The sequence below is a fragment of the Eriocheir sinensis genome, chromosome 35, assembly GCF_024679095.1.
Source record: "Eriocheir sinensis breed Jianghai 21 chromosome 35, ASM2467909v1, whole genome shotgun sequence".
NCBI lineage: Eukaryota > Metazoa > Arthropoda > Malacostraca > Decapoda > Varunidae > Eriocheir > Eriocheir sinensis.
In genome coordinates, this window is record NC_066543.1 from 12,767,828 (window position 1) to 12,912,006 (window position 144,179).

Here is a 144,179-nt window from a genome sequence, read left to right on the forward strand (position 1 = left end):
AACAATGAAGAAAAGAAAGAAAAATGAATGAAAGAAAGAAAGAATAAAGAAAGGAGGATAGAGGAAAGAAAGAAGGATAGAGGGAAGAGAGAAGGATAGACGGAATAAAGAAACAAGGGAAGGAAACATGAAAAAAAAAAAGAAGAATAAATCCAATAGGTTCAAGTTTGTTTCTCTAATGGCAGCAGAGCGCGGCAATTTACCTTCGGAGATAAATAATTCCCCGCCACCCAAATCCGAGACGTAAGCCAGCGATAAATTGGAACAGAAAATGAATAATTCTTTGACGGGCTTCATCCCCCTTACCTGTGGACGACGACGATAAAGGTGTACCGTCTCTCTCTCTCTCTCTCTCTCTCTCTTATCGATCTATTCATCCATTTATCAATTTTGTTGGTCTATCTGTCTACCTATCTGTCTGTCTGTCTCTCCGTCTGTCTGTATCTGTATGTATATATGTATGCATGTCAGCCTCTCTGTCTGTCTGTTTGTTATTCTGTGTTTTCTGTCTATCTATCTACCTATCTACTCATCTATCTACCTATATATCTAACTATCTATTCATCTATCAATCTATCTATCTATCTATCTATCGCCATGGAAAGCAAGACAACAGCAAAGAAGAAAGATATCTGTCTCATTTACCGACTCGCTATAGGTAGGTATCCCCCCTCCCTCTCCCTCCTACCCCCCCCCCCCCCTCCCTCCTCCCCCGCCGTCCGCCAATCCATCTCGCCGCTAAGTCCCCGCGTCTCCCCGAGCACCGCCGCCGCCCACATGCCCGACCCCCCTCCCTCAAGCTAATCCGCAATATATCCAGGAATCGTCTGTCTTAATTTGCGTGTTTTCCTTCCGTTTCTTAGTTGTTGTTTTTTTTTCTTTTGAGTTTTTAGTTATTACTTTTTTATTCTTTTTGTTTATTTGTCCTGAACAAAAAATATACGACGCGATATAGAAAGATATGAATGAATATAAAAACAAATTGATATAAAGAACAGCAACAACAGCAGCAGCAAAAACAAGAACAACAACAACAACAACAACAAACCATGAGAGGTATAGTTCTCCTCCTCCTCCTCCTCCTCCTCCTCTTACATTTTTCTCTTATTCTTATTCCCTTTTATTCTTTCTCTTATTCCTTCTCTTATTCTATCTCTTATTATTACTTTTTATTTCGCTTTTTCTTATTAATTCTCTTTCTCTTCCTCTTCCTCTTTGTCTTTCTCTTCCTCCTCCTCAATCTTATCCAACATTTCTTCCCGTTCTCGACTTGTTTCAATTAATATGTCTCCACTCTCCTCCTACACCATCTTATAATAATCCTCTTGCTTACTCCAATTCACGGGGTATTAAAAATCTAATCCTCAATAACAGAACCGCTCTTACTTATCCCGCTACGTGCCGGCTCAAAAGCCTAATAAGAGGAACAATGAGTAAAAATCGAAGGGAAATAAATGGTGCCAGATTTTAAAACAGAAACGTAAGGGCTATGAAGAGGCAGTAACAATATTTCTTGGTTTGAATATGCATAGGAATCTACGTGTTGGCTCGGAGCAGACAGGCAATCGCTTACCATTACAAGAGGAGTGAAAGCGAGTGGTAGAGGGAGGCGATGTGACACTATAGCCATGCCACTGTAGTACTATAATCACGGTACTGCAAACAAATGAAAAAGAGGAGGAAGGAAGTATAAAAGAAAAATTAAAGGGAAGTAACAGTTTTAGAGTGCGACCAGTGGATTTGCACACACACACACACACACACAGAACCCCAACACAAGAACAAAAACGCATACGCACAATACCCAAACACACACACACACACACACACACACACACACACACACACACACACGCACAGGTCAAACACGGCGAGTTTACACATGTGCTTCCCAACGCGCGGAGGCCAATCAACGCACACACGGCGGGCTGAACGACACGCCAATAAAATGGAAACAAACAAAGCGACGCCACACCGAAACAATAACAGGGCCGGCAACAACAACAACAACAACAGCAACAACAACAACAGCAACAACAAGTGCAACAGCAACAACAACAACAATAACAACAACAACAATAGCAACGACAACAACAACAACAACAACAACAACAAGTGCAACAGCAACAACAACAACAACAATAGCAACGACAACAACAACAGCAACAACAACAGCAACAACAACAACAGCAACAACGACAACACCACCACCACCACCAACAACAACAACAACAACAACAGCAACAACAACAACAACAACCAATACAAACCTATACACTAAAACATCAACCTGAATCACTCGTACTAATCAATCACCATCTACAAAAACAACAAAAAACAAAAACAAAAATAACAACAATAATTACGATGGGCAACAGCACGAAAAAAAAAATAACAACAATAATAATAACATGAACAGCAGCCTCAACAAAAAAAAAATAAGGACAAAAAAACGACAAAAACAACAACCCGAATCACTATCATTATTCACCATCTTAAAGAACAGTAACGAAAAATAACAAAACACACACACACACACACACACACACACACACACACACACACACACACACACACACACACACACACACACACACACACACACACACACACACACACACACACACACACACACACACACACACGCACACATTCCTTCCTCCATTTCATCGATTCCAGTCTTCCCTCCAGCCCTTCCCAGCTCTCTCAGTACGCTTCCTCCCTTCCTCTCTTTTCCTCCTAACAGCCTACAGCATCTCATATACGCTACTTGCCACCCATTCTCTCTATTTAACTAACTATCTATCTATCTATCTATCTCAGGCTAGTTCATTCTCCGTCTCTCTTGGCCTTCCCCGTCTCTCCCTGCTTCGTATTAGAGATATAAGGTGGTTTGGGCATCTCCATTTCTCCCTTGCAAGCCTCACGTTATCAGATCAGTGTTACATCTCCATCCTCCTCCTCCTCCTCCTCTCCCTGCTCCCCCATTCCCTTCCTCTCATCTCCTCTCGTCCCTTCCTTCCTTCCTTCCCGCTCCTGGCCATGACGAGTGGAGGAGGTAACAGAATAATCCACTTGAGAGGAGAGGAGAGAAGAGGAAGGGAGGACATAATGGTGGGAGAGAAAGAGAGAGAGAGCGAGAGAGAGAGAGAGAGAGAGAGGGGGGTTGAAGACATTAAGAGCGTGAAAATAAGGTTTGTGAGGAAAATATTATTAAATGTCGTAGCGCTCTCTCTCTCTCTCTCTCTCTCTCTCTCTCTCTCTCTCTCTCTCTCTCTCTCTCTCTCTCTCTGTACCTGTGCATCATTATCATCATCAGCATATGGAGCTACGTGGAAAACATCGGTTATATTGACACCAACAAAGAAAACGGAGAAAAATGGGAGCACTTCGTTAATGAGAACAAGAGAAAAAAGAGAGAGAGAGAGAGAGAGAGAGAGAGAGAGAGAAGCAGTCTCATTTCCTTTTATCCCTCCTCCAGGTTAGCAGACAACCGTAAAAATATATATATGCTTTATTCCAAGACAGCAAGCAATACAGAGCACGCTGACGGGAGAGAGGGCGGGAGGTACTTGAGGAAGGAGGAGGAGGAGGAGGGAGATGGAATGAGGGGGAGGGATTGGAAGGGAGGAGCGGATGGGGAACAGGTACGTATGAGCGGGGAGGGTTGGAGAGGGCGGGAGTGTTCGGGAGGGGAAGGGTAGCAGATGTTTTCTGCAATTTGTCTGCAAACTTGAGGCCCTTTAAGTGACAGAATTCCTCCGTTCGCTCTGTGGGAGAGGCGGAAGAAAGGAAGGAGGAAAGAAAGGAAGGAAGAGTGGTGGGGTTAGTCATCTGGTTAGTTGGTTAGTGAGTTTTTACTTCAACTGACTAATGCGATCAACTACATGACTATCTACAAAGTGCATTTAAGAGCAAAATTAAATTTGTGGGCCATTTTGCAATGCCAATGAGAAATTAAATATGAAGTGAATCATTTTCGTTCGTGCAACGCTGAATATTACTGTTATCACTTACACGAGCCGCTAGGCAACGTTTAATATTACTGTTAGCACCAACATGTAAGGCTACACTAAGCAAATTATTACTGTTAGTACCGACATGTACAACGTTTGTAACGTAGAGCTATGCAAAGCATCATTGCCACCGCCCACAGCATAAGCCGCTGAGTTACGGCAGCAATGAATCAGTACGGCACGAGAAGGACACTTACCGCGGAGGGTGGGTGGGCGGCGGAAGGCGGGCCGCTCAGGCCACTCAGACCACGGTCTCCGCCGCCTGCATGAGCTGGTCCACGGGGCAGTACAGTTCAGCGCGGCCCTCCTCCCGGTACTCGTCGGTTGCCCCGCCTGGGAGTCTGACGGTGCTGTAGTCCTCGGGGGAGGTGACCTCAGTGTGCCTCGGCATTGGGAAGTCCTCGGGAGTCTCGCCTTGCAGCGGACTCCTCTCCATGTAGTCACCCGTGTAGTCCTCCGTGCCGTGGTGCAGCCTCACCCGCGGGAAGTCGTCGGGGCCCAGCCTCGTGTCTAGCCTGCCGCCAGCAAAGTCCATCGCCTCCTCCTGTAGCCTCACCCGTGCGAAGCTGCCTGGGGAGCCCTTCTGCTGGAGCCTCGCATCTTGCAGGCTCTCGAGGGAGTCCTTTTGGTGCATGAGGAGGGCGGCGTCTGAGTCCCTGGAGGCGACTCGTCGATGCCCCTGGCCCTCTGCCGCCCCCCGTACCGCAGGATACACCTCGGCCGACGCCATGGACTTCTGAAGGTACGAGAGGCACGGCAATGAACATCAGGGGTCGGGTAGTCAGAACAGATTGTGTCTGGGTACATTACGTGATTATATCCCTCGAGTCTCAGTCTTGTCATAGTAACACAATACGCCGCCGTAATTAGCTTACTAAGGTAACCTGAGGGCAAAATGCAGTGACGGAGCATGGAAACTACATTTGCGAGGAGATTAAACACTCAGAGAGCATAATTAACTGCGTCACACCGAGCCGCCCGTCGGCATCGAATAGGATAAAATCATGCAAACCATTTTATTTAACTTTACTAAATACTAACCTTAAAACATTAATAGGGGCCAAGTATTAAGCACTTCCTAGGAAACACCATTAAGTAATTGACAAAACAGCAAATTATAAGCTGTTAAAGAGGCAGAGGCGAGGAGAGTTAGGGCAGCATCCCACCCCATGATCAGCGGACGTGTACGGAGAAAGAAGAACAAGAGCCGAGGTGACGGTGACTGAGCCTGATACTGAACTGACCTGGGAATCGTAAACACGTCCGGGGAGCTTCCTATTTCTCTTTTACTTGTGAGGACGATAGATATAGATAGACAGGTAGCGAGAGAGAGAGAGAGAAGGGGAGGGACAAAGACTGAAAACCGTAAAGGAAAATCAAGTCGTAAACGATTTAAAAGGAGAGAAAAAGGCGCAGCAGCAAACAGAGCAGCAAGAGGAGTACCGAACAAACAGGGCCTTGAGGGTCTATACTGTTACAGAGGCAATAAAAGGCTCCATGTCTCTACCTGTCCGCCCTCTCGTCTTCTGTAATCCATCCCGCCTCTCACTCTCGCCTCGCGCTCCCCTCTCTCTTCCTCCCCTCGCTCTCCTGCCCTGTCCTCCAGTATAGTCTTTCTTCTTGGTCTCCCATTCTTACCTTACTTTATTCTACTTCAACACAACTCTTTCCTTTGCTTCCCTCTCTGGCTCGACCTTTCTTTCCTCTCCTGTTCCTTTCATCCACTTTCTTTCTAACCTTTTCTTCCGTTTCTGTCCTGTGCATTTCTTTCCTCTCCTATTCATTTCACCCACTTCCTTTCTGGCATCTATTCCACTTCAACACGACTCTTTCCTTTGCTTCCCTCTCTGGCTCGACCTTTCTTTCCTCTCCTGTTCCTTTCATCCACTTTCTTTCTAACCTTTTCTTCCGTTTCTCTCCTGTGGATTTCTTTCCTCTCCTATTCATTTCACCCACTTCCTTTCTGGCATCTGTTCTACTTCAACACGACTCTTTCCTTTGCTTCCCTCTCTGGCTCGACCTTCCTTTCCTCTCCTGTTCCTTTCATCCACTTTCTTTCTAACCTTTTCTTCCGTTTCTGTCCTGTGCATTTCTTTCCTCTCCTATTCATTTCACCCACTTCCTTTCTGGCATCTAAAGTCCCTTCCCTCACATCGCCTAGTTTTCCTTACACTGTTTCCCCTTTAGGATACTTTTTCTGGGATGCTTTTATACCAGTAGAGGCCTGATAGCTTTAAACTTTCATTATCCTTGATTATAAACAGAGATCGATAATTTTTACAGAGATAGTGACCCGGAGGAACAAAGGAAATATAATCTTTAAACACCTAAGACTTTTACTTCCTGAGCTATGAGTTAAATCTTTTTTTTTTTTTTTAAGTATTTTAGTAAAGTACGAATTCCTTTCTAACACCTGCTCTTTCCCTCATTTCCTTTTTTTAACATCAGAGGACACGGCTCAAGGGCAATAAAAAGAGTTAACAAAAAAGACCCCCTTTCTAACTTCTTTTCTCTCTTCCCAACCCATCCTCTGTCCCCCTATCTCTTCCCATACATCCCAGCCCGTCCTTCCCCTTCACACCAAATATATCGACATCCACTTAACCCTTCCCTTATCTCTTCCCATACATCCCAGCCCGTCCTTCCCCTTCACACCAAATATATCGATATCCACTTAACCCTTCCCTTATCTCTTCCATACATCCCAGCCCGTCCTTCCCTTCACACCAAATATATCGACATCCACTTAACCCTTCCCTTATCTCTTCCCATACATCCCAGCCCGTCCTTCCCCTTCACACCAAATATATCGATATCCACTTAACCCTTCCCTTATCTCTTTCCATACATCCCAGCCCGTCCTTCCCCTTCACACCAAATATATCGACATCCACTTAACCCTTCCCTTATCTCTTCCCATACATCCCAGCCCGTCCTTCCCCTTCACACCAAATATATCGACATCCACTTAACCCTTCCCTTATCTCTTCCCATACATCCCAGCCCGTCCTTCCCCTTCACACCAAATATATCGACATCCACTTAACCCTTCCCTCATCTCTTTCCATACATTTCATCCCATCCTTCCCCTTCAGGACCCCATACGTACTTACCCGCGCCATGCCTTCCGACAGCGTAGCGGCCACAGCCTCGTACACAGGCGTCAGGATGGGCACCTCCGACTTGGCTGCCCCGGCTGAGAGGAGGTCAAACGTGTCTTCTGGAGGTAAGGGAGAAGAGGAGTCGGTGTGGGTTAGGAGACTACTGAGAATATGTGCATGTGCGTGTGTGTGCGTGCGTGTGAGTGTGGGATATCAGCGTTAATTGAGGTTCCAGGCGATGACATTTGAAAGGGAAAATAAGGGAGGAGGAGACAAAGTGCAGGTAATTAGATATTTTGCCTTCATTAGCCGACCACTCCCGGAGACAAAGGAGAAAGTGGTCGTTGCTTCATTGTATTAACCCCGCATCCTCTTCCTTCCCTCTCTCGCGGCGGCCTCCCCTCCCCTCCCCTCCCCTCCCCAACTCTACCCTACGCTACCCTACCCTCACCTCACCTTGTCCGTACTCATTACCGCGCGCCCTCCTCCTCCTCCTCCTCCTGTCATTACGTCTCCCTCGATCTCGTTCGTCAGTCGATCTCTCTCTCTCTCTTGTTCTTGTTTTCGTTCTCGCACTCTCTTTCTCGGTCTCGTTCTCTCTCGCTTTCTTGTTCTTTTGCTTTCGTTCTCGTTCTCGTTCTCTCTCGCTTTCTTGTTCTTTCGCTTTCGTTCTCTCGTTCTCTATCTCACTCATTAATTGTCTTATTTTTACTTTTACTCTCACTTTCATTCTCACTGTCCATATCTCTCTCTCTCTCTCTCTCTCTCTCTCTCTCTCTCTCTCTCTCTCTCTCTCTCTCTCTCTCTCTCTCTCTCTCTCTCTAAGTACCACATCTTCCCGCTCCTTACCATCTTACTCAGTCATTACTTTTTTCCGATATTAAACTGTCTTGTCTCGCCTGATATTTGTATACATTAATCCTGCGCCTTCCTTCCTTCCTTTCTTCCTACCCCTTCTCTCTCTCTCTCTCTCACTCTCTTTGCTCGCGTTCCTCCACTTCATTCATGTGTGTACTCTCTCTCTCTCTAACTCTCTCTTTTTCTCTCCTTCCTGATCCCTTGACACCCCCGTCCATCTCCTCCGTTTCATTTTTCAGCGTGAGAACTGCCTGTCTCCATCCTCGGCTATGCTCTTCCTCCATTTTCTGTTCCTTCTTCCCTTCCCTTTCCTTACTAGTTCTTCCTCCGCCCAGCACACACACACACACACACCCGCAGCTCTTCCCCTTCCTCAGCACACGTGAAGTTTTCCGCGGCAAGCTTCGTTCGACCTTTCTCTCACACTCCCTCAGGTGAACAATTCTTTTTTTTTAGAGAAGAGTGGGAGTTGGATATCACCTTTTACTGAAATCAAAATATCGAATACCCGCATGTCTGTCTTTCTGTCTCTGTTTCTCTCTCTCACTCTGGATCTCTCTCTCGGAATAAATATTTTCCTGGTTGCAACACCTTTCACATTTTGCTGTCTCCTCGTAAGTCATTATAATTTCTCCTCTCCGTCATCCTACGAGTGTATATGTTACTACCTCCTCTATTCCCCGCGTAATACATAAATTGGGATTCTATTACACCAATTCCGCACCGTAAACTTTCCGCACTTAACCGTATTTTTCAACTTTTACGCACTTCTATCAAATTAGCTCAGTTCCCCCTTGTACATGCCAGAGCGTTTTTGGCAGTTTTCTCCTCTCTCTCTTCTCTTCATTCTCCTTCTCTTTTTCTTTTTCTTACACTTCATATGGTTTTTTTTAAGTGTTCTTCGTCTCTTGAACATTTTCCTTAATCTCTTCCTACTCATTTTTACTGTTTTTTTTCTTTTTTTATTTATTTATTTATTTATTTATTTTTTTACTCCTCGTCCAATCCCTAACCCCATTTTTCCATTTCTTTCAGCTTTCTTTATACTTTTGAATGTTATTTTTTTCTCTTGAACACTTTCTTTAATCTCTTCCGACTCAATTTTACGGTTCCAACTTGTCATTCAATTCCCTAACCCCATTTTTTTCCTTTCTTTCAGCTTTTTTTTTTTTTTTTTTTTTACTTTTCGTCCTGTTTTTTCATACTCGTCCTGTTCTCCTCTAACCCCATTTTTTTCCCGTTCAGCTTTTTTTCATACTTTTTGTCTTGTTTTTTTTTTTCATACTCGTCCTGTATTCCTCTAGCCCCATATTTTCCCTTTCTTTCAGTTTTTTTTTATATTTCGTCTTTTTTTTTCCTTACTCGTCCAGTTCTCCTTCCTCATCCGCCTTTGTCAGTGTTTCTCCTCCTGCTTCTCCTCCTCCTTCTCCTCAACACCTTACTTCCACATTGTCCTTTCTCACGCCTGGATCACACACTCTCGTCGATCATTTTCCTTCCTTAAGCACTCCATATCTCCCTAGACTGCCCTCCACATTTCCTTCCTTGCTCCTACACCCACCTACACACCCCTACACACACACCTGGCGCCTCGTACACCGTTCCACCCCATTAAATCATTCCTTCCTTGGTCTTCCTCTCGTAAGGTATTTTCTTTATCTTTCAGGAATTGTGTTTGAACCCCTCAACTTTTTTATGACTATCCAGTTTTGTTTCTGTTTTGTCTATCTTTTCCATTATTTTTTGTGGATTACAGTATGCATATTTTATCTATCTTCTATTCAATTTTCTGTTTCTTTTCATCAGTTTTGTCCCCATTCGCTTTAAAATTAAACTCGGTGTCGTTCCTTTCCTTTCCGTCCTCTCACCTTCAACAACTTCGTAATGAATAGTGACGGATGAGACATATATTATACCTTACCACTCCTCCAAAGCCTCTTCGTCAAGTTAAGTTTCCTCTCTCTCTCACTCTCTCTCTCTCTCTCTCTCTCTCTGTCTGAATTCACCCACGCATCGCAACACTTCCCAGCCACACCCTCGCAGCACTTCGGTTTGTCAAGTCTAGTTTACCTTCAGCGTTGACAGGCATGAGCATTCCTCGTCTCCATCACTCCCTACTCATTGATCCCTTTCCCGCAGCAATTTCCAATATCTCATTCCCAACATTCCACCACAGCCACGCTCCATACCTCAATGCTTCACCCATAGTATTCATGAATTAGCTTATCCCTCAACTCTAAACACCACACAACATATATCTTTCCAAGTCTCCAGGTTCTGGCGCAAGATGGAACCAGAGTCGTATTCTCAACATGTCATTCAAGGTTATGTTGATGCATTCCGAGTCGCTTTCAATATGTTTTCAATTCTCAGGGAAAAGGAAAAAAGGTATACAGATGACTAGATAGATGGAAAATAGATAGATGCATGAATAGATACAGCTAATAATATACAGACTTTTTCATTGTTGTCTAATTCATCTAAACGCCCTCGTCCCTCCCTTGCGCCCCTCCACCGCCCCAACACTCACCCACAGCGGTCGGCACCACGTCCGGATTAATCTCGTCAGAAGGAACCTTGATTTCATGTTTTTTCCTCTCGCCCACCGCCACCGTCCTCCGCCGCCGCAGGTGCCGGACCCAAGCCCCCGCCACCACCACCAGCAGGAGCAGCAGCAGGCCGCCCAGCACCTTCCCAACCGAGGTCCCGCCGTCCCTGGAGTCTGCCCGAAACGAGAGAAGGAGAAAGAAATTTTAAAACGCTGTCTAGTCTCAGATTTTTTTGTCAGAACTGGGGCCACACGAATGTTGTAAAATGTGTCAGCTCCATTTTCTTGTTTGTGGAAATCTTATACGCATTTAAAACTGTAGTCTTGCGTTGATTTCTTTGGTGTGTGTGTGTGGGTGTGGGTGTGTGGGTGGGTGTGTGTGTGTGTGTGTGTGTGTGTGTGTGTGTGTGTGTGTGTGTGTGTGTGTGTGTGTGTGTGTGTGTGTGTGTGTGTGTTATGAGCCGCCACGGAGGGGTTCAGGAGAGTTCAGCCTCCAGGTACATGAACACGAGAGAGTATCGGTTGTGTCCTCTTAACATGCAAGGAAGAAGCAAAGTCCTGGTTACGAGATATTTACAAAAAACAAGATCATTGACCCTCAAAACACCTGAAGGTGAAATGTAATGTACCTCACCTTCCCGGATTACAAGAAAAAGTCCTAATAGTGCAAGAGTACACCTGTGAAAAAACTAAAGATAAAGTGGCTCACCTTTCGGGGTCATGGACCTGGAGGTGTAGGCGGACACAACGACGGGCTGCGAGGTGACGGGGCCGTGGGTCACGTACACCTTGATCTGGTAGCTGGTGCCCGCGTCCAGGCTGCTCACGTTGAAGTTAGGGCGAAGGGACGTGACGTTGGCGAAGAGCGTCCTGTTCTCGAAGTACACCTGGAGGAGGCAAAGGGAGGGGGGCACACTTGAATTTATGGCGCAGAGGTGGTCAGAAGATCATCAGGTTCATGTGTCTGATATAATCATTGCCCGGAAAACGTTGTGCAATGTCCGTTTTAAATTTCTTAACTATATAGACATTGTTGAAAAATATGAATCTCTTTTTCAGGAGAGGCAAAGTTCCGGACAGTAAACAACACTGAACACCGCGCTTTAAGCATATACAACAATGCAGCGACCGTCCGCACAACTTTCGTCTAGAGGGAGAAAAGAGCTCGCGCACACACACACACACACACACACACACACACACACACACACACACACACACACCTCAGCCCTGTAGACGGTGGTGCCGGCAGCGTCCACGTCGGGGCGCTGGCAGGTGAGGCTGAGGGAGGAGGCGGTGATGTTGGCCAGGCGGCACGAGGATAGAGGCAGCGGCGTCTCTGGAAAAACAAAGTCCCGGTGAGCCCCAAGCCGCCCACAACAATACCGTTCTTGCATCGTCACTCACATCTTAAGACGTTTTTGTTGATATGATCTGATCCATGTAAATAAAACCTGTACTTCATATTTTCATGATTTTGTTTTGCTTCCACATTTACGATGATTCTTTCAATATATCTGAAGAACATAATACCTCGGTAAGCACAGAACTAGGAGTGATCGCTCCACGCGCAGCCTCCCCAAAAATAAAGGAGGAACGCCTAGCGCTGGCCACAACCCTCGCCAATTAGTGATTGTTACAGGACCAAAAAGGGAAAAAACCCTCGCCACAATGAAGCGCGGGCCGAGCGTTCGATCCGTCAGATTAATCATCGATAAAATGAATTACTTGCCCGCCCGTCGCCTCTCCCCGGACGCCTCGGGAAAAATTATAAAAATTAGATTCACAATTTTTGTTATTAAATTCCCACCAACCGTATGGCTTAATTTTGGTGAAACATCGGGAAAATAAAGTTGCAAATAAAGGCAGGACAAGCCTGTGCAATTTGGCAGCGCGTCGCTGAGCAATGAGCCGCCACGCTCAGGCCCGGGCGGCTTGCGTGCAAGGTCCGCAACGCTCAGTTTTCCCTGTTCCAGAAACGAGTGAAACAAACAGAAGCACAAGCAGGAAGATCACGAGAGTTTGTTACTGTAATTGGTGCGGAGAGGCGGAGAGGCTGGTGTGCCTTGCTGCGGGCCGGCCCGCGGCTGTGCAAGGCGCGAGGAGGCGGAAGACTGTGAACTCATGTCTGACATGATACAAGCAGTCCTTCAGGAAATGAATATTTCTTTTGATAACGTTAGTAACTTTATTTTTCTTCATGGATATGCAATTAAGATAAGACTTGGAAGTGCAAGGAGTATAGATGACATTTCGGCAAAGACGTTAGACATTCCTTGAGTCAATAAGCACGACTAGAGACAAATAAGTGCATCGCAGTGATAATGAATGAATCTGTTTTTACTCACGGGCGACCTTGACGGAGAAGCCGCAGGGAGTTTTCTGCTTGCCCATTTCGTTGACCGCCCAGCAGGTCAGTGTTCGGTCCTCCCGGCTCTGCGTCGGCTCCACCGTCAGCTGCGCCCACACCTTCGGCTCCTCCTCCTCTTCGTCCTCTTCGCCAGTAATCACGGTGCTCAGGACGTCGTTGCTGCTGTTCCACTGCCACTGGATGGCCTTGACGGGCGGGTACGAGGACACGGAGCACGTCACGTTGATGGGCTTGTCGTAGATGAAGTAGGTGGTGGGGGACGTCTGGCACACCGGCTTGTCTAGCGGAGGGAGGACACGGGACACGTCAAAACAGAACTCGTCTCCAATCAGGCACTTGCTAAGGTGTAATTCCAAAAGACATACAAGACTGCACGATGTTCATTTCCTAAACCTCGAATTTTTGCATATCATAAATTCATATAATCTCTGGCAGATGAAAAAAAAAACAGGAGGAAAATGTATTATCCACAACCGTGACCACAAATACAAGAAGAAAATAAAAAGTAACACTCATCCTTGAATAACAAACGAGTGAGTACGAGCATGCAGGAACCCCGCCACAAATCATCGCGACCCCGAGACCCCGAAAAAGGCCGCCACTCACACTTGATCCTGAGGGTGACGGGGTTGCTGGTGGCGGAGCTGAGAGTGTTGGTGGCGGAGCACGTGTAGCGCCCCACCTGCCGCCGCCCCACGCCCTGCAGCACCAGCGAGTCCGCCGAGAGGATGACGCCGCCACTGACGTTCTGCACCAACTGGACGCCCTTGGGAAGACACGGCGGAGGTCAGCCAGCTACTAAGCTCCGTAAAAACATCAAATGCAAAACACATGGAAAAAAAAAAACACTCCTCCAGCAGATATATAAAAAAAAATCGGACGCAAACTCACCGAAAACGTTACACTTCTACATCAAAGCCACGATGAAAGAAAAAAAAAGTGTATAAACCAAACGCAATAGAGAAAAAAAGAAGATCTAACCGTTTTGAAATGCAAATGAGCGTAAACGTAAATGATTAGAAAATTCCCTTTTATCAGCAGTCCGGAAACGGGGCGGGATCGGTTGTGTAAATAATCTTGATCCTTACCTTGTGATACCAGGTGATGGAGGAGGCGGGCGGGTTGGCGGCCACGGAGCAGGTGAAGTACACGTCGTCGCCCTCCTTCAGCAGCTCCGGCTTGAGAGAGCGACCCAGCGAGGCTTTCACCGTGGGGGGATCTGCGGGGCGGGGCAAAGGGGGGAGGGATTAAGGGAGAGCGATGAGAAGAAGCGAACGGGGGAAGAAAGAGAATTAAGGAAGATAGAAAGAAGCAATACGATGAGGAAAATCGCATGGAAAAGGAGCAGACGGGAAAAAAGAGGATAAAGAAAGATAGAAGAAGCCAATACACAGAAGAAAACTGAATGAAAAATATAAATATGACCAAACCAAAATCATATCGTATTCAGATTTTTGTATTTGATGACACACACACACACACACACGACGATCCCCATCCCCCCCCCACACACACACAGGACGACCCCTACCCACCCCTCCCTCCCCAACATGTGCATCCAATATAAAAAACATCAAAACTGGAGGTGTTCACGTAACCCGCCACACTGTTCCCCTTTGCAACACGACCATTCAATCCCCTTCACCCCGCCTTCCACACTCCCCGTCCGTCCCTCCCTCCTCCCCGTCCCCCCCTGTCCTCTCCTCCTTCCCTTCCTCCCTCCACCACAACCATTGATAAGAGAGGTAGACGGGTAGAGGGGAAGAGAAGTAAAGGAGAGGTAGCAGGGAGAAATGACGGGAGGAATGGAGAATGGGATGAATGGAGGGAGAAAGAGAAGCAGGAAGAGAGACAGAAAGGAAGAGTAAGTGTAATGAAGAAATAGGCAGGAATAAACGAAGGAGATAAGGCAGGAAAAGAGAAACGAAGACAGTGAGGCAGAAATGGGTGGATAGGAAGAGGAAAGGAAGCGGGGAGGGAGAAAGAAAAGGAGGAAGGGAGAGAGGAACCAAAACAGAGAGGATAAGAACAAAGAATGAAAGAAAAAAAGAGGGAGGGAGGAATGGATGGATATATAGATAGATGAAAGGAAGGAGAGAGAAAGGATGGCGGAGAGGAGGAGGCGGAGGTATATAGAGACGGAACCAGAGAGAAAGAGGACAAAAGAACAGCAGAAAGAAGCTTTGGCGAACAATATAGAGATAGAGATGAATGGAAAGGACAGTGAGGAAAGGAGAAGGATACAATAAAGGAGTAAGCCAATCAGAAAGAGTGGAAAAAAGGAACGAAGAAAAAGCCAGACATGAAGAAAGAGAAGCAAAGAGGGAGGACAGGAGGCAAAGTGGAGGTGGTGCTTGCTACTCACACTGAACGACCAGCGTGGTGGAGTTGTGCAGCGGCGCGTCGGGGGCGGCGGGGTTGGTGGCGGAGCAGGTGACGGTGGTGTTGTGGTCCTCGCGGGTCAGGTTGGTGATGAGCGTCGAGCTGGTCATCTTGCCGTACACCAGGTTCTGAGGGACACGAAAAGGAGGGGGTGGAGGTGAGGGCTAACAGGGGAGACGTGAGTGAGGTTCTGAAAGATATGCGATAGAGTGGAAGTGTTTATAGAATGAGGCAATGGGATACAGGTAGGAATATGTGGATGTGAGTGCTTAAAGGGGAGACATGAGTGAGGTTCTGAAAATCATGCGACAGAGTGGAAGTGTTTATAGAATGGCGGAATGGGACACATTAAGGAAGGCGTGAATGTGAGTGCTTAAAGGAGAGACACGAGTGAGGTTCTGAAAGATATACGACAGAGTGCAAGTGTTTATAGAATGGCGGAATGGGACACATGAAGGAAGGCGTGAATGTGAGTGTTTAAAGGGAATATATGAGTGAGGTTCTGGTGGATATGAGACTGGAATAGTGTGGTTTGTAGAATGACGAGAGGTTCTAGAGAGCGATGTGTAGCAGAAGAGGGTAGATGATAATGTTTTCAAATAAGTCGTGAAGAATGCTCTGTAGAGAAACACACATATTTTTTTAACAACAAAGGAGACAGCTCAAGGGCACAAAAAAAGGAAACAATAATAAATAAAAACCCCGCTACACGCTGCTCCTACAAAAAAAAAATCAAAAGAGGTGGCCGAAAGAGAGGTCAATTTCGGGAGGTGAGGTGTCCTGATACATACATACAAGGGGTAGATATGATTATTGTCTCAAAGGAAGGCGTTAGTGAGATTTACAGAGGAAATTAAAGAAAAAACAGAAGAGTCAGTTTTCATCGAAGTTAATTAGTTTGAGATGTTCACCTAAGGAAGCTCTGACGTATAGAATGCACCGTTGCCAGATTGTTGTACTCAGAGCATAGTATTTACCTGTTTCTGACGCCTGACTATTGCCAAGAAACATCAGAATCTAACTCTTTTAACGATATCTATAAATTAGTTTCGTTAGTGGAGCCCAGAAGACAGTTTGGGGGTATGAAGTCGGGAAATATGATCGGCTGAATACGACAATCTAGCAACGTTGATAGAAGGTGACTACATATCAATCCATTGGTGAGATATTTGGTACCATAGAGAGAAAGGTAAATAAGTGGACGAGGAGGAGAAGGTAGAGGAAGAAGACGGAGAAAGAAGGAAGAGAAACAGAGGGAGAATTATAACCATACTCCTTCGATCAGATAAACAAAAAGACCTTCCCTCCCTTCCTCCCTCCCTCCCTCTCTCATTCCCCCTCCTAACAACAACAAAAAAAGGGCTGATGGCAAAAAAAAAAAAAATCCCCCTCCATTCATGCATCACACTCCCTTCTTCAATCTCTCTCCCCCACACCTCTGTCATCCTCCTCCTTCATCTGCCTTCCTCCGTTACACCTTCTCATTTATCTTCGTTACACTTCCTCTTCTTCACTCTCCCTCCTTTGATGTCCTTCTCTCCTTCCTTCCTCCTTCCCTCAAACCTCCCTCCTGTTTCCTACCTCAAACATCCTTCTTATTCATCCCTTTCTTTCTTCTCTTCTTTACTTCCTTTCTTTGATCCCCTCTCTTCATCCTCTATCTCATTATTCCCTCTTTTCTTCCTCCTTTCTTATCGCTTATCAGTTAACAGATCACTCTTTTTTTTCCTCTTTCGCCCGGCTTTTATCTTCCTCACGGCACATATTCTCCTCTTCCCTCCTTTCTCGTTTCTCATTCTCTCCCTCTTCCATCACTTGCTTTAGACTTAACATACCTTACACTTCTTTTTCACCTTCAACCTTCATTTTCCTTTCTCGTTTTTCATTCACTACCTCCTCCCTTCTGTCTTTGCTTTTTTTTTTATTACGTCGAAGGTTACGTTGAAGGTTGATGTGTGGTCGTCAGGACAGCATGTGGGTAGTCTTTGGCCACTCGGCAAATTTTACCTTACACTTCATTTGACTTCATTTTCATCGTCCCCCCTCTCTCTCTCTCTCTCTCTCTCTCTCTCTCTCTCTCTCTCTCTCTCTCTCTCATCGCCTTCCTTGTTTTTCCTCTTCCCTTTCCACATCCTTTCCTTACACCAATTTTGCCTTTGCTTTTCTCTTCCTTTCCTTCTCTCATATATCCAATTCTCTCCATTTCTCTTTCCAAACACTCACCTCCCTTAACCACTACCACCTCAACCACAACAACCACAACCACCACCAGTAACACCCCTTCTTGCACCGGTGGTAGGTTAGGTGGAGGCAGACGCGGGTGGTAATACTTTAACACCAACAACAACAGCAACAAAATTAATGTATAAACCTCAACTGTCCCCTCGCATGACCTCGCTCTTTCGCTCTCTCGCCATGCATCACAGAAAGAAACCAAAAACAAAACACAAAAAAACATGTCGCGTAAAAAGGAGGGGACAGGAAATTATGAAAAAAACACGAAAAATAATCTTCCACCACCGCGATGTGAATTCATAAAACACGCACCGGTCCCGAAACGCCGCGGCCCGGACACAATGAATACGAATTACACGCATTCTATAGACACAGTTAAAAAAAAGCGAGGATATTACACGGTTTTACGCGGCACGGACACCCGCTGACATTACCACACACCCACACACACACACACACACATACACACACACACATACACACACACACATGGGTGGAAGTGCAAGTAAGAGGAAGAACAAGTGAAAAAGGAAAGAGAGAGAGAGAGAGAGAGAGAGAGAATTACTATAAACGTTAAAGGTCGATATAAGGTATGAAAAGGAGAAGAGAGAGGAGAAGGAGAAGGAGAAGGAAGAGAAGGAGGAGGAGGAATAGAGGCTCGGCAAAGGAGGGAGGGAAGATAAATATGATAATAACGATACTGATGATGATGTTGATGGGGTACTGACAGTGATAGGCGCAACATCAGCAAAGGTAAAAACAAATGCCAACCGCGAAAGGAATGACGCTCAAAAAAGGAGATAAAAAAAATCGTCCCGGATAATGTTGTGTCGGCAAGAAAAGAAGTAAAAATAAAAACTATAATTGGTTGTAAAAAAAAAAATATTAATAGCGTGTGGAGAACCAGCTGACTCGACATAATTTTGTTTTTTCCCCCTCATAATCAGAACAACAGTCATTTATTACACTTGCAAACTAATTACTGGGTGGCGCGAGAACAAAAATTAGGACAAACAGCAATGGAAGCAACAGCGGCTCCCACGACTGATATTACCCATGTTACTTCCGCTACTGCGACTATTATTACTACGACCACTACTACTGCTACTATTGCTACTACTACTACTAATACTATGACCACTACTACTGCTACTATTGCTACTACTACTACTACTACTATGACCACTACTACTGCTACTATTGCTACTATTGCTACTACTATTGCTGCTACTACTGCTACTATTGCTACTATTACTACTACTATTGCTGCTACTACTGCTACTATTGCTACTATTACTACTACTATTGCTGCTGCTACCACTACAATTACTGCTGTTGCTGCTACGACTACTGCTACCACGACTACGGTTACGACTACTACAACTGCAATTATTTTTTTCTATTACTACTACGACACAAAAAACAGTTGAAAATATTACTACTATCATCACTACCACTACTATTGCAACTATTACTTCTACAACTATTACTACTTCTACTTCTACTACTACTACTACTTACTACTACTACTACTAATAATAATAATAATACTAATACTAATAATAATAATAATAATAATAATAATAATAATAATAATAATAATAATAATAATAACAATAATAATAATAATAATGATATAAATGTTAATGATAATGCAACCACTAATACTCCTACTAATATTTTTTCTTCTACTCTTCTAACTACTACTGTTTCTGTTGCTCCTGTTACTACTAGGAAGAGGAAAACACAAACACCCTTAAAAACACCACCTCTCCTGCACACTTTCACACATGTAACAAAACTAATAAAATCAATTTGGTTATTCTATTTTTGCAGCATTTTTTTCTTTCTCTCCCTGGCATTCTATTTTCTTCGTATGGCAGAGCGTGTGTGTGTGTATGTGTGTGTGTGTGTGTGTTTTGGCGGGTGTTATTTTCTCTCCTCAACTCCTGGCGTTTCTCCTTTAACGGATAAAAAAAATAGAAGTAAAGAATCGGACCTTCTATCGACATGGCAACTAGTGAGGAGGAAACTCGTGCCGTGTGCATCCAGGTGGCGGCAGACTTTACCGACTCAAGTCATTTTGGAGTCCCTTCCTGGAAACGCTACTCCCTTAAGCCGCTCAGACCTCACACAAAAAGGAAGAGTATTAAGAGGCCTTCCTTCCTTCCTACCTTCCTTCCCCTTCATTATTTAACTACTTCATGCTCCAAGGCGCAATTATTTAAACCTCCTTATGGTCCTGCTCTGTCTTTCTGTCTGTCTGTATGTGTGTGTGTGTCTGTCTCTTTATCAGTTCATTTCTGTCTCTGTACCTATGTTTCTTTCTCTGTCTGTCTGTCTGTCTTTCTCTTCCTTTATCTCTCTCTCTCTCTCTCTCTCTCTCTCTCTCTCTCTCTCTCTCTCTCTCTCTCTCTCTCTCTCTCTCTCTCTCTCTCTCTCTCTCTCTCTCTCTCTCTCTCTCTCTCTCTCTCTCCATTAAGCTGCCCATAAGAGTTGGAAAGCCGCGTCTTTTTCAATCTCTTTCCGCAGGTGTCTCTCTTTTTTTTTTTTACTGTTTTTTTTTCCACGTCACGCAAATGGAAGTAAAAAAGAAAAGGAAAGGAAAAGCCCAGCAAAGAAAGATTCGACGTCCGTGTTAAGATTTTTTTTATTTGTTAGCGCATGATTTTTTCCCCTCCCTCTCCTCTCCCCTAACGCTCAACAGAAAAAAAGGAGTGTCAATTTTCTATTTTATTTGCAAGCAGCACGAGGGAGAACTGTTCTGCATTCTCCCTCCCCCTTTTTCCCCTTCGTTTTGTTCCTCTCTCTCTCTCTCTCTCTCTCTCTCTCTCTCTCTCTCTCTCTCTCTCTCTCTCTCCGTATTCCCATAATATCATATCCCCCTCGTTTTCATCTTCCTTCCCCTCCTCTATCCCTTCATAACCCCTCTTTTCTCTCCCTCACCCTCCCTTCTTCTCCCCTTCCTCCTCCCCCATCGCTGGAAGAGGGGGAGGGAGGGAACAGTGAAAGATGGGACGTAAGTGCGCGGGAAATTACCCTAAAGTTTGATTAAGTGCTTCTAAAAATCCTGCATCACCCATTTATATACAGATTCCTTCCTCGAACTAGGGAAAAAAAGTTTGATCCGTTTTATCATCAATATTTTACCTATATTTTTCTTGGTATAAACGTAACTTTTTTTCTCTCTCCCTCTTAAAGCAACTAAGCCGCTTAAAATGTTTGGTTCATCAGGTACGGCGTGGGCTTTTTTTTGGGAGGGGGGAGAGGGGAGGGGGTATATATGTTTTGCCTGCAAGTTTGTTTGGATGTGGTCTATGTTTTCTAGTCTCCTACTCTCTTCCTCTCATCAAATCGAATCTAGATGTGATCATATTATATTTCTCGTAAACTCATTTCACTTCAAAATGTTACGTCTATTTTTCATAACTTCTCTCTTTGTCTCCTTTGAAATATTTTGAAACATTTTTTTGCAGCTTTCTCTTTTCATTTATTTTTCTTTACTCTTGGTTGTGTCTATCCTTCACCCACCTATCCAATGCACGTACGTAATTTCTTTTTTCAAGGCATCTACTTCGTTTTGCTGTTGAACTATAATCGCAGTTTGATAAAAATAAATTAAATCTCACTATAGCACGATTGAGTCTGTATCCATCCCTCTTCGAAATGTCATAGTTCTCTTGAGCAGGTCACTTCTTCCTATTTTTTTTTTCTTATTTATTATCAGACATGTATTTATGCTTACGAACGGTGGGATGAGTGATACGGGGGAGGGGGGAAGGGAGGGGGAAGGTCCATTCTGCGGCTGTTTTTCTTCTTATTGTCGTTATTTATTTAGCTTGTACAAGACGATAATGAAAGATGAAAAAAAAAGTAATATGAAGGGGGGAAGGGTTCATTCTGGTGTTTCTCTTCATGTTTTCGTTATTTTTCTCTATTTTTTTATTTAGCTTTTACAAATCATTTCATGTACTTCTAATACTCAAACGATTTCCACAATATCACATTTCCTCAGTGTCTTCCATTGATATATTTCCATCTTTTATATATGTCACTTTCTTCCACTTCAGGTTACGAATGTTTCTATAAAAAAAAACTGGATTATCAGGATCTACTATTTTCGTTCCCTCTGTTGGATGAATTTTACTTTTTCACAGTTATTTTTCCCACGTGTTCTTTTCCTCTCCCGCTTTTGCTCTCGCCCGGTAATCCAGACTTCGATGCTTCTCCAGGCGGCGCGGCGTGTGCTCACCGGCTTTGGCATAGCTGGCGGCGGAGCGTGGCGGGGAGGCGGCGGCGGCAGTGAAGGAGTCAGTGTACGAGTGTGTTGCCGTGACTTCCGTGCCTCAAAATAATAATAACCTCGCTGAGCCTCTCTTACTTTATTCCCTCGTCATTACGTAGCATATATTGTCCCTGTTTCGGAGAATATACAAGTAGGAAGTCATAGAGTCCGCCTGTCTGTTTGGCTGGCTGGCTGGCTCGATGGATGGATGGATGGATAGATAGACGGACGGCTTCTCTCTCTCTCTCTCTCTCTCTCTCTCTCTCTCTCTCTCTCTCTCTGTCAACACGAATCGCTCTCTTCCCACCTGAACGCAGTCTTCTCTCACAACAAAATATGCAAAAAACACTCTCCACTTCACTTCCTTCTCCTCCTCCTCCTCCTCCTCCTCCTCCTTCCCAACCCCTTCTTCCTTCTCTCTTCCTCCTACCCCTTCAGCACTGTTTCACCTCACTGCCGTTTTCAAAAGACTTTTCCACACTTCTCGCTCCATCAGACAAGCACTTCCCACCCTCTACTCGTCACTCCTCACCCCCTCCAGGACGTCCCAACACCACCACCACCCTGTCTCTGTTGCCTCACGCCCCCTCACGCCCCCTCGCCTCCCACCTGTTCACACGTAAAAAATATATAAAAGGTATGATCGACCTGACTGGCTGACTGGATGCGTGTAAGAATGGTTCGGTACCCATCAAAGGTTATCCGTGAACCTGTATCCACGGTCTGTCTGTTTGTGTGTTGGTCTCTCCCATACGCCAAGTCAACTATATCATTGCATTACTTCCACTAGTCGTTCGTTGTCAGCGTGCAGCCTTGCCCCTCCTTTTCCCTCTCTTCCTCTTCTTTCTCTCTCTTCATCCCCTTGCTACGAACCTTCAGCTGCTTACTCTTGATATTTACATGTTTTTTCTTCCTTCTCCTATCCATGTGCTTCCTTTTTCCTGTCCCTTTCCACCCTCTCCTCCTCCTCTTCTTCCTATTCCTATTTACTTTCACCGCCCATCTCCTTTTCTCTCATATCTCCCTTTTCACCCTCCTTCTACCCCCTTCTTGGCCTTCCTTCTCATTTTATATTTGTTCTAACTTGTCAGCTCCTTCCTCCTCCTCTTCCAACTTGTATTTATCCTCCTTCTTTTCCCTAGTCTTCTTCTCTTCCCCTTTTCTTTACTACTTACCTCCCCTTCCTTCTTTCTCCTCCTACACTTTCCCTTCCCTACTTACTCATTTTCCTATTTAATTTCTCACAAACCCATCTTTTCCTCTTCACCTTTTTCTCATTCACTTTCCCTTCCTCTTTTCTTCACCCGCCATCACCTTCCCCACGAACCCAACTTTCTTATCTTCACGCCCACCACATCATCCTTCTTACTCACCTCCTTCTGAGCCGGGCGAGTCACTCCTCTCACGGTCCAGGTAAGGGTCGCGGAAGGCCGGGATCCCGTGGAGGTACACATCAGCCTCACCTGGTCCCCCTCCTGCGCCGGGCCGGGGTTCACCACTATCACGCTCGTTGGTAACACTGCAAGGAGAAAATGCCGTGTGTGAGTGTGGTGTGTTTGAGGTAGATAGATAGATAGATAGAAAGATAGAGAGTTGGAAGGATGGATAGACAGAGAGGAAAAGGGAGAGAAGTGGATAAGGAGGGACAGAAAAGAAAAGATATTGAGAAACGGAGAGAAAATGACAAGAAAATAAGACATTAGCGAAAGTGGGAAGAAAGGAAAAAAGGAAGGAAAGAAAAAAGGAAGGAAGGAAAAAAACAAGTAGGAAAGGAATGAAGAAAAAAACCAAAGGACAAGAAAAAGAGAAAGAAATGAAAGAGGAAAGAAAGGAGAGAAGGAAAAATGAAGTAAGAAAGGAAAGAATAAAGGAATAAGGGAAGGAAACAAAGGACAAACGAAAATTGGAAGGAAGGAAGGAAGGATGAAAAGATAAAGAAGACATGGACAAGCGAAGAAGGGTAAGGAGGAAAGAGATAATGAAGAAAGGAGGTAAACGGGGAAGAAACTGAAGGGAAAGGAGAAGGGAAGGACCAAAGAAAATAAAGAAGGAAGGAGGGGAGAGAATGGATAGATAAAAGTCGCTAACAGGATTATTGAAGGGAAGGGATCATGCAGAGAGAGAGAGAGAGAGAGAGAGAGAGAGAGAGATTCGGGGAAAGGATTGTGGTTATATGTCAATAAAAAGACCGGATTCATTTAACGATTAAAGTCTCTCTCGTGTGTGTGTGTGTGTGTGTGTGTGTGTGTGTGTGTGTGTGTGTGTGTGTGTTTATTTGCGCGTCTCAACCAAACCAAACATTTCGCTGTTTTATCAAGAAACCCGAGTAAATAATTCTCTCTCTCTCTCTCTCTCTCTCTCTCTCTCTCTCTCTCTCTCTCTTTCTCTCTCTTTCTCTCTCTTCCTTTTCTCTCTCCCTCTCTTATTCTCCCTTCCCTCTCTTATTCTCCCTTCCTTCTCTCATTCTCCCTTCTCTCAGTCTCCCTCTGTTTCCCTTCTCTCTCTCTCCCTTCTCTCTCTCTCCCCTCTCGCCCTCCCTTCTTTCATTCCCTATTCCTCATCTTCATCCTCGTCCTGCCCCCAGCCCTCCTACCTTCCCTTATCCCTCCCTTCCCGCCCCTAACATCCCCGTTTCGCCTCTCAATACTCACGATACATGTCCATCTTGACGCTGACGGACACAGGGTTGGCAAGGTGAGTGTTGGCGGCCACGCAGGTGAGCGAGGTGTTGATCCACTCCCGCGTCAGCTTCTCCACCCAGAGCTCGTTCTCCACCAGGTCCGGGGCCTTGAGCTGCCACTTCTCGCTCAGGAGTTGGTCTTCCCGCCACCAAGTTACGTTAGGCACCGGAGAACCTGAGGGAGCGGGAGGGGTTTAGGGGTTAGAAGCGGGTTTTGCGAGGCGTGTTCCGTCTTGTGCGTGTGTTGTGTGTTGGTTTTCTGTGTTTACGTTTGGCAGAAAGAACACAACGAGAAAAAAAAAAGGAAAACAGAAAAAAAACGGGATGAATGACAGGGAAGGAGGCTGAGAAAAAGGTAGGTAGAAGAAAACATGAGAAAGACAAGAAAAAACACAGAAAGGAAGAAGGGATCAGTGTATTTGCCGTGTTGTGTGAGTGTTGTATTTTGTGTTACGTTTGTCATAAAGGGATCAGTGGGGCAGTGTGATGGTGTGTGAGGTGAGTAATGGTGTTGTGTGCTATGGTGTGTGAGTGTGTGGCTTGTGTATTGCTGTTCTGTCGTGCGTGTGTGTGTCGTGTCGTGTCGTGTTTTGTTTTAGTGGGTGACGTTTGGCAAAAGGGATCATTAGAAAGCTTTATGGTGAGGTAAGTAACGATGTTGTATGTTGTGTTGTGCGAGTCCTGTGTTTAGTGTGTGTGGTTTTGTGTATCAGGAGACGTTAGGCATTGAAGGACCTTAAAACATCTGTAAAGTGGGTAAAGATATTTGTTTTGCATTTGAAGTTTAGACATTAGTACCCATTATGGGGAAGCCTGAGGCCACAGTGATGGCATGGAGTGAGTATTTATGTGTATTGCATCGTATTATTCTTTTAGATGTGGGAGAAAAAAAGGGGAGGAGTGACAGCAAGGGAATGCGTTTTGAAGCGCTGTGTATGTTTTGTAAATTGTGTTGTCGCTTTTGTAAACAACGAATAGTGAAGGCAATGTGTGTGTGTGTGTGTGTGTGTGTGTGTGTGTGTGTGTGTGTGTGTGTGTGTGTGTGTGTGTGTGTGTGTGTGTATGCAGGGAGAGACAGGGAAAGAAAGAAAAAAAGAAAAGAAAAACAAACAAAAAAAAACACAGGGAATGTCGGAAAGAGAGAAAAATACATGGAAAATAAGAAACAAAGATAAATAAATAAACGGAGAAAAAGAAACGAAGCAGAGTGAAAGAAAACTAAAAAAAAAAAAAACGAAACACGGAGAGAGCGAGAGAGAGAGCGAGAGGTAAACAAAGGAAAGTAAGAGAAAAAAAAGCGAAAGAAGAAAAAGAGGCAAAAAAACAAAGAAAAGAGAGAGAGCGAAAGAGAGAGGGAGCCTGGGTGTAAATACAGGAGAGTATGCAAGGGAAGGGTCAAGTCTAACATACTGTATACAAGTTTTTTTTCTCCATCTTTTTTTTTCGTGCGAGGTGGATGGTTTGCATAATAGCAGTACCGTGAGGCGAGTGGTGTGTTTATATTCGCTTTAAGGAGGAGTTGTGGATGGTGTGTTAAGATGATGATGATGATGAGGAGGAGGAGGAGGAGGAGGAGGAGGAGGAGGAGGAGGTTGAAGAGGAAAAGGAGGAGAATATTGATGTGCTGTCATTTTTTTTTTTGGTGTGTGTGTGTGTGTGTGTGTGTGTGTGTGTGTGTGTGTGTGTGTGTGTGTGTGTGTGTGTGTGTGTGTGTGTGACCTCTGCTGCTTGATTTTCACAGAATTCAAGGGCAAGAAACCTTAATATGCTCATGTTTTGTTGAATTAAACTTGTTCTACTTTACTCAATTTAAACCATCACACGAAAAAAATATATATATACTGCGTGGAAAACTCTTGAGACAACAAAAATAGAATCCGTGAGCGGTAACTCCTGCTGTCGAAAAAAAAAAAACACCAGTATTCCTTCGCTGAAACCTAACAACACGTGTCACAGCGATGTTTCTCGGCGGGCAATGAAAGGAGCAAGAGAACAACAACAGCAACAACAACAACAACACAAAAAAAATCGAAAGACTGCCAAAAAATCGCAAAAGACAGACAAGGCGATACAAGAATGAAAAAAAAAGGAACAATGGTGAAAAAAATGGGCGAGTTCAAAAGTATCTTCCAAAAAATAACCAGACAAAGTACTCATAAATAAAAGCTGTGGCAATGAAGGCTTAGAAAAATACGGATACCGAGAGGATTAAAATGGCCAACAACCAAAGCTGCAAAAGACCCCCCCAAAAAACAAGACAAAAACGAAGTCGATAATTATAAAAAGAACAGTGGCAGTACCGAATGTGAAAAAAGAATAGGAAATAATAGGTGAGCGCGGATAGAGGGCAATAAAATGTGGAAAAAAGGAAAGAAAATCCAATACAGAGAAACAGAAACATAACCAAAAGGAAAAGTAAAAAGGAGACTGGACATGTAGCAGCAGAGAAGATAAAAGGACGAGAGAAAAACAGGACAACAAAAAACAGAGAAAGAATAAAAGCTAGAAAAAAATATAAACAAACTTTCAAAAAAATAAACAAAACAACGAGAGATACAGATAGACATATAAAAAAGATAGATAGATAGATTGATATATAGATAGATAGACAGATAGATAGATACACAGATAAAGACAGAAATAAAAGGAAGATACAGATAAAGAAAGATAAATAGATAGATAGATAATTATAGACAGATAGAAACATATACAAACACAGACAGATAGATAAATGAAGACAAGAAGAGAGAAAAAAGGGATAAAGAACAGGTGTGAAAAGAAAGGTGAGTAAACAGAGAGGGTGCGACACTGACCTCCTTTGGCCATGCAGGTGAGGCTGAGGGAGGTGCCTTCACGGTAGGGCCCCAGCACCCCGCCCCGCGCCCGTCCGCCTCGACTGTCCACCACCTCAACGCTGCTCGGCGACTCTGCAACACAAGAACACAACACCCTCAGCCTCACCTCACCTCACCTCTGTCTGTTAGTCGATCTGTCTGTCTGTCTGTCTCTCTGTCTGCGTGTCTATTTTGTCTGTCTTTTGTTCGTTTGTCTCATGTTTTGGGGTATTTATTTATGTTTTTGTTTGTTAATTAGGTTTCACTGCATACACTAATATTCTCTCTCTCTCTCTCTCTCTCTCTCTCTCTCTCTCTCTCTCTCTTCTATTATCCAGGATTTAATTAAGGCTTCAGATGATGCCCACTTTTATGCATTAGAAATTTACTTCTCCGATCTCTTTCTCGCACTCAAACTCCTTTTCTCTATGTCTGAATCTGTATGTGTCGAGTTATCTGTCTGTCTGTCTGTCTGTCTGTCCGAACGTCTGTCTGTCTGTCTGTCTTATCACACGAAAAACATGCAAACCAAATATCACACACACACACACACACACACACACACACACACACACACACACACACACACACACACACACAAACACACACACACACACACACACACACACACACACACACACATACACACACACACACACATAGACACACAAGCACAAACACACAAGCACACACAAACACACACAAACACACACACAGACCGGAACAAACTACATTTTTTATCGTGTTTGTTCAGCAGTTTCCACTTTTGTAGCTCCAATGTCGGTGTTGTTCCAGTTGTTTTTTTCGTTGTTTAGCCTTGTTGTGCTTTCCATACTCACTTCTCTCTCTCTCTCTCTCTCTCTCTCTCTCTCTCTCTCTCTCTCTCTCTCTCTCTCTCTCTCTCTCTCTCTCTCTCTCTCTCTCTCTCTCTCTCTCTCTCTCTGCTAACTCCATTTCTACTTCTTTCTTCTCTTTCTCTTCGTTCAGTTCTTTCTTCCTGTTATTCTTACTTCCCTAACATTACTCTTTCCATTTCCAGTAATTTTCCACTTTAAAATCACTAATCGAATAAGTTCTCTCCTCCACACATACACCCACATGCATTCCCTCACCCCACACAAGCACACAAACACGCACAAACACACGCGCTGAGTTTTAATGGCGGTGACAAAGAACGAGACAAAAAATTTAGGAACAAGAGCCAGAGCATCAGAGGGGAAGCGTGAATTATTAGCGCGCGGCGAAGGGCGCTGAAAGTCTCCTCTGCTTTAGCCTCCGCAAACACTACATAACCCCGCCCCTTCCGCAGCCTCCTCCTCCTCTTCCGCTTGTGCTTTCTCTTTTTCCACTAAACTTTCCGTCCTCTTGCTCTGCTGCCTCCTCCTCCTCCTCCTCCGACCTCTTGCTCCTCTCCTTTTTTTTTTTTCCTTTCTTTTTCTTTACAATTCTTCATTCTCTTCATCTTTTGCATTCTTTTATTTTCTTCTGCTTCCTACTCTTCTTCTTTCTTATTTTTTTTCTTTTTCTCCCCCTCCTCTTCGTCTTCTTTCTCTTTCTTCTTTTCTTTTTCTTTTTCTTCTTCTTCTTCTTCTTCTTCTTCTTCTTTTCCTCCTCCTCCTCCTCCTTCTCCACTTTCTCTTTCTCTTTCTCCCCCTCCTCCTTCTTCTCCTCCTCCTCCTCCTCCTCCTCCTCCTCCTTCCGTACAGATCTCAGCCGTATGAAGAACGCCTCAAGCGACTCAACCTCTTTACACTGGAAAAGAAACTCTAAGGAGGAGATTTGATCCTGAAGCTCTGACTGTTCTTTGAGCTCGAAACCAACTCAAAAGCTATAAGTAGCGGTCTACCGATTCAAAAGAAGCGCCTTAGCACATTCGATGGCAGGAGTCTATTAAACCGAGCTTAAATCTTCCTGCAAGGGTAGTAAGTGTGAAAACCATCAACTCCTTTTAAAGTCGCGACAACCGTTACATCAGGAGTAAATTGAACGTAAGTGCCGAAGTGCTTTCATCTGTTCTGCTTTGTCCGTTGAGCAGATTAAATCACCAGAGCGATCAACCCTATAACGGGCAAATAGTCTTTCTGTTGCGTGCCTTTCCATATTTTATCCGCCTCCGCCTCTTCCTCCTCTCCTTCCTCCTCCGACAGGTCTTCTGGGGTCTGTTCTTCCTATGTATTCCTCCTCCTCCTCCTCCTCCTCCTGTTTTTTCTTGCGTTTGTGTCGTCTTCCTTCTTTCACAGGTTTCTGTTTTCTTTACTCCACTTTTCTCTCCTGCCAGTCTTATGTTTTATTACTAGCCAGTCGGGCTTCTGTTTGCTTCCTGTTTTGCACCTTTTTCCTTCTCTCTCAGGCATCTCTACATGTTCTTTAAAATCTGTTGTGTTCCATTTTTTTATACACCATTTTTGTCTTATGTTGGTCCCACTGAACTCCTCTGATCGCTTCCGCATTGACTGCCCTCGCGTTCTCGTCCTCCTCCCCGACTTTGTCTAAGTTTTCCTCCGTTATCTCTCTCTCTCTCTCTCTCTCTCTCTCTCTCTCTCTCTCTCTCTCTCTCTCTCTCTCTCTCTCTCTCTCTCTCTCTCTCTCTCTCTCTTACTGCTGCTCTTATATTTACTGCTTCTCCGCCTCCGCCTCCGCCGCCTCCTCCTCCTCCTCTTCCTCCTCCTCCTCCTTCTCCTCCTCTTTCTTTTCCTTTTATGTCTTCTCCGCGTTCTCTTATATCTTCTGGTCGTCACACCCCTACTCCCCCTCCTCTTCTTCTCCTCCCTCCTCCTCCTCCTCCTCCTCCTCCTCCTCCTCCTCCTCTTGACACGTACTCACGCTTGACCTTGACCTTACTCCGCGGCACGAAAATAAAAAGTTTAATCACCGAATAAAAAAAACATGGCGTGGAGGGTAAAAAAAAAATTTCAGTTCGGCGTTGAAATATAAAATACGGAGTCGCTGCGAGATGTGTGCCGAAGCCTTTAAGCTAAAAAAAAAAAATATGGCACGAGGGTCAATATTGAACTACCGAATTGAGGGAGAAGGAAACGGGACTTCAAATGGAGGGCTTTCTTGGGTCTTTGAGAAGGAGGATGGAGGAGGAGGAGGAAGAGGAGGAGGAGGAGGAAGAGGTAAGGATGTGTTACGCTTTTTCACCCGTTTGCCTCTTAGTCACATGCACATCTTTATAAACACGCACACGCACACACACACACACACACACACACACACACACACACACACATACACACATGCACTCCCTCCCCCCACGTTGCCTTTAAGATATTGACAAAGGGCAAAGATCCACCGCAACACTTTCCTCCTCCTCCTCCTCCTCCTCCTCCTCCTCCTCCTCCTCCTCCTCCTCCTCCTCTTCCCTCTTGTCAAGTGAAGCGCAATGGAGGGAGGGCATGAGGTGAAGGCGAGTAAGGGCAACGAGCAGGGGAAGGGAGGGGAAGGGGGAAGAGTGTAAAAGGCATATAAAGTAGAGGAGGGAGGGCGGCGGAGGACATGAGAAGTGGGATGGGAGAGGAGGAGGAGGAGGAGGAGGAGGAGGAGGAAGAGTTGGAGGAGGGAGAGGATTAGGGAGGAGGAGGGACGTAAAATAGGAGGTGCGTGTCCAGTGAATACCAATCCAGAATTCCAAACTGGGAGGTCGAAAATAGAGCAGAGAGAGAAAAGAAAAACACGCCGGCAACATAATTCCGGGGCGTTCTCATTTGTGTGTTGGGCAAGGACGAGGATGAGGACGAGGCAGAGAAACGCGATAGAGACCTAATCTTCTTAATTGCGTCCTGCCATTATTGAACGACTCAGGCTGATTTAGTTTCAATGTTAATTTCAATCAACAATTCTAATTCACGCCCGCCGCCCACCTGCCCTGCCGCTTCTTTGTCGCCTTCCCTCCGGCGGTCCAGGCGAGGGGAGTTTGTTGTAGGATGAGTATTCTGCGCAACGCCACAACAGAATGCCTCTGAGGTGTGAAGATGCGCAGTGTACGTGCTAGGGGAGTATGTGTCTGTGTGTCTGCGCGCGTGTGTGTGTGTGTGTGTGTGTGTGTGTGTGTGTGTGTGTGTGTGAACGTGCGCGCTATCTGTCTGCTCACCCATGCGTTCCTGTTCGCCTTGTTAGCTTGGAATGCATATTTCCATAAAAAAATTACTGTTTTGTCTCTTTATTAACAGCGAACCTTATTGAGGCGGCGCTGGATTCACGCACGAGTCCACAACTACAAACGTAGCGGTGAGGGTGTGATGATGCACGTTACTCACCATCATCACCATTACCAGTATCACCACCACCGCCACCCCAATCATCACTTGCACCATCTTCACCAGCAGCATCACCACCACCCTATTCCAATCACAAGCATCACCATCACCAGCATCACCACTACCACCACCCCAATCAGCACCTGCACCATCTTCACCAGCAGCATCACCACCCCATTCCAATCACCAGGATCACCATCACCGCCATCCAAATCACAAGCATCACTATCAACACAATTCCAATCAAAAACATCACCACCACCACTACTACTGCAATCACAAGCATCACCACCACCCCCATCCCAATCACCAGCACCACCACCACCACTACCATAAACACCAATCACATTCTTTCACCACTCATTCAAACCACTGCCTTCATTAACTCACACCTGCTTCAAACACTGCCGCCAATGTCATCACAGCAAACACCGACACCATCATCACTCTCATATCTCTACCATCATCATCACCACTACTCATTACCACCACTAGCATTCATTCACTGACCACCACCACCATAAACTCGTCTACCACCAGCACCACCACTATACTACCCACATTCTACTCATCACTAATCAACCATTCATCCTCATTACCTTCTCTCATATTCACCACCATCACCACCACCATTATCCTACTCCCAACACTATAAAACCACCACAGTAATCATCACCACCACCACCAACCTCACTCTACCTCACCACCAGAATCACCATCACAACCACCACCTCCAACGTCACTGACACAGGGCTTCATCACCGCCACCCGCTTCGCATTCCTCAACTCCCTCCGCCCTTGTTCGAGCAAATAGGTTTTCCGCTTCCCACTCCCTTTTCCCTTAAGCGGCTCTCTAACTCACTCACTCCTCCCTAAGTACTAACATACGCAAACGTGCGGCGCCATTAAGGTATTTTCTATTCCGTAAATGCACTCCTATCGCGCAGAAATACATTCCACCTCGCAAAACATAAATTCGTACTCAGCTTTAAAAATGAATACTCGAGTCTCTCTCTCTCTCTCTCTCTCTCTCTCTCTCTCTCTCTCTCTCTGTTTATCTGTCTGTCTGTCTGTACCTTGATTGCTTGATTGCATGCCTGCCTACCTGCTGTTTGTCTGTCTCTTTTTGTTCGCTTATTTGTCTGTGTCTCGCTCATAAACTCTCTCTCTCTCTCTCTCTCTCTCTCTCTCTCTCTCTCTCTCTCTCTCTCTCTCTCTCTCTCTCTCTCTCTCTCTCTCTCTCTCTCTCTCTCTCTGTTCCCCTTACCTCTCCCCCACCCCCAGCACACAGCCGCCAGACTTACCCACAACGGTGAGGTTGACAAAGTTGGTGTGTGTGGGCGACTTGAAGAAGTCCACCCGACACTCGTACACGCCGCCTTGGGTCAGCGTCAGGTTGTGTAGCGTGAGGGTCGCGGCGCCGCGGCTCACGGTCAGCGTCCCCCCGTTCTGCTTCACGTCTGACCTCATCTGCGGCACTCGACCGTCGTGGCTGCAAAGAGAAGATGAGGGAAATGGGAAGAGGAAGAGATAGAGGATGGTTTGCATAGTCGCCTCACTTGAATGTCACTGAAAGGAGACGAGGAACAAGGAGTGGCAGGTGGAGAAGGTTGAGAGATGGTCATGGAACTCTTCTTGCCTGGTTATGGCGGGGAGAAGAGTGGCATGACGGAGGAGAGAGAGGAAGCATTGAAGATAAATGGAAGGTCGTGACAGTGACGAGAAGGAGACAGAAGACGTGATTGAAAGAACAGTAAGAAAACGGATGGATCTCCGCAACACACATCCATCCGTAGTGGCAGGGACGAGGACGGAGACGAATGTGACGGCAAACGAAATGGAAAAGTTGAATGACGTGCAAGACAAGACAACCTTCCGTCGCAGCTGCGAGGGCGAGGTGAGGAGAGTGGAGGTGTTGACGAATTGCTGACACCGTTTCGACGAGTCTGTGAAGGGAGGGAGACGCGGAACAGGCCGGGAAAAATGGAAGGCTTGATGGGCACGAGCGACACTCGCCTGTCATGACCGTACGTGAAAGGAGGAGGGAGAAAACGAAGGCCAAAGAGCAGGATGAAGAGAGAAGGGGCATGGACGGTAAAAAGGAAAGTTGTTAGAAGCTCTGTGGCTTGGCCCGGGGAACCACCCATTGTTTACACATCTAGCGATGACCTGCGCATGGCGATCTGTCTCACTGTTAGTCTGTATGTTATCTATTTATAGAATATATATATATATATATATATATATATATATATATATATATATATATATATATATATATATATATATATATATATATATATATATATATATATATATATATATATATATATATATATATATATATATATATATATATATATATATATATATATATATATATATATATTCATTCATAATACGACTGCATGGTGTTATGAAGGGCTTGGGATTTGAGGGAAAGCCAACGACACTAAATCTTCCATTTCACTTTGCAACGTGGCTCATGCGATGGTGCCGCTCCATTCACCCTTCCGCCACCATGGAAGACTCACGTAGGTCTCACTCTCTCCTGCTTAGCCAAGCAAAAGATATTAAATATAACAAGAGAGAGAGAGAGAGAGAGAGAGAGAGAGAGAGAGAGAGAGAGAGAGAGAGAGAGAGAGAGAGAGAGAGAGAGAGAGAGAGAGAGAGAGAGAGAGAGAGAGAGAGAGAGAGAGAACCCACCTGAAGACCGGCGTGCGGATTCCCCTCTTGTACCACAGGATCAACTTGGGTCTGTCCCCCGGCGTGCGAGGGTTGAGGTAGCAGGGCAGGTCGCTGGCTCGCCCCGCCACGCCCGTCACGGACCACACTGCAGGGAGAGAGAGAGAAGCGTTAGGATGAATAATGTAACCTCCGCCGATCTAAGAGAAGTTCCACACTTGTTTCTTACTTCTTAAGTTTTCATTTGAGAGAAATCATGAAATGGACAGGCCATACTGATATAAAATATTACAAATTACAGAATATTATGGATTTCTTGAGCAAAATTGTTGTTGCAGAGTAATTTATTATATCAGTATCAGAAACTGCACCATGAAATCACTGACACATTTACCGTTTACGTGCTTTGTTATATTAACTTTGATATGAATGACATGCAAAGTCCAAGATTTTGAGACCGAGGAGTCTACTGGGATGGCGACGACGTGCTTGGTCATGTGTTACTTCCTGTTTTACTTGAAGTCACGTCATGTGAATTTGGTTTTCTTGTTTTTGCTCGGTGGCACAGAAATATGACATTCATTCTCTATGAAAACATATCTTTCCTTCATCAGAATGAACATTTCTATCTGTTAAACGAGCCAAAATTATTAAGACTTGCCGCGCCAAAACCTGAGAAACATTTTTGAGTGATCACTGAACGAGAATAAAGGGATAGGTATATTATTTATAATTTCTAAAAAAAAAAAAAATACTCTTGTATAAATGTTATCGAGTACCATTTTTTTCTTAAAGTTGAGCATCAAGAGGATAACATTTCATGATGGCAGTCAGTTGCATTTCGTCAGTATGACATTCGTCTTCTTCTGCCTCCGTGACTTACCTGAACCATCAGGATGGTGTTCTTGGTACTCAACTAAGTGGCCTAATGGTGGCCATTAACATTCAGGTGCCGAAACAATTTAATTTCCAAAAAGGAAAAGAACAAGCAGTGCCTGTCATTCTAACACCCTCCCTCTCCACCTCTTGCTCTGCCTCGCTAGCCTACATGATCTCGTTGCCATGCCTTAAGTGATGCATTGCTCCCCCTCATCATAAGAGGCTTCCCCGTGCACAACTTCAGTTTTTGTGAGTATCTAAGTGACTCCAGCAAGACAGCGTTGCGATGGAGTACATGTAATTCAATCCTCAATAACATTCGAGCATTCATGGGGCGTGCGGCTGCGAGCCGTGCATGGCCTATATGCAGTATACAAGGTCTGATCCGTATTGATGTCACCGAGGAACACAATCTGTGTTTCACATACAATATTCGGCAGAGTGTAGTCCGCGGGCAGTTTCCGCACCAAGTCGTGCGGTAGTTGAATCACTTAACTTTTGGGACAGTATATGAAAACGTTTAGATTTAACACATGGACCAACAACTATGAATATTTTTTTTCTGATCATAAAGTCAGTGAGACTTTCTTATAATACGTATGTATATGTCTGTGAATCGTTGTTAGACTACCAGCCTCCTCTACTTCACGCCTGGACCCCCACACAATGGATATTTCAGCGGCGACCACACAAATGGTTTAGTGGTCGCAGTGTCTGGCCACAAATACGTGAGTCTCGGTCTGTGTTCCGGCATGGTGGGCGCCACGCTGCTCCCTACCCTTTATTCATCCTTACTTGCCAGACTCACTAAACCCGGACAAGACAAACTAAGCCAAGCCAGTGCTTACAGTCGTACGTATCCCTGGGCAAGGGATACACAATAAACACAGTCTACGAAGTAACGGACAAACAAGAGAAATAAAGCAACGGAAAACAGTAAAACCCCATGGCATAAGTTTCCCTCCCTTACCCTTGTTGATATATATACTCCACAACCTTTCTGATCCCGTTTTCCCGCCATCAGCAGCATTAAACCTGCAGCACCCGCTGACCGCAAAAACCAGCGAACACTAGCGTGGTGAGTTGTAGCCCAGGCCTACGATGTCATTCTGGGAAGATTCATCCTGGCACATAATATAGACCTAATATCGTTAATATCTTATCATCAAGTAAGATAAAAAAAATCAATATGAACATTCTAATACTCCCGAGAAGCCAGCAACAAATAACAGTATGATAAAATAAGGAGTGTCCCATAACGTTCCTGCCATACATACTTCCTAACGTCAACATGGATGCACAAACTACATGACTTGCAAAAGTGTACGTTACTTACGAAAAATACATCGCCATTAATTACTCTTAAAAAACATACCAGAAAACAAATTGAGTTTTATGTAGAAACGGATTACGTTCCCAGAAGTACAAACAATTAACGCCACAAATACGTCACAATATATTTTTGTTTTGTTTTACATGTCTGTGCGACAGACAGAGTACGTTGCAGTGGAGCAAGAACGTTCAGTTATTCAGGGAGCACTAACGACCACATTACCGGAGGGCCGCGGCGTTCAAAACACCTCCCCTAGCATTATAGTTTTTACAGTTATTGAATCACAGAGAACACTGTGACACAATAAAAAGGTAAACTCAACGCTGGGATGAGGAAATGGCTGATACTACAGCAAAAAACAAAGGTAAACTAACGATCACGCACGCACGCAAACACATACATACACCCCCCCCCTCCCACACACACAAACACATACACACACGCACACACACAAACATACATACATACATACATACATACAAGCATACATACATTATATGCATATAGACGTACATATATATATAGGCATGAATGTATGTATAGATACAAACATATATATATATATATATATATATATATATATATATATATATATATATATCTATATATATATATATATATATATATATATATCGCAAGATTGGTTTCTCTCTCGCTTACCTAAAAAGTGGTGCAAATGAGAGAAGCACCGAACCAAACTCGGTGACTGAGGCGATTCCGTGCGTGGGGAATGAGGCAATTTATTGATGCAAATGATGGCGTTGTATCGCGAGTGAAAACAGGACAAAATGAAGCGTAGCTCAGGTACTGATATTTGCTCTTTTCTTAAATTGGAAATGACAAAACTATATATTTTTACTCATCCCTGTTATAATTATGTTAGTAGCTGAATTAAATTCTTAAAAAATACATCATGAGAACTTACACTGCTACTTATAAAAAGATAATTTACAGTAAATGGTTTACATATATCTATGCGTTTGTTTGTATGGAAGCTATGTATAAATAGGAAAACATGTGTAGGTGGGCTAAGGCGCGTGTTTATTTCTTCGTGTATTTGTCTCTGTGTTTAATAGAAGAGAGAAAAAGAAAAAAAAGAAAAAGAAAGATAGACAGAGAGAATTTGAGTGAGAGGGAGGGAGGGGAAAGAAGAGGGGAGGGAATACATGCAAACCAAGAAGATGAAGAAAAACAGATACAAGGAGGAGAAAAGGTATTGAATGGATGCTAATTACCGATGCAGCCACAGGTGTGAATAATTGCCAGGTAGAGGGACAGGTGAGACTTAAAGGTGAAGTTTCCGAAGACTGCTCGAATGGGTGCGGCGAGGCGGAAAAAACTCTACGGGTGAAAGTCTTGGGTGTTGTCCCGCCATGTTTCACTTACTCGCGGGAAGAGTGACAAGGGACTGACCGCAGTCCCTCTCACTTTTCTTTTTCCTCCTCTTCCTTCTTCCCCTCCTTCTCCTCCTTCATCTTCTTCTCCTCCTCCATCTCCTTTTTCTCCTCCTTCTCCTCCTCCTCTTGCTTGTCCTTCTCCTCCTCCTCCTCCTCATCTTCCTCACTTTACTTCAGTCCTTTGTTCTGCTCTTCTTTATATCTTTTTTACCGCTTTCTCACTCACTCACCTTCATATTTTTCGTTTCCCGTCTACATATTGGTAATAAACAAATAGCATACCAGAGCATTATTATTATTATTATTATTATTATTATTATTATTATTATTATTATTATTATTATTATTATTATTATTATTATTATTATCATTATTTTTACTATTTCTATTATTATTATTATTATTATTATTATTATTATTATTATTATAATAATAATAATAATAATAATAATAATAATAATAATAATAATAATAATAATAATAATAATAATAATAATAATAATAATAGTATTTGAGTATGATAGTTGTAGTAATAAGGGCAATCACATTAATAATAAGAAACACTGATGCAATAATAATAACAATACTAATAATAATAATATAAAGTGCGATAATACCTGGCAGGGAAAGATAACAAAAAGCGTCCTCACTTTCGCATTGCTAATTGGGTAAACATGAACCAAGGCGAGGAGGAAAGGAGGAAAGAAAAGATGTGGAAATATTAATTCTGTGAGATGAGATAAAAATACGAATGATTTGAGGTGACAGAGTTCTGAGCAAATCATGGCGGCGGAGAAGAAGGAGAAAGGAGAGAAAAGAGGAAGGAGAGAAATATGCCTCCCGGAGAATAGAGTGTGAGAGAGAAAAAGTGAGAGTGTGAAAGATATATTACACGAGAAAGAAAAAGGTTAAAAAAATAAATAAGTGGATCCCACGACACATACAAGCACCGAACTAACGAATGATATATGGTTCTTGAGGGGAGACACTTCCATTCATAACCATTAATCGCATTACCTCCAAACTTTGTCGTCTTACAGAACTTTCCGCCCATTATGTCCACTTCCGGCTGTCCCGCATCACACCGCGCTCCTGTCCCCCTCCCATCCATCCGTCCCGCCCGCCTACCTCCATTATCTCCAACATAATGCATGTCTCGACCCATTAATCTTACGTCCTCATCTATTTCTCATGATTCTGGCGTCCTTCCGTGTCTCTCTCCCTCTCCCCCTCTCCCTCTCCCTCTCTCTCTCTCTCTCTCTCTCTCTCTCTCTCTCTCTTTCAGGCTCGTCCTTTACTCCTTCATCCACCTCCATCTCTCCCTCCTCCTCCCAAGCCTTGACCTCTTTGCTAGAAGATAATAATTCCCACTTATCCCAAACTTATGTACCTGTGCACCCCTCCCTCGCCTGCTTCCCGCCTGCGCACCTGCCTGGGCCGCAGAGGTGTTGCAGGGGAAGGTCACATGAACCTACTTAGAGAAAACTTTTCCACGAGAACAGCCATCAAGGTGCAAGCATCTACTCCAGGACGTGAGGAGAAGGAGGAGGATGAGAGGAGATGGGAGAGGAGGAGGAGCAGGAGGGGGAGGAGGAGGAGCAGGAGGGGGAGGAGGAGGAGGAGGGGGAGGGAGAAGAGGAGGAGGAGGATAATGAGGAAGAGGACGAGGAGGACGAGGATGAGGACAAGGACGAGGTGGAGGAATAAGAAAACGAAGGAAAGGAGGCACAAGAAGTTTTTAAATAGGAGATTAAAAGAATTAAGAATAAGAGCAAAGGAAGAGGAGGGAGGAGGACAGGCTAGGAAAAAGAGACGAGAGAGATTACCGAATGATCAAGGGCAATGAGAAAGATTACGAATAGAACGTAACAGATCGAGAGGATGACACCCCCCTCCCCCTCCCCCCGAAAAAAAACATGAAATAGAAAAAAAGAAAAAAAGTCGAAGAAAGATGAAGAGAAGCTTTGATAAGAAAACAACAACAACAACAACAACAACAACAACAACAACAACAACAACAACAACAACAACAACAACAACGAGGAAACGGGTGTAAAAAAAAAAAAAAGAATATAGGTCGCCAGTGTTTAGGTGAAGGCCATGGCAAAAGAGAGAGAGAGAGAGAGAGAGAGAGAGAGAGAGAGAGAGAGAGAGAGAGAGAGAGAGAGAGAGAGAGAGAGAGAGAGAGAGAGAATGTTCCGCCGATAAAATACATACGAGACAAGAGATAAGTCGGACAGAATATGAACCAGAAAAAAGCAACAAAGGACAAATATTTCCCGAGAGATAAGAGAAGATTGACATAAAAAAAGAAGAAGAAAAAAAGGAAAACTGATCTGGAAAGGACACGAAGCAAAAAAAAAAGAAAAAAATAGTACAGATAGACACAGAGCAATGCAATCCACTTTCACTTCATGTATTACTCAGTGTTCTTCTTCTCATCCTTTTTTGGGGGTAACACTTCTTTCTACCATTTTTCTTTTTAGTCCTTTCCCCATTCATTTCTTACTTCAATAAAATCTCCTTCCATTCCTTTTTCCCATCCATTCATTCTTTACTTCCATGATTTTTTCAGTTCAGTCAATTTAATTTTGTTTTGGCTTTCCTATTCAATTTTCCTGATTTTCCTAAGATTTTATCAGGTCCGTCAGAGGAAAGAAAGATTACAGAAAGAGGGAAAAAGGCAGGGCGGTAGAACATTCAAGTTGCCGGTAATTAAAGGGAAGGAGATAGATTGTTAGGTCGGTAAAGAATTGTTATAAAATGGAGAAGGGACACGGTATAGGAGTTAAAAAAAAATACTGGGGGAAGGGAGAAGGAATGTAAAACAGAAAACCAAGCAAAGAGAGAGAATCGGAAGGAGATAGGGACGATAAATTACAAGAGGAGGAGGATGTGAATAGGAAAGAGGAAGAAAGGAGATAGAGATGTAAAGATGGCAGAACTAGGAATAATGGAAGAAGAAATAAGGAAGACCAGGCAGAAAAGGAGATAAAAGGAGAAAGAAAGAAGGTAAAATACAAAAAAATTATTGCCGAAAAAAGAGTAAGAAAAAAAAAGCTTGGTAGAAATGGCAATATGGAAAAGAAAGAGGATAAGAGAAGAAATTGTCTAAGAAATGGGAAAGGATTGGAAAATAGAAAGAAGGAAACTGGAAGAAATAGAGGAGATAAGACCCCAAAAAGGAGAGAAAGAGGAAACATATATAGGAAGGGTGGTTAGGCGTAAAAATTTTGGCACAGACGTAAGGAGAATAAGGAAACCAAAGACAAGGAAAGGAGAGTAAAAGAGGAGAAACAGATGGTTAGGAGTAGAATAAAGACTGATAAAAAGAGACTGGGATGATAGCGAAGGGAAAGGAAGGGCAGGGAAGGTAAGAGAGAGAGAGAGGGGGATGAAGATGAGAAATGGCAAACTGGATGCGAAGGGAAAGGAGATATATAGAGAGAGAGGGAAAGTTGGCATTCTCCCCAGAGGTCAAGGCTCCTAATGAGAAGTGTGTTCATCACGTGCTCGTTAGCCAACCTTAATGGGAAGATACACTATTCATGACTCTGCGGTGTGTGTGTGTGTGTGTGTGTGTGTGTGTGTAGGGTTTTTAGGACAAGGGTATCATGGTATCTGAATGAGCGGACCGGATCTGAATCGCCCTTTACGCCCACACCTTCGTTTGTTCCTGGATGTAGATTTCTGGATATTGAATACTTTACGAGGGGAAAGAAAGGATAGATAGTTAGATAGATAGATAGATAGATGGATAAAGAGAGAGAGAAGAGAAATAAGAGAAAACGTATACGAATTAGTGACCCCCTCAATCCATTGTATAACCCATTTCTCGCAGCCTCCCTTGAAAAACTATTAATTCCAAGCATAAAAGATCTGCCAAACAGCCAAATTAATACTGATTTACGCTCCATGCGGACATCTGCTTTAGGAAGAGGTGCTCGAAATCGTGTTGAATGCATTTATACGTTTGTCCTCCACTCGTGAATGTTAAAAGAGCTTGTTCAACCGTTAAGGTCACGAGTGAAATGAAAATACTGCACTTCATTCACACTCGCTTGCGTCTTGATTTTAATTATCGTTTGTCGTGTTGTGGTTGAGGAATTATTAATATATATGTGCAGGAGAGAGAGAGAGAGAGAGAGAGAGAGAGAGAGAGAGAGAGAGAGAGAGAGAGAGAGAGAGAGAGAGAGAGAGAGAGAGAGAGAGAGAGAGAGAGAGAGAGAGAGAGAGAGAGAGACACAGACAGAGAGATTAAAGGAAGAGGAAAAGCAGAATGGACTGAGAGAGAAAGAGAGAGAGAGAGAGAGAGAGAGAGAGAGAGAGAGCGAGAGAGAGAGAGAGAGAGAGAGAGAGAGAGAGAGAGAGAGAGAGAGAGAGCACCTTAAAGAAGATTAAAGGGAAGAGGAAAAGCAGAATGGACTGGAGAAGAAAAGAGGTGTGGAGGAAGGAAGCGAAGCGAAGCGAGCTGCAGGTAAGAGGGGTCGAGTGAAAGAAGGGAGAGAGAGAGAGAGAGAGAGAGAGAGAGAGAGAGAGAGAGAGAGAGAGAGAGAGAGAGAGAGAGAGAGAGAGAGAGAGAGAGAGAGACTGGAGAGTAGAGAGAGAGAGAGAGAGTAAATAGGATGAAAATGAGATAGAAGAGGAGGGCGCAAAGAGGGCAAAGGAGAGAAAGAGAAAGGCGCACAGGATGAGAAGTAACACGAGAGAATATTGGCCGAGGAGCGAGGCGGGATCAACCAGTATGTTTTATTTATCTGACAGGCTGAGAAGGGAAGCAGCGAGCGAGGGGGAGAGAGAGAGAAAGCAAAAAACAGAGGGACGGGGGGAGGCGGGTTGGAGCGAGAGAGGTAGGGAGGCTGGGGGGATGGAGTGAGAGAGGGAGTGGGAGTGGAAGGGTGGGAGAGAGAGAGAATAATGGAGGGATAGAGGAAGAAAGCAGAGGAAAAATGAAGGCCAGGTTGCAAAGGACGAAGATAAAAAAAAGACGGGAAATTAGTTTAAAATATCGGAAAACTTGCTTAATTCACGGGATCTTAATTTAACGAGAAGTAATATAAAAGTTAAAGCCCTAATAATGAGAGAGATAGATGGATATATTTAGATAGATAGATAGATAGGTAAATAGATAGATGGATGGACAGATAGATAGACTGTGTGTGTATGTGTGCCTGGGCGAGTGCGTGTGCGTGTGTGTGTGTGTGTGTGTGTGTGTGTGTGTGTGTGCCAATCCGACCTCCCATCTAATAGCCAATCCCTGCTGCCTCAACACAACTAACATACAAAAACAAACCATTCAAACCTAAAAAAAAATGGCATTGTTAATTAGTCGGCTTTAAAAGAGCTAAGTTACATTATCTGAGGGTCGATGAACCGCTAATATCTTTCAAAACAGACGTCGGTTTCTCCCCCGATGGTTTACAATGCCGCCGGGAGTTCCAATGTGAATCATGCCGCCTCGTTGGGGAAACACGGCAAAACTAATAACCATAAAGTAAGGGTTTTGCTGAATAATGTGCCGCCGCTCCGCTAAATTGGTTTTCTTGATTATTGTAAACAGATACTCGAGGCTTCTTGCTCTATCATCGGGAAATTTACAACCAACAGCTGCTAAGGTCGCGTTCACATATTAGCGAGAACTGAAAAAACATAAAAGCAGCGAGCCCGCCATCCCCGCCCTCAGCAGCATTAGCATACGTTAACGGCCTCACGAGGAAAATGAGAAAGAGTCAGCATTTATAGAACATTTGGGAAAACTATGTAGCAAAGTTCAAAGGTTTTCGATACAAATTGCGTATTCTCAATTTTCTACTAATATGGAAATAAAAGAACATTTCCTAGGGACGAATGAATAAATTTGAATACAATCACTGATCGGGATGGGAGACGCAAGGCCGCGGGAGCGTGTCAGGGCTGGTGCGAGTAATCCGCCGTGACCTGTTTCCTTAAAGAGCCATGAAGCTGAATTGGGAGCGGGAAACGTTTTGTTGTAAATCTGTTCTATAGAATATTTCCTCGTTTTACTAATAGGAAAATAAGGAAAAAGCTGTAGATTCGTTACCGATCACCATGAGCGAGGCGTTACACAAAATCCAATGATCTCGAAACGCCAGAGTGTGTGTATGGTGGATCTATTCAAGTTTTGCTGCTTTATGCTTCAAGCGAGGGCATTGGGCGGGCGTGTGTGTGTCAGTCACGGCGGGGCAGGAGAGCAGTGCGCGGCGTGGCGAGGCCCCTTTAATGGAACGGAAGTATTCACAATAAAAACTATTTGATTAAACATTTCTGTTGAGCCGTATATTACAGTGATCCTTATATATTGTCTATATTCTCTATGCATATCACTTTTAGTTTCAAGGCAAAGGCAGAGGCAAAGTTGCGTCGGTGTTCATCTCCGTCTCTTTGGTCCTTCAGCCTGTGGTGGGTAGAAATCCATTACCGTGGGACATGGGGCGCGTGTGACGTAAGGGTTACCACCGCTTACCTTCCCCAGGATTCGCCAGGTATCCATTTGTCTACCGACCTGACAGGGAGAATGAACAGCTGCGTGGGGTGTGCGGCTAAGGCCCCCTCCCTACAGAGCCGCCCCTTCAGTGAGCCCTGTCTCCCCCGCATGTAAACCCACACCCACCACCACCGCCGCCACCACCAGCAACAAGGGCCTCGCACTGTGCCTGCCTGCCGGGTTCGGTGATACATCAAGCACGCAAGGAGCACCGCCGCCCCGATAATCACCCGATACGCGTTAGACAAGAGAGCGTCGCCTCGCTGGTTCCTTCATATATTACTCTCCTCGACGCCGCTCTCTTTGCCCGCCTCCACGCCTTCTGTCGCTGCCTGCCGCTCGTCCATCATTACTGGGGCCTCTCCGCTGCCGGGTGGGGCTGCGGGGGCGGACTCTTAAGCTTTCCTCAGTCTCTTAACGATTACTTGAAGATGGCTTAATGGTGACGAGCAAAGAATGAGCGCGAATAAAAGATAAAGCAATATAAATGATAAAGTTGATGGAGTTATAATAGATGAATAGATGAATAGGGCTTAAGAGTATTAACTAACGAACGAAAGAGCCGCAGTCGAAATAACAGTACTGAGGATAAATGTGGTGGATGTGGGGAAAATAATAATGAGAATAATAAGGATGAAAATAACTCCACAAATAATAAAATAATAATTACAACAACAATAATAATGATAATAATGATAATAATAATAATAATAATAATAATAATAATAATAATAATAATAATAATAATAATAATAATAATAATAATAATAATAATAATAATAATAAAACATTCCATCACATTGCCAGCAGCTGAAAATATATTCCACAACAACGATGAGCTGCATTACAATAATTCGCGTTTTATTTATTTCATGTCATTGCTATGGAAAAAGTAAGCAAACATAAGGATACTCCCAAATGTACTGCTTGAGGGACCCAGCGAGTGGCGCGCACCTGCTTCAGCGTGGGGCGTGGGAAGCCGCGGCCCACAGGTGACACGCCCCGCCCCGCACCATGCCCTGCCATCCCACAATTAATGCGACATCCAAAGTTTTATCTTGTTTGTAGCACGTTGTTGCGTCAATATTGTTGTAAAATCTGGGAAAAGTCCTGATCAGTCCCATTCGTGCACAGCCACACATAAGGAAAAATAGTGATAAATATATTTTTTTGAAACGAGTTGTGATGTTTTCCCATTGTACAACCGCTGTTATCCTCTCTGATTCATTAGAGCCTAATCCTCCTGTTCCCAGTTCGACGCCAATCACTCGTTATTGCACATCCTGTAGGCACAATAAACGTTAACTAGCGCTAACGTAAATAACAAATACTGCGTGTAATTTGGCCATGTTAGTGACCAGATTATTCATCAGTGCAACGCGTATCATTAAAGGCACACAGACCCATAGGTGTACACACACACACACACACACACACACACACACACACACACACACACACACACACACACACACACACACACACACACACACACACACACACACTAGGGACAGGGGTCAGTACTCTGAAGCCTCCCGCACGTGTCACTTCACATGTTCATTAGTCTGCCGCCGCAAGAGGCTGGACGCAGCGCTGAGGTATGACGCGGGATATGGGTCAGCCGCCCCGCGACGATTAAACCTCCAGCCGTCGATTTTGGGGGTCATTGTCCGGCGACACGCTACACCCGTGCCACAAAGTACATGCCGTATAATAATCAAGGTAAACATTTAGGGCTCGTCGATAATTTGTGGCCATTTCCGTGAGTTTAAAACACGGAAGCCAATGCTGGCTGCGGCATTAATGGTGACCAATTGTAAAGGTGATAAGATTGAAAAAACATTTTTCCGATATTTTTTTCCAATAAAATGACGCATTTTAATTCTTATTTGAAGTTGCATCTTTTTTTATGATCATATAACATTTGCTTTACACAGCAAGTAAAAAATATTCTATTAAATCCTCTCGGTTAATTAAGTTCATTGATTCAAAATTTTACATATACCGAGTTTTTTATGTGATTTAAAATTTTACAGTAGTTTTTTAATAGTTTTCTGAGCTTTGTAACGAATTTATACAAGTTGGAGATTTAAAAAACCGGTAGAAATTGCTCACTGAATTCTTCAGATGAAAACATCCGTCAGATTGGAAATATTTCAGAGATACAATCATTTCAGGCCGAAAGAAAAAAAAAATAATTATGTCATGTTGCAGAACTAAATCGTAGGGAAAACGTCTAGATAACGTATTCAACCTGACCATATTTGACCGTTAGGCGCGAGTTTCCATCCCTCGAGCAATGGATATTAGACAAAAATGCGAGTATCGTGGGGCGCCACCTCTTCTTTCACTGCCGTCAGGTTATTTGCTCATAAGCCACCAGAAAGGTAGCTGGGTGTGGTAGTCTTCGCCCGGAACTGAAGGATATGTCAATGGACCAACAACGTGGGTATCACAGGAACACTCCCCCTCCACGTTCGTGTCAAAACAAGCGTTACTCACTTATAAGGTTAGAGCCCTGACGCAGACCTTACACAGTATTTTTTGGAGGAGTTCTTTCACTGCACTGTGCTTTACAATAAGGAAGTGAGCGTGACCAAGAAAGGGAAAAAGGTCTCAATTTTGATTCACGTGAGGAAGGTGTTGGGGGGGGGGAGGGGGTAGGGTGGAGACATGGAGGGCGGTGGTGGGGAGAGTGGAGTTGTGGAGGGCAGTGGTACCCAGAGGTTTAATGGGTTATCGGGGGTTCAGCAACGTCCCGCCGACATCTGCTTAGTTCCCTCATTCTCTCCATGAGATCACAACGCATTTACGAGACCTAAGGCATTTTACCGTGCGTGTGACAGGCTGCAGGTTTGGTAGACAAGAATGAAGGTCACGCTCACGCCACGTTTAGACAAAGGTGCCACTTTCTAATTTCTCCGAGCTAAGTAACATGTGAACAAGTTTCTCATAATTATAGTTTATGAAAAAATATTGTAGTACACACACAAAGAACAAGAGCAAGCCCACGGACAAGTTTCCTTTTCTCTACAGATATGTGGCGTCTACTTCTGAACACGTTAGGTTTAGTCAGGTTAGGATGGGATTCTAATACAGGCAGAGAGATTACAGACCCAGAGCGTTAATCACTTTGCTTTTCAACTCATCCCCGACACAAATAAATGACTGGGACGTTCATAAGTGTTGATAACTGCACCTTCCATGTCAAGGATGGCAATCCTAAACGAGGAAAAAATTTGACTAAATTAAATCTGCATGGGCCACGGTCACCGCCACAACATCCCGCCCAGCTGCGTGCCTCCCGGGCCTCAGCGGCAGCACTCAGCGTCTTTTCATCGCTGCACACATGCTCTCCTTTCACCCCGCGGCCTGGAGGGACTCAAAATCCATGGAGAGACTTGCTCCCGCCGTGGAGACGCTGAATGATACCGGGGTATGCAGGCAGCAACCTCGACCACCGGGACCACCACGCCCCTAGGACAAGGTGAAGCGAAGAGGAGCGTGACGGAGGACACTCGCATGAACATCATTTCTCCGTTGAACGATGCTTCCCTCTGCTCTACAAACTATTCTGCATTATATACTTTGCAAATTATTCTTGTAGTCTACGTCAAGCCTATTTGTTCTCATCATTATATTGATACTTTCCATTTTATTATAAAATCGTTCCTTAATTTTAATAATACAAATAATGAGTTTCGGGAAAAATCCAGCATATGAATTTGTTTCAACATTTTCTGCTACAACAAAAATTTTTTTTCATTTTTTTTGTTGTTGTTTAGATGGCGGTGGTGGAGGCTGGGGCGGTAATGGTGGCGCTGGCAGCTTAAAACATAAAAGTTTTGTTAAAAATATAAAACTATAAACAACAAAAATGTTTATTTCTACTTTTTATACATTTTAATGAACCACTGAGCTCTCTCTCTCTCTCTCTCTCCAGTTATTTTCATTTCTTCAAAATTACACAGCAGCGTAGCGTCCGACCTCCATAATTCACGCCATTTGTTTTACGTTCATCTCCTTCGCTCTTCCCTCCACCCTCCTTTTCTTTCTTCTTCCTTCCCTTCGTCCGTTTCAGTCTTAGCTTCGAGTTACGTTTTTACTTTTCTCTCGTTTTATTTCCCTTGTAGCTCATCTTCCTTTCTCTTTGTCCGTTTCCTGTCATCGCAACTCATCCCCTTTCGACAATTTCCTGGTTTTCCACCCAAATTCTCCGCTGCTCGCCATTGATTTCCTTCGTTAATGTTTTATGTCTCCTGCCGTCGCCTTCTTCCCCGTCATCAGCTTGATTAATTAATTTTCTCCGCCTGTATTCCTCTTTGCTCCCTTCACTTGCCTCCTCTCCGGTCGAGTGCATCATTCACACACACACACACACACACACATACACACACACTGCAATACAAGGAAGATCAAACAAATAAAAACCAACTATCAAACATACACACTTAGGCAAATAGTTATCTCTCTCTCTCTCTCTCTCTCTCTCTCTCTCTCTCTCTCTCTCTCTCTCTCTCTCTCTCTCTCTCTCTCTCTCAATTGATAATGCTTGATTTTTCCTTTCACGTTCATCACAAGGAGTGCACACCCATACACACCATATGCAAAGGTGATGCCGGAAAAGGTGCAGCGGGGGCGGGGAGGGGGGGAGGGGGGCGCCGCACCTTTGTCCGGCATCACCTGTGCATATATTAACGTGTAAGTGAATCACCTCTCAGATAATTATTCGCATACTGATTACGGTAATGGACTTTTTCGTATAAATACATTACACCGGAAACCATTCTCCCTCCCTACCTACTTTACTCTCGCGCAGATGAGCATTAATTAGCTCTATAGATTTGTCCACGCACGTAGAAAGGTTATTATTAAGTTATTTCCAGCCCTTGAGACGCGGTGGATGGCAGTCAATTAGGATTAGCGGGAGATTTACAGGTTTTGTGGACAAAGAGGTTCGGTGGCGCTGCTCGTCAAGACCCTCCCCGCTTTTTTGTCTTTCCTGAAGCTACAAGTGTTGGCTTTGCTCCTCGTTACTTGATGCCTCAGTGAATGAAGAGATCCGGCTGACCAACGATCTTTCCTTAACTTTTGTGCGAGAAGAGCATATTGGTTTGTTGATTCAGACACACACACACACACACACACACACACACACACACACACACACATACATACATACATACATACAGACAGACAGACAGACAGACAGACAGATAGACACACACACACACACACACACACACACACACACACACACACACACACACACACACATACCTAAATACATACAGACATAGACAGACAGACAGACAGATAGACACAGACACAAATAAACACACACACACACACACACACACACACACACACACACACACACACACACACACACACACACACACACACACACACACACATACATACATACATACAGACAGACAGACAGACAGACACACACACACACACACACACACACACACACACACACACACACACACACACACACACACACACACACACACATTTCTTCATATCGTGTTCTTCTCTCCTTTAAACATTTCTACAGGACTAGCATCGTATTTTTTTTTTCATTTAGACATACATAATCTTGCATATAAACATACATACAGACTGACACAGGCAAATAGATAACCCCCCCCCCCCCCCACACACACACACACTTTTCTTCATATCGTGTTCTGGGTGCAATGGTTCGTGCGCCAAGGTACAGATTCAGGGGCCACAATTTAATTAAGTCTGGGAGAGGCAGCGGCCACACCACCTGCCAGCTGTTCTCTCTCCTCCCGGCAGAGTCGCTACACGCTCCCGGAGAACACCAGCACCAGCAACAGCCTAAACGACGCGGCCAGAACCTCGGCGTCACTTAGGGTTGGGGAGAGTTTGTTGGTCTTGGTCACGGCAGGTTCTAATTTAGAGACAGGGACGGATATACACTCCTAAAGCCGTGTATGCCTAAAATTGTACCCTCGCGTGAGTTAGCAGTTTAAGATTCAGGTTCTAAATTCGTGAGCATGTGTTTCAGAGGACGCAATGCAGTCTTTCACTAGTCAAATTGATATACTTTATTTCAGGCTTCTATTTTGAGACAGGGACGGAAATACACTCCTACAGCCGTGTATGCCTAAAATTGTACCCTCGCGTGAGTTAGCAGTTTAATATTCAGGTTCTAAATTCGTGAGCATGTGTTTCAGAGGACGTAATACAGTCTTTCACTAGTCAAACTGATACCCTATTTCAGGCTTCTATTACTTCTGAAGGAGGAATATCTGTGCTTTATATCTTCTTACTTTCAAAGCTTCCATGACGATATAGATAGATAGCGAATGGACAGGAGAATATGTGGGGATGATATGATGTAGTGGCCCATCTGATCCTCCTATCGACGCGCAGGTAAGGGATATCGACCTAGAGAGGGAGGATGAACAGTATTTTCGTACTTTTAAAGCTTCCATGACGATATAGATAGATAGCGAATGGACCGGAGAATATGTGGGGATGATATAACGTAGTAGCCCATCTGATCCTCCTATCGACGCGCTGGTAAGGGATGTCGACCTACCAGAGGCTCAGAGGTAGAAAATAAACACGGAGGCGAGCGACGAGACCAATCAGAGACTACTTCTCGCCCCCTAAGACAGGAAATGAAGCTTGACGAGGATGAGCCGTCTGTGAGCTTCCTCGTTTTCTATATATTTTTGTTTTCTCGATTTCATGCTAGTTTCTCTCTCCGACTGATGGCATTTATGTGTTGTGTGTGTGTGTGTGTCTGTCTGTCTCTGTCTGTCTGTTACTGTCTCATACACACACACACACACACACACACACACACACACACACACCCTAAGTGGTTTATTGCAGCTTACCACTCCCTCTTCCCCCTTCATCCTCCACCCTGCCCTCCTTTCCTCTCATCTCCTCGCGCCCCTTCATCCCCCCCCACCCTCACACCTCCTCCCGTCCAAGGCTATATTTGCAGGGACTCCGCGCATACCCCTTCAGGCTAAACCCATACTCCTAGTTCCAACCATTACTCTCATTTCTTCCTTTCATATCGTTGGCTGGAATGCAATACTTCCGCTAATATTCCCTCCGCAGTCCCCCGACCCTTCTCCGCTTTGGTTTCCGCTCAACACAAACAGACCAAAAAGTGAGCGACCGTTTCAAACAAGTAAATAAGTCGCATCTGACACAACGGTGACTGCAATTACTCTCTTCGGCCCATTTAGTAGAGGTTTTATGGAGGGATTGTAATGGAGAGTTTAAACCACTTCCACTGCGAACCTAATTCCTTTATCACGGTATTTTTCCAACTCGCTCCTGACGCGGATTTATCGAATGGGTGAATGCTTATGGGCGGGAGGGTCGGGAGGGATATATATAGGGAGGGAGAAAGGGAGAAGAGTGAAGAGATAGGGAGGGGAGGAGGGAGTAGGAATGATCTAAATGGAGTAATGGATATTTGTATGGCTGGATGAGGAAGGAAAGAATTAGAAAGGTGAGGTAGATGGTTGAGAGAGAGAGAGAGAGAGAGAGAGAGAGAGAGAGAGAGAGAGAGAGAGAGAGAGAAAGGAGGACATACAGAATTAATGAATGAATGAGAAAGAGAAAGAGAGGGGAGGAGAGGATGAACAAACATACTTACATAACACACACACACACACACACACACACACACACACACACACACACACACACACACACACATACAGCAGAAAGACACGAAAGATAGATAAATAGATCGACAAATTAATAGAGAAAACAGAGGCAGAACACAAAAGAAAAAAAAAAGAGACACACACCTCTTACAAATGAAACAATACACCTCTACCACGGCGACATTTTACCCGTTTTTTTTTTTTTTTTATCGCCGCGTAAGAAAAGAATCCACCAACAAGGCCCCGGGCACTTGGATGATCAAAAGAAACAGGAAAGTGACTCTCGACCCCCACTCCACTCGGGGAGCCGATGAATATTACAGCGAGGCAGCTATTGCACGGAGACCCGATTCCACGGCCCCGAAACTAAAGAGGAAGTGAAGGAAGAACATCGAAGGTAGGGGAGAGGTAGATAGATAGATGAAGTAGGGAGATGGATATAGATAAAGATAGATAGAACGAGACACCAGGAGAAAGAAAGGTAGGTATGAAAAGGAAGAAGAGTAAAGGACTAAGAAAATTAAAGAGGAAGTGAAGGAAGAAGATCGAGGTTAGGGGAGAGGTAGATAGATAGATGAAGTAGAGAGATGGATAAAGTTAGATAGAACGGGAGACACCAGGAGAAAGAAAGGTAGGTATAGAAATTAAGAAAAGTAAAGAACTAAGAGAATTAAAAAGGAAGTGAAAAGAGAAGATCGAGGTTAGGGGAGAGGTAGATAGATGGATGAAGTAGAGAAGTGGATAAAGATAAAGTTAGATAGAATGACAGACACCAGGAGAAAGAAAGGTAGGTATAGAAATTAAGAAAAGTAAAGCACTAAGAGAATTAAAGAGGAAGTGAAAGGAGAAGATCGAGGTTGAGGGAAACATAGATAGAGCGACAGAGATAGAGAGACGCCTAGAGAAAGACATGCATAAAAATAATTAGAATCGAAAATATGAGAATTAAAAAGGAAGTGGAAAAAAAGAGATCGATTTTGGGGAGATACAGATAGATAGACGAAGTAGAGAGATAGATAAAGATAAAGATAGATAGAACGAGAGACGCCAGAAGAAAGACAGGTTAGTGAAAAAGGAATAAAAGTGAAGGAAAAAGAGTAAAATGTAGGAGAATTAAAGAGGAGTAAAGCAAGATGATCGAGTTTGAATGAGATATTGATGGATAGATAAACGAAATAGACAGATAAAGATAGACCGGGCAAAAGACAAATAAGTGAAAAAAAGGAAGAATCTTAAAAACGAGGATTGAAGAGGAAGCATAGGAAAAAAGATCGAGGTTGGTATAGATAGAAATAGACAGAAAGAAAGAAATAGACAGAGGCCAGTTGAAAAACAGGTAAATATAAAAAGAATAAAAATCAAAAACAAAAAACTAAAGAAAAAAAGAATATAAGAGGCTGAGAGAGAGAGAGAGAGAGAGAGAGAGAGAGAGAGAGAGAGAGAGAACGCTTGAACAAAGACAGAAAATATAAAATGGAATCAGAATCGAATATAAGAGAACTAAAGAGGAAGTGAAGGGAGACGACGGAGGCTGTGGATAGATAGACAGATAGACGAAACAGATAGACAAATAGATAGAAACAGGCACAGACCTAAAGAAACCCAAGTAAGTATAAAAAGTAACATTAAAAAAGAGAAAAGAAAAAAAACTGATGGAACGTACTGCGAGAGATATCGGCGCCGCAAATAAAAGAAAGGAATAAGGAAAAAAACCGAGACCTTACGTAGCACTGAATAGGTAAAAAGAAGGAAAAAGAATCGTGCGACATAACAAACAGAGGCGAATAGCAAAACGAAAATGTGAAACTCAGTAAAAAAAAAAATATGCAAAACTAAATATGGGAAGGAAAAAAATAAGCGATACCACGAAAAAAAAAGCAAATGACAAAGATTATATATGAAAACCAGTAAGAAACATGCAGGAAAAAATAAATAATTGACAGGAAAATTACGCGACATCATGAAAAAAAATGAAAATAACAAAACATTAATATGAAAATCAGTTAAAAATAAAAAGGGAGAAAGAGCAGAGATCAGGGAAGAGGGAAAAAGCAGTAAAAATATGCAGGAACACCAAAAAGAAAAGTGATAAAAAAGGAAAAGGTCAAATAAAAGAAGAAAAAAGTCGTAAATGAGATAGATAAAAAAATGTAAAAAGGTAGATATCAGAGGAGAGGAAAAAGTCGTAAAAATATGAAAGAAAAAAAAAGCGAGGACACATAAAAAAGGGAAAATCAGTAAAAATATGTATAAAAAAGGGAAAGAAAAAAGGGAAGAGGCAGATAAAATTAAAAAAACGTAAAACTATTTAAGAAAACTATGAAAGGAAAAGTTATAAAAAAGGGAAATGACAAATAAAATAAAAAAAAGTAAAAATACGCAACAAAAACAGCTAAGAAAAAGGAAAGGGGTAGAGGAGGCAGAGGAGGAAAAAAGTAAGAAAATGCAAGAAAACAAAAAAATAAAGGGATAAAAAAGAGGAAGAGCAGAGATCAGAGGAGAGGCCGGCACTGAAGACCCCTAAGCACCCGAGACAAGGCGGAGGCGCTCATCCTATTTTTTTTTTTTTTTTTGGGGGGGGGGTCGCGTCTCTTTCATCTCCCGAGGGCACGACACGACGCCTCCCTCCCTCCCTTCCCCCTCCTTCTCCCCCTTTATCCACCCTATCCCTCTCCACTTACTCCACTTTCTCTCCCATTTCCTTCCACACCTCCCTTGGGCGGCCTTGTCTAATGTGTGGGTGTGCGTGTGTAAGTGGGTGGATGTGTGTGTGTGGTGTGTGTGTGCGTGTGTGTGTGTGTGTGTGTGTGTGTGTGTGTGTGTGTGTGTGTGTGTGTGTGTGTGTGTGTGTGTGTGTGTGCGTGTGTGTTGCGTTCCCTGCTCATATTTCTACTTCGTGTACGTTTTTCATTAGTTTTCTTCTTTTATCTCCTCCTTCACTTCCTCTTTCTCCTCCTCTTATTTCTTCTCCTCCTCCTCTTCTTTCTCCTCCTCCTCTTTTTCATCGTTTTTTTTCCTTTTCCCTTCTCCTCCTCGCGTCTTTCCCTTATTTCATCTTTATGCTCCTCCAAGCTTTCTTCTTTCCTATATTAAATTTTCTTTCCCTTCCCACTGCCGTGAATAAAACATTTGCAGATACGATTAATACTGATGATATTTCTTCAACTACTACTAATAATTATACTAATACTAATACTAATAATACTAATAATAATAATAATAATACAACTCCCCCCTTTACATAGAATTCCTCCTCTTCAACCTCCTGCTCACTTACACCTGCTCCTCCCTCCTAAACTCCTCCTCCTCCTCCTCCTCCCTCTCACCTGCTCGCGGTAATCAGATTCAGCGTCACCTGAGGCTCGCCCGCCGCCATCATTTCAACACAACGATCACCCAAGACTTTTATCTCAGACCAACTTGAGGTAAGGCGTCACGGAGCTGGTACCTTCCCTTTGCCTATCCCCTCAGCATCCCTTGTCTTCTCTTTCCCCTTCCCCATTCACACCCTTCACCTATCCCCTCAGCATCCCTTGTCTTCTTTTCTCCCTTCCCTTCCCCATTCACAGCTATCACCTCTCCCTTCACCTTTCCCCAGTCTTTCCTCTCTCCCTTCCCTCCTCTACCCATGCCTGTCACTTCTCCCCTCCGCATCCCTTGTCTTCTTTTCTCCCTTCGCTTCCCCATCGACACCCTTCAACCCATCCCTCACCTTCCCCTTGTCTCTCCTGTCCTTTTTTCCCTCTCCACACCTGTCACTTCCCCTCCTCTCTCCCCTAACCTTCCTATTGTCTAGTCGCCCTTCAATCCTTTCCTTTTTATAATTTTCCCTGTTCTCTATTCTCTCCCCTCATCTTCCCCTTTGTCTGTTCTCCTTTCTATTCTCCTGTCTCTATCACCTTCCCTTCCTCCCTTCCCTTTCCTTCCCCTCGTGTATCCTTTCTTCCCCTTCCCACTTTCACTTGTTACGTTCTCCTCCATTCTCCCCTCACCTTCCTTTACTTAAGCCTTCATTCCTTCACTCCCCTTCTCAATATCACTTTCCCCTCCCTTTTCCCTTTACTTCCCTCCTGTTTCTCATCTGCAGCTTCCCATTTTTCTCTCTTTCCTTGATCTTTCCTTCCCTTCTCCTTTATTTGCAACCTTCTCCCTATTTGTTTTAACCCTCCCCTTCTCTTTCCAAACATATGATTTTATCTTACTCTCCCTCTCCTTCCACCTTCTTCTTTACTCTCCCCTACAGCTTCCAACCCTCGTCTCCCTCGCCGTAAGCATCACCTCTCCCTCACACATCGTCTTTCCTTCCCCTCCCTTCATAATCTACAGGCTTTCTCTCTCTCTCCCAGTTTTGCCACCCTCACTCCCCTCTCTCCCTTATCCGACAGCTTCAGCATCCTTCAATATCAGCTTCCCCCTTCCTCTATTACTCAGCTCCCCTTTCCGTCCGTTCCCTTGCACTCCCCACTTATCTATCCCTTTTAACACCTTTACCTGTCAACATCCAGTACCATCCCCATCACAAGCTTCCTTATATCATCTCCACCTCGCCTCCACTCCCAGAGCTGTCATTACTCCACTCCCTTATCCCTTTTCTGTCATGTTAACTTCCACTTTCATCCCTTCTTCGTCCGCTGAGGGGAGGGAGAAACGCTTCATCTCTCTACTTCCCCTCCCTTCTCCTCCTCCCTCAACCATTTATCTCTCCTTACCTCCTCCTCCTCCTCCTCCTCCTCCTCCTCCTCCTCCTCCTCCTCCTCCTCCTCCGTCAGGTCTCATTTAACGCCCTTCCATTCCAGCCACTTAGCCACCTCTGTCCCTCTTGGTTTCACACCCTTGCCTTCTTCTCCTCCTCCTCTTCCTCCTCATCCTTCGCTTCCCCTCTTCTTCCTTCACTTCTTTTTCCTTCTCCTCCTCCTCCTTCCCGTCTCTCCCTATATTTGTTTCCTTCTTTTATACGTGTCTACCCAACCTCCTCTTCCTCCTCTTCTTTCGCTTCCCCTCTTCTTCCTTCACCTCTTTTTTTCCTTCTCCTCCTCCTCCTTCCCCTTTCTACCTATAATCGTTTCCTTCCTTCATATGTGTCTACCCACCCTCCTCTTCCTCCTCTTCTTCCTTCACCTCTTTTTTCCTTCTCCTCCTCCTCCTTCCCCTCTTCTTCCTTCACCTCTTTTTTTCCTTCTCCTCCTCCTCCTTCCCCTCCCTACCTATACTCGTTTTCCTTCTTCATATGTGTCTACCCGACCTCCTCTTCCTCCTCTTCTTATCTTTGCCTTTCTTTTCGTTTTCCTTCCGTTTCTTCCCTTAGTCTCGTTTCACTGAATGGTGGGTTTTTATTCTGCAGTCTCACATTTTCCGTTTTCTGTAATGTTTGTTGAGTTTTCGTTTTTTTCTGCTATCTTCTTTTTTTTTTTTTTTTTTTACAGCAAGGGAGACAGATTAGGGGCAATGAAACAAAACCAAGCAAAAAAACGGTCCCGCCTCCTCCTGTGTTACATAACCAATTCAGTAAACTATTGATGAGAGGAAAGATGATGGAAAGAAAGAGATGAAAAGGCTGAAAGTCACTGGCAAGTTCACACACACACACACACACACACACACACACACACACACACACACACACACACACACACACACACACACACACACACACACACACACACACACACACGTACATTTCTTGGTCTATCACACCTTTGGGATCAAGTTAGTCTCTCTCTCTCTCTCTCTCTCTCTCTCTCTCTCTCTCTCTCTCTCTCTCTCTCTCTCTCTCTCTCTCAATCTCTCTCTCTCTCTCTCTCTCTCTCTCTCTCTCTCTCTCTCTCTCTCTCTCTCTCTCTCTCTCTCTCTCTCTCTCTCTCTCTCTCTCTCTCTCTCTCTCTCTCTCTCTCTCTCTCTCTCTCTCTCTTATCTGATCTTTTATTCATTTTATTCCGTATCTTTTTTCATACACTTTGACACGCATTTTTCTGATTTTTATCCACTTATCAATTCAGTCAGTCTGTTGGTCATCTTCCCCATTCCACCTACGCCCCTTCCTTCTTTCTTTATCCTGCCCCTCAGCCCTTCCACCCTGTCTCTTCCTCGTCTACTCCATTACAATATTTTTCTTCTCTTTTCTTTTTCTTTTTGCTATTACATCCATTGCTTTCTTTGATGAATTCTGATGTACCTTCGGGATATCGTCTCTCTCTCTCTCTCTCTCTCTCTCTCTCTCTCTCTCTCTCTCTCTCTCTCTCTCTCTCTCTCTCTCTCTCTCTCTCTCTCTCTCTCTCTGTCTTCTTTTCACATCCTCCTTCTCATCGTTATTTCTTCCCCCTATTCCTTTTCGCTTCCTCCTTCTCTTATTTTCGTTATTTCTTTCCCCCCTTTCTTTTCTCTTCCTCCTTCTCTTCGTTATTTCTTCCCCCTATTCCTTTTCGGTTCCTCCTTCTCTTATTTCCTTTATCTCTTTCCCCTTTCCATTTTCGCTTAATTCACCTCTTTTGTTATTTCTTTCCCTCTTTCCCTTTTTGCTGCCTTGTCTTCTTTTCGTTATTTCTTCCTCTTTTTCCTTTTCACTTCCTCTTTTTCTTCTTTTCGTTATTTCTTCCTCTCTTTCCTCTTCGCTTCCTCCATTTCTTCTTTTCGTTATTTCTCCCCCCTTTTCTTTTCGCTTCCTTCTCTTCTGTTCGTTATTTCTTTCCCTCTTTCCCTTTTCGCTTAATCCTCCTCTTTTGTTATTTCTCTCCCTCTCTCCCTTTTCGCTCCCTTGTCTTCTATTCGTTATTTCTTTCCTTCTTCGCCTTTTTGCTTAATCCTCCTCTTTTATTATTTCTCTCCCTCTCTCCCTTTTCATTCCCTTGTCTTCTGTTCGTTATTTCTTTCCTTCTTCCCCTTTCCGCTTCCTCCTTCTCTTCTTTTCGTTATTTCTTTCCCATTTCCTTTCCGCTTCCTCCTCCTCCTCAGCCATGGCCGGCACCCCTTTTACTGCTGCTTCTTCGCCATCACCGCCGCTGTCTCCAGAATCACCGATAAACATTACCCCCCAACACCACCAGAATCCCAAGCAGCCATCATCACCGCCATTCCTCACCACCATTACTGCCATCATCACACCACTACCCGAATACGCCTTTTTTTATCACCACCGGTAAGATCTCACTCCCTCGATCACCACCACCTGCGAAGCGTCTATCACCGCCACCGCCGCGATCCTGTGTTCCTGTCCTTAATGACGCTCAGCAGCCTTGTCCCCGTTCGTGTTTTTATCATCGCAACAATGGAATGAATAAAAAGGAACAGCCAGCGTGGGTTTCTGTCGCCGTTATCGCCACCAATCAAGGTCATCCTCACCACCACCACCACCACCACCACGCCGTGATTGTTCTAACACCAGCGAGTAAAAAGAAATCACGACCACCAGTGAAAATCTGCACCACCATCATCATCATCACCATAGCCCCTGCTACTTCCCCACTCCACCACCACCACCACCACCATCACCGTTACTGCCCACCTCATCCCCCCTCCCTCCCCCCTCCCCCAGCACCATCATCAACACAGTGCGCACAGAAACCATAGTACAGGCAAAATTGCTCTCCTATATATTACTGAGGCTCAAAGCTCGTGGAAAAAATAACAAAAATCTGCAAGAGTTGCATTAAAAATCAGAGGTCGAACTGCGATCGGCTTTGAAAAACACGGGAGTCATTTTGCATAGTTGATTTCTGGTGCTGGTTCGGGATTTATAAATGAGAACAGAAAGGAACGATATACTGGCAGACTTTTGTGTGGGAAATATGTGTGTGTGTGTGTGTTTGTGTGTGTGTTTGTGTGTGTGTGTGTGTGTGTGTGTGTGTGTGTGTGTGTGTGTGTGTGTGTGTGTGTGTGTGTGTGTGTGTGTGTGTGTAGAAAGTGAAGAAAACAGTTTTTGCGTCACAAAGAGCAAGAGTAAGGAGTTTCCAGACTTTGTTTTTGTATTTCAGCATCATTTGTCACTTTTTCAGTGCAGGCAAATGGATGGAAAAGATAAATTGCAACATGTAGACACAACAGCCCGGCGCAAGGAAACGCACCGGCAAACAGATCCATTTAATGCCTCATTCAAAACGATAAAAAAAATCGAGTTTTTCAAAGAAATTATGGTGATTAAACACATTTTTCAGCGCCTCGTGTTCGCAATCCTCGGCAGGCAAGGAACGGTATATTTTCGTGGCATTATTTCAAATCGACAGATGGCCGATACAAAGACGGTGGTGGTGGTGGTGGTGGTGGCTGGGGTGTTGGTAATAGTGCCAGTGGTATTGGTGGTGGTGGTGGTGGTGGTGGTGTGGTGGTGGCTGTGATGGTGGTAGATGGGGTGTTGGTAGTGGTGCTAGTGGCATTTATGGTGTTAGTGGTGGTAGTGGTGGTGGTGGTGGTGGCGGCGGAGGTGGTTGTGATGGTAGCAGCTGGTGTGTTGGTAATGGTGCTTATATATAGTGAAGTGGTGGTGGTGGTGGTGGTGGAGGTGGTGGTGGTGGTGATGGTGATGTTAGTGGTGACCTTGTTTGCAATAGTTACAGCTACACACATTCGCAAGCAAGCAAAAAACAAAAGATACACTGAACATAAAAAAAAAACAGACGCAGAGGGACAAGGAGGAAAGAAAACAGAATAGCGAAGGAAAGAAGTCGGCCGGGGAAAATAAACATCTCAGGGAAGGGAATGGAAAGAAAGCCACTAACTCTTGCCTGACCCGCCTGCGTGAAGGAAAGGCTTGACGAACACAGAGACAGGAAAAAGGGAGAGGAAGACGAGGAGGAGGAAGAGAAGCAGAAAAACAAGAATGAGAATGGAAACTAAAGGCAAAAGAAGGAGATAAAGTGGAAGACAAGAGCGAAGGAGGCAAAAGAGAAGCAGAAAACAAGAATGATAATGGAAACTAAATACAAAAGAAGGAGATAAAGAGGAAGACAAGGGCGAAGGAGGCGAAGGAGAAGCAGAAAAACAAGAATGAGAATGGAAACGAAGACAAAAGAAGGACATGAAGAAGACGAGCGCGAAGAAGGAGGAAGAGAAGCAGAAAAACAAGAATGAGAATGGAAGCTAAAGGGAAAAGAAGGAGATAAAGAGGAAGACAAGGGCGAAGGAGGCGAAAGAGAACCAACAAAAAACAATAAGAATGAAAACTAAGGGGAAAGAATCATGGACATAACACGAAAAAATAAAGCAATGAATGAATTAGCAATATAGAAAATGACGAGGGGGAGAGGAGAGGAGAGGTGAAGATGAAAAAGGAGAGAAAAAAATAAATAAGAGTAAATTAAGGAAAAAAGCATATCATGAACGTAATTGAATGACGAAGAACGGGAAAAAGGAACGGAATAGAGGAGTGGCAGTCTTGTAAAAGGAGAAAGAAGAAAGAGAAGGGTGAATGCAAAGGCGGTGAACGAAACAGAGGGAAAACAGGAATGAAAGAAAAGTACGAAAAAATGCGAATCGAGAATAGAAGAAAAAGCGCGATGGAAAATGGGATAAAAGGAAGAGCAAGAGGATGATGATAGTGTTGTAAAAGGAGAATGGTAAAAAGAAGTTAATAAAAATGCAAGTAAAAATGTTAATGAAGCTTAATGGAGACGCAAGGAGGAGGAGGAGGAGGAGAGGAGGAGGAGAAGTGGGGAGAAAGAGAAAGAGGAGGAGGCAGAGGAGGAGGAGGAGGAAGAAGAGGGAGTGAAAGAGGAGAAGCAAGAGTCAGGTATCGGAAAAAAAGGATTAGGAAAAACAAAACGAAGGAACAAATTAGAAACAAATAAAAAATGTAGAAAGACGGAAAATAACTTAGAATCAGAAACTAAACAAAAAAAAAATGAAATGCTGTACACGTCCGAATAAAAGCTTAAAAAAAATAAAACGAAGGAAAGAAATAATGAAAATAAAAGATAAAATTGTAGAAAGACGGAAAATTATTTAAAAGCAAAAAACAACAGAAAATGAAAAGTGTACCAAAAAAGGCCAAGAACAAAAAATAAAAGAAAATTGCAGGACATGAAAAAAAAATCAGGTAGTCAGTAGAAGCATGACAGACGAGATAAAAGAAACACACGAAGACTGACAGGAGTAGCAACACCATCACCATCATCACCATCACCACCACCACCTGCATAACCATCATCATCACCATCACTACCATCACTAAAAACCACAATCACCACCACCACCACTAGCATCACCACTACCACCACCACCATCACAGACAACACCAATACCACCAACACCACCAAGCAACAAAACATCAAAAGGAAAGAGAGAAAGAGAGGCGGGGAGAAAAAAAACAAAATCGATCAAGAAATACTTTAAAGAAGAAGAGAGAGAGAGAGAGAGAGAGAGAGAGAGAAAATAAAAAATAGAAGATGGCAACCGTGCATGATATTTCCTTCCTCGCCGCTGGCCGTGGGTTCAGAGTCTACTTGGAAACCGTTCTTATTTGCTTCCATGCCTCTTCTTTCTTTTTTTCCATTTTTCTCTCCATTTTTTACTCTTTTCTGTTGATTCATACGTGTCTCTCTCTCTCTCTCTCTCTCTCTCGCTCTCTCTCTCTCTCTCTTTCTTCACTTTTTACTTCTATTTTATTTCCTTGTCTTCTCCTCTCTTTTCGTCTCTCCGTTTTCTACTTCATTCGAGAACTATTTTTACTTCACTTCTTTTGTTTTGTCGTACGTTCACCATTGATTTATTTTATTTTATTTTATTTATTTCTCTTGCTCCGAATTTTCTTTCTTTCCTTTCCCCACATTTATTCGCGTTCTGATTCGTTACACTTCCGGTTTCTTTTTTGCTGTTATCGTTGTGAGAATGTATTATGCAACGTGTATTTCTCTTTCCAAGTATTCCTCACTTTTTTTTCTTGTACCTTTTTATCAGCCTCGAGTGAATGTCTGATGTAACGTCTCAAGTTCTTTTCTTTTATTATATAACTTACTTTTTTCCTTATTTTTATCCTTGTTTTGAATGTCTGTAGCAACGTCTGAATTTCTCCTTTCATTTATTCTACTTTATCTTTTATCTCTTTCCTGTATTATGAATTGTTACTTTTCCTTCGTTTTGCCTTCTTTCTTTTTATCTCTTTTTCATCTTCTGTTGTGAATGTCAGCAGGAACATCTGTATTTCTCTTTTTCATTTACTTTACTTCATCTTTTTTTTTCTCTTATCTAACTCATGAATTAACGGGTTTTTTTTTCCTCTTTTAAGCTATTCCACCTTTTTTCTCCTTCGTTTTGTCTTCTTTCTTTTTATCTCTTTTTCATCGTCTGCTGTGAATGCCTGCAGTAACGTCTGTATTTCTCTTTTTCATTTACTCTACTTCATCTTTTTTTTCTCTCCTATCTAACTTATGAAGTGATGTTTTTTTCCTCTTTTAAGCTATTCCACCTTCTTCCTCCTTCGTCTTTGCCTCTTTCCTTGTATTTCCTTTTCATCTGCGTAGTGAACGTGTGCAGTAACGTCTGTATATCTCTTTTCATATACTCTAATTTATCTTTTCTTTCTCTTACTTGACATGACTTGATTTTTTTTCCTCTTTTAAAATGATTCCACCTTTCTTCTCCTTCTTTTCTGCTTCTTTCCTTGTATTTCCTTTTCATCTGCGTAGTGAACGTCTGCAGTAACGTCTGTATATCTCTTTTCATATACTCTAATTTATCTTTTTTTCTCTTACTTGACATAACTTGATTTTTTTCCCTCTTTTAAAATGATTCCACCTTTCTTCTCCTTCGTTTCTGCTTCTTTCCTTGTATTTCCTTTTCATCTGCGTAGTGAACGTCTGCAGTAACGTCTGTATTTCTCTTTTCATACACTCTAATTTATCTTTTTTTCTCTAACCTGACATGAATTGATTTTTTTTTCCTCTTTTAAAGTGATTCCACCTTTCTTCTCCTTCGTTTCTGCCTCTTTCTTTGTATCTCCTTTTCATCTGTGTAGCGAACGTCTGCAGTAACGTCTATATTTATCTTTTCATATACTCTAATTTATCTTTTTTTCTCTAACCTGACATGAATTGATGTTTTTTTTTCCACTTTTAAATTTATTCCACCTTTCTTCTCCTTCTTTATTGTCTCGCACGAATACCTGATACAACTTCTAATCTCCTGTTTCCATTACTCAAGCTTTTCTCTCTTTTTCGTCACTGCGAGAATGTCTGATGCGACTTATCAGACTTTTTTCTCAACTTTCTTTTGTCGGAATTATCGGTTGCGCAAACGTATGATGTTTTGTTTGGTTTTGCTTTTTGTTTTCTTTGATGAAGGAGGATGAAGGAGGATGAAGGAGGAGTGGGTGTTTCATGTTACCTTTTTTTCACTTCTTCCTCTTTCTGTCCTCTGCCTCTCTCTCATTCATTTTAAAAGCGATTTTTTGTTACATTACTTTTTCATGTTTGCTGGGCGTCATTAATGTCTCTTTCAGCAGCGACCTTCATTTATACATTTTTTTCAAGTCCTCGTGCTTTTTCGCATTTCTATCTGAGTTAAAATAGAGCAAACATGTGATCTTTGCATTTACAATTTGTCTCATATCTTATTCACTACCGTCACTGGTGTGTGTGTGTGTGTGTGTGTGTGTGTGTGTGTGTGTGAGTGTGTTAGCATGTGTATCTACGAGTATACATATCACGTGTAGTTAATTATAGGTTAAGTATATTACGACAACGTACGCCAACAACCCTTCTTCGGTAAGCGTTCTGCCAATCCCCGTTCCCTCACGCTTTATTCCAACGGCGTGGCAAGGCAGACGAAAAACATAACACCATGACTTTCTCCTCGTACAGACAGAGAGCAGAATCAGCAGCAGCGGCAAGAGCAAGAAAGCAAGCAGGCAGGAAGGAGGGAGACGAGACAAGAGGAGCCGAAAAGGGAGAAGAAGGAAGAAGAAAGCAAATAAAAGAGGTACAAACAGACGAATAAAAGAAAGAAATCAATAAATGAAAAAAAAGAAGAGAAAACTAAAGGGGCAAGCATCTTTAGGTTTGGACGGTGGGATGATGCTGGAGAAGGCAGAGGCGGAGGAGGAGGAGGAGGAGGAGGATGGAGCGGGGTGAGACGGGTGAAGAAGAGGCGAGTGGATGAGGGTGAGACACAGGTGAAGTACAGGCAGGTGTGAGTGACTGCCAGGAATAGAGAATGGCGGTAAAGCGGCTTATATGGAGTCCAGTCCTTAAAACACACACACACACACACACACACACACACACACACACACACACGCGCGCGCGCTCGCAGATTCACGTGTGTTATGGTTTCTACAGCTTTAGTGTCTGCTGTGGGGTGGATATGCTGCGGTGTGGAGCGTTTGGGGTGAAGTACAGAGCTGGTGTTGATGGTAGAGAGGGAGGGAGGGAGGAAGAGAGGGAGGGAGATAGAGAGAGAAGCCTAATGGAAAGGGAGGGAAGGAGGGAGGAAGGGAGGTATAGAGAGGAAAATAGCAGGAGAAAGAGCATACTAAAGTGAGGTGTTTTGGGGCAATGACAGGGAGAGAAAAAGAAAGAATGAGAGAGAGAGAGAGAGAGAGAGAGAGAGAGAGAGAGAGAGAGAGAGAGAGAGAGAGAAAGGGTGAAAGAGAGAAAAGAGGAGGGTCGTGGGGAGGAGAGAGAAGGATGGAAGGATCGAAGGAAGGACGAGTGAAAACAGTTTACTGGATGTTTTAAAATAGAGAGGAGAGAGGATGCGGAATACTCGTGGAAGGGGAGAAAGAGAGATGGATGGAACAGAAATGGAGGAGGTGAAGGGAGGGAGAAAAAATTAGGGGGGAAAGTACTTCAAGGAATGGCTATAGGCAATGGTAGGAGGAGTGTGTGGCGAGGGGAAGAGGGAGGGAGGGAGGGAGGGAGAAGGGAGGCTGCCATAAAGTACTTGTGTTAGGAAGGGAGAGAAGTAAGGAGGGAGAGAGGGAGGAAAGGAGGGTGGGAAGACTGCGTGTGGGGTGTTTCGAGGAATGAAGAGAGAGAGAGAGAGAGAGAGAGAGAGAGAGAGAGAGAGAGAGAGAGAGAGAGAGAGAGAGAGAGAGAAGAGGAGTCTGACTTTTAAGGCACAAAAAGCTTGGGGGAGGAGGAGGAGGACGAGGAGGACGAGGAGGAGGAGGAGGAGGAGAAAAACGAGAAATGTGAACAGGAAAATGAGAAGAAAAAATAAGAATAAAGAAGCAGAAATAGATCAGTAGGAGTAAAAAGAGAGATTGTAAAGTAGAAAGAAGTGCATGAATGGATAACAATAGATAAAAACAAAAGAAAGAATAGAAGAATTACAACGAATGAGATAACTAAGAAGAAAGAAAGAAAGGAGACAGAGAGAAAAGAAAGCAGGATGGGTAGAATTAGTAGGTAAATAAAAGAGACAAGAGGAGAAGGATGAAAGGAGACAGAAAGAAGAGGAAGAAAGAAAACAGGACGAATAGGGAGAATGAGTAGGAGGAGGAGGAGGAGGAGGTGAGAGGAGGAGGAGGAGGAGAGAGGAGGAGTCTGCAAAGTGAGGAGGGTGAAAATGGGGTTTGGGATAAAGAAAGTGTAAGGGTATTAGGGTTTAATGGGGTGAAGACAGGCGGGCGCGGTGCTAGAGGTAATGGGGTGGGGTGAGCTATGGGCGTGTTATGGGTAATGGGTGGCAGGTACGGGCGCGCAGGTACGAAGTGGGAGGGGAGAGGGACGGGACGGGAGGGAGAGGAATTATGGAAGACGATAAATATTTGGAAGGTGAAGAGATATTGTGATGAGACGAGAATTGATATGGAGGAGTGGAAGAGGGAGAAGAGAGTGGTTAGGGAGGAGGAGGAGGAACCGAGGAGGAAGGGGAGAAGGATTGACAGGGGAGGGAGGAAGAATCAGGGAGGAGAAAAGGGAGGGTTTAGGAAGAGGAAGGTGGGAGGAGGGAGGGGTTAGGGAGGAGGAGGACGAGGAACGGAGGAGGAAGGAGAAAGATGGGCGGGGGAGGGAGGGAGGGAGGGAGGAAGAACCAGGGAGGAGAGAAGGGGGGGTTCAGGAAGAGGAAGGAAGGAGAAGGGAGGGACGGGGGAAGGACAGGTGGTAGGAGGAAAGAATGAAGGGAAGAAGGAAGAGAGAAGGAAGGGGAAGAATGGACAGAGGACGAAAGCAATTGTGGAGTATGAAAAAAAAAATAACTGATAACAGAAATGACAATGAAGATAATGACTGTAATATAAATAGTAGTAGTAATAATAATAACGATAGCAATATAGTAATGAAATAAGGGAGGGGTTAAGAAGAAGGGAGGAAGGACGGGAGAAGAGAAGGGAGAGGAGACGGAGAAGGGAGAGAGAAGGGAGGAAAGAGGGGAGGAGGGGAGGAAGGAAGGCAACTGTGGAATATGAATAACAAAAGAAATAACCGATAAAAGTAATAATAATGAAAATAATGAAGGTAATATAAATAGCAGGAGTAATACATAGTAACATCAATAGCAATAACATAATGAAATATGGATACTTTGGCTACATCAGCATTATCATTATTTTTTTTTAGGAGCAGTAAGTAGCGGGCTTATTTTCATTATTGTTTCCTTTTATTTTTTTGCCCTTAAACTGTCTCCTTTGCTGTGATAAAAAAAAATCAGTAACATAAACGTCAAGCATTATTACCAAAGCCCTCTCTAAACATAAGGACGATCATCAATATATATAATTAAAGACAAAAATAAATATATAAAAACAAAACATCATGGCTCCAGAAACAGACTCTCCCCATCCTCCATCCACCCAAAAGAAAACTAAAACGAGAAAAGAAAAAGAAAAACAGATCACCCCCAAAGGAAAAAGAAGGCACAGGACACGAACATGAAACACCATCCACAACACACACACACACACACACACACACACACACACACACACACACACACACAAACAACCCTCCACACACACACACACTTACACCCCCCATCCCCCTCACCACACACACATACCCCCCCCTCCCCCCCCCAACGCACATATCGGCCGGTCACATAACGAAGGTGCCATTTTCGCAACAGTCTGGTAAAGGAGCGAGTGACTTTTTTCCGGTCATTCCCACGGCCATTCTATTAACATTCCCATCCTCCCAGCGGCGTGAGGCTTGCTGGCAGGGGATACGCGAGGAGTGGGGAGGAGTGGGAAGGGGAGAAGGGGTTGGGCTACCACGTTCAGCGATGAAAGGACAGGTGGCGAGAAAGGAAAGGAAAAGAGAAGAGGGAATGGGGATTGGCAGGCAGGAAAGGGAAGGGAAGGGAAGAACAGGTGCACAGAAAGAGGAAGGGAAAGGGAAAGGGGGATGGGCAGACAGGTAAAGTGACGGGAGGACAGGTGGAGAGTAAAAGAGAAGGGAAGAGGTATAAAGGGATGGCCAGGCAGGTAAGGAAAGGGAAGACTAAATGGAGGGAAAGGAAAGCATAGGATACTGGATACTGGATGAAAGTCGGAGAGGGTAAAAAATAGAAGAGGAAGGAAGAGGCACGAATGAAAGAGGAATGAGGGAGAGGAAAAGAGGGAGAGACGGAGAGGAAGTGCTTGTCAAACGTGAAACACTTAAATGATTAAATAAATGTATACTAAAGAGGCTTATTTTTGTCGAGAGAGAGAGAGAGAGAGAGAGAGAGAGAGAGAGAGAGAGAGAGAGAGAGGAGACTCGTGGGGAGGAGAGGGAAGGATGGAAGGATCGCAGGAAGGACATGCCACAAAAGGAATGCAGCATAATTTAGGAGGCTTACAAATTCATCCCACTAAAACGAGAATTAAGGTTCCGATCGAGTGTTTTCCTACGATAAAGTTTGTGGCCTTGTACACCATTAGAATTTCTTTGCTCATCGATATCACTGGGAGGATTACGTTGGACATTACTGATTCTGTCGACGGCTCAATGTCAATTCCAGCTGCAACTGAAATAAATACAGTAAATGTTAATATAATATAACATTGCAAAACTGCGTCGAGGAAAACATGTCATTTAGTCTCAGCTCGCGATCCACAGATGAAATTTGTATATATATGTTCTTTTTTTGTAACTTAAAAGTGACCTGACGAGTAAAACATATTCCTCATGCTGTCTGGGCAGTCATAAAAGGTATATTTCCTGTTATAACGAAATAAAAATTCCATTAATAGTGCTTAATTAATTTTCTGTATCATTACGTTAATGAATAAAATATGTTCACATATAAATGTAGTGGGAATATTTGACATTTCACAACTTACTTTTATAATATCCTCAGATTAAAAAGCTTTTATCTTAGTTAGTCACTCCATGTGGGTTACTAGGCAGCTGTTCCACTCAGGCCACACGGAGGAATCAATCAGCAGTGTCACCATGTACCCGAGTGTCTGCCTGGATTAAACCCTTTCTCAGCGTGCTAACGAAACAATACAAGTTGGAGGAGACTCCCGCGACACACCTAATTACGTACAAGCAGCAGCTGCCACTCTGACATCAACGTGTTTATAGATTTGCCATAGCGCTTCGTTTTTACGGCTGTGCTCGCCTGACCCAGCACGCGGCGGATGTGCTAAAGCTGCAGGCCGTGCTGACGCGCCGGCGGCTGTGTTTATGGCCGGATCTTTATTACCAGCCTATGGACCGTTCATAAAGATAACGTGCAGCACTGGCCCCCGGTGGCTCCATTGGCAACTACGTGCTGCCATTACTCAGTCACTTGATTATATCCCTAATGACCACGTGTAATACGCAGCTGCTTTATTGCATGCACGCGTTCCTATAGCCGAGCGTTGTCACAAAGGTAGAGTGCGCAGTGTCCCGTAATGCTGTTGTTACTTATTCAGTGTTACTCCGCGTGGTGCTGTGAAGACCTACGTTGTCTCCATTAGACTGTAGTAAACCTAACGAGAGAGAGAGAGAGATAACTTGAGTTTTTGCTGAATCAAAGCGATCTCCCCTCTCTCTCTCTCTCTCTCTCTCTCTCTCTCTCTCTCTCTCTCTCTCTCTCTCTCTCTCTCTCTCTCTCTCTCTCTCTCACAGTCGGTTTATTATGCCTGAGCCTCCGGGCCGAGCATATGGGCCGCGGCGCTGAGGGACACGCGGCGCAGGCTGCAGTAAAGACGAGTATTTATGACCGGCGATTGAGGTGAACGGAGCCCTGTGTGGCGCGGCAAGGGAGGTAAAAAAAAGGAAAACGTCCCGATCTCGTTAAATGAAAAGGAAAATGGATGTAAAAGCAACCAGGGGAAGGACTTAGTAGCTATTATCAACGTACGTAAGTGAAGAAACAGCAGGACAGACTTCTTTATATTTTAGACAAAAAAGAAAGAAAAAAAACGAAGGAAAATCAATATTATCTAGATCAAGGTGAGTAAGATGAATTAGAGAACAGGATGAGGAGATAAAATGGCCATAACGGAAAGGGAGATATGAAACGAAAGGGAAAAAAGAACGAATGAAGAAAAAGAAACAAGACGATGAGAATAAAAAAAAACAGACGTAGACAAAAAAAATAGACAGAGACAGATCGACGGAGATGTGGAGAGACGAAAAACGAAAACGAAAAAGAAAAGAAGTAGAAAAAGAAACAAGACGATGAGGAGGATAAAAAAAAAAAACTGCTGCAGACAGAGAGAGAAATTGACAGATCTGCAGATGGACGGAGAGCCAGCCAGACCCGGACAAACAGAGGAACGGCGCATGAGCAAAGCTGTGGAAGGGCAAGTAGAGTGGAGGATTCGGTGAAGTGGAGGAGCGAGGGGACGAATGGACTTGTAAGAGACATTGAAGTGAAGGAGAGAGAAGAGTGTGCAGAAAATGACCGAGGGGTACCATGGGAGTTCTGGGCGAGCGGCAATACGAGAGAACACGCGCGCCAGACTCTGTGGAAGCAAACTAAAGGGATTAACAGCAGGCGAGGAGGATCCAGTCTCTCTCGCCTGGTCTGCTCGCCGTGAACAGAGCTGCAGGAAATACGGAAAGGAAGAAAAATGGGAGAGAGATCAGGCAAAACAGCTTAAAGGTATAACAGTTCGGGCTCTCGAGAAGCAAAATAATGTATGTTACTTATTTCAACGTGAACCGAGCTACAGCAAATACGGAAAGGAAGAAAAATGAGAGAAAGACCAGGCAAAACAGCTTAAAGGTATAATAGTTCGAGATAATATGTTTTTCGAGAAGCAAAATAATGTGTGTTACCGATTTCAGCGTGAACAGACCCACAGCAAATACGGAAAGGAGGAAAAATGGGAAAGAAAGACCAGGCAAAACAGCTTAAAGGTATAATTGTTCGGGATAATATATTTCTCTCTTCATTTTTAGAGATATCTTAGTTTGAGGTAAAAATGGGGTTAAAATAAAAGCTTGGAATTCGGAATATTGTAAGGCATTAATTTATATAGGTATCATTTGATGGATGGAATAGCTGCTGAATTTAGTGGCACAATGTTTAGATCAGGTCAGACTGTTGTTGTTTTTTGCTTTGATAACAGTCCTAACACATTGTTCGAGATATTAGTGAGCAAAGGAAAGAACGCGAAAGAGGATCCATAGAAGAGTTTACGGTTTCATTATGCTCTGAGGAAAAGTGAGCTCATCCCTCTCTTCGTCTGTCTTTCCTCCTTTCCTTTGATTTCAGCGATTTCAAGCAGGGGAGCGTCAAAGCGTCTCCCCATATAAAGTGGTCAGTCTTTTTTAATCCGTTCTGTCCTCTACTTGTGGGTCATCGTGCCACGGGATGTTTTGTCGTTGGTCTGCCTTTGTACCGTAGAGAAGATCCAGAAAGGTAATTACTGAGTTTTCCTATTTTTTTTTTTTTTACAATAGAGGAAGCAGCTCACGGGCATAAAAAAGAAAAAAAAATAAGCCCGCTAATCACTGACCCTATGAAAGAAGAGTTTAGAACAGTGGCCAAAAGAGAGGTATAATAAGAATGAGAGATTGTGGGAGAAACAAGTAAGAAAAATATGAGAGGATATTAATAAAAAGTATAGTGTCAGTAGTCCCCAAGATAACCAAACAAATTTCTAGAGAGGAAAAATGCATTATCCGACGCTACGGACGGTACATCACTGCAATAGCTACAACACATGGCTGGCGACGGGAAGCGAGGCAGGATTCATTAAAACAAAACGGCTGGAAACGTAAAACTACTGAACATTGAGGTATATGTAACACTGAAGCTTGATGTGTTCATGAAAAGATATTACTCTCTCTCTCTCTCTCTCTCTCTCTCTCTCTCTCTCTCTCTCTCTCTCTCTCTCTCTCTCTCTCTCTCTCTCTCTCTCTCTCTCACACACACACACACACACACACACACACACACACACACACATAAATCAAGCCTATTTCCACTTCCATGCGCGGCGTCTTGAGCAACATAATTAACACAACTAATCTGAGGGAAACACATCAACTTCCTGCTTCTTGGGGGCCGTACCTCCCTCCCTCCTTCCTTTCTGCAACTTCCTACCTCACTCCTCCCTCCTCACTTTCCCTTTCTCCCTTCCCCCCTCCCTCTCTCCCACCTGGTGCATGGCAAGGAGGAGGTGTGGGCCGTAATTAAGGACAGGTGAGGTGGGAACAGGTCCAGGTAATCTATCAGCGTCAGGTGTGTCAACAGGTAATTAGTATGATGGATTCCCCATTACCCTCGTCATTAATAAGTGTCCTGCCCATTGACAAGCACTGGATGGAGGGTTTCCGCGCGCTCTTGATGCTTTCTGTTTCTCTTTCCTTCCCTCTCTATTTTCGTCTCCCTGTCTGCCGCCCTCCGTCTGTCCCTGCCCCTCATCTTTTGTGTCTTTAATTGCTTGCTTCCTCCTGACAGACAGACACAGAGAGGTAGATGGTGACATGGACGTTTGGTTTTAAGAGAGAAGAGAAATGTGTGCTGAAGATTGAGAGGCCATTAACATCATCACCACCATTACCATACCACCATTACCATCACACACCATCATCACCACCAATACCACACATCCTTTCACCACATCCACCACTAGCACTCCTCTATCATCACCACCACTATACACCATCCCACCACCATCACCACCAACACCACACACCCTCTCACCCAGTTCATCACCACCACCGCCGCCGCCTTCACTGCACCTCCCCAAAACTCCAGCACCGGCACGCACCATCCAAGCCTCACTCACCTCAGGACCCCACAATCTCTCCTCATAAATCACAATAACCACGGCGGTGTTTCACTCGACGACCATTAGACACCTACCCTAAGCCCCCCACCCCCCACCCCCCCATGCAGCACCTAATGTTCACCCCTCCCCTTTCATCCTCCTCCTCCTCCTCCTCTTTCTATCTCGACCCTCCCTCCTTTTCCAGCGTTCTCTTTCCTTCCTGTCTCTTAGTCTTCAACTTCCTCCAGCGTCTTTTCTCCCCTTTGTGTGTGTGTGTGTGTGTGTGTGTGTGTGTGTGTGTGTGTGTGTGTGTGTGTGTGTGTGTGTGTGTGTGTGTGTGTGTGTGTCTCGCTCGCCTTTCAGCACTCGTTTTTCCTCTTAAGTCCGTCTACCTCGACCCGTTCTTCCGCATTCTTCCCCTTTCCAGCTCTCTTCTCTATCCCTCTCTTTGTCACCTTCCCTACGTCGTTTTTTTCCCCTGTATGTCTGTCTTCACCCCCTCTCTCTTTTCCCTACTGACATTTTTCTTTCCTTCATATATCTATCTTTCATCGGTCGTTTCTCTATGTCTCGCTACCTATTGCTCATGTTACTCATTCCCTCCTCCTTAGCTTACTTCTTCTTTGGTCTTTGTTTCTCAGCCTTGTCTATTTTTCTGTTTATATATTCTTCCTCTTTTCATCTATATCCTCCTCTTCACCACAGCTCTCTTCTCTTCCTTCCTTGGTTCCTTCCGTGGTTTCAATCTTTCGTTTTCAATATGTGTTCATCAACGTATCTCTTCTCTGTTTCTAAATACCTTCTTCTGTTAACCTATCATCCTGTTAATCTATCTCCCTCTTCTCCACAGCTCTCTCCTCTTCCTTCCTAAGTTCCCTCTGTGGCTTCAATCTTTCGTTTTCAATATGTATTCATCAACGTATCTCCTCTCTGTTTCTAAATACCTTCTTCTGTTCACCTGTTAATCTATCTCTCCCTCTTCTCCACAGCTCTCTCCTCTTCCTTCCTAAGTTCCCTCTGTGGCTTCAATCATCTGTTTTCCTTACCCGTCCGCCAACCAACCTTCCCTTCTTGTAATTATCCTCTGCCCTCATTAGCGGAGAAAGGACGTGAGGGAGGAAGACGCGGACTTGGAAGGCGCCGCAAAACAACACAACACCGTCGTCAGTAGGTTCATCCATAAGCTTTATCGGGTATCCTAATTACTTTCCACTGGCAGGTAAACTCAGGTATTTATTCATAATTACGTCCGCTAATTGCGCATACACGTTCACTCCACTAATTACTAATGGATGCAGGAGAGAGAGAGAGAGAGAGAGAGAGAGAGAGAGAGAGAATGCTTTGTAATAACTGGACGCCGTGGGGAAGAAAAGGGACCAGAGAGAAAGGAGAAAAAAAAGCGTGCAAACAAATAGGGCGGAAGAAATGACGAAAGGAAAGGAAAATGAGCCATGAAAGAAAATGGGGTATGAAAAAATAAAACGTTAAGGAGGAGGGGAGGACGGAGAACGAGAAAGAGGAAGAGGAAGAGGAGGAGGAGAGGAAGAGGAAGAGGAGGGGAGTAAGAGAAGACAGGCAGGTAGGTAGGAGGTAAATAATTTAAAAAGAGGAGGAGGAAGGTGGAGAAGGAGGAGGAAAATAAGAAAGAGGAAGAGAGGAGAAAGAGGAACAGGAAGAGGAGAGGAGTAAGAGAAGGCAGGCAGGTAGGTAGGTAGGAGGAAAACAATAAAAAAAAAGAGGAGGGAGGTGGAGAAGGAGAAGGAGGAAAATAAGAAAGAGGAAGAGGAGGAGAGGAGAAAGAGGAACAGGAAGAGGAGAGGAATAAGAGAAGGCAGGCAGGTAGGTAGGTAGGAGGAAAACAATCAAAAAAAGAGGAGGGAGGTGGAGAAGGAGAAGGAGGAAAATAAGAAAGAAAAAGAGGAGAGGGAGAAAAAGATGTATAAAAGAAGCGGGCTTTTTTTTTGTACTCTTTTGATTGCCCTTGAGCCGCGTCCTCTGATGTAAAAAAAAAAAAAAAAAGCAACAAAGAGAATGATAGATAGAAATGTAAAGAGAAATAAAAATAAGCAGGAAAGAAAAGGAGAGAGAGAGCCAGGTCGTGAAACTCAGAGGGAACATAAAGGCAACACTGCTGGACCCAAAAATAAGAGGAGAAAAAAAATAAGAAAAGGAAAGGAGCGAAAAAAAAAAAAGATAAATTTCAGGGGGGAAAAAAAAAAGCGGTTCTGACCTAAATGAAACACAAGATTATGACCGCAAGACCTCGACTCGGGAGCTCCAGATAAGACGTCAACAGATAATTAGAGAGAGCGAGAGCGAGAGAGAGAGATTGGGGGGCAGGGGGAGTGAGAGAGAGGCGAGAAGGGAGGAAAAAGGAGACAGAGTAAGAGAGAAAATTTGATATCGCGTGGTCCTGCCGAGGGAAGAGGAGTAGGAGGAGGAGGAGGAGGAGGAGGAGGAGGAGGAGGAGGAGGAGGAGGAGGAGGAGGAGGACATCAAAAGGAGGTAAAGGAGGAGAAAATAAAGAACCGGACACCAGTGACAGAGGAGGTGAAACAGGACGAGGAAAAGGAACAGAAAGAGGAAAATGAAGCGAACATTCTTTTCTTCGTCAGCAATCCTTCCATTACATTTTTTCTTGTCTTCTAAAACCTAAAGCCTCAAAATTCACCTTTCTCTTCCTCACCCTTCATTACCTTAATCTTCTTTCCCAACACCCATTTTTTATCCTCAGCAATCCTTCTTTTCAATTGATTTTCGCGTCTTCCAAAAAAATATGTTCTAATAATTAATTTTTCCCATCAGTACCCTTCCATTACCTTGACCTTCCTCAATACCCTTTCCCTTCCTTCCTCACTCCCTTTCCTTTCCTCCATATCTACAGCCCCAAAAGTGTCCCCTTCAAAAGCCTTCAACCCACTCCCCCTCATTCTAAACCCAAGCCTCCTCCTATGGTCTTCAAATTCACCTTTCCCATCAGTACCCATCCATTAACTTGACCTTCCTCAATACCCTTTCCCTTCCTTCCTCACTCCCTTTCCTTTCCTCCCTATTTACAGCCCCAAAAGTGTCCCCTTCAAAAGCCTTCAACCCACTCCCCCTCATTCTAAACCCAAGCCTCCTCCTATGGTCTTCAAATTCACCTTTCCCATCAGTACCCATCCATTACCTTGACCTTCCTCAATACCCTTTCCTTTCCTTCCTCACTCCCTTTCCTTTCCTCTCTATCTACAGCCCCAAAAGTGTCCCCTTCAAAAGCCTTCAACCCCCTCCTCCTCATTCTAAACCCAAGCCTCCTCCTATGGTCTTCAAATTCACCTTTCCCATCAGTACCCTTCCATTAACTTTGTCTATCCTAACACCCTTTCCCTTCCTTCCTCACTCCCTTTCTACGTACAGCCCCGTCACGAGGCTTCCCCTTCAAAAGCCTTCACACCCCACCTCCTCCTCCTCTTCCTCCTCCTCCTCACCCCGCACCCAAGACTCCTCCAGCACCCCCGAGCCCCTAACCCCTCCCTCTCCCTTCCCCTGATCCCCTGTTTTGCATTCACGACTCTTGCTTTTCCCTGTCTTCCACTCGTGACACCAACACCTTTTTTCTCGCTTTCTGTTACCCCCGCACGTCCTCCACCGCCTTTTTTTCTGGCTGTGTTGTTTTCGTTTCGCCTCCTCTGGCTTCCTCTTTCCCGTCAGACTCCCCAAAGTAGCGATGGAGGCCCCAAAACTTATATAACTGCTATTTCTCTGACCCATCCAAAGCCCCCTTACACAAACAAGAACGCGATGTTGGAGTGAAATGTAAAAGAAAAACGGTTACAGCGAAGGACAAGCCACTGCACGGACGGAAAAAATAATACACATACTTTTCGCCGCATTTCTTTACATTTCATTCTTTTTTTACTTTTCTTCTGGCGACGTGGAAGGTCGCATCACATATTTAAGGGACAATTTACAGAAGATTCGTGTTCGTCGACTGCACTCACCCCCGCCCCCCTCCTCCTGTTTCTTCCCTTCTCCTTCCCTCCCCCCTCTACACTCTCCCTCCCTCTCCAGCACGCCCCTCCGGCCAGCAGAAGCCACATAATCTTTTTCTGAGTGGAGAGGAAAATTCCGCCGTCGGCTTTTTATTCCCGGTTCTGTTTTTCACGCTCGGGCAGGCGGGACGGGAATACCGAGAGAATTCCATTTCGCATTTTTGTCTCCAGAGCAAAGACGCGGAGGGGAAAATGCCTCACGTTCACAGCCTCGCAGGAATAATGTTGTCTGTTGCAGTTCCTACCCTCACTACCACCCCTGTCTCCTCCTCCTCCTCCTCCACCTCAGTTTCCCTCAATATTCCTCCTCTTCCACTTAATTATCATCCTCTTCATTAGGTAGGAATACTGAAGTCTGTTGCCGTTCCTACCACCACTACCACCCCTGTCTCCTCCTCCTCCTCCACCTCAGTTTCCCTCAATATTCCTCCTCTTCCACTTAATTATCATCCTCTTCATTAGGTAGGAATACTGAAGTCTGTTGCCGTTCCTACCAACATTACTCTTCTTCCCTTTTCTCCTCCACCTCCTCCTCAGTTTCCCCTGATATTCCTCCACTTCCACTTAATCATCATCCTCTTCGTTAGATAGGAATTGTGTTGTCTGTTCCCCGCTTCTGTTACTATTACTACCTCTTCTTCTTCTTCCTCTTCTTCTTCCTCCTCCTCCTCCGTCTTCTGCAATGTGCTTCCTCTTCTACTTAATCCTCCTCCTCTTCATAAGACAGGATTAATAGTGTCTGGTGAATGCTCCTGTTGCTCTTCTTCCTCTTCTTCTTGTTCTTCTTGTTCTAGTTCTTCTTCTTTTTCTTTATCTTCTTTTTCTTCATCTTTTTTCTACTTCTTTCCCTACTGCTCCTTCTCCTTTTCTTCCGCTTCCTCTTTCTCTTCCTCCTCCTCCTTCTCCTTCTTCTTTTCCTCCTCCTCCCCCTTCTCCTCCTCCTCCTCCGTCTCCAATAATTCTTACTCTTCCACCTAATCTTCTTCTTCTTCCTCCTCCTCCTCCTCCTCCTCCTCCTCCTCATAAGACTTCACGTTCACAGCCTCAAAGAAATAGTGTTGTCTGTTGCCTGCTTCTCTTCCTCTTCTTCCTCTTCCTCTTCCTCCTCTTCTTCCTCCTACTATTCAACAGGTATTTTTTTCATCCTTGTCTTCACTTGATTTGTCCTTTAATTCTTCTTCTTCCTCCTCTTATACTGATTGGCTCACTTTTTTATCTTTTCTCTCTCTCTCTCTCTCTCTCTCTCTCTCTCTCTCTCTCTCTCTCTCTCTCTCTCTCTCTCTCTCTCTCTCTCTCTCTCTCTCTCTCTCTCTCTCTCTCTCTCTCTCTCTCTCTCTCTCTCTCTCTCTTCCACCCCTTACATAAGCATATCTCATCCCCTTTATCCACTTCATTCACTTTTCAATTTCTCCTCTTCCAGCATCATCTTCCTGCTCCGCGTCTTCCTCTCTCCCTCGTTCTGTTCCTTTATCGCCCCTCTCCCTCTTCCCCTCTTCAGTCATCTCATTTTCCTTGCACAAGACGTTCCCTTTCTCTCCTCCTCCTCCTCCTCCTCCCCCTCCTCCTGTCTCTGGTTTCATTTCACCTCCTGCTACGCTTTCTCTTCCACCCCGTTTTCTCTGTTTCGAAGTCAGAGGCGTATAGGAAATGTATCACAAGTATATATAATGTGTTTAATTACCTAACGTGAAAATTCCTGTGCAATAATAAGCCTTTGTGAGGGCGTGTGATCTATGTGGCCGTCTGTTTCTTTGTCTGTCTTTGTGCCTTTGTTGTATCGGTATCTTTGTGTGTGTCTGCTGAGTTGTTGTTGTTGTTGTTGTTGTTGTTGTTGGTGGTGGTGGTGGTGGTGGTGGTGGTGGTGGTCTTGGTTCGAGTCAAGTCATGGTCACTTAATGCTTCCTTCTCCCATTACTTCCCTTCCGTCTTCGATATTCCTCCTCCTCCTCCTCCTCCTCCTCCTCCTCCTCCTCCTCCTCCTAACTCCTTCCTCCTCTTCCTACTCCTCTCATTCTCATCCTATTCCTTCTCCCTCTCCCCCTCCTCCTCCTCCTCCTAACTCCTTCCTCCTCTTCCTACTCCTCTCATCCTCCTCCTCCTCCTCCTAACTTCCTCCTTCTCCTCCTCATGCTCATCAATATCCTCATCCTCTTCCTATTCCTCCACTTCTTCCTGTTGCTTCTCCGCCTCCTGCTCTCCCTTCCCTTCCTTCTGCTGTTCTTCCTCCTCCTCTTCCTCCTCCACCTTCTCCTCCTCATCACCATCGTCATTTTCATCCTATTCCTTCTTCTCCTGCTTGTTCCCCTTCTCTCTCTCTCTCTCTCTCTCTCTCTGATTCTCTCTCTCTCTCTCTCTCTCTCTCTCTCTCTCTCTCTCTCTCTCTCTCTCTCTCTCTCTCTCTCTCTCTCTCTCTCTCTCTCTCTCTCTCTCTCTCTCTCTCTCTCTCTCTCTCTCTCTCTCTCTCGACTTGAGGTTAGCCAAGGACACAAAACAAATGGTCGCAATTAATGGGTCGGACCGTGAGTGGGTATCGGTCACTCCTGGGGTTCCCGAAGGTCTTAATTCTTGAACCTGTGTAAATATACGCGTTAGTGACGTTGATTTTTAGCTTTTGGGTGCAGACTTTAAACTTTATTCTTCTTGTGTGCGATATCTTTTTTTTTTTTTTACAGGAAAGGAAGAAGCTCAAGGGAAATAAAACATAAAAAAGCCCGCTATAAGAAAATAAAAATGGCAAGGTCTTGTACGACAGCGATGTATTGGTGTAGTGCTTTTGTTTAGTTATCTTTTGTTTTCTTGTCCTAGGGGTTGCAAATCTAGTTTAGTGTAGATATAAGGGTGAACTACTTGCTACAGATTATGGAATGTGTTTGGTCTGTATGTTAAGCAGATTTTAGTGGCATCGCACACAGAGAGGGAGAGATATTTTTTTAGTGGTCATACATACAATACATTTTTTAGTGGTCATACATAAAATACATACAATACATTTTCAAGTGGTCATACATACAATAAAGCACACAAACACACAACGAGAGAAAGGGAGATAGATAAATAGATAGACAGAGAGACAGGCAGACAGGCAGACACAGACAGACAAACAGCGTGGGCGGACTTTTATCCTCATGGTGTTCTCTCGCGACAAAGACAGTCTGGCAGCAACCTTCCCTTAATTTCCTTCACCTGTCGTCGCATACTAAGGCCGCATTGTTCATTGTTCCCTGAGTAATGAGGAGGAGGCGCGGCCAGGTGATTTAGGCGCCTTTTTTCGCCCCTTGTCCAACCGCAGGTGCGCGTGAGGGATGCCCGCACGTGATGCCCCCCCCAACCCCCCACCCCCACCCCCCCATAGCCCTAAATGAGCAGCGGTTATTAGCAAACTCCTGACGACACTGATAAGTTCACCGATCAGGAGTTCCCAGATTACACCTCCTAAAAGACTCATTTTTCTCTTCTCTTTTCTTATCACCCGAGGCGTCTTTCATCGTCTCGGAAAGGAACAAAAGCGATTCTGAGTAATACGTGTTTTCCTTTTGGTAAATGATCTGCTGTTATGACGCTTATTCTTTCCTCCTCTCCAGTGCTAAAATGTAGGTCAACCGGTGTCGTATCAATATTTTCCCTCCTTTTAAATACTAGGTCAACCGGGGTCATATCAGTTTTTCCCTCCTCTCCAATACTAGGTCAACCGGGGTCATATCATATGCTTATGTTGCAGGGGCGAAAAATATATCAAATGTCAAAAGTATCGAAGAGAAAGCGGAAAATAACGTTAAAAAAGTATATACCGCGGTGTTGACACATAATCTGCCCTCACCATTTCCTGAAAACACTCAGTTATTCCAGTAAAAGAGATTTGAATAGAGACTCGGTGCATATTGACCGACTCCCTTGTGCAGCCTGTTCCAAGTGATTTTTGTTGTTGCCGCTTCCCTGTCACTCACCTAATGTGCCTAGAATATCCGATTGCAACACAGGGAAATGACTTGTTTGGAGAAATTACTAAATGGAATGATAACAGCCGGAAACGATTGAGTGGAACAGGAATTGGGTGGAACAATTACTAGTTGAAACCGTCTCTGGGTGGAATGTTTACTGGGTGGAGCAGTTACAAGGTGGAAAAGCTAGCTAGTGAAAAGGTTACTAAGGAGAAGTGACTGGGGTAGACAGTTATTGGGTGGAGCACTTTGTCGTTTAGACCAGTCGTTGTGTCTTTACTTCGTGGTTATATTTCTACAATTTATAAGCCTATTTATTGAGGACACATAACTCTGCCGGTGATAAACATTCCTTCCATCAAAAGACAAACTAAAAAGGATTATATTCTCTACTTTTTGTTTGCTTGTGCTTGTACAGGAGACACTTTCTACCGTCAAGACCAAACATACTGCCACAAAGAAAAAGAGATTGGACATTATTCAAACGGTTTTACTAGTGTTCATACAGGAAGCATTGTTTTTCTCATTTTCAACACCTCTCCCTTCAAGACCAAACATATCGCCGCAAAGAAAGAGAGATCGAACGTTATCGGAGGAGACGCATCGGTCCCCGCGCGCCAGGCTCCCTCACGCGGTGCTAATTACATGCAAACAGCGGCGGGAGTCCTGTGTTTGCGAAGTAGCTGAACACACGTGATGAAAAGTGTATGTCCGCCGCGGCCTGAGAGCGAGACACACACACACACACACATACACACACACACACACACACACACACACACACACTCCCCTCCACACACACACACGGTGACTGACGGGCGTGATATGCAAGTAAATACTGCAAAATTCCGTTGACTCACTCTCTGGTTTAACAACGGAACTATCTCGTCGCTCGAAAAAACAAACAAGAAAAAACGTAACGGACACACTAAAAGAAACATGAATCAAGAGAAAAGTAAAGAAATAACATATGGTAAAAATAGGAGTAGCCTATACATGGATATAAGCACACCTAAAGTTATAATAGAGTGCTTATCAGTTTAGCTGGAGGCAGGAACAGCTTACCACCGCGAACTTACTATGAATGGCTGGAAAAAATACAAAAAAAGAGAGAGAGAGAGAGAGAGTACAAGGCAAGGGCGATAAATATTAAAGGGATGGAGAGTATTGGGAGGAACCAGTGAGCGGGGAGGGAAGGCAAGAGGGAGAGGGAGCAGAAGGAGGGAGTGCAGGAAGGAGGTCAGGTGAAGAATGGAAGTCAAGGGGTCACTTACTATGGTCCTCTTGGCAGACAGTGAAGCGGACGAGGGTGACCAGGAGAGCGAGGGTGAGGGCGAGGGCGAGTGTGGCCCCGCTGCTGCACGTCATGGCGGTGGTGGAGGTGTTGTTGATGGTGGTGGTGGTGGTGATGACAGCTTCTCTCAATAGGAGGTCTCACTTCAACGTTGTCTTGGACGTTTCCCGTATATTCTTCAGCACACGTATTTAGTTTCTCACTTCAGCTTTTCTTTATTGATATTACGTGAGGTTTTGTCTCTTCTGTGACTTTTGTGTCGTCTTCATTCGTTCGCGTCTTGTCTGATCTATCTAATTATCTATCTAAAACTATCTACTCACGGTATAAAATGACGTTTCCAATAGTTACTGCAGTATTAGCTCTTCATTTTGTTTTATTTTTACTTTTATGGCTTTGTTCCCTAATGACTTGAGGATATATATTTCCTCCTCGCCATTGGAATGCAAGATAGATTCATTGTCTATATTTATTTCCAGCGTCATCTGTCTTTGCACAACAATGTTCGGCCATTTTTCAGTTCACCAACACCCCGGAGTTTCTCGCTTCGCTTCGCTCACGTCTCTTTGCTCATCGTTCCTCGCTGCCTTTGCGCTCTATACTGCTGCTCCTGCTTTTCGACGATTCTCTAAGTACTTCCACTTTTTTGTCTTTTTCTTTGGGGTCGCCGTTTCCTCCGAGGGTGCAATATTTTTTCCCTTTTTATATCGCCCCAAGTCTCGTTTCTTCCTTTCCTTTTTTATCTTTGGGTCGCATTGGAAGTTTCCCCGACTCCCGCCCCCTTGCTGGTGCTGCCTCTGCTGGTCCCCCTCCGCCTCCCCTCCATTGCTCTCCCTCAGCACACAATTCCCTCTCACCACAAATTAGGTCACTTTTTACGGCTCTTGCGTAAATTGGCTTCTTATCGAGCGTGTCCAGCCTGTTTTTCCTTCTTTTTTTATCAATCTAATTTTTTACACATTTTTGGGAGCACAATTTATTAATATTAGTACGAGGGGCGTTTACTTTCCCTGGGACGGAAGGAAAGTGTTAACTGTATGCGCGGCCGTGGCTCCGAACGAAGGGATGTTGCCGGCGTGACTCCCTGCGACAATGGTTTGTGTTGGCTGTGGTGGTGGTGGTGGCGTCGAGGGTTTGCACTCGTTGTGGTAAGGGAACTGTGGCTGTCGATGTCCCTTCCTGCTTTTTGCTTCAAGTTCGTGCTGGTGAAATGGAGGGAGGCCGAGGTGGTAGTATTGGTTGCGGTAGTGACTGGGGGAGAGAGGGGTGCTGAACTCGTGGCAGCCCTGGTTCGTGGAATCGTAGATGACTTACTCGCTTTGAAATCTGTTGTCAGTGAGAGACGGAAGGGAAAAAAAAATTCAGTCAGGGTTTTGCATTCATATTAACAAAACAAAGGGATCAGGGTTTTGCATTCATATTAACAAAACAAAGGGATCAGGGTTTTGCATTCATATTAACAAAACAAAGGGATTTATATTTCACTTCCAAGAAATACTTTAATGAAACCGACAGCAAATATATTTTAGTTAAATTGGCCGGAATCTCTTTTTGTTCGGTTCCTTTCGCGCGGAATAATTATTGAAATAACCCATCATCTCTCCCTTCTCGCTTCCCCTTGTTCGCCTCTCAAATCCTACCCGAATTTAAATCCACAACTCACACTTTTCACAACCCTTCTCTTCCAGCCTTCCCGCCCCTTTTCCTCCTCCTCTTCCTCCTCCTCTTCACACCCTACTTCTCCCTTCCCTCAAGCCTACTTTCCTGTCTCTTCTCATTCGCTTTCCTATTCTTCTCCTTCCTGCACTCCCACAACCTCCTCCTCCTGCTCCTTCTCCTCTTCTTCTTCCTTCCCTCCTAAACCGCCAGACCCCATTTATTTACACTGCAATTTGAACCGGCTGATAAGAAAGAGAAAAAGAAAGTTTAAGGCAGGGTAAATAAGGCCGGGGTCTGGCAGGTGATGGAGGTTGCAAAATACGGTGAGCCGCACGTCAGCCGCGAGAATAAGCAGGCAACAAATGTACCGAAATGAGGTTCTGTATTGGAAGACTTTTCAGAGCACCAACACCGCCCCCCACGCCCCCCACGCACCCTCTCCTCCACTCACACACACACACGCCTGCCCCCCCCCCCTCTCCCTCTCTCTCTCTCTCTCTCTCTCTCTCTCTCTCTCTCTCTCTCTCTCTCTCTCTCTCTCTCTCTCTCTCTCTCTCTCTCTCTCTTTAATATGTCACTCAACTCTTCCCCCGCAGGCTATGTTTTCTATTTCCTCCTCCTGCTCTCAGGGCTCACACTTGTGCGGCGAAATGAAATATTCTTGATCCGTATGACATTATTATTATTATCATCATTATTATTAATCTTATTATTATTATTATTATTATTATTATTATTATTATTATTATTATTATTATTATCATTATATTTGTGGTAGTAGTAGTAGTATTAGTAGTAGTAGTAGTAGTAGTAGTGTAGTAGTAGTAATAATAATAATAATAATAATAATAATAATAATAATAATAATAATAATAATGATAATAAAAATAACAATAATAATCATAATAATAATAATTATAAAAATACTGAAGGCATAGACACACACACACACACACACACACACACACACACACACACACACACACACACACACACACACACACACACACACAGTTACAGGTAGAGACACTCATCACCTGGACTCAGAAACAGCGAAGGCAATATTAACATAACACAGTACAACGATGATGCCTACGTTGCTTCCGTGCATTCGACAGCGTTCAATCATCTGTAACTTGTGTAACCTATAACCTGATGTAACTTGCCCTGTCTATAAGTCATGTCTCGGGTCACTACACAACGCAAGTAAGTACGTTAAGGTAAGGAATGATGTGGAAAGAATCGAAGCTGCAGGTTTACTCCACCATCCTTTTTACCTACAGAGAAACAAGGAAACGACACAAGCGCATATATTTCGTTTTAGGGGAGGAAATAAAGAGGAAGAGGGTGGTAAAGAGGGAAGTGGAGAGAGGTGGAAGAGGGAAGGAAAGGCCGGAAAAATGTGGCTAATCGAGAGAGGGAGGGAATGGAAGGTTATGAGAAAGGTTGATGCAGGAAGAATAGCAATAAATGTTGGGTCTGAAAAAATAGTATGAAATAGGAAAATGCTGAGGTGGAAGTAAGGGCCCTCGTAAAAATGTTGATACACGGCATTAGTAATAAATTCTGTATTTTTTAATTGTCGCGATGAAGTTATAAAACGAGAACGAGAGAGAGAGAGAGAGAGAGAGAGAGAGAGAGAGAGAGAGAGAGAGAGAGAGAAATGAGGCGAGGGACATAAAAAGGAAAGCAGACAAAACGGGACAGACAATTAGACAAACAGACAGACGTGGACAGACAGAAAGACAGAAACCCAAACACAGAAAAAAAAATAATTGTATGATATGAAACGGATGGAATACCACAACAAGCATAACTCAAAACACACACACACACACACACACACACACACACACACACACACACACACACACCTGCCCTGCCCACCTGTTCCCGTTGACCATCGTTTTGTCTCGCAATTCGGCCAAAGCAAACCAACGGAATTACTGTCAATTAAGAAATCATTCCCTCCAAAATTCGATTCCCGTTCCATTAAGCAAAACGTTGGCATGAAGGTGTAAGATATTTGCTGCTGTTCTCTTTTTAATTATTCCTCAGTAATCGCTTTTGTTACCCCGCCGTTCATTTTGATTCTCTAGTATGTTTTTATTATCCTAAATTATTCAAATGTTTCCTCATATAATCATGTAATCAGAGTCAAGGAATTGCAAATGAAGCAGCGCGAGGCAGGTGTTTGGGGGCCGGGTGCGAGTTTTGCATGAGAGCGAAAAATTTTACTGTATCTGTCATTATCATATTTGTTGTTATTATTATTGTTACTACTACTGCTACTGTTACCATTGTTTTATCATTATCATCATTACCATCCCAATAGTTTTCAGTAATGGAAGGAAAAATATGATAAAAGAAATTGTGAGCATATTCTATTTTTCTATATTTCGTGATTACATTATGACGAGGGGCTGTTTGCTTCCCTTTAAACTTTCACTATTGTTATTTTCTCTTTACTTTTCCTGATGTTGTATGTTGATGCAGCCTCGCATCCTCGGTGAGATCATTTGCATGTAGAATATTTGCATTATTATAATAGTAGTATTAGTAGTAGTAGTAGTAGTAATAGTAGTAGTAGTAGTAGTAATAGTAGTAGTAGTAGTAGTAGTAGTAGTAGTAGTAGTAGTAGTAGTAGTAGTAGTAGTAGTAGTAGTAGTAGTAGTAGTAGTAGTAGTAGTAGTAGTAGTAGTAGTAGTAGTAGTAGTAGTAGTAGTGTAAGTAGAAGTAGTAGCAGTAGTCTTAACAGGAGTAAAGTTGTAGTAATAGCAGGTTTAGCAGCAGCAGTAATTGCAGCGCTCCTGTCACAATGCAGTGCTCCTCATTATTGATGCTCGCTATAAAAGGGCTTCCAATTATTTCCATGTCAACTGATTAACATTCTAACTTTCTTTCAGGGACATTTCAATTCACTAACAAGCAAAACAAATGGAAACAATTCTCCTAATTCAAGTAATCTAACTATAGAGCGCTCATGACTGACAGTCCGATATGAAGATTACTACATCTAATATTACAGCATCGTATTGTCTGGAAAGTCATCGAAAACTCAGTGAAAACCCCCACTGTAACATAAGCTGGCAGGACAACGATGGCGGAGGATGATTATTAACTCACACGATGGTTGAGTGGCCTGAACGAAGAACAGAATCACGTCAGGAAAAATGGCAACACACGAACATTTACGGTGATATTAATTAAAGAGAGGGATTAAGAAGGAGGCCTCGCCATTAAGTATTCTAACAGCGTCGTACTAATTACTGGCAGAAAACATAATGATAAGGAACACTCACAAAACAGCAACACACGCAAACACAAACAGACCTCACTAACTACTGTCATACTCGAGTTTTGGTCATTCTCTCTCTCTCTCTCTCTCTCTCTCTCTCTCTCTCTCTCTCTCTCTCTCTCTCTCTCTCTCTCTCTCTCTCTCTCTCTCTCTCTCTCTCACCGCTGCCTCTGATCAAAGGGTTAAACGTGAAGTGAAGACGCGTTAACGAGACACAAGAACGCGCGTCAATAACCAAGTCTTGCGATGAATACAAAAAAGAATCTTCACATCAAACAGCTCTCATGGTTTGCCGAACATCTTTGCATGCAAGAGTTTCACGGATGGTTGATGTGGGCGACTGGTACGTTTTGCTGCAGTTATTCTCATTATTATTGCTATTATTGCTATCATTATTGTTTTTTTATTATTACTGTTTTGTTGGCTCGATTGATGGTTTAGCTTTTTTTATGGGTACGTGGGTTGTCTGTCTTCCTTCCTTCCCTTTCTTCCAATTTTCCGAAACTTCCACTCCGCTGCCTCGAGATGCGAAACTCTTGGTGCCGAAGACGCTGTTTCAAACTTTTTCCCTTCCACTTTTATTTTCCGACCTGAGAAAATTTTCGCCTTAAGATTTTCCTTTTCGATATTCGGGCAACTTTGCGGTGAGGGCGGCGGCGGGAGGAGGCGCTCTTATAGTGGCCCCGCGCGAGGCACCGACACTGGCCCGGCACAGCACGCGGCTCTGACCCACCAGGAGGCCGCGGCGGGTAGCACAATGCGTCCGCTCCCGAGGGCGGCTCAAGGCACACTGGCTGGCGCGACGAGAGGGGTCTTACGGATGGCAGGTGACGGCGGCCTTACTGGGTGAGACTCCACAGCGCACGCACACGCACACACACACACACACACACACACACACGTAGACACACACATACACAGACACATACACACACAAACAGAAAGACAGAAAGACGAAGAGACAGATGGACCAACACACAAACACACAGACATACACATTAGCTCCTGACATTCAATTAAAGAGCTCACCTTACGTCCACCCGCCGCCACCTTGACACTCATTCCTCGTCGCCTCTTACCTTCTCATCAATTCCTCATTTCCATCGCCAGCAAGCCGGACGCGGATGCTAGCCACCTCCCCCCTTCCCCCTTTCCCCCCTTTCTTTTTACCCTCCTTCTTCTTCTTCTTCATCTTCCTCATACTCCCCCCCTTCTTCCACCTCCTTGCACCTCTTACATTCACTATTTCTGTCCCTTTCTTTATCTCACTTCAATCTATCTTTCACAGTTACTTCGCCTGCATTCCTCTTTCCTTCCCCCCAGTCAGCATCTCTTCACTGTTTTTCCTTTCTCCTCTTCCTCCTCATTCTTTCTCCCCCTGCCCGGCCTACCTTTCCTCCCTCCTCTTCACTCTCCTCCCTTCCCCTCCCCTCCATTTTCCTCCCTCGCCCTCCCAACTGACAATACATCCGGTCATTGATTTCTCTGCCGTCAGCTGATCTCATGACCCTCCCCCCTTAAATGTTCTCCTCCTCCTCCCATTCTTCCTCCTCCTCCTCCTCCTCCTCCTCCTCCTCCTCCTCCTCCTCCTCCTCTTTCTCCTCTTTTTCCTCCTCATCTACCACCTCTTCGTACTCGTCCTCGTCCTTCTCTTCCTCCTCCTCCTCCTCAAAAAGCTTCCTCTAGAGACCTATCAGTGTCTCTAGTTTCCTTTCGAGAAATATTTAACTGCAATGAAGTTCCGAGTAAGAAATAAACTTGAAAAAAAAAAAATCGTTCTGGTATTGACTCGAGATGACGACGGGGAATATTCTTTTTTTTTCAACTTTCCTCTGTTACCTCTCGAATATCTACATCCTCATATGAACAGGTAAATGCTTGCCTATAACGTATAAACTTTTCCCATTTAATTAACACGGCCTCCACGCTGAAATGAAGAGGTGAGTATATATACGACTCGAATGCAGATTTCCCTTTATTAGCATGGACTATATTATGACTTCAAGAGTATGTCTGTTTTAGCCTTCCTGCATGTACTGATTTCGGTGAGAATGCAACGTCGAGGCTACCGGTAACTTTCTCGGTCACCAGGTCATCTTGTTTGTCCCACTGAACGTCAGGAGGGCACTAGGAGAGGAGGGGAGAAGAAGAGGAAGAGGAGAAGGGAAAGGAAGAGCAGGGTAAAGAGCGGTGATGAGAAAGATAGGAAGAGGAGAAAGGGAAAGCAAGGGAGAAAGCAGCGGCGAGGAGGAGAAAGAGAGGAAGAGAAGAAGGGGAAGGGAGAGCAGGGGAGAGAGCAGCGGGGAGGAGAAAGAGAGGTAGAGAAGAAGGGGAAGGGAGAGCAAGGGAGAGAGCAGCGGGGAAGAGAAAGAGAGGAAGAGAAGAAGGGGAAGGGAGAGCAGGGGAGAGAGCAGCGGGGAGGAGAAAGAGAGGAAGAGAAGAAGGGGAAAGGAGAGCAGGGGAGAGAGCAGCGGGGAGGAGAAAGAGAGAAAGAGAAGAAGGGGAAGGGAGAGCAGGGGAGAGAGCAGCGGGGAGGAGAAAGAGAGGAAGAGAAGGGGAAAGGAGAGCAGGGGAGAGAACAGCGGAAGAGAAGAAGGGGAAAGGAGAGCAGGGGAGAGAGCAGCGGGGAGGAGAAAGAGAGGAAGAGAAGAAGGGGAAGGGAGAGAGCGACGAGGAGGAGAAAGATAGGAAGAGGAGAATGGAAAGGGTCAGAAGGGGAGAATCCGTCAATAGTACAGAAAAAGTGTGGCAATTGTACTTTCTTTAAACGTAACCATACAAGAGATCTCCTCTCCCTCTCTTCACCCTCCCATTCCTTCCCCTTTCCTTCCTCTCCCTTCCCCTACTCTGCATTGAAATTTCCGCATCATCCCATCACTGCTATTGTAACATATAATCTTTAAGGGTTATAGTTGCCTCTCTTCTAATGACAGCACTGTTAATATATGTTTTTTTTTTTCGTAATCCTCGTCCGATATTGTTAGCGAAGGCCCAACGACTAGCTCTTTCCCGCTACCATTACCTCGGAGTTCAGCGGGATTATGCAAATTGTATAGACGTTCATGAGTTTGATCTTTAGTTTTCTCTTCTTTGTGTCGGCGTCCGTGTGCAAGTTAGTATCGAGAGATCTTTGGTGTGCTGAGGTTTCTATTGATTCGTGTTTCTCTCTCTCTCTCTCTCTCTCTCTCTCTCTCTCTCTCTCTCTCTCTCTCTCTCTCTCTCTCTCTCTCTCTCTCTCTCTCCAATTCATGCACTAATTCCATTTCCAGTCGGGTCTATAGAAAGTCAAAACATGTATTGATCGCGTTTTTCACCCTTCAGCTTACTCGAAAAACAAATATATATACGAGTGGAAATGTTTTTGAAATTGAGAAACACACCATTTCTATTTTTAACTCCAGTTTGTCACTCTATAAAATACACACACACACACACACACACACACACACACACACACACACACACACACACACACACGAACACACGCACGCACGCAAAATCTAGTTTGGAAAAAGTAGAAAATAAATAAAAATATATCTATAGATGAAAACAGTTGTCTGGCTGAAGGATTATTGAATTTAACGAAGTCACTTCTCTCACATAGATGAATAAAAAGATCCGTTGTTAATATCAATAAATAGAGCGTTTTTTCTCCCTCTTTTGATTCACCGATGATACTTTTTCAGCTGCAAAAAATTAACGCGTTTGAAAAAGTCGTATTATTCATCTACTCGCCTATTCGATTCATTTATCTGAAGCCTCTCGCTCACTGAAAAATGTAGATTATAAAGCTGTCGAGAGCCGGCGGGGGTCAAACGAATGAAAGGGAGAGAAAGAGAGAGCGAGCGACCGAGAGAGAAAGAGAGAGAGAGAGAGAGAGAAGCAGCATATATGAAATTGAAAAACGGCACATAATCTCTCTCTCTCTCTCTCCCTATACATAAACACGGTTCTTGACACTGTTACCACACCGAGCGTGAGGGTTCCGTAGGGTTGACTTCCTCGCCTTTATTTGTGTCCTCCGTGTGCGCTGGACCGAACCCCACCTCTCTCTCTCTCTCTCTCTCTCAATAATGCGGCTCACAAAATTGGACACTAATGTACCGCCGTGAGCTGAATTCCTCCAAATCTTCCCATTCTTCCTTTCTTTTCTCCTTGCCGATTTACTTCCTCCCAATCCAGTTTTGTTCTGCCCCCCCAACCCTCGGCTCTCCCGCACTTCTTTCCTCGTATGGGTTCTGTGATTCCCGCTCATTACTAATCAAAGAACTAGAGGAAATTATCTTACATAGTGGGGGCATGGGGAGGAATAAGTTGTGAGAAAAATATGAAATAGTTATTTATGATACGAGTAATGAGCAGCATACTCACTACTCATCCTGCTAGTATATGATTAAAATAGTAATTATCATAACGGTATATAAAGAGTAATCAAATCGTGGCTAGCTGGCTCCGTAGAGTTTTCCAGGTTATTACATCCGTACTGTTCCGGCCTCTTTGTGCTGTAGCCATTAAAAAGTTGGTAAAATCTAATAGAAACCTTGGATATCTTGATGAAAAACCGGCTGAACTCCTTTATAGGGCATTAGATTTCACGAGGTATGTTGTTAAAATAAGTTTTGTCAACGTTCAGTGTATAATACAACTACTACTACTACTACTACTACTATTACTGCTATTACTACTACTACTACTACTACTGCTATTACTATTACTACTACTATTACTGCTACTACTTACAGTAATTCAGCTACTACTATTACTACTACTACTACTACTACTACTACTACTACTACTACTACTACTACTACTACTACTACTGCTACTACCACCACCAATACTGTTACTACTATAACAACTACTGCTATGCCTGATACTAACACTAACACTAAAAATAATAATAATAATAATAATAATAATAATAATAATAATAATAATAATAATAATAATAATAATAATAATAATAATAATAATAATATAACAATAATGATAAAAATGGTAATAACATAACCATTCAGTATCCACATGCAAATTGAAACAGTTTACTCTATATCCCATCAGTTACATGATTTATGTATATGTTTATTGCTGGTTCTCTCTCTCTCTCTCTCTCTCTCTCTCTCTCTCTCTCTCTCTCTCTCTCTCTCTCTCTCTCTCTCTCCAGCTAGTACAAAAACAAGTCATGTCAAAATCACGTCCAGCGTCAAAACACACCTGGTGGACAACACACACACACACACACACACACACACACACACACACACACACACGAGGGCCCGGCGCGGTGGAATGGCAAAAAGATTAGTACACGGAAAATAAAATGTATTCGTGGCGCGCAGTGTTTCATATTCACTAAAAAAATTAAATGCAGAGCGGACACAGATGTCACCTCCCTGCACCATCACGGCCGCCGCCACTGCCTCCTCCTCCTCCTCGTCCTCGTCCTCCTCCTCCTCCTCCTCCTCCTCCTCCTTCCCTGTACTTCACCTCTTTCTTGTTGCACGTCATCTTCAGAACTTTTTTTTTATCTTTTTTTTATTTCATGGCTTTAATTTTTTTCATATTTTGAAGGTTTTCTTCTTCTTTTTGTTTCTTCTTTTTCTTCTTTTTTTCTTTTTTCTTTTTCTTTTTCTCTTTCTTCTTTTTCTTCTTCTTTATCTGTCTTTTTTCTTTTCTTTTTTCTTTTCCTTTCTTTTCCTTCTTTTGCTTCTGTGTTTCTCTCTCTTCTTCTTCTTACTTCTTCTCCTCCTCCTTTTTTTTCTTCTTCATTCTTCTTTCTCTTCGTCCCTCCCTAACCCACTTTTACTCCGCCTGTTTTTTCTCCGTCTGCGCGGCACTATTTCCACCGCCGCTGCGTGTCCCGTGTCCAGATGGCCTGACACGACCCGCCGCCTTGTCCCCTCAATTCTGCATGGCTCGCCTCCACCTCTCCCCTACTTTGGTTCCCTCTACCTCCCCCCTATCCTTACCCTCACCTTTAACCCTCCTCTCTGCCCTCTGTTGCCCTCACCTCTCCCCTCCTTTCTGTCACTCTCACCTTCACTTCTCCCGTTTGTCACGTTCACCTGCCTTTCCCTTCTGTCACCTTTAACTCTCCTCTACATCTCATATTCAGTTCCCCTTCCCTCCCTCACTTTCGTTGCTCCCATACTTCTCTCACCTTCACCTCTCTCCTATCCTCTGTTTCCTTTACCTTTCCTTAACTCTTATTTTCATCCCTTTCTCTTTCCTCTGAGTCACCTTAATGTCTTTCCTACCTATCAGTTTCACCTCTTCCCTCTCTTCATTTTCTTTACATCTCCCCTTGTTTTCCTTTCTTTCCCCTCTCCCCAATTTGACCTCAATTTTTCCCCTTTTTTACCTTGATTTCTCCCCTATTTCATTCCTACCTGCGCCAGACACCTCCTCTATCCTCCTTTCCTCACCTGCAACTCTCCCTTCTACCCTCTCTTCGTCTCTCCATCACCTCCTACTGACCTACTCCATCAATCCTCTCTCATCGTATCATCACCTCCATCTATCCCTCTCATCCGTCCTCCTCTAGTATCTCCTTCACTTCCACATCTCCTTCTCCCCGCCATCTACCTCCACCATTCCTCTCCTTCCCTCACAACCACCCTTCTTTCCTTCTTTCTTTGCCTCTACATTCTTAGCCTCTCCTTTCCTTCCTTCATTTCCACCTGCTCCCATTTATCGTCCCCCAGTCCTTCACTTTCAATTACATTCCTTATTCCTTTTACACTTCCCTTCCTTTCCCTTCTCACCTCTCTTCCATCATTGTCTCATACTGCTCCTTCCAATCTCCTCCCTCCCATTCCTCCAATTCCCCCTCTCCCTCCCTACTTCCGTCTCTGCTCCTCCATTCCCTACCTGCTGCGTCCTGTTACCTCTATTACCCCTTCCTTCCTTCCTCATATCCCCCATTCCCTCCCTGCTTCTCCCTTCTCAGTCCTCTCTTCATTTTGTCATTTATCCTTCTCTGTACGGTGCTTGCCCATTCTCTCGCCTTTCTATATTTACCTTGGCCTACCCGTCTACCTAAGAATGTGATTGTTACTATTACATTCACCGCCTCCTCCTTCCCCTCCTTTCCTTGTTCTATTCAAGTATATAAATGGATGAGGGGTTCCAATAAGGGTGATATCAATGAAGTTCCGAAAGTGAAAAAGTATCGGACTGTACATTGATGAAACTCAGATTCTATAGACAGAAATAATGATGTAGCTCTAGAGGTGAAGGTGGAGAATAGTTTTAATATTCACTTGCTTTGTGCCAATACGATATATATACCATCAAGGAAAGGTAACGAGGATAGATGGGGTTAGGTTTATAAGAGCCGCTGTGTGTAAGATGAGCGACGTATTATATTGTAGAATCCTATGTTATTATATCACTTTTAATTTTTCTCCTATTTCTATATATAAATACCAAAGAGTGATTTCCTGGAGATATTGTGTTTTTTCTCTCTAATTTCAGCTTCTTTTTCTAATGTTGCGGCAATTCCATGAAACAAAGTGTCTCCCATTGTCTTGTATAAAGGCGTAAGATTAAATTCCACGGCATGACAGTGGAGGGAAAATATATATAAAACATTTTTCTTTCGCGTCTCCGGTCTGACTGTCCCTCTCCCGTCCTGCAGTCTGTATCACAACATTTAATTTCCTTGCTCTTGAATCTGATATCTTAAATCAAGCTTTCATTTCCTCACGCGTGTTTCTCTCGATGGTGGATTTCACGATTCTACCTTTAGTAGTTTAGAATGACAGGTGGTGGTGGTGGCAGCGGTGGTGGTGGTGGTGGTGAAGGTGGTGGTGAAGGTGGGGGGGGGGGGGGGGGCGAGCTCGTGTGTGTCCCAATTACAGCCTAGGATGATGAACTGTCCTTACCTGTTGTGGTGGTGGTGGTGGTGGAGGGGTGAGGCAGCACAGGGTAACACTGCGCGGAGGCAATTAGTGCTGTTATGTGGCCCGCCTGAGTTGGTATGATTGTCAAGGTAAACACAAGCTGGGGAGAAGACAAGGTGCGAGTGTGAGCTGCGGGGAGGAAGGGAGAGAGAAAAGGAGCATTAGGGAGCACGCTTGAGTGGGGCGAAAGGGAAAAATAGGGAGACAAAAGTGGAAAGCGGAGAACAGATGTGGTAGGAAGAAAGCGACAGAAGGAAGGACAAATAAGAGCACTGAAAAAAGGAGAGAAGGGAGCGAGGGGAGAATGGGATGAAAAAAAAACTATGAAAAGAAAAAAAATCTATAAGGAAGAGTAGGAATGGAAAAGTAGAGAAAAAAAAACAGAATTCGACACCGTACAGAAATATGACGGAGAATGTGAAAAAACTTTGGAAAGAATAAAACAATATGGAAAAGTAGGAATGGGAAACTAAAGAAGAAAAAACAGAATTGGACACGATACAGTAATATGAAGTGGATGAAAAAAGGCGCTCCAGCTGAAGAGAAGAACAAAAAGGAAAGAAAAAGGTGCTTAGAAAATACTTTAACACGAATGGAAGGATTTATAAATGGGAAAAGGGAAAGAAATGTAGAAAAAAGTTCATGTAAAAAGTATATCGATAAGAACCAGCATAGAAATAATACACATAAAAAAGAGAAAAAAAGGACTAATGCTTAAAAAATACCTGAACACGAGTGGGAATGATTAATAAATGGGAAAAGGGAAAGAAATGTAGAAAAAAGTTCATGTAAAAAGTGTATCGATAAAAACCAGCATAGAAATAATACACATAAAAAAGAGAAAAAAGGACTAATGCTTAAAAAATACCTGAACACGAGTGGGAATGATTAATAAATGGGAAAAGGGAAAGAAATGTAGAAAAAAAGATCATGTAAAAAGTATATCGATAAGAACCAGCATAGAAATAATACACATAAAAAAGAGAAAAAAAGGACCAATGCTTAATGAGATACTGAGAAAACCTTGAGTGTGAAAGGCGGCGGAATAAAACACACGAAAGAGACGCATGAGATAAGAAAACACGACTGATTAAGGGAAGAAAAATAGGCCTATGGATGGTTATAACTTTGTTTTTACAGCAGAGGAGACAGTGCAAGGGCCTAAAAAAAAAAATAATAATGAAAAAAAAAAGACCGCTATTTATTGCTTCTAAATAGAGTGGTCAAATAGAGAAATCAAATGCTAAAGATTGTGCGAGGTCGAGGTGTGATGATTGGAAACGAGGAAATAATATGTTTTTTTATTTCCTCTTTATTATCACTTCGTTTATTTTTATCTCTTTTTTACTGTCCACTTTTTGCTGTTATTATTTTTACGCTTTCCATATAACTATCTTCTCCCTCTTCGCTTCCTTCATATATCTCCTTCTTTTGCTCCTTTTTCCCATCCTTCGTTTTTTCAGTGCAAGGGCGTAAAAAAAAGAAAACAATAATGAAAAAAAAAAGCCCGCTACTTACTGCTCCTAAATAGAGTAGTGTTCAGTTCTCTTCCAGTCTTCCCTTTCCCTTCATTCCTTCCTCTTCCACTTCAGATAATTAACATACACTTAAGACACTAAACGTATACATCCCCCCATCTTAGCTATACGTCCTCAATTAATTTCCTTCATGCCTTTTTTCTGTCTAACCTTTTTAATTAATATCCGAGAGTTTGAACATTTCTACCGACATGTTTTTTTTATTCTTTTTTCTCCTTTCTTTTTCTTCCTGGGCACTCTTCTTTATTCTCTGTACCCGTTTTCTTTATATTCTCTCACAACGATGCTCCTTCTTTTCCACCTCCCAAAGAAATTCCTCACTTTTTCCTGCGCCATCAGAGCCACATCCGACGTCTGCCTCTTCCTCCTCTTCCTCTTCCTTACGCTACAGCACCGTCACTTCCATGCTTCCTACCTTCCCACACTTCACCCTCGCCTTCAACACCACAACATTCATGCTTTTTCTCCCTCCTTTACCCTCACCCGACCCACCGCCAGTACCGCCGCCTCCTCCTCCTTTTCCTCCTCCTCCCCGGCGTCTCCTCTCCGACTGCGGTGTCAAAAGAGCAAACGGGCCGATACTTTACTGTCTAGAGGGACGCAAGGCGGTGGTGTCTTCGTCCCGGGAGAGAGACACACGAGCGGACTGTGACCTTGGCCCGGGAAAGTGTGTCGTCTTGAGCGCCGACTGACACTTGGCGGGGCCGTTGAGTGGTCTCGTGTGGCTCAGGGAACAATGGACGCCTCTGACAGGGGGAGACAGCGACGGACGGGCGGCAAATAGAAGCGAGTCTTGTGGTGGGGGACGAAGGGACAGAGAGAAAGAGAGAGAGGAACAACGCGGGTAAGAAAGAAATGCATAGAAAAGCGGAGACGAATTGTGGACCGAAGACAAATGAAAGGTAAAAAATATATATATGAGAAAGCCGTAAAGGAGTGGAAAAACGAGTCGTCAGCAGGATGGAAGGGCAAGAACGTATAATATTTGGCGTTAGAATCTCCGTCGTATTCAAGGCAGTTTAAAGAAAAATTGTTTGTGGTTTAAAACTTGCGAGGGGACGAAATATTTTATGGAAAATCGAGACACGAACCAGAAAACCGCGAAAAAAAAAGTATTACAGTTGTAGAAATGTTAGACGCAGCGAAGCTAAATGAGTTAAAAGTTTTATGACTCGCTAGGTAAGCCATCTGAACTCTCTCTCTCTCTCTCTCTCTCTCTCTCTCTCTCTCTCTCTCTCTCTCTCTCTCTCTCTCTCTCTCTCTCTCTCTCTCTCTCTCTCTCTCTCTCTCTCTCTCTCTCAAACGCATTTCCTTTTGACCTCGTAAGTCGTGAGAGAAAAATGAAAGCTAAGAAGACTTCGTGTGTGTGTGTGTGTGTGTGTGTGTGTGTGTGTGTGTGTGTGTGTGTGTGTGTGTGTGTGTGTGTGTGTGTGTGTGTGTGTGTGTGTGTGTGTGTGTGTGTGTGTGTGTGTGTGTGCGTGCGTGTGTGTGTGTGTGTGTGTGTGTGTGTGTGTGTGTGTGCGTGCGTGTGTGCGTGCGTGCGTGTGTGTGTGTGTGTGTGTGTGTGTGTGTGTGTGTGTGTGTGTGTGTGTGTGTGTGTGTGTGTGTGTGTGAAGGAGTGAGAAGGATGGGAGAAACGGAGACTTTATTTTAGAACAAGACAGCTAGACATCTGGAGGAAAAATACGACGAAAAAGGAAAAAAGACAAAAATGAACGAGTGAGTCAGTGAAGAAAAAGGAATGAAAGTCAAGGGAGGAGGAGGAGGACGAGGAGGAGGACGAGGAGGAGGAGGAGAAGGTGGAGAAGGCGGATGAAGGGCGGAGGCGGAGGAGGAAGGGGAGGAACAACGGATGGGAATGAGAGACCAGACAGCATTAGCCTAAGTGAAAGGAGTGTGTGACGAGACAAAAATAACAACAAAGAAATCGGAAAATATAGAAGCGTGACAGAGGAGCGTGAGAACCTCCAAAGGGTCGGGGCAGGAGAGTGTGTGGAGAGTACAGTGTCAAGATTGCGGCAAAGGCGAAGAGAAGGTTTAACCCGTCCGCTGCGATTGGCACGGATTTTGCCTTTACTGGTAGCCTGTTAACACATACTCCCAGGTCTTTCTCTGCCTCTGTAGTGGATAGTGGAGTGTTTCACATGTGGTATTGGTATGCTGGATTTCTCCTCCTAATTTGCATGGCTTTACATTTTTCTTCATTGAATTATAGCAGCCACTTTTTACCCACTGCGGATAATTAACATACACTTAAAACATTAAATTATACATCCAAATTCCATCCGCATCGCCACCGCCTTGAATTCCGTTTCCTCCTTCAACAACCACCTCTCAAGCGTTCTCACACGTCCCCTCACAGTCCACGGCTCGGCATTCTCCCTTTAGACGCATTTCTCCCATCCTCTCGTACTGAGCCGCCTCCCTCCTGTTCCCGCACGTCCTCCCCTTCTCAGTAGACAACGAGAAGGGATTTACTCTTATCTGAGGCGAGGGTGGTAAGTGAGAAGGGGATGGAGAAGGTAAGGAGGAGCAGGAGGGTGGAATGTAACGATAGAGAGAGAGAGAGAGAGAGAGAGAGAGAGAGAGAGAGAAGGGAGGGATCGAATGAAGGGAGGTATGGAGGATAGGACGGAGGAGAGACGGTAGGATGGAAGGATGGGGAAGGCATCGAAAATAGGAGAAAGCACCCTCGGGCCGGTAAGGATGAAGGAGGGAACGGGACGGGACGGGGCGGGGAGAAGGCACGAGAAGGTACAGAGGGTAGGATGGAGGAGAGCGGGTAGGATGGAAGGATGGGGAAGGTATCGTAAGTAGGAGAAAGCACCCTCGGGCCGGTAAGGGTGCGGGAGGACTGGACGGGACAGGACGGGGCGGGAGGGGAGGAGGCAAAGGGTTGGGCGGGAGTGAAGAGGGGTAGACGGGAGGGGTGAGAGGAGGGGCTTCGCTGGTAATAACACACCGAAATTCCACACCTGAGGGAAGCTCCAAAAAAACGAGCCAATCTCAACTCTACTGAGGGAGATTTTATTACTTTCCTCGATGTTTGCCTTGCGCCCGAAGCCAACGCTACGCCGTGCCACGCAATGGACGGAAGAAAGAATTCAGCGATACGAAAAAAAAACAAGGAAAACAAGAATAACCCGCCTCAGAGTAGGAAAAGACCAAAGAACAAAAAAAAAGCGGCAAGAGCTCATACGTAAATGCCGAGTTCCGATACCAGTGAAACGCAGAGCAAACACACAAAGGGAGGCAGGTTACAGGAAAAGCCAGACAGGACAGCCATCCCTTGCTCACGGACGGACGGCAGCGGCAGGCAGGAGAAAGCGATTAGTTGGTTGTTCGGAGCAGAGGCGGCGCGCGTCCAAACAAAGCAAAGATGGGTGAACGCAAATCGGTGCAATTCAGCTGATGGGTCTATTTTCCGGCAACAAACAAACAATGCCGGTGGGGAATAAACGAGCTCACTACACACAGAGAGAAACGCCACCACATCACAAATAAAACACTTACTTGAAGCAGAATCACACACAAAAAAACACAAAATAGCCCACGTCGCCGAGAACAAACAACGAACAGTTCACACACACAAAAAAGACTCCCTGGTGATACATAATAATCCTCCCTCAACTTCCACTGAGAGGTCGCGTAACAAATTCTTCCGCGTAGCAGCTCCAAATTTTCCCCTCCTTGCACCGTTGCCAGATTATCGTACTCAGAGCCTCGTTTTACCGGTTCCTGAGCCATAGCTATTGCCAAAAAACACCAATAATCGAACATTTTAGCGATAACTATATATGAAGGAAGTTATTGGGGTCGAGGAGGTAGTGTTGGGGTCGGAAATCGGCAAACATAGGAGGCTGAGTACGACAATCTGGCACCGTTGCAGGCTCCTTGTAATGCTGCTGCTGATATGTCCTGGGCGCGCAAGGAGCCAATCAATCTAGCCTTCAGCGATGGCACAGACGTCACCGGCGGCCCTGATTGAGTAGTGTCTTGATAGGTCTGCAAAGTTAAGCACCAACGCACCTCCCTTTGCCTTGCCTGCGCGCCGCTCACTCACTCACTCTCACTCACTCACTCTCCCTCTCTCTCGTCGGCGTCTAATCTTCACTCCATCAATCTGTCACCGCCGCGACCTTCACCTGAGAGTCGGTGTTATCTAATTAGTCGCCCGGCAAAACACCTCATTAGCCAGGTGTCGCGGTGGCTGGGATCGGGCTAATTGGGCGCGGTTTAGAGGTTAATAGATGTGAAAGGGATGTTTTAAGGACTGCTGTAGTGGGTGACGTTGTTCATTCGACCCTTCCTCGGCCACCTCTTCCTTCTAATTCAGACTTGTTCGTTTCTACTTTCCTCCCTTCGTTCCTCCCCTTTTAGCTTCTCCTTTCCTACCTTTCTTTCCTCCCCTTTTCCCCGAGTACACTGATATATTCCTCTCCTTCCCTCTCAGTCTTTCTTCACTATCCTTCTTTTCTTCCCTTATCCAGTTTTAACACACCAATCCCTCCTCTTCCTCCACTTTTCCTCTAGCGCACAGACCTACTCCTCTCCTTTCCTTTACTTCCTCCTCCTCCTTCCCTATCCTTCTTTCCTTCCTTTATCCAGCTTCGACACACACACGCGTCCCTCCTCTTCCCTAAAATCTCAATCTCTCCTCCATCCGTCTTTTCCTATCTTTGTTCCTCCTCCTCCTCCTCCTCCTCCTCCATCTCTCCGTCTGCTTCCCAAAGGCTCCCAAACGTAAGTAAGATATTTGACGCTCAGGGTAATTTCACGTTTACACTTGAAAAGAGCACGAAGAAGAATCCTGAAAAAGACGTGATCGAAAATTCCTCCAGATCAATTTTACAGCCGTAGAAATGCGGCGCTGGGCGGGACATGACACGAGGCGGGGAGAAGGAGACGAAGGGAGGAGATGGAAAAAGGGAGAGTGAGAACATGAATGGAGGGGAGAAGGGAAAAAGAAGAGAAGAAAGGATAGGAGACTGGAAGGAGACGAAGGGAAGAGAGATTCAGGGAGGGAGGGAGGGAGGAAGGAAGGGCGACAGAGGACCAATGGACAAAGGGAAGGGAGAGAGCAAATCAGGGAGGCATGATAGGGAGGGAGAGAGGAAGGGAAGGATGGAGGAAGAGAGGGAGGGAGACAGAGCACCAAGGGACGAAGGGAGAGAGGGAGAGAGGCAAGGTGGGATGGAGGAGGGGAGGAAGGGAGGGAGACAGCACCAAGGGACGAATGGAGAGAGGAGAAGGGAGGAAGCGAGTCAGGGAGGCACAGGAGGGAGGGGGGATGTGAAGAGGGAAAGAGCGTGTCAGGGAGGCATGGGAGGGAAGGAGAGAGGGAGAAAAGGGAAAAGGAGAGAAGGGAGGGAAGGGACGGAAGAAAGAATGGAAGGGAGGGAGAGAAGGGAAAAGGAGAGAAGAGAGGGAAGGGACGGAAGAAAGGAGGGAAGGAGAGAGGTTGAGAAGGGAAAAGGAGAGAAGGGAGGGAAGGGACGGAAGAAAGGATGGAAGGGAGGGAGAGAAGGGAAAAGGAGAGAAGGGAGGGAAGGGACGGAAGAAAGGATGGAAGGGAGGGAGAGAAGGGAAAAGGAGAGAAGGGAGGGAAGGGACGGAAGACGGGAGGGAAGGAGAGAGGTAGAGAAGGGAAAAGGAGAGAAGGGAGGGAAGGGACGGAGCAGTAAGGGACCAATGGAGGGAGGTGAGATGGGAGGGAGAGAGGCAGGGGGGGAGAGAGGGAGGGCGGAAAGAGAGAGGCGTGAATGGCGGTATGCAGGAGAGGCAGCAGCGGCTGTAAACACAATTACGAGCGGCGGCGCTGTCGGCGGGGCGGGTAACAAGTCTCATTCAAGGGAGCCGCTGACACGCCGCGCCGCCGCCCGCCAATTACAGCCAATTTACGGCCGCCGCGTGATTGCATTACGGCCATATTTAGACCTGAAGCCCCAGTTTTCCCGTTTTTACCCCTCCTTTTTTTTTCGAGGGAAGTTTGACGCATGGAAGCCCGGCCCGTATCCCTTCAGCTCCAGGCCACGCGGCGAGACCAGTGTTAAGGGGGCGCATTACACTCACATTTTGACCCGAGACTGAGGTATATTTTTTTCCCTTTTTTTTCAGGGGTGGTGAAGGGGGGATAAGGGGGGAAGAGGGATAGCGAGGAGGGGAAAAGGAAAGAAGAGGGATGTTGAGGAGGGTGAGAGGAGGGAAGAGGAATGGTGAGGAGGGTGAGGGGAGGGAAGAAGGATGGTGAGAAGGGTGAGGAATGGTGAGGAGGTTGAGGGGAGGGAAGAGGAATGGTGAGGAGGATGAGATGGGTGTGGGGAGGGAAAAGGAATGGTGAGGAGGGTGAGGGGAGGGAAAAGAAGGCAACAAAACAGAGGAGGAGGAGGGTGACGGAAGGGTAGAGGGAATAATGAGGAGGATGAGTGAAGGGTAGAAGGATGGTGAGGAGGGTGAGGGGAGAGAAGTTATATGGTGAGGAGGGTGAGGGGAGAGGAGAGGAATGGTGAGGGGAGGAAAGAGGAAAGGAAGGTAAGGGGAGGGGGAAGAATGGAGTGGCTGCATAAAAACACACCCTGGCCCTCGTTCCCTCCAGGTTACGTGGCGCTACAAGAGTTGAGGAGGAGGAGGCGGCGTGGGTGAGGGAGCCAACACAAGAGGAATGAAAAGGCATTACGAAACTCGGGCGGCTAAAGAGGCCAGGCGTGCCCCCGAGGCCTTCTTCCAGGTGTACACAGAGCAAGTGCCGGGGAGGGACTGGGAACTGTACAAAGAGACGTTAGGGAGCGTACAGATAATGGTGAGGGACTCTTTGCGTTTTTCCCCTGAAGGATGCGTGGGTGAAGACGAGGACATACACGCTACAGGACAAGCGGCAGGGAGGGACATGGACCTCTACAAAAAGACTTAAGAGAGTGAACAGATAATGGTGACGGACTCTTTGCTTTTTTCCACAGACGAATGCACGGGTGAAGACGAGGACACACACACACACACACACACACACACACACACACACACACACACACACACACACACACACACACACACACACACACACACCAGGATAGGATGGAAATATGACGGTGGAAGGGAGGTAGAAAAGAGAGGCTGAAAGGTATGAGAAGGTGAGGAAGAGAGAGAAGGATAAAAGAATGACGACACGACAGACTGGTGTGAAGGAGGCAAGCTCACGTCCAAGGAGGCGCCAGTTGAGTGGGTAGTTATATAACGACTCCCCAGGCATCCCAAAGCGTTAAAGAAGACACACTCAACACGCACCGGTTCACAAAATATATTCCTCCACGTGTTAAGAGCGTCAGGGCGAGTTTCACCGTCTTTTATGGGGGTTTGGCAAGAACTTCCGAGGGAGCGTCAAGTTCGAAGTCGAGACTCTCCCGAAGAAAAAAAGTATAGAAAAAGTAAATCTCAAGAGCAGGATATGAAAACAAGATACCAATAGAGGACTTTGCACGACTCAGGACGCCGGAAGAGGACATGAACAGGGTGGTGGGGGGGGGAGGGGTGAGGGGAACAAAGAGGGAGGAACAGGGGGAGTGTGAGGGGAACAAAGGGAAAGGAACAAGAAAGGGATGAACAAGGTTAGTGTGGATGAGAGGTACTATGGGGAGTGAGTGACCTTGTGCCATACGGATCAGCAAGGGGTGGGTTTTTTTTATAGCAGAGTAGTCAGTTCAAGGGCATAAAAAAAGGTAACTTATGTGGATAAAAAAAAGCCCGAATTGTTGTGTGTACTAAAGCCGGGAGGAGTTGAAAGTATTGCGACGCTCTGAGCAACGGAGATAAAAACGAGTCCCTGAGATGCACTTCGGGGCCGCGGGGGAGGAGGAAAGAAAGAGATGATGTAAAACCTAATAATCCGAGAGCAATGACATATCCACACACACACACACACACACACACACACACACACACACGATGCACAGGAGAAAAAGCGATGAGATCAGAGGGAAATGCTGGAAGAAGACATACCAAAAAAAAGGTAAAGCAGGGAAAGAGGATGAAGCAGGAAGGAAGGAAGAGCGCGACAGGGCGATACACACGAGGGAGGAGGAGAAGGAGGAGGAGGAGGAAGAGGAGGAGACAAAGGAAGAGAGGTGGAAAAGGAGGGGCTACCGAGAAAGGGATGAAAGGAAGAAAGAGGTGGAGGAAGGGCGGTAGAGGAAGAAAAGGAATAAAAGGTTGTAAAATATGAAGGAAGAAAGGGAGTGAAACACATAAGACCACTAAGAAGGAAACAACCAAAGACGCAGGAAGAAGATCCGTATACGAAGACAGACACAGAGGAAGGAAAACCAGTAATGAAGAAAAACAAACAAGAAGGAAATGAGACAGACAGAGATGAAGAGAGAACGAAGCAGGCAAGCAGGGAGAGGGACAGGAGGAAGGAGGCAGCAAGGGGGGGCAGAGCAGGGAGAGGGGCAGCAGGAAGGAGGCAGTGATGGGGGGGGATAGCAGGGAGAGGGACAGGAGGACGGGGGCAGGCAAGAGGGGGGTCATATATTGAGAGAGGAGCGCAAGACAGTCCTTAATGCGAGGCGACACACGCTCGCCTGATAAGACATTCATTGGGTGGGCGACGCTGAGATAGTGAGGCTCAGAGAACGCGAGGAAGGGAAAAATGGCAGCGGCGGCGATGACGGTGGAGGAGCAGAAGGAGGAGGAGGAAGAGGAAGAGCAGAAGGAGGAAGAAGAAGAGGAGCAAATGGAGGAAGAGCATGCGAAGGAAAAAGAGCAGGAGGAGGAGGAGGAGGAGCAGAAGTAGAAGAAGGAGCAGAAGGAGGAGGAGGAAGATGAAAAGCAGAAGGAGGAAGAGCACGCGAAAGAGTAAGACCAGGAAGAAGAAGAGGAGCAGAAGGAGAAGGAAAAGCAGGAGGAGGAAAAGGAAGCGTAGAAGGAGAAAAAAAGAGCAGAAGGAGGAGGAAGAGAAGAAAGAGCAAAAGCAGGAGGAGGAAGAGCAGAAGGCAGGGATGAATTATAGAGTAACCGCAGGAAGATGCCGAGAAGAAGGAAAAAGAGAAGTCGGAGTTGAGGGTTGAAATAAGACCAGGATGAAGTCAATAAGAGGTAAGGGATGATGTTGGAAGAGCAAAAGACATCGAAGAAACAGGTTGAAGGTAAAAACAAACAGGCCGTGGAATTGAAGAAAAGATGAGAAGCGAAATAAGTCGGCTTCGAATAACGAGAATCAGCAACCAGAGAAGAGAGGTGGAGGTGGGTGAAGACAGCCCTGAGTGGTGATGGTGGAGCAGAATGAGAGCCAGAAGGTATAGGTTTTGGGAGCAAGAGAACGGAAAGGAAGTATTTCTCGCAGTATGAATGAGATAATTACCCAACGCAAACACATGGAAAAGGGAAGGGCGGAAGCAAGGGAGGAAGGAAGAAAGAGGGGATTGGATGAATGAATAAATGAAGGAGGAAAGGAAGGAAGGAAGGAAGAGGGGATTGAATGAATGAATAAATGAAGGAGGGAAGGACGGAAGGAAGGAAAGAATGAAGGAAGGAAGGAAGGAAGGAAGGAAGGAAGGAAGAGGGGATTGAATGAATGAATAAATGAAGGAAGGAAGGAAGGAAGGAAAGAAGGAAGGACGGAAGGAAGAAAGGAAGGAAGGACGGAAAGAAGGAAGGAAGAAAGGAAAGGAAGGAAGGATGGATTTAAGTCAAGAACGCTAACTGACTGTACAGGTAAAGAATGAAAATGGAAAATATAAAAGAAAAAAATATTAGATAGGTGACTTAATATTATAGAACCTGGCATTGGATAATTAGTTTTATTCACCGCTCTCATTGTGTTAGGCGTCTTGTATAATCTTGAAGAGAGAGAGAGAGAGAGAGAGAGAGAGAGAGAGAGAGAGAGAGAGAGAATAGAAAAAGAAAAAAGAGAAAAAGAAAAAAGGAAAGAAAGAATGAATCAAAGGAAGGGAGAAATGTAGAAAAAGGAAGAAAGATAAAAAGAAAAGAAAAAAAGAAAGAAAGAGAAAAAGACAGAGAGAAAGATTAAAAGTGACATGAGTCGTATAATCTCTTCAAAAATAAGTATTAAGAAAGAAAGATTAAAAGAAAAGAAAAAAGAAAAGAAAAAGACAGAGAGGTTCTTTTCGCGACAGAACGAGACGGCAACGAGACATGAACACCTGGTGACGTGATGCGATGTGATGTGAGAAGACAGCGACGAGGTGAGTGACGTGACATACCATGAGCTTTAAGACGACACCTCGACTTAGCGCTGAGTGATGCGTCGCGGTGGGAAGCAAGGATGAGTAACGACAGGCAGCGAGCGACAGACCAGGATGTTAGAGAGAGTGAGAGAGGCCAGCGGTGTTCTATTGTTCTCTCTATATCTATCTATCTATCTATCTGTCTATCTATCTATCTATCTGTCTGTCTATCTATCTGTCTGTCAATTTGTAACTCGCTGTTTGTCACTCGCTGTCTGTCACTCACTCCGTCTGTCAATCACTCCGTCTGTCAATCACTCCGTCTCTCAATCACTCCGTCTGTCAATCACTCCGTCTGTCAATCACTTCGTCTGTCAATCACTCCGTCTGTCAATCACTCCGTCTGTCAATCACTCCGTCTGTCAATCACTCCGTCTGTCAATCACTCCGTCTGTCAATCACTCCGTCTGCCAATCACTCCGTCTGTCAATCACTCCGTCTGCCAATCACTCCGTCTGTCAATCACTCCGTCTGTCAATCACTCCGTCTGTCAATCACTCCGTCTGTCAATCACTTCGTCCGTCAAACACTCCGACTGCCAATCACTCTGTCCGTCGCTCATGCTGTCTGTTACTCTCTCACTCACTCACTCACTCATTCACTCACTCACTCACTCTCACCTCCTCAGGCAGGCTCTGTGTCTTTTTCCTCGTGACCAAACTCAAAACGTTACATACGCATTTCTCCTCCACAAATCGGGCTTGTCAAACAGACTGCGTTAAATACTCATACTTTTCTTCTCATCTCTCTCCCCGCTTTCCATCATGAATCATTCCAGCGCACGTAAAATGAAGCACACGTGGTTTACTTAGCAAGATCACTGACCCGAACGAGAACTTCCCATTATTTTTTCTCTCTCTCCGTTTTTACATTCCTCACTTGCTAAAAAAAAATATTCAAATCAAACGGAATTCCCAGCTTGTGGCCTTTCTTTATATATATAATAAAAAAAAATCTGTAAAATACCCAGAACAACAAAGTTTGGGGAGGGAAAAAATGGGCGGTACCAGAATCCTCAAAGTGAAAAATGTCCCCTGACGAGTTTTTCACCGCCATTTTTCCCGGACATTTCCCGTCACCCGGACCAGTAATTGGACTCAGTAGTTATAAAATATTACTCTTTTCCGACCACATGGCAGCCCCTTACCCCCCCCCCCCCCCCGTCTCGTGTTTGTGTATGTGTGTGTGTGTGTGTGTGTGTGTGTGTGTGTGTGTGTGTGTGTGTTCCGGTATGTCGTAAGCTGAGCCTTTGTGTTCGTTCTCGTCCCGCCTTTTGTCCCTCCGTTGTGGTTTATTTAATCATTCGCTCTTTCCTTTTCTCGCCGCTAAATATTTTATCCCGCTGTCAATGACTCAATAAACGCTGCCTCCCTACCTCTCCGGCTGACCTCATCTCTCTCTCTCTCTCTCTCTCTCTCTCTCTCTCTCTCTCTCTCTCTCTCTCTCTCTCTCTTGCTCTCTCTCGCTCTCGCTCTATATAGCTCTCGCTCTCTCTCTAGCTCTCGCTCTCTCTAGTTCTCGCTCTCTCTAGCTCTTGCTCCCTCTAGCTCTCGCTCTCTCTAGCGCTCTCTCTCTAACTCTCCCTCTCTATCTCTGACTCTCTAGCTCTGATTCTCTGGCTCTCTAGCTATCGCTCTCTCGTTCACTCAAGTTGTGTTTTCATGACTGGACATTTCCGGAGTGAAAACAAAGTAAAGCTGAGGTATATCAGAGCATAAGAATGAGATGGAGTACTGGAGTTGTACCTAAGTTAAATCCAGCCTGGATGAGTTCTATGATTAGGATAGACTGGAGCAACGATATGGAGATTGCGGGTAATATTTCATCAAAGCCAAGGGAGCGATGACCACCAAAATAGAAGCAAAGCAGCACAAATAAACATGAGGCTGAATGTGGCACAATGGGTTCTTAAAGATGAAACGCTTGCGAAACGATTGCGCTTTGGTCTTTCCCGCGTATCAATACAGTGTGTGTGTGCGCCGCTCCAGCGTAAGAAGCTTATTCGTTGCAACAGTGAACATGAGATATGTGGGACACACAAAAAAATAAATAACGGATCTGAACACCAGGGGTCAAGCAGGCTACTTTACATAGAGGGGAGGCGGTGGCTGAGTGGGACGCGGGTTTGCGCCTCTATCTCTCTCTTTATTTTTAAGATTTTCCTCACCTCACCTCACCTCATATCTCCTCGCTTTTCACCAACGCATCTTCCCACATTTTTCCAATACCTATTCATTCACGTAAATTGATCCCCACTTACTCCTATTTTTTTCTCCTCCTTCTCTCTTTTTCTTACTCTTCCTCCTTCACCTTTCCTCCATCGCACATCCTCATTGCGGTTGAGAAAAAAAGGTGAAAGAGATAAGTAGGAGGGCAGTTTCTTTTCCCGAGCGGCTGCCGGGAGGATGTACTAAGGCGAGCGAGAGTCGAGCGAGGTCGAGTAACACCAAAGACACTCCCGAGGCGCTTACGAATTAACAGCAGCGAGGAGGAGACACCCACTGACGCGGAAGGAGAAAAAACAAACCCCCCCCGAGGAGCTGCTATAAAAAACGCGCCTGTGAGATGGAAAAGAGAAAGGGAGATGCGTTGGTAGATAGGTGGGTAGATAGTTAGGTAGTAGATAGGTAGGAAAGTAGATATTTATATACTGAAAAAAAGGCTAGTACTTCCACCACCATGACCATACTATCCCGCTCCTACAACATATTTTTTTAGACGATCACCATTACTACCATTGCCACCACCACCATCACCGCCACTACAACCACCGCAGGCGTCACCATAAAAAACGTGGCTGTGGGATAAAGAGAAAAATTAAGATTAATACTTAGAAAGGCAGGTAAGTAGGTAGATAAAAGATAGACAGATGAATAAGCAAGAAAAAAAGCTAATATTACCACTACCATGACCATACTTTTCCCATTCCCATTACAATATATTTTAGACCATTCACTGTCACTACCATTACTACCTCTACAATATTACCACTACCATGACCATACTTTTCCCATTCCCATTACAATATATTTTAGACCATTCACTGTCACTACCATTACTACTTCTACCATCACCCCCACCACCACACAGCCGTAGATGAATAAGCAAGAAAAAAAGGCTAATATTACCACTACCATGACCATACTTTTTCCCATTTCCATTCCAATATATTTTAGACCATTCACTGTCATTACCATTACTACTTCTACCATCACCACACAGCCGTCACCTTATATCTTTCTCCATGGTCCGAAATTTCATCGAGTGGCCTCCAGCCCTGCCGTGCCCTCCTCGCTTGTGGAAGTCGACCAAACCTGTCTCGCTAACTACTTCCCACTTATCCTCTTCCTCCTACTCCTCCTCCACCTCCTCCTCCTCCTCCTTCACCTTCACCATTTGCTACTCCTCCACTTCCACCTCCTCCTCTTCCTCCTCCTTCTTCTGTTTACCTTTCCCTTCTCCATTGCTCACTTTGTTTCGCTGTCTTCCTCTTTCTCATTATTTTTCATCCTAATCCTCTCCCATTGTACTCTTTTAACCCCTATTCATGCCTTTTTTGTGATTAATCTGTATCAATTCTTACATCTTTACACATTATCTCCTACGCTTCACCTTCTTCCAGTCTTTATTCTTCTTTTTTATACAACCGCCAACTTTTCATTTATCAATTTTACCAAACTTTCTGCCTCCTCCTTCCTCCTCCTCCACCTCCTCTTCTCAATTCCCCTCGTTCTCCTCCCCTCTCCAGATCCCCTCAGCCACCTCAGCTTGAAAAAGAACTTTCTCCATCAAATCGGACACTCCAACCCAGGCTTCGAAATAATAGAAGTTCGCTCGTGAGGGTTCAGGGCAAGAGGGAGGGTTGACAGCATTAATTTGAAGACTTATGAAACCTGTGCAACGTCTGGAGAGAGAGAGAGAGAGAGAGAGAGAGAGAGAGAGAGAGAGAGAGAGAGAGAGAGAGAGAGAGAGAGAGAGAGAGAGAGAGAGAGAGAGAGAGAGAGAGAGAGAGAGAGAGAGAGAGAGAGAGAGAGAGAGAGAGAGAGAGAGAGAGAGAGAGAGAGAGAGAGAGAGAGAGAGAGAGAGAGAGAGAAAGCATGATTGGCAAGGGAAGAAAGGTCTGAAACCAAGAGAGAGAGTGAGAGAGAAAAAGGAGAAACCAGAATATACGAAAAGCCATGAATGGATATAAGAGAGTAAGGAGAGAAGAAGGCCCTGAGGAAATCACATAAAATAAGTCGCTATGAGCTCACCCCATGACGCGAGAGACAGACAGACAGACAGACAGACAGAGAAAGACAGATACAGACAGACGAACAGAAACACAGAGACAGATAAGAACATAAGAACATAAGAACGTAAGGAGTCTGCAAGAGACCGGTTGGCCTTTACAAGGCAGCTCCTGTACACTCAACCCCACCTTGCCTCACCATCCATGGCTTTATCTAACCTCTTCTTGAATGTATCTACGGTATTGGAACCCACAACATGGCCCCCAAGCCTGTTCCATTCGTCCACCACTCTATTGGTGAACCAATTCTTGCCAGTCTTTGTTGAATCTGAATTTGTCTAACTTAAAACCATTGCTACGCGTCCTACCTGGCTCTTTTACAATCAAAATCTTATTGACATCCCCTTTATTAAAGCCCTTCATCCATTTATAGACTTCGATCAAGTCTCCTCGCAACCTTCGCCTTTCTAGCGAGTGTAGATTTAACTGCTTCAGCCTGTCATCATAAGGCAAGTTTCTCACCCCCTGAATCATCTTTGTCATCCTCCTCTGTACAGATTCTAACATCTTGATATCCATTCTATAGTAGGGGGACCAGAACTGAACTGTATAATCGAGATGAAGTCTAACTAGTGCTAAGTAAAGTTTGAGGATGACTTCAACACTCCTATTGCTTACGCTCCTTGAGATGAAACCAAGTACTCTGCCCGATTTTTAGCCTGAATGCATTGAGCCCTAGGACGGAGGTCAGCGCTCACTATGACTCCTAAGTCTCTCTAATGCCCAGACCTACTTAGAGGAGTGACATTTAATGAGTAATTGTATGGGGGGTTATTCCTTCCTACACTCAGAATGCTACACTTCCCGACATTGAATCCCATCTGCCACTTCCCCGCCCAATCATGTAGTCTGTCAAGCTCATCCTGGAGAACGCTAGCGTCCCTGTCTGATTGGATTACTCCATCGATCTTAGTATCATCTGCGAACTTGCTGACATCACCATTAATTCCTGTGTCCAAGTCATTGATGTAAATAATGAAAAGCAGAGGACCCAGCACCGACCCTTGTGGGACGCCACTCGTAACACTGCCCCATTCAGATTTTTTACCATTGATTTGCACTCTCTGATGCCTACCATTAAGCCACGCCCTGATCCAGTTCAAAACTTTCCCATCTATGCCGTGAGCCTGTAATTTTAGTAATAGCCGGTGATGGGGAACTTTGTCGAACGCTTTACTGAAATCTAGATACAGTATGTCATAGTTTTCATCTCGGTCAACCGCCTCGATTACTTTAGTGTAGAAAGACAACAGGTTAGTAAGGCAAGACCTACCCTTTGTGAACCCATGCTGTGAATCATGAATTAAGTTATGCTTTTCTAGATGGTCCCGAATGCTTCTGGCTATAATTGACTCCAACATCTTTCCTACAACTGATGTTAAGCTAATTGGGCGATAATTTGAGGTGGCTGACTTGTCTCCCTTTTTGAAAATCGGCGTCACATTAGCTAATTTCCATTGATTGGGCACATATCCAGAATTTACCGACATCTTAAAGATATCGGTAAGCGGGACACTGAGGACCTCCTTGCACTCTTTCAGCACCCTTGGGAATACTTCGTCTGGGCCCGGCGATTTGTTTTTCTTCAACCTACCAATCTCATCCTGGACTACTTGCCCAGTGATGATCACATCCCTCAACTTGTCGTTCCCTTCGCCCTCATATACCTGAACTCTCTCCGGAATGGTTGTTAGATTTTCCTGCGTGAAAACTGAGAGGAAATAGTCATTCATCATTTGACTCATATCTTCTCCATTCTCAACGAGCTCACCTGTGTTTGTTTTCAACGGTCCAATTCTGTCCCTTGTTTTCGTTCTGTACAATTTGAAGAAGCCCTTGGGATCGCTCTTGGCCTCGTTGGCTACCCTAATCTCATAATTTCTTTTTGCTAGGCGGGTGTTCTTCACCGACCTGGCTAGCTCAACATACCTACCCCTGAGGTGGGTTTCTCCGTTCTTTATTTTCCTATAAATTCCTCTCTTCAAGCCAATCTCATGCTTGAGTCTGCGGGTCATCCATTTGGGGTCGTTATTTTCCTTCCTACGTGCTTGGTAAGGGATATGCTGTCTCTGACCCTCTGCAATTACTCTAACTAAATTATTGTAGGTCATTTCTACATGATTCCCCTGTCTTTCCGGTTCCAGCCCTGAGATCTGGCCCTCGTCCAGCCCTAAGGTTCCCCAATTTACCTCCTCAAGGTGTCTTCTGAGCCCCTCATAATCAGCTCTTCTAAAGTCAGGCACCAACACAGGGTTGAGTTCATGGGTCACCGCCCAGTCTAATTTAAACCTAATTTCCTTGTGATCACTGCCACCTAATTCTCCCCCAACATCTAGCTCGCTGATCATATTCTCGTTGTTAGTTAAGACCAAGTCTAGTGTTGTTACCCCTGGTGGGCTCAAGCACTGCCTGCTTGAGAAAATTATCATGTATTACGTTCAGAAAATCCTCAGATTCTAGATCGCCCACCACGCCTTCCCAATCTATATTCATATAGTTAAAACATTATGCAGAAAGCTCCTGCTCGCCCTGCCTACCTCTTGCAGTAATATATCAGTGTCCTGCCTGCTAAGGTTGGGTCAGTAAAGAACAACTAGAATTAGTTTGTCTTCCCTTTGTGGACGTCCACCCAAACTGATTCTGAGTCGCCATTTGTTTGAACAGAGTTGTTAGCGGAATATTTAGGTGTGTCTAACATAAAGTGTAAACCCCTCCCTTCTTCCCTTTCTATCTTTGAAACATCTGATAACCATCTATTTCATAGGCGGTGGCTGACACAGACACACACACCCGCGTTCAGGAGGAGGTTCACACACACACGACCGGTGCCACCAAGCTGGGATTTTTCAGCCGCCGCCGAGTGGCTTAAACTATCCACATGCTGTCCAGAAGACCACCTATCAACCCAGACTCTAGATTCTAGGATTAAAGATGAGCTCCGGGACAGCATGAGCCAATGCAAGATGGCGCCACTATAACACATTCGACTGCGCCAGATATATGCCGACCATCAGAACCCACTGAGAAGAAGCCTACCGACCATCAGATCCACTTACAAGACACATGACATACATACACAGGCCAAGACGTTAAAAAAAAAACACATCCGACATGAAGTTTTTGTTTGCAGTATCCACCCATGTTTCCGTGATAGCTATAATGTCGACATTTCACACATGCTTTCCCCTCAGATCTATCTTGTTCCTGAGACTCTACTGTTGGTGTAATACCGTTCGCCCGTCCTTTCTTACATCCTTTCGATCACCTCGTCGCCCCTAGTCCCAGTCTGCGATACATAGCCACTGATGACAGGCCCTCTCGCCTACTCTAAAAATCCTGTAGGTGCTAAGTGATCGCTCGAGGGAGTTCAGAGAACCTTCACCCCTGGAAGCGACAGGTGCACTCCATCCTTGGCATACAAGGTGCCTTATCGAGAGAGAGAGAGAGAGAGAGAGAGAGAGAGAGAGAGAGAGAGAGAGAGAGAGAGAGAGAGAGAGAGAGAGAGAGAAATTGAGCGGAGGCAACTGGAAGGCTTAGTTATCAGATAAGCCCGAGAGAGAACCAGTTGCCGAGAGGAAGGAAAGGAGACATGACGCCGAGGAAACAGGAACAGAAAGGGAAGGATTACAACGGATGAGAGAGTGTGAGCGAGAGTACGGACAGACAGACAGACAGACAGACAGAAAGACAGACAGAACGACAGACAGACAGACAGACACAGACAGACGGACGGACACACAGATACACACATACACACATACATTAATACAAATATCGACACACAAATGGACAGACAGATAGACATAAACATGGAGACAGACAGACAAACAAGACATGGACACTGACATAATGGAAGAGAAGTTGTGGATCAGGTCGAGGAGGAGGAGGAGGAGGAGGAGGAGGAGGAGGAGGAGGAGGAGGAGGAGGAGGAGGAGGATGGTAAAGGAGGAGGGCAAGGAGGAGGAGGAACGCAAAATAACACAAAGAAAGAACAGACAACAGAAGACCTGCTAGTCCTTACGAGGCTGTTTGTGACAAGCTACACTAACTATCTCATCAAAGGTGGAAGATGAAGGACAGCAAAGGCGAAGGCTCCTCTCCACCCACCCCGCCATCCCTCCAGGCAAAGCTGGCAGGAAAGGAAAAAGAACCACGCAGCATGGAAAAACTGCGTGGAAATTATGTAGGAAAGAGGAAAGAACTACCATTAGTGCTACCACTAACCGGGCGATAAAAGCGAACAAGGACACCAGTACTCGAAAGAACTTAACGTTATTACGACAATGAGTAGTATCTTAGTTGCTGGTTGGATTCAAAATACTTGTCTAATCTATTCCTGAAGGCCGTAACTGTTGTACTATCAACGACATCACAGGGTAGAGAGTTCCAAACATTAACAACTCGATTGAAGAAGAAGTGTTTGGCTTCGTGCGACGAGAATCTTTTACCACTTATCTTGAAATTGTTATTTCTTCTTGTTTTATTTGATCGATCAATTGTAAAGTAATCTTCCGCATTAATGTCACTGAATCCTTTAAACATTTTAAACACTTCTATTAGATCTCCTTGCATTCTTCGTTTTGAAAGGCTGAATAAACTTACCTCTTTAAGCTTTTGTTCATAAGATAAATTTCTCAACCTAGGAATCAGTTGAACCGTTCTAACTTTTCACGTCTTTTCAGTAATAGGGAGACCAAAACTCTAGATGGCGTCGAACCAGCAAATTATACAGCTTTAATATTACTTTTTCCGATTTATTATTAAGGACTCGTCCGATGAGGCCAACCAATTTGTTTGCGGTTTTAACTACACCTGAACAATACTAACTGGGCTTTAAATCGCTTGATATAGTGATTCCAAGATCCTTTTCTTTACTTACTGCAGAAAGTTGTTGGCCATTCATTACGTACTGAACGCGATTGTTATTGTTTCCGATGTGTAACATTTTACATTTGTCAACGTTAAATTTCATTTGCCATTGATTGGCCCAACGTGCAAGTCGATCTAGATCTGATTGTAAAGCTTCTTCGTCGAGTGCCGTAGTTACCTTACTAGCGATTTTTGTGTCATCAGCAAATTTTGTTATTTTGCAAGTGAGCCCATCATCGATATCATTAACATTAATTAAGAAGAGCATAGGACCAAACACTGATCCTTGAGGTACGCCGCTTTTGACTTCGAGCCAGGTAGATGTACCACCGTTTAGAACTACTCTGTTTCCGCTCACAGAACCAGTCCACAAGCCAACTGTGAATGTTACCCGAGATACCGTGCGCCAATAGTTTACTGAGCAATCGTTGGTGGGGGACCTTATCAAATGCCTTTTGAAAATCCAGATATATATATCTACTGATCTGCTTTCATCGAACACCTCAAAAAAAATCTAGTACGTTAGTTAAACACGAACGTTTACTACGGAAACGGAGTTGCAATTTTTTTTATTATATTATTTTCTTCAAAGAAATTCACTATATTGTCGCGAATGATAGTCTCCATTAACTTACAAACAATCGATGTCAGGTTAATTGGTCGATAGTTTCCTGGATGAGACTTGTCCCCCTTTTTGAAAATTGGTGTGACATTTGCTAGTTTCCAATCCTACGGAACTTTTCCAGCTGTTGAAGATTTATTGGATAAGATAGAGAGCGGATTACAAATTTGATGATTGATTTCTTTTAAAATTCTTGGGGTAATTTTGTCAGGACCAGGAGCTTTGCTTGCTTTAATCTTTGCAATTGTGTGCAAAATGTCACTTTCTACGATGAGCACGCCATTTAAAATCATTTCAGTCCTTCTAACCACCGGCGGTTGAGAAGATAAACAATCTTCGTCGGTAAATACAGATGCGAAAAAGTTATTAAGGATTGTAGCTATTTCATTTTCATCGTTTGTGTGGTTACCATTATCATTAGCAAGCGTTCTGATACTACAAGTGAGTGACTTTATTATTTACATAGCTAAAAAAATCTTCAGGATTAGATTTACGTGTTTCAAGATTTTTCTTGCATCGTTTTATTAATGAAATTGAGTGAAGGCCTCCAACGATTTATCAATATCTGTTTCCGTCGAAATTACAGTCCAGTCAGAATTATTTAGAATTGATCGGAGTCTTACGAAATTCGCTCTCTGACAATCTGGCACCTTCTCTTTACTAGCAGTCACTTTAATTTCTTTCATCTTGATGCTGAATGTGATTATTCGGTGATCGCTAAAACTAAAAACTGGGCCAACATTTACTTCGTTAACTAGATCAGCTGTCGTTGAAAAGATAAGGTCAAGTATATTATTTTCCCGGGTCGGTTCTTGAATGTGTTGATGTAAATCACTTTCTAATAAATTTGTGTACAGGTCGAGCCCTGTATGACAGTTCAACGGTTCGCCCCATCTTTTCAATGACAAGTTAAAGTCCCCAACAATTACTGCCTCGCAACTGCTACTTGTTTCTAATATTAATTCACTTAACGCGTGGTCGATATCAAGAGTCTGCCTTGGCGGTCTATAGATTAGTCCAACTACTATTTTACGAAAGGAGGAGGAGGAGGATACGGCATAAGGTAAGTTGATGGAGAAGAGAAACGGATGCGGAGGAGAAAGAAAATGAGGAGTACGGAGAAAAGGAAGAAGGAAAAGAGGAAGAGGAAGAGGAAGAAAGGAGGAGGAGGAGGAGCATACGGCATAAGATAAGTTGATGGATAAGAGAAACGGATGAGGAGGAGAAAGATAATGTGGAGTACGGAGAAAAGGAAGAAGGAAAAGAGGAAGAGGAAGAGGAAGAGGAGGAGGAGGAGGAGGAGGAGGAGGAAACAACCAGGCGACGGAGGGTAACGGAGCGTAGCGTCACATCCCGCCCCCACTCCCGGCGATCTGGTTGTCGGGGCTAAACTGACCGAGCCACATGCCTTACGCTTGCCCGCCCTTTGAGACCTATTATGCTGCCCCTTCCCCTCCCTTACTGTTCACCATTCTCCCTTTTTTCGCTATCCCTCATTCCCCATTCTTTTTCCTCCTCTGTGCCTCCTTTTTCCGTCTTCTATCTCTTCTTTTACCTTTTCTTCCCTTTCTATGGTCTTTCTCTACTTCATCTTTAGTTCTTTGCATATTTCCTTTTTCCTTTTTTTCCCGTTCCTCTTTTTTTTTGTGCCCCTAAACCCAGTGTCTTTCCTTTTCAACCCATTTCATCCTCCTATATTGAATTCCTTTTCTTAAATGATTCCCTTGACTTTTCCTTTCCTCTCTCTCCTTCCCTCTTCTTTCCCTTCACTCCTCCGTTTTTTCTTCCATTCTACCTCTTTTCCTTCCATTCCAAAGTCTTCCCCTCTCCTTCCTTCTCCTCATCATATCTTCAATCCCTTTCTTCCATTTTCCTTCGACTTCTCCTTTCCTCTATCTCCTTCCTCCTCCTTTCCTTCACTCCTCCATGCTTTTATTTTCATTCTATCTCTTTTCCTTCCATTCCAAGGCCTTCCCCTCTCCTTCCTTTTCCTCATCCCATCTTCAATCTCTTTCTTCCATTTTCCCTCGACTTTTCCTTTCCTCTATCTCTTTCCTCCTCCTTTCCCTTCACTCTTCCCTCCTTTTATTTCCATTCTAACTCTTTTCCTTCCATTCCAAAGCCTTTCTCCTTTCTTCCCTTCATCTCTACCTCTCCTTTCCCTTCACGAGTCCCGCCTCTCAAATATGATGCCGCACTTGAGTCACTGATATGGAGTCTTGCTTTTACGAGTCCCTTTAAGGAGACGCGAGGAAGGGTGGTACGTCAGGCGGCGGAAGGATGAAACAAACTATTGAAAGGACAGTCGGAGATGAAGGAAGGGTCGGCCACTTATGATGACAAAAGGTGGGACAGAGTGTGAATCAGAGGGAATAAAGAAGAAGGAAGGTGAGAAAAGGAAGCGCAGGAATTTTAAGAGGACGAAAGAGAGAATGGGAAGGGAAATTTTGAGGTGAGAGTGGTTAATAATAGATAAGTGGTTAGTTATAAGAGGAAGAAAGAGAGAATTGGAAGGGGATTTTAAGAAGAGAAAGACGATAAAAAGGAGTGTAGCAATTTTAAGAGGACGAAAGAGAGGATGGGAAGGGGATTTTGATGGAGGAGGGATGAAAAAGTAGTAGTGTAGGAATTTTAAGAGACAAAAAAGAGGAGAGGAAGGGGATTTTGAGAAGAGAAGGGTGAAAAATAGAAGCGTAGGAATTCTGAGAGGACCAAAAAGAGGATGAGAAGGTAATTTTAAGGAGAGAAGGATAAGAAACAGGAGCGTAGGAATTTTAAGAATGAAAAAGAGAGGATGGGAAGGGGATTTTTAGGAGAGAAGGATGAGAAACAGGAGCGTAGGAATTTAAGAATGCAAAAGAGAGGATGGGAAGGGATTTTAGGAGAGAAGGATGAGAAACAGGAGCGTAGGAATTTAAGAATGCAAAAGAGAGGATGGGAAGGGGATTTTTAGGAGAGAAGGATGAGAAACAGGAGCGTAGGAATTTAAGAATGCAAAAGAGAGGATGGGAAGGGGATTTTTAGGAGAGAAGGATGAGAAACAGGAGCGTAGGAATTTAAGAATGCAAAAGAGAGGATGGGAAGGTGATTTTTAGGAGAGAAGGATGAGAAACAGGAGCGTAGGAATTTAAGAATGCAAAAGAGAGGATGAGAAGGTAATTTTAAGGAGAGAAAGACGAATATAAAGACCGCATGAAACCAGGGAAAACGCAACTAAGCATAAAGATAGAAAAAGAAAAGAAGAAAAGTGGGAAATTAGTAGGAAAAGAAAATTAATTGGAAGTAGTATTGTTAACAAGTCTTTTAGGGAGTTTGTTACTGATAGCTTTCGTGTGCAGTACCCTTCCTCTTTACGTCTGTCTGTGCTACTGTCTCAGGCCCAATTTGCTTTTCTCTCTCTCTCTCTCAGGACGAAGAAAAAAATGAAACGACCAAATTGACTATTTAATGGGCTTCATGTGTCTGTCTGTCTGTCTGTATGTTTGTCTGTCTGTCTTATTGCTTGTCTGTCTGATACTCATTGCGTTGTACAAGATGAAAGACGAGTACTAATGAACGTTTCTCTCTCTCTCTCTCCTATTCTATGGTCTTTATCTTTCTCCATCTTCTCTTTTTTTTACTCCATTTTCCACCTTTACTCCCATTCCACTCTCTCTGCCCTTACCTCACCCCACACCCACTCCCTCTCTCTCTCTCTCTCTCTCTCTCTCTCTTCGTATCCACTTTATGTCCCGTTTCCCTCCACCTGTCACACATTTTTATTGCCCAGTATTCATATGTGCAAAATTGGCTGTTAGTTGTTTTGGAATATTTATACGCAGTTTATCCTCACTCTATTACGAGGCCAGTCAGGGACGCGGAATATAAAAGACCCTGCTATGAATTTATCTAATGGGCAAAAAGAGTACTCTCCCACGCTCTCTCTCTCTCTCTCTCTCTCTCTCTCTCTCTCTCTCTCTCTCTCTCTCTCTCTCTAACTTAACCTAACCTCACCTAACCTAATTGGCACAAAAAGTACTCTCTCTCTCTCTCTCTTAACCTAACCTAACCTCACCTAATCTAACTTTCTCCCCTTCCTTCCCTTCCACATCCTCCTCACAGAAAAATTATAGAACAGGAAATAGAGAGCAAATTATCCGCCCCAAACGATACTTAAACCCTTCAAAAAAACAACAACTCAACGCAAACAAATCAGGAAACGGAAGGATAAATTTAAGAAGATATGAAGAAAAACGCTTAATACTGAAACAAACAAAACCAAAAGGAAAAATTGATACAAAGAGGGAGAGAGAAGGAGAGCAGGGAGAGAAAACAATGGAGGGATACGGAAAGGAGAGAGACAGAGAAGGAGACAGAGGTATGAAGGGGGAGAGTGAGGGAGAGGAAGGGAAAAACAGACAGACAGAGGCGTAACAAACTTTCACTCTCTTCAACTTTTTCTCTCTCCCTCCCTCCCGTTTCCACTTTACGTCCACCATTTCGCATTTTATTCACCCTCCCTTCTCGGCGGTGCATTTCTTTGGGCAAACCTTTCCGCGATATCACTTCCCGCCCTGCCTGATGCGGCCCTTCGTCAGAGGCGCGAGGGCGGCTAACTGGCTAATCTGTTTCTGATGTGCCTTTTGAGTAGGGATGGTCACCGCAGCATCACTAGAGAGGGAGGGAGAGCGAGAGATAGGGCAGGAGATGGGCGGGATGAAGGAAGGCAGGGGAGGATGGGGGGAGGGAGAGAGGAAGGGTAGTAGGAACCAAGGGAAAAAGTAAGGGCCGAGGGTGTTTTGTGTAGGGAGCGTCAGAGCATAACCACTAAGAGAGAGAGGGAGAGGGAGTGTGGGAGAGGAAGACTGATGGAATGGGAGGCTGGGAGCGGAAAGGAGGGAAGTACCGCTCTCCTCCCTCGCTCACCCACTTAAAATTGAGTGTTGACATAGAGGGGAGAGGAGAGGAGAGTGAGATGAGGGAGGAAAATGAGGAATAGGGGGAGCGCATTGATGATTAGTATAGAGCAGCGTGTGAGACTCGCTTCGCTGATGTTGTTATGCTATTCAGGCTGTCGGGAGGATGAGAGACCACGAGATGAAGGGTGATGGATGCCGTGAATGATGCTTATGTACGGTTCGGCATATTTTTCAGCAGAGTTATTTACCTGATATTAATTATGTCTAAACTATAACCCTGCATCACACGATCTACTTCTCTCCGTCATTCTTCGGTTAGTCTGTCTGTATTTCGTGTGTCTGTCTGTCTAGATGGTTGTCTGTCTGTCGGTAGATGTGCCTCAGTTTCCGTCTGTCTGTCTGTCGAACCTTGTCTGTATGCTTGATTGGATCCTTGTTGTCCATCTATTTGTGTGTGCGTTTGTATGTGTTTTGAAAGGTGGATATTAGCACTATAAAAAATAGTGGATACATCAAACTTGCTTGTATGTGTCTTTTTTTATGTTTGATATGTAGTGCTGCTTCTCTCTCTCTCTCTCTCTCTCTCTCTCTCTCTCTCTCTCTCTCTCTCTCTCTCTCTCTCTCTCTCTCTCTCTCTCTCTCTCTCTCTCTCTCTCTCTCTCTCTCTCTCTCTCTCTCTCTCTCTCTCTCTCTCTCTCTCTCTCTCTCTCTCTAATATCCAGCCGGTTGTTCCCTCCCACCTCCCATCCATCGTTCTTCATTTAGGTATTTTTCCATGTCTCCCATTTAAGCTTCTCTCGTAAATTCCTCACAAAACCCCTTTTTTCCTCCGTTACTGACTCTCTCTCTCCCTCGTTTACATCATCCTCCAACTTTATTCTTCCCTCCAGCTTCTCTGCTCCTCTTTTTCCTTCCTTCCCTTCCTTCCTTCCTTCGTTCGCCTTCTACATATTCTTTCCCGCCGGCGTCCAAGTTAAATTCGGGAGGTTAAGGACAAGTGTGGTGTTTCAGGGAGCTTCTGGGAGGTAAGTGGCCGTCCTAAGGAGAGTTTTACGGAGGTAAGAGGAAACACCTCCACTGGGAGAGAGAAAGTGAAAGTGAGTGAGCGTGAGGGAGGAAAGAATTGGGTCCATGTTTCCAAATAGACTAATCTTTATAGAACGTTGCAGGAGGGGGGAGAGAGAGAGAGAGAGAGAGAGAGAGAGAGAGAGAGAGAGAGAGAGACACACAAAAATATTATAATAAACAGAGAGACAGACAGAGAGAGAGAGAGAGAGAGACAGAGAGAGAGAGAGAGAGAGAGAGAGAGAGAGAGAGAGAGAGAGAGAGAGAGAGAGAGAGAGAGAGAGAGAGAGAGAGAGAGAGAGAGAGAGAGAGAGAGAGAGAGAGAGAGAGAGAGAGAGAGAGAACACTATTTTCCTCTTCATGTAATCCCTCATAAAGTCTCTCTCTCTCTCTCTCTCTCTCTCTCACCACAACCACCACGTCTAGTTATCCACATCGAGCTCATTCACGTCACGGGGCGAAGATTTATGGAAAAGTTTCGTTCATTTATTTATTTTCTCCGCCTTTGTTCGTGGCGATGTATAAACGATTTTCTTCGCGTCTCCTTTGTATTAGCGATTGCTCCTCCGCGGGACCAGGTCGGGTGATGAACAGAGGGAGTGAGGAGAGGGTGATAAATATTGCACAGAAGGAGGAGAAGGAGGAGGGGGAGGTGATGCAGGACGAGGAAGAGGAGGAGGTGCAGGAGGAAGCGCGGGTGAGTCAGAGAGATAAGGAGGCCTGAAAGGACAAAAAATTATTTAAAGTTTGCTTAGGAATGGAGCTGAAATGAGACGAGATGAATAGATGGGACGGTAAAAAGAATCGAGACAGGAGTAATTATTCGAGATGAGCTAAGAAAATGATGAAGGGGCTGGGAGAAGAAGAAGGGGAAGGAAGAAAGGAAGGGGAAAACATATGCGAAGAAAAGCTTGTAGGAAAAAAAATAAACTGCGATGGAAGAAAACCGAGAAGAGGAGAAGGAAATAAAAACACAAGGAAATGATGAAATGGTTAGGAGAAGAAGGGGAAGGAAGGGAGGAAGGGGAAAACATGTGAAGAAAAGCTTGTAGGAAAAAAAAACTGCGATGGAAGAAAACCGAGAAGAGGAAAAGGAAATAAAAACACAAGGAAATGATGAAATGGTTAGGAGAAGAAGAGGAAGGAAAGGAGGAAGGGGAAAACATATGTGAAGGAAGGGAAGTTTACAAGAAAAAAAGAAACTGCAGGGAAAGAAAATGGAGAAGAGCAAAGGGCAATAAAGACACCAAGAAACTGAAGAATATAATTTTATGATGATAAGGTAAGAGTTAGTTAGGAGGACGGCAGGAAATGAGGGAGGAAGGGAACGAATACAAAAAGGTTGCTGAGGAAAGAAGACGAACTGAGGCAGAATGAGTAGAGGAGACAATGAATGAATGAGACGGGGAAATTAAGTAACACAAGCAAAGGAGTGGACATGAAGGGAAAGTGGAAATAATGAAACAAATAGACAATATCTCCAAAAAATAGGAGCTGGTGTGAGACCGAATGAATTGATAGAGATGGTAAGAGAATAAGATAAAATAAAAATGAGTAAAGACTAGCTAAGGTAATAGAAGAAATAAGATTAAGGAGGGAGAGAGAGATGAAATAAATGATGCTTGGAAAGGTGGGAGGCAGGAAACGTATAAGAAAAAGCTAACATTTTAAAAGGCAGATTAAGACCTAATGAAAAAAGAGTAAAGCAAATAATAGGAAACTAGGAAAAGCGTGTCAGACGAGGTGAGTAAGGGATAAGAAGGTAGGTAGGGAGGGAGGGATGAAGGGATGGAAACATGAGAACAGCCACCATTCAAAGTATTCATGTATTGTATTCTTGCATTCAACCTCTCCGTCATGAACTACGATGCCCTCCTTCCTTCGCCTCAGCTCAGATTCCAGACGGGAAACAACAGAACTGGCAACAACACAGCACACGTTACCGAGAAGTCTGACTCAAGTTTGGTAGCCCGAGGGTGAGCATGTGTTCGCGCTCTTGTGACCGCCGTGTGCCTAGCCTGCTGCCGCCCCCGCTCTCCACGTGGCCACAAGTCTGTCTCATTGCCGTGTAACAGAAAGTCTTGACGCTTGCCCATTCGCCAGGACACCCACACATCTTATCTCCTTCCTTCCTGCTCGCTTTCCCTCATTACGTGACTCTACTATTCGTTCTCTTTTTTCTTTATTTTTAACTATTTTTTTCCCCTTTTTTTATTCTTTTTTTTTTACTTTGCTCCCTCTCATCTGTCTTCTATTATTTGTCTGTCTTATACCTTTTCTTCCTCTTCTTATGCTCCTTATCTCTCTCTCTCTCTCTCTCTCTCTCTCTCTCTCTCTTACCACCTTCTCTTTCTTCTTTCCTTGTCTTTCTTCCCATTACTTTTATCCTCAGCTGTTCTACCGACTTTCCTGTCCCATCATTTCCCATTCTCCTCCTTTCCCTTCCCACATCTTTTCCTTTCTCCTGCTTCCCACTCTCTTCTTCCCTCTTTACCTTCTACTTCCCTCAATTATCACCTCTTCCTGCTCCTCCTCGTCCTCGTCTTTCTGTCCTCATCTCATCTTCCTCAGCATCTCACTTTCTCCCTCGACTTTCAGCATCCCTGTCTTTTGTTCTTCTTCTACTCACCCTCGTCCTTCCCTCTCTCTCCCTGCTCTCTCTCTCCCTCCTTCCTCCCCTCTTCCTGTCCTCCCGCCCGTCACCGCCTCCCTGCCTGACGCCAACATTCGAGAGGGTGATCAAAGTGACATGCGACCCGGCCCGTGACGTCACTGTGTTGTCCCGCCTCGCAGCCACAGCAGCGACCCCGCCAACAAGGGCACACATACACACACACACACACACACACACACACAGATCGCTGATGGTGATAATGATGAGGTTGAGGGTGATGCTGGTTGACATTATTATCATTATTAGTATCACTGTTATGTGTAGTAGTAGTAGTAGTAGTAGTAACAGTAGTAGTCGTAGTGTGAGTGAATTTATGATAGTAATTATAATAAAACATATAGTCAATACTACTACTACTAATAATAATAGTAATAATAATAATAATAATAATAATAATAATAATAATAATAATAATAATAATAATAATAATAATAATAATAATAATAATAATAATAATAATAATAATAATAGTAATAATAATAATAAAAAAATAGTAATAGAAACAATAGAAGCAAGAGATGTATAAATAACAGTAAACGTCGCTCTAAAAATATCATGTGATACTACAGCTTCGACTTTTTATATACAATGTTTCTGATTATTAAAAGCTATTCACAGAAAACAGTCCTCGAGGCTACCGGAGGCCAGCGCGCACTCCGTCAATGATGAAAAGTATGTAACGTTCATAAAAAGTCTAGTAATAATCTCAGGCGTCTCTCTCTCTCTCTCTCTCTCTCTCTCTCTCTCTCTCTCTCTCTCTCTCTCTCTCTCTCTCTCTCTCTCTCTCTCTCTCTCTCTCTCTCTCTCTAAACGGCCAAGCTAAAGTGTTCCTGCAGAAGGCTCAGACACATCCTTCAGTAAGCCAGCGTCGCGGCGGGGAACGGGCTATCAATCACCCCGCAACGCCTCTCCTTTTTTCCCTCTTTTTCTGCCTCTCTTCACCACGCGAGGGTGTGTTGGCCGAGGTGATCCATCGCGCTCACGCCACCGACACGACCCGCCCATCTCCCTCCTTCAATATCCTCGCCGGTGACCCTCAAACAGATCATCTTCCATGTTCATCTTCAGATCATTTACGAGAGGGAGTGGAAGGGGAGTGACGGAAGCCTTGAGAGGGAGAGGGAAGAGGAGGGAAGGAGTGAGGAGAAATGGTGGAGGAGGAGAGAGAAGAGAGATGTGTACGGAGATATCTGGTAAAGGGAGTGGAGGAATAGGGAAGATTTTTAAAGGAAGAAGATAAAAAAGGGATGGAGGGCGGATGACAGGTGGTAAAGTGCAAGAGATAATGACGATGCCGAGAAGGAGAGTCTGAAAAGTATGGAAAGAGATACGGACATGAAAGAAAAAGAAACTAGAGAAAATAGTCGTGGAAAAAGATCAAGAATGAACTAAAAGAATATAGTTTGAGAGGACCAAGTAGACAAAGGGCTGAAAATGAGGAAGAAAAGTGAGGAGCAGGAGAAGAAGCAGCGAACGTGAGACTGAACGTGACCTAGGGCCCTATTATAGCCGTGCACAAGTGGCGGCCAGGTCATTGATCCGACGTTGAGTGTCTTGCTAAGCCTTCCCAGCCTTCGTAGCTGCTAAAACTGACGTGGTCGAGGCAGAGAATGTTCAGTCATCGTTGTGCCATGTCAGAAGTACCAACAACCTGAGCCGAGCGGTGCTACATACTGCACAGCCCTCCTGCCCTCCTGGCCCCCAAATGAGACACATAAAGGCCCAGAGTATTGCAGTGCCAGAACAGTGCCACGGGCACGAGTGTTAATGTGGATCATTACTTGGCTGTCTCCATTCTCTGTCAAACACACACACACACACACACACACACACACACACACACACACACACACACACACACACACACACACACACACACACACACACACACACACACACACACACACACACACACACACACACACACACACACACACACACACACACACACACACACACCGATAGTCCTTGAATACATGAACACACGATACACAATTTCGACAAAAACAGACCCAATACAGTGTTGATTAGGCAAGGCAATTAATACATCGTAGAAAGAGACTAACAACAAATTTCTGCGTACGTCCTGCTGCTGCTTCTCCCTTAACAAGCATGGTAACCCTCAATACTGCATCGGCCTCTCCTCTTCTCCTCCACCACATGAACCTACCTCACGACCCGCAGCTCCAGGCCGTCACGAGCACCCTCAGCCTCATGCACTCATATAAGGTCAAGGGTCGTTTCCCGGTAGTCATGAAGCCGTGTGCAGGACGGGGACTTAGCACCGAGCCACTAACGAGCCCCTTACACCCCTCTCCCTTGAACCACACATGCCGATTGCCGATCCACAGCACCAGAACCCTTCCTATCACATGATCCCCTACCAGGTTCACGCACCCACGACACCCGCTGACCCTCTTCCATCCTTCCACCCTTCCATCGAACCCCTCTAATACCCCTAAACGTTTTTGTCCCTCCATCCTCTTCGATCTCCTGCTATACTCAGGCCCCCAAACGTTCTTCCTCTTTACCCGTTCACATCCTCGCCAGCTTTCGCCCCCCGAGACTTTCTCCAACCCGTCTGCCACTCCTCCTCCCTCTCCCTTTCCCCCGCCACGCTGTCTCACTACCTCAGCGCGGCGGCCACGCTATTTTGCCGTGCCATTCCCATAAGTCATCTTCCGCCCCGCTGAGCCTTGCCGCCAAGACCCGCTCACCTTTCAAGCCACGACGTGGAGGTGTGTCGGCGGCGTTCTCGCTCGCTGCGCCACGTAAATCATTAGCTGACGACGATGACCTAAAACTAAACTCCAAATTTTCAATGTCACGCATAATATCGCTAAGTTGCATTCTTTCTGTCTAGTACTTGAATGACGCACTGAACCTATCGTCAGCACCCTGGGACGGGCTCCACTACCACGCTAGTAAACATAAACATCATCGACACAGTCCACAGCACACATTGTCGCCGCTACGCCCCCTTTTATCACCCTCACGGCCACCCACGACCACCATTAATGGCACGGCCGGGAGAGATTCAACCACCATCACCGCCCCAACAACCACCATAGCAACTGCCTCCCCTCGCGTGGGCATGGTCGCGGCGCTCCTCCCACCCCGGCGAGGCTCGAGTGAGATTTACATAGATAAGTGATAAAATATACACGCGGGAGGCACATCAAGGCTCCCTCCTTCCCGCTCTTTCCTCTCTCTCTCTCTCTCTCTCTCTCTCTCTCTCTCTCTCTCTCTCTCTGCTAAACTGCCTTTATTTTCTCTCTCTTTCGCATACAAAAAAGTCGGAGTACTGAATCGGCGCATCATCGACCTTTAAGAATTAAAATATACGAAGATTATAAATATTTGCATTCATCTAAACTGAACGCAGAAATCCAAACTAAAAGGGATTGTTTAAGACCTTTCCGAAAACTCAATTATTATTATTTGGTATTCAGTGTAGTAAAATCAAAACACGGGTTGGAGGAAAAGGTGAGAGATACGAACAGAAAGGAATAAATACAGGGGAGACAGGAGAAAATTTTAGAGATCTATGAAACGAGCATCAAAGTGTATTAGGGCAGCGAGGCGTGAGGGAACCCGGACATGATGAACGATAAAGGCTTGGGAAAATATATATAAAAAAAGGCGTGTGCAGGGAAAGAGTTGTACAGGAGGGAGGCGAGAGTGAAGAGACTACCTGTTTGTGAGTCGCTCGGAAAAACCCTCGTCATCAACTGCTGCCGAGCCGACCAATCAGGATGCAACATTGCCTAACGAGTCATTATTCTTAGCCAATGAGGGGCAGACTTTACAAGAGCAGCTCACCAATCAGGCAGCTGCACAGTGATGAAGTATTTAATAAAGGGAAGCAGCTTTCACACATATTGAAGATACAGAATTTCCGAGTAGGGCTTGAAGGGGCTCCATTCAGCAGCTGCGTTCACTGCGGAAGGACCCGTCGCTTCACTTATTAAATTCCATCCACCGAGGCATGGCACAGGCTTAAATTCCTCAATCCAATCGGGAATATATTTGTCTGTTCAGGTAGATATACACAAACACAAACACACACACCGGAGCTACCACTCCTTTAGCTCAATCGGTTAGAGCGCCGGGCTGCAAGGCTTCACGGTCAAACAGGCGGTGGTTCGAGCCCCGCTCAGGCTGGATTCTTTCCGTTGACTATGAGTGGTTACTGTCCCCCCTTGAGCAAGGGGGATGGGGTGTGTGGTGTGTGAGGTCCTGGCAGTACCCAGAGATCGACAATAATGAGCACATGCTTACGTCGTGAGGGTACCTGCTGGCAAAAGCGAGTCCAACTCGTGATCAGGCCGTGGTGAATTACACACACACACACACACACACACACACACACACACACACACACACACACACACACACACACAGGGTAAACACAAACAAACTCACACACACTCACGAGGAGGTTCAATTTGCCTGAACTAAACACGAGAAATGAAGGAATACAAGTGAGCTCGGACACAAAGAGCAGAGGATTAGATTAGATTATTAAAGGAGGAACAGAAGCGGATGAGAGCCGGCCGAAGGTACACAGAAGCGGCTTCCAATGGTTCGAGGCAGGCAGACGATGGACGGAGGTGAACGATGCTATTCATAAGCAAAGGGAGCTGTGTTGATGGTGTGTGCGTATCTATCTTTAACTAAGTCTCTGGTCTGTCACAAAGCTTAGTGAGGCAGAAACATAAAATTAAAGATATTATTTTTAAAACGCCAATATAATGTGTGCAAATCTAAAATACCTTTTAAAATTGATGAAGTATGTATGTTGGGGTAATGTTAGATGAGTGACGACTAACCTGCTTGCTTTGGTGTGATTCTAAGTGAATCGTGGCAGCGCGGCACCGTAGACTTTAAAACTTCCGCAGCTCGTCTGTCAGCAACTTCTTGACTCCATGAAACGTAGAAAACATACACTTAAAACGTAGATATGCAAATATATAAGTCTAAATAATGGGGGGGGGGGTTTACGTGTTCGCCTATAGAGCTGGTATTCTTTCATCTGGGGCCTGGTGGTCGACCCAAGCCCGGCATGGCGCAGGAAATTTTTATAGGCGCCATTTATTGTTGGCTCATGCTGCCCCCCGGAGCTCATTCTTGATTCACTTGGACGGTTTCTTCTGGAGTCCGGGTTGATGGGTGGTCTTCAGGACAGCATGTGGGTAGTCTCTGGCCACTCGGCGGTGACTGAAAAATCCAAGGTGGTAGCGTGGGGATTCAAACCAGCGTCTTCCAGCACGCGGTGAATGCAGGGCCCGCACGCTAACCACTCAGCCACCGCCTACCCTATGAGTTTGTACATGAGTCAGTGTTTTCCAAGATACACCTACGCAGCGGTGGCTGTCGCTTCTACGAGTATATATTTATTACATTATGTTACTGAGCAACTGCTGTCCAGCCCTGAATGTTTATTAGCCTCCATAGTGTTGAGTGCATTATCTTACTAAAGCAGTGATTGATTACTTGAACTTTTAAGTTTGTTCAATGTTTATCAAGATTTCATTTACATTGCTGCAGAGAATATATTAGGGTAGGCGATGGCTGAGTGGTCAGTGTGCGGGCCCCGCATTCACCGCGCCATGGACGACGTCGGTTCGAGTCCGCCCGCTACCACCTGGGATTTTTCAGTCACCGCCTAAGACTACCCACATGCTGTCATGAAGGCCACCCATCAACCCGGACTCTAGAAGAAACCGTCCAAGTGAATCAAGAATGAGTTCCGGGGGGCAGCATGAGCCAAGCGTAAATGGCGCCTCATTAAAAATTGCCTGCGCCTTGACGGGTTTGGGCCGACCACCAGGCCCCTGAAGAAAGCCTACCGGCGCTACAGGCGAATACGTAATATATATATATATATATATATATATATATATATATATATATATATATATATATATATATATATCAGGGTTGTTTGATTAAAATCAAGTTGATTTAAAACACTGATTTAATTCAAAAGATTTTTTTTTAAACCATTGATTTAAATCAAGATTTACATTATTTGATTTTTTAATGTCATTGATTTAAATCTTGATTTAACAACAAGGAATGGAGAAATAAACAAACACTCTTTTTTGATACCAATATTTTCCCCTCAACTTCACCAAATTTTTACCTGTATATATATATATATATATATATATATATATATATATATATATATATATATATATATATATATATATATATATATATATATATATATATATATATATATATATATATATATATATATATATATATATATATATATATATATATATATTTTCCATCAGCTAAACATGGTCCGTCCAGTGTCCTGGAGCAGAACAAGACACTGACCGCCTTTCTGACGGCATCTTGCTGAGGCCGAGTGATGGTTTCAAAAGTATTTTCCAACATGAACCACATGTTCTTTTATGTTGCCAGTTTCCAAGCCATGAGCCAATACATTTAGACTGTGTGCAGGGCAACCATGGGTTAGCAACTTCAGTTCATTTGCTTGTTGTAACTGTTTTCTCATCTTGTTGACAATGGCTGCATTAGATGCTTAAGTCTGTCCTCATATAGCACATTTCTCATCCCTTGAATCTTTTTTTTTATGCCTCCATGGTCTAGTGGTTAGCGTGACTTGCTACGAACCCGCACCCCGGGTTCGAATTCCGACCTGGGCAATCAGCGTGCCGCTCACCCAGCTGCTCATCCTCCCTTTCGGGCTGGTCGATAAATGGGTATATATGGGCAACCTGGGGAAGGTAAGCTGTCGTAACCCGGATGTCACGCTGACCCTGTCCTGTGGTGATGAGTTCTTCCCACCATTGATCAAGGGTCCCTGACACAGAGATGAGCACTGCGGCCACGCCTAGCTGTAGCGTTCTTTTTTTTGTTTTTGTTTTACAGCAGAGGAGACAGTTTAAGGGCGTAAAAAAAAAGAAAATAATGAAAAAAAAAGCCCGTTACTTTACTCTATTGGTTGGTCTCAGCCAATTGGTAGCGCAGGCAACTGCTTAATAGTGCCGCCATCCTGCTTGGCTACCCCCTCGCCGCCTGAGCTGCACTTGGTCCCCTTTAGAGAGTTTCGCTGGAGTCCGGTTGATGGGCAATCACGAGGGCAGCTATGTGGGTGGTCTTAGGCCCCTCCAAACACTCAAATGAACTAAAGAAAAGTATTAAAAGGGACAAAAAACACCAACTATAGGAAGTGGCAGTAAAGGAAATACTTAAAATATACTATACCCCTATTTTTCAAAGAATCACTTCACATACATACATGGATCAGCCATAGCCTTTTCTGATACTTTCATTTGAAGCTGCATTCATCTTTGTGCAATTTCAGTGAGGACATGTTCAAAACATGACATAATCTGATTATACTGTTAACAGACTAGAGATAATTGTGGCCGTGGCTGGCTGGCTGCGGCTGGTCAGTCTTAGGACTGGCTCACACAGCCAGCCAGGTTACTTCTGATGATTGAATATGATACAAGAATACTCCAACAAGTGTTTGAAACTAATGTAGAGAATATAGAGGTTTACATTCATTTAATTATTTTCATTAATGAAAAAAATCGATTTAAATAAAAAATATGATTTAAATAAAAGAAATCAGATTTTTTTTAAATAAAAAAATCGACAACCCTGATATATATATATATATATATATATATATATATATATATATATATATATATATATATATATATATATATATATATATATATATATATATATATATATATATATATATATATATATATATATATATATATATATATTTATTTTATTAGTTTAAATGAATAGTTGTATCATCATTCACAAAGCTACCGGCATCGCTCCATAATTATGGGTGCCATTTTCATTTTGCTATTGTTGTTAATGTATTTCATGTTTCTTTTATTTCATTGTTGGCTGCAATGATGGAGAATAATACCTAATATAGAAAATAATAAATTATTATAAAAAGTATAAAATACCAGAAAACTCTATGAATTCATGATATGATACAACATTGGTTCCATAAAGTATTTGAAAGACTTTTCGATTTCTGGTTCTGTTGTTTCAGCTTGAAATGTTTCGTAAAAAATCTCCTTCATAATTGTAAGCAAAGAGCAGAGATGAAAATGTGACCAAGGAAAAAAAAAAGAGAACAGGACTAAAGTTTTGCGAAATATATCGTCAAAGGACTTTTACGTCAAAGTGGAAAAATATATAAAACATATGCAACTAAAGCCACTTCCTCTCCTACCGCCTCTACCCCGCTGCCCGCTCCCGCCTCAATCCCCCACTGCCCCGCTCCGCCCCTCCCCGCTGCCCCCGCTCCTGCCCATCCCGCCAACCCCACACCCACCCCTCCCTGCCCCGCTCCCTGCCTCCGCCACACAGGTCACATTGTTCCCTCCCCGTGTAATCACTCATCCTAATTGGGGCCACGCAATGATAGCTTCTGGGTAGCCGTGTTATTTTTTTCTAAACTCTCTCTCTCTCTCTCTCTCTCTCTCTCTCTCTCTCTCTCTCTCTCTCTCTCTCTCTCTCTCTCTCTCTCTCTCTCTCTCTCTCTTTTCCCCTCCCTCCCTCCCCTTTCCCCCTCCTCGTACCTTGGGGAGATGATGCAACGCTCAGACAGTAACACCTGAAGCAGGAAAAAGGGAAAGGAAAAGATTGTGTCACCTGTCCAAGAATTGCTAGAGAGGAAGGAGGTGAGGAATTACTGAAGTGACGTAGGAAAAACAGGAAAGAAGACAAATAAAGCAGGATTTACACGAAGACACGCACGTAGAAAACAACAAAACTCAGCCAATTCGTGTGGATGGAGCAAGATTTTAATGGAATGTCGTTATCTCTATTTTTTTTCTCTCTCCCCGTGTTTTGCCATTTATCTTGCCCCTTACCTGGATGAACGACCGTAAGCTCTCTCTCGCTCTTCTTTGCTTTGGATATATCTTTTATTTTTGCCTTTCCTTTCGCCGCCGCCTGCACTCAACGTTATGGAGCAATAAACTGTCGGCCATTAGGTGGAAGAGAAAAGCAGACTGGCGGTGCGATAACTTGAAGAAAACTAGATATTTGAGGCGCCACGCAGACGTTCGTGTGTATTAGAAAGCTACGTCTTGTTGCAACGACCCTTTCTTTCTTTCTCCCTCGCGCGCGTTCTTTCTTTTTCTATATATTACCATTCCCAAAAAGGCACTCCATTAGAAAATCTCAAACTCTCAACCTTAAAACTTCCATCCCTCTCATTCATCTTTCTTGCCTTGTAGCACGAGATGCACTCCCTCAGACGGCAGGAAAAACACCATAAAGTTGATGAGGAAAGTTGTCACAGCCCACGGGGACACATAGGCAAGACGCGACCCTCCTTATCTGCCCCTCTGCCCGCCTTACCCCGTGCGGCCGTCACCTGACTTGCCCATCACGGCTCAGCCCACGACAGGAGGCACACCACCCATCACCTTTATTAATCATTCAGAACGTAAATATTGACGTGATTAATTAGACTGCACGTGTATTTAAGTGAAGCAAAGTTCCAGACTCAGCCCCACCCACCCCCGCCATCACCTAACGAGGAGGAGAGGGAGAAGCGGAAAGGGAGAGAAAAGAATGGAAAGGAGGAGTGGGAGTGAGGAGGAAGAGGGAGTGAGGAGGAAGAGGGAGGGGGGAGTGCTTTAAGAGTTACGCCACGTTGCCTCGCCGTCATAAACATAACAAAATTAGTTCCTGCTCATAATTAAAGGTTAGTATTGCAGGCCAGCCCCCAGCCACCACCGCACACCACCCAAGTCCTCCCCCTACTGCCAGCTAGGCGGGAGGTGGAAATAGTCGGCATTTCCAGCAAATTTCCCGCCACCTTGATGCTGTCTGACGCAGCCTCACTACCCACTCACGTACCTACACACACACGCTTTTTTTTTCAATCCATGTGTTTCTCGATGGAATGTACCCGTGACACGCTGACAAGTGCTGCCGAGAGTTCTGAAACTGCTCTGTGTTCGAAAGGCGAGACGAAAGTGTGTAAGAGAAGTGAGATGAAGGTGCAAAGAGAGGAAAGTGAAGTTTGAATGATGAGAAAATTTCAGAAGGAATAATTGTGAAAAATGTTCCTTTTCAGGGAGAGACAAGTGACAGACAGGCAGACGAAAAGACAAGACATGCCATACGATACACCTCCCAAATAACTAACATACCAGACATAAGGCAAACAAGGTAGCACTTTGGCACAGTAATGTTGCAACAGACTTCAAATACCAATGTCATCCCACGTAGACAGAAAAAAACTGAGCCATGAAAGTTTAACAAGAGAAGCTAGGGAGAGGGGGAAGGAGAGGGAAAGGGAAAGGGAGAGGAAGAGGGAAAGGAAGAGGGAGAGGGAGAGAGAAAGGGAGAGGGAGAGGGAAAGGAAGAGGGAGAGGGAGAGAGAAAGGGAGAGGGAGAGGGAAAGGAAGGGGGAGACGGAGAGGGAAAGGGAGAGGGAGAGGGAAAGAGCGAGGGAGAGGCGGGATCAGTGCACCGCCAACACCGACGACAACACCAACACCTCCAATGCCGCCCTCGCTGCCACGCGCTCGCTTTAGGTCCTGACGTCGCTTCATGCAAATGGCGAGGATTATGCAAATTTACCTCTGGGTGGGGAAGAAAAAAGTACTAATGCCGGCAGTGGAGTATCAAGGAGGCCACGAGGTTGTCTTGAGCCGAAAGCGAAATCGTACCATACATCAGCCTGGTTTTGTCTCTCTTTCCGAGTCTTTAAATTATTGCCACGACGGCCTCCCTCGGGCACGCCAACTGTACAAGACAACCTGACATTGCGAAGACAGTTTGTTACACTCTTCAATACGCTTACAGTGAAAGAGAAAAGATGAGAAGGAACTATACACGCATCACGCTCCATAACTAGCACGTAACTAAGGTCATCGTACACTAAACCGACCCCAAAAGACCCATACACACGCACAAACACACACACCTTCCTCGATAGCTACGGAGGCTGACTGATTGAATGAAAGGAGATCGTTTTTGCGTCGGCTTCCGCGGGTCCTTTCCTCCCCGCCGCTCTACCACGCAGTCCCAACACTTATCTCCTCCTCTTATATGTGACTTATAACTAGCATATGAGAGGAAGAGGTAAGTGTTGTGACTGTGTGGTAGAGCAGCGGGGAGGAATGGACCCGCAAGCAAACGCCTAAACGGTATCGTCAAATTGGGTTCACTATGGACGCCTGTACACGAGAGATTCAGACAACCCGACGGCAAGGCAAACTCTTCACTGCGCGGAAAGTGGAGTGAGGTAAAAAAAAAAAAGAAGAAGCCATAAGTAACTTCATGCATGTCATGTATATATATTCGTGTCAAACTCGCACCCTCATTACCTCTCCAGTTCCTCCTATTTGAGTATTCGTGCCGTTCAAGGGTTAATTATGTTACGTTCGGTGCTCCACGCGGGTGCCTGGCGGGCCTTGCTCATTACGTTGTTGATGGTGATAGCGCCGGCGGGTCCAGAAAGGTGTCCTCATTAACCTCTCCAGCAGGGCATCAAAACATTCTATTACAGGTGAACGTACAAACAAAACAGTGAGTCAGACGGATGGGTGAACGTGTGTTGCGCGAAAAGAAATAAACGACGATATAACGATGATACTAATATGGATAAATCTAAATATCAACAAACAATGGTAATAAAAGTAATAACGACCGTAAAATCCTAGACCTTTTCCTTCCCCTCTCTCTCTCTCCCTCTCTCCAATCAAACTCTTACTTTCTTTATTTTCTCTTTTCCTCCCTTCTCTCTTTACCCCATCAATGCATTCCTTCCCTCCTTCCTTCCTTCATGCATTCTCCCCCTCTCCCTGTTTTCCCGCCTCCATCTCTTCTTCCCCCTCTGACCTTTACTGACCCACCTGACTCTACTTTCTTTATTTTCTCTTTTCCTCCCTTCTCTCTTTACCCCATCAATGCATTCCTTCCCTCCTTCCTTCCTTCATGCATTCTCCCCCTCTCCCTGCTTTCCCGCCTCCAACTCTTCCTCCCCTCTGACCTTTTCATTACCTCCATTCATCATTCACTGGTTTCCCTCTTTTCTGATACTTTATTATGTGTTTTACTCCTTTTCCTCTCTTCGTTTTGTTTTCCCCTTTCCTCCATTCATCTCTCCTTTTCTTCATATCCTATTCCTTACTCCCTTTTCTCTGTGATCTCTTCCTCTCCTCTATCTCTTTGCTTCCGCCTTTACTTCCTCTCTATTCTTCCATTCCCTTGCTTCCTTCTGTCTCTGTGTTCTCCTCCTTTCCCCAAATCATTCTTCGGCTTTTCCTCATATTCTCTCCCTCTGTCTGCTATCGCCTTTATTTTCTCTCTTTTCTTTCATATTTTCTTCCTTACATCCTCTTTCCTCTATGCTCTCCTCTTTTCCCCAATTCACCCCTCTGATTTTCCTCATATTCTCTCCCTCTATCTCTCTGCTATCGCCTTTATTTTCTCTCTAATCTTTCATATTTTCTTCCTTACTCCCTCTTTTCTCTATGCTCTCCTCTTTTCCCCAATTCACCCCTCTGATTTTCCTCATATTCTCTCCCTCTATCTCTCTGCTATCACCTTTATTTTCTCTCTTTTCTTTCATATTTTCTTCCTTACATCCTCTTTTCTCTATGCTCTCCTCTTTTCCCCCATTCATCCCTCTGATTTTCCTCATATTCTCTCCCTCTATCTCTCTGCTATCGCCTTCACTTCCCTCCTTTCTTTCATATTCCCTCCCTGCTCCCTTCCTGCTACACGGCATCGCAATTAGCTCCTCACTGCCAATCACGACCCGTCCCTCTCAGCTCTAATTACTTCACCTGCACGGACAGCCCCTACCTGGCCCGCCGGTGTACTACCTGGGCGAGTGAAAGGTGGAGGAAAAGGGAGAAGAAATAGTGACTGGGAGGCAACTAATGAGGAAATGAGGGAGAGAAGGAAACTAGGAGGGGGAGGAGAGAAGGGAAGATAGTAGAAGGGAGGATAGAAATAAGAAAAGAAAGAAAAGATTCATACTATATTAATGGGAGAGAAAAGGAAAAAATATGTACAATGAGCGAGAAAAAAATAGAGAAGGAGGAATATGTCTAGGAAAGTTAAACTGAAGAAAAGATAAAAGATGTAAAAAGGAACAGGTAAACAGAAAAAACATAAACTTTAAAAGGAACAGAGCAAATGAACAAGAAATTTTTCAGAAACAATAAAAGGATAATGAAAAATCGGGACACGCGAAAATAAAGAAAGAGATGCAAACAGAAGGTGCAGATATAGAGAAAACAAAGAAAGAGGTTAACAGAGGAAAACTTAAGGAAAAAGGGATAGGGGAGAGAAAATAACAGACAAAGAATGAAGAAAGGAGAGACACAAGAGGGAACGAGATGACAAAAAGAGAGAGAGAGAGAGAGAGAGAGAGAGAGAGAGAGAGAGAGAGAGAGAGAGAGAGAGAGAGAGAGAGAGAGAGAGAGACAGACAGACAGACAGACAGACAGACAGACAGACAGACAGACAGACAGACAGACAGACACAGACAGACACAGACAGACAGAAAGACAGAGAGAGAGAGAGAGAATCATGAAGATGGGAGGTGAAAATACGCATAAAGAAATATTGCTACAGTGACATTTTCCACAACACTGTACACATATATTTTTTCCTATTTCTTCACCTTTATCGTCTGCACTTTAATCTCAGCGTTACCGTCGTGGAGAAACTAACCGCTCAGCCATTTTTCCGAACAATAAGATCCAAAACTAGAAAGTGCGTGTATTCAAAATGTATAAAAGCACGCCTGCATAGGTCAACCACTGTAGGAAGAACACGAAGATAAGGCTTGGGAAGAAGTGCTATAAAGAGGGAATTAACTCTAAGGAAGCGTAAAAGGATAAAGAAGATAATGATAAGAATAAATAAACAAAAAGAGGAGATAGAATGACCCTGTAGATAAAACAAATCAAAGGGCATGTTCACCAGTCTGACCGTCCTGACCCAGTCATTATCTAGTCCAATTAAAATTCACACACAAAAAAGATACTCAACTAATCCTAATTGATTTATTTTAATTAAGGAAAGAGCGACAGCAGAGCCAGAGGGGGAGTGGAATGAGCAATTTTGAGCCATAGAAAAGTGCCGGTGTGTGTGTGTGTGTGTGTGTGTGTGTGTGTGTGTGTGTCTCTCTCTCTCTCTCTCTCTCTCTCTCTCTCTCTCTCTCTCTCTCTAATTACCCTCTCATACCATTATATCCTAATTTTTCCTGCATCGCTGTTTCCCTCTTTCTCCAAACTTCTTTTTCATTCACTTTAAAGTTCTACCATTCTCTCCACGTGTGTCTGTGTAATTTTATCACGGTTTGTCTCTTTTTTCTGCGTCTCTTTCTTTCCTTACCGTTCAAAGTATATTATCTTTTGTGTTTAAGAGATTGCAGAAACATCGGAGACACACACGTACACGCACAAGCACACACACATATATAATGACCTGGGGCTTAACACCTGACCCGTCACCCGGAAGACCACACCGCCTCCCACCGCACCAACGCACTGTTTTCCACCACCTCACCCCCCCCACACCACCCCAGACCCTCTATACCCCGTTCATATTTTACATTTTCCCTTGTTTTTCTATTATATTTCAAAAGTGTATTTTTAACGTGTATATTTTCAGCTTTACTGCTGCAGTCACTTAATAAACCGTTTATTATTATTATTATTATTATTATTATTATTACACACACACACACACACACACACACACACACACACACACACACACACACACACACACACACACACTCACAGACACACACACATACACACGCACATAATATAGGAGACAGGTTAAGAGAGAGCAATATTCTCTTCCACGGCTCAGTAATTCCCTCTTAAATTCAGGTTACGGAAACGAGAACTAATGTTAGTGTTTTGAGGCTTACGTTACCGACTCGTTCATTTAGCTAAAGTAATAACATTTCCATGTGTAATTCCCTATATATAAGTCTCTCTCTCTCTCTCTCTCTCTCTCTCTCTCTCTCTCTCTCTCTCTCTCTCTCTCTCTCTCTCTCTCTCTCTCTCTCTCTCTCTCTCTCTCTCTCTCTCTCTCTCTCTCTCTCTCTCTCTCTCTCTCTCTCTGTGTGTGTGTGTGTGTGTGTGTGTGTGTTTAATATGGGAGAGTTAAAGCCAAGAGAAAAAAAATCATAGAAATTAACGAGAAAGAAAAAATGTAGGAGAGAGAGAGAGAGAGAGAGAGAGAGAGAGAGAGAGAGAAAAACAGCTGCTCCTATATTGTATTTCTTTCCTTCAAAATACTTCCTCTATCCTTTTGTGTTTTGACTGTAAATTGGAGGGGTAATGACGTGTGTGTGTGTGTGTGTGTGTGTGTGTGTGTGTGTGTGTGTGTGTGTGTGTGTGTGTGTGTGTGTGTGTGTGTGTGTGTGTGCGTGAGCGTGTGTATTTACCTAGTTGTATTTACCTAGTTGTAGTTTTACAGGGCCTAGGTTTACGCTCGTGTGGTCCCGTCTCCGTATCTGTATTTGTGTGTGTGTGTTTGGATACGTTTGTAAGAGATACAGACAGACACATAGAGAGACAGAGAAGTAATAGCAAATAGAAAGAGAAACACTGAAAGACAAACACAAGGAAAACTACAAGGACCGTAACACAAAACCTTGAAGAACGTTCCCACGACACTCTTCTACTGTTACTGATACCTACGAGGCGGCGAGCCCATACATCGAGGTCGCATGCTTTAGGAACGCCAGCCAATGGGATAAAGGAGGGTTGCCATTATCAACTTAGAAATGTTTAAAGATATCCGAAGAGGGAGACCATTTACCTAGGCGAGTTTAAATCTATCCCAACGTGGTCTGTGTGATACCCTAAGACGAAGAAAAGGAAAGAGAGAGAGAGAGAGAGAGAGAGAGAGAGAGAGAGAGAGAGAGAGAGAGAGAGAGAGAGAGAGAGAGAAAGTGGAGGATAGATGGGAAAGATCTATGGAAGTGGAAGATAAGAGGAGCGACATAAAAAATAAAGACTGGGAACAAACGCTAACGGTAGGAAATTAGCTATAAGGAGGGAAAGGGAAAGGGAAAAGGAATTAAAAAGGAGAAAAGTGAAGGAGGAATGACCCTGAAGAGAAAAAAAACGGAAAGAACGAACCTTGTTATGGCAAACGGACGCAGGAAAGTGTGAAAGGATACCAAGAAAGGAGATTAAAAAACAAAACAACAAAAAAACTTGGACACAAAGAACGAAAGAAAGACGAGGATGTAAGGGGAGACGGAATGCCGTGAACGGGAAGGGACGCGAAGCAGAAGGAGCGTGGGAAGGGAAGGGAAGAGAAGAAAGGCGAGCAGGGGACGATATTGTGAAATAGCTAGCTGGGGCGGAGGAGCGAGTGGGTGACGGAGGGGGAGGAGGAGTGACAAAGAAAGGAAACCAAAAAAATATCAATATGAGTGAACCGTGGATGGAGACGAAGGTGAGGGGAGGGAAAAATAAAGATGGGTTCCTGTGGTACAACTGGTTTGTGCAGGAAAAGGGAAATAAAGTAAAGGGTTGGATCTCTCTCTCTCTCTCTCTCTCTCTCTCTCTCTCTCTCTCTCTCTCTCTCTCTCTCTCTCTCTCTCTCTCTCTCTCACGTTAAATTACTTGGCAAAGCCCACCACTAAGACTGGAGGCAAAGTTTTCCCTCCTACGTCCTTCTTTCAAACTTCAATTGACTTCCAAGAAACTTCACTTTAGCCTCACCTGATATCCGCGGCCCTCCAGCATGGACTTCCTTTTCCTGCTCCTTTTCCTCCTCCTCTGTAACTTCCCCTTCCTTTTTTCCCTTTTTCTCCGGTCCTCCTCCTTACCCCCCCTTTCTCCGGTACCTAAATTCCCCTTTCCCCCAATCCCCACGGAAAGATCTCAAGCCTCGCTCTGATAAGGTGTTCCCAGAAAAATGCCGCAAACTTTCCACATATTGTTTTGATTGTTTTGTTTACTTCTTCAGCTTCTTTTTCTCTCTCTATCATTCCCGAAAGAACTTTTGTGGGGTTCGGTAGCGGCGGCGGCGGCTGTGGTATTTATTTTCTTGGTTCGCATTCGTGCAAAGGTTCGGTGGCACAATATTTTCTCTCGTATTATTAACTTTTCTTATCTTCTGTTTGCTCAAGTCTTTGGTTTTGGTTTTCAGCTTGAGCGACACTTGCGAGAGGTTCGGGTTCCATGTCTCCCAAAGCATCTTACGAGTCGTATTAAACCTTACTCTGAACCTCTTCTTGCCTTACTTGTTTTCCTTGTTTACTGTTTACGTTTCAAGGTTCAAGAGTGCAGCGACGGGTTACAAGAGGTTCAGTTACGGGTTCAATACCTTATCATCTATAGAACCATAAGATCCCTAACCATGAACCTCCTCTTGCCTCACTTGTTTTCTCTGCTTACTGTTTACGTTTCAAGGTTCAAGACAGCAGCGACGGGTTACAAGAGGTTCAGTTACGGGTTCAATACCTTATCATCTATAGAACCATAATATCCCTGACCATGAACCTCCTCTTGCCTCACTTGTTTTCTCTGCTTACTGCTTACGTTTCAAGGTTCAAGAGTGCAGTGACGGGTTGCAAGAGGTTCAGTTTCGAGTTCAATACCACATCATCTAAAGAATCACACGAGCTCTAACCCTTGACTCACATATTCTGCCTGTTTACTCTTTAGGGTTCAAGGTTCAAGAGTGCAGCGACGGATTTTAGGAGGTTCAATTTCGAATTCAATACCACAACATGTAAAGAATCATAACATCCCTCACCATGAACCCCCTCTTGAATCACCTGTTTTGCCTGTTAACTCTTTATGATGAAGGTTCAAGGGGAGTTCAATACCACAGCATGTAAAGAATCATAAGAACCCTAGCCACGAGCCTCCTCTTGACTCACCTGTTTTGCCTGTTTCCTCTTTATGATGAAGGTTCAAAGGGAGTTCAATACCACAGCATGTAGAGAGTCATAACATCCCTCACCATGAACCGTATCGTGGCTATTGTTCTTTCAGTCTGCTGTTTATCTTTCCCATCGCAGCCGAACGAAGAGGAATGTTTCTTACCCTCCAGTTGTTGCCTCGTCTCGTTGAGTGGCTCCTCTGGCTTTGATTTGCTCGGATTTACTCGCCTACTCAAAGCTTATTTACTGGCGGCCCGAGTGGAAGAGACTTGCACTAACCCCACTCGCCTCCTCCTCCTCCTCCTCCTCCTCCTCCTCCTCCTCCTCCTCCTCCTCCACCTTTCCCTCCTCTTCCTCTTTCTCTTTACGAAATATCTTCCTACATCCAGCAACATCAGACAGATTTATACGCCCCCTATACCTTTCAACCCCCACTCGCCTCCTCTTTCCTCCCTTTTCTTTCTCTTAAACCCTCACGAAATATCTTCCTACGCCCAGCAACATCAGACATATTTTATCGCCCCCTATACCTTTCAACCCCACTCGCCTCCTCTTTCCTCCCTTTTCTTTCTCCTAAACCCTCACGAAATATCTTCCTACGTCAATCTGTCCATTTTTTATCCATTTAGAAGCAACATCAGATGGAATTATACGCCTCCTATGCCTTTCTAGACCACTCGCCTCCTATCCCCTTCTTTCTCTATCTCTAAAACCCTCGCGAAATAATCTTCCTACGTCAATCTGTCCATTTTTTATCCATTTAGAAGCAACATCAGATGGAATTATACACCTCCTATGCCTTTCAAGACCACTC

At 44.4% G+C, this 144,179-nt stretch overlaps 1 protein-coding gene across 2 annotated transcripts; it reads right to left on the minus strand.

Annotated features, from left to right (window-relative positions):
* Window positions 1–3,498: 3,498 nt before the first annotated feature.
* Window positions 3,499–88,586, minus strand: LOC127007417 (neural cell adhesion molecule 2-like). Of its 2 annotated transcripts, none has more exons than XM_050878412.1 (17): window positions 88,071–88,586; window positions 82,361–83,706; window positions 34,276–34,402; window positions 32,874–33,061; window positions 27,290–27,403; window positions 24,448–24,651; window positions 23,170–23,315; window positions 15,260–15,404; window positions 13,983–14,113; window positions 13,501–13,660; window positions 12,872–13,174; window positions 11,747–11,862; window positions 11,233–11,410; window positions 10,506–10,697; window positions 7,130–7,233; window positions 4,214–4,752; window positions 3,499–3,770 (listed from the first exon to the last, which is right to left on the minus strand). In XM_050878412.1, the coding sequence occupies exons 2-16, from the start codon at window positions 82,452–82,454 to the stop codon at window positions 4,258–4,260; spliced, it is 2,697 nt and encodes an 898-aa protein (XP_050734369.1). In that variant the 5' UTR covers window positions 82,455–83,706; window positions 88,071–88,586; the 3' UTR covers window positions 3,499–3,770; window positions 4,214–4,257. The 2 variants fall into 2 exon arrangements, with proteins under 2 accessions (XP_050734369.1, XP_050734368.1); XM_050878411.1 differs by having other exon boundaries at window positions 7,130–7,236.
* Between the last annotated feature and the right edge of the window lie 55,593 nt (window positions 88,587–144,179).

Coding starts and splice junctions, on each gene's coding strand:
- LOC127007417 (XM_050878411.1), bottom strand. CDS start 82,454: ATGACGTGCAGCAGCGGGGCCACACTCGCCCTCGCCCTCACCCTCGCT. Junction 27,404..32,873: donor TGTCAACCTCACCGTTGTGG/GTAAGTCTGGCG, acceptor CTTGTGTTGCAG/AGTCGCCGAGCAGCGTTGAG. Junction 15,405..23,169: donor CTCGCCCGGCTCAGAAGGAG/GTGAGTAAGAAG, acceptor CGTGTCCCTCAG/AACCTGGTGTACGGCAAGAT.